The following is a 126,662-nucleotide window of genomic DNA, read 5'->3' as shown; positions in this document are numbered from 1 at the left end:
AATAAATAATAAATGCACATTTCAAGCTCTTTATTAAAAAAAAATGCACAGAGTAAGCCACAATCGAATTCAAACATGAGTCGAGACACGGGTCAGTAACACGGAGCGATTATCCAGCGATCTCCCTTCTTCTAAAAAGAATCAAAACTGAAACAACAAAATGACAATTCAACTGAAAAAAAGAACAGCTGCATAAATTCGGGAAATATCAAACATGTGTAAATTAGGAAAGTTAATGGGGGAAACTAGAACAGCGATTACTACAAAAACTTATAAAAAATATCACATCTCACTCGATTTCCCAGGGTTTAAGCATAAAATTTACATTTCTCCCTTCTTCAGCCTAGTAAACTCTGACTGCGAATAAATCAGCGTATACGCAGTGAAAAAATATAGTGGATCAATAGGCGCGGGAATCGGTGCCATAAATATGACGTCGTCTACGTATACCCTATTTGTTACGTTACCTGAACGTCAAGAAAAGACTGATCAACGCAATTTTAGCGTTTTCTCCTGTTACCCGATGATCTCTGCAGTAAAAGCTCAAGTCAAGTGAGTATTTTGTCAAAAATTAAACTAAATATTGTGGAAATTAGTGCATATTTAACTTCTCCATGAGGTAAGCGAACAACACATGTCAGTATAATGTATTCTTTAGAGTGTTGCAAAGGAGGCAGCAGACATTCGACGATGACACAGGTGTAGTATGGTAAAGTAAACTCACGGTGAAGTGAACCCCCATATCATACGGTGAAATGAAATTGCCTTATATTTTGTTTTCAACGGATTTTTCCTTCCTTATTTATCTTCACTTTATTTTCTTCAAAAATTATAAGAAAAGCACATTTGTATGGGTCAGGATTTATGGTGGGGCACAGGGAGGGATTCATTTTGCTATTGTAGTAACGTATTTTTTTGCTTTATCTGACTTTCTGGGCCTCTTGTTTCAACTTATTAACTTTTTCACCAATCCATAATCTAAAGATCGGTGAAAAAATTTCTCAGTAGACAATATTAGGAATAGAAAAATGCTTCATTTTACCATTAATTCCCCTGCCTAAATTCCCTGACCTTGGACATATTTTTGCAGTTCGTGTGTGATCTAGAAAATATTTGGTGAGCAAAAAAAATTGTAAGAAAAACTATGCCACAAACTCGATGACCTGCGGCCAGAGACCTCTCTGCCTGCGGCAAATGACCCGGATCAAAGATGGCGGAGGGGGAATTATGCAAAATAAAACTGCCTGAGGACACACTGAAACTTACAATGTATATCTACCACAATGTCAGTATAGAGAGAAAGTGAACATTCAAATATAGAAACATTACCAGAAGACCCACTGAAACGAAGAAACATAACTGTTATAATAACACATCTTACTACACACGAAACGAATGGGTGCCCTCCCTTGGTGAAGTTCTTTTTCAATGAAGGGTGAAAATCAGACTGCTCGACCTCGCTCAGTTTCCTACAAAAACAATTTGGCGCGTGTGGCATTCTGTGGTGGATTTTGATGTATAACACGGACACATAGACTATTACTGGCAGCCATGGCGAGTGTAAACTTGTCAGGTTTGTATCTTTTTCTATTTTACCCACATATAGGCGTGTTATTCGCGTACCAATTCATTGATATTTTGGATGTACAAACGTCGTGTTATCTACTTTCGCTTTCACTTTCTCGATCGGCAAACATTATTCAAATTCTATACTAATTGGATGTTTATATATAAGTAACACATCTTTAATTTTAGAATTTCTAAACAGATGAACATACGTTTATCAATCAACGACATTACTTGGTCTACGATCGTAATGGTAGGACTAGTACTAGTATATATGGACATGTACAGGCGTCTTATAAATTGTAGGCGCTTTGACTCGTTTTCAAACAACTTGAACTTTGCCTGTTAATTTCTTCCTGGAATTATAGATCATTTTATTAGATATTGTGCAAATTCTAGATGTTATGACCGTAAATTCTAGGTAATGACTTGTGAGAAAATTAACAGTGGACTTGTGTAACCCTCTATCAGATGCCAGTTATGTAATGTAAATGCACGTCGTGTAAAGGAGCCTGTTAGTCTGAGTTAATTTGATTCTAGTTATTAGCTTTTTATTGTTTAGGAAGTCTATGAATAGCTGTTTGATGGAAAAGAATTACATTTTGTATTTGAATAGTAGGAAAATCACCAGCCAATCCGTTTTGCGTTTAATCTGCCCTATATCAGTTAATAGGGACTCCAAGTTATTTTAAGTAAACTCAAATGCAGGTAGAAACTATTTAAACTACAAAATATAAAGGGCCAAATTTATAAAATACTCTGTTGTATGTCAAGCACTTTAGATCTGCTGTACATATGTTGATTAAGTGGTCTAAACATTATCATTTGCTATATCTGTTTCTGGATTTTTTTCTTTTTATCAAAGATGTAATTATTCACTAAATAATCAAATAACTGCATGTGTTTAACTTGACATCCACTTAGAAGTTCTGTGGCAAGTAAAAATATCTGAAACACAAAGTTATCATCTGAATGTCACTGAACAAAAAAAAATAGAAATATATTTCAATTTTAGATTCTGACAGTGAAGATGACAGACCGATGTTGGGTGGTAATCCAGGAATGGGGTCATTTGTCCAATCAAATAAGCATAAAATGGACGACATGGGAGGGGTCCACATGGAAGGACCGCCACTGAAAAAAACTAAAAAAGATAAAGGCAGTAGCTACACAGAAAAAGCTAAAAGAATGATGGTAAGTGAAGTTTCCATTAATTGTGCATTCATTCTGCACAGATAACATCATCATATATATTTTCTGTTCCAATGACTTTTATGTCTTATTCTGTCCATATTAATAGGTATTGAAAAAGCATATATCAAGATGATAATGCAGATTGAGAAATATTGATTTACATAGATCTGTTAAGTCTGTTATTGATAGGAGTCTATAAGCTTTGAAGATATTTTATTCATTTTGTTTCCAGGCATTGATGGGATACCAAGCAGGAAAAGGTTTGGGTAAAAATGAACAGGGCAGAACAGAAATTGTCGAGGCATCTAAACAGAAGGGTCGGAGAGGGTTGGGTCTCCATCTTGCAGCTCTGGAGCCTGATGAAGATGCTGATTGGGATTTTGAGGCAGAGTCTGTAAGTATGAATATGTTATTCTATCTAGGAGTATAAATATGTTTTCTTCTCTGTAAGTATTGATGGTGATACAATTTTGATGTCAATATGTATCATAACAATGTACAAGTAATATTATTGTTGATCGTAGCTGTTGAGGTTTTTCTGTTGAAGATAACTATAGACGAAACTGCTGACTGGCTCCCACATTGTGATGAAGCAGTACCTGACATTGAGACGCTGAGAGATTGGAAAATAATTGGTCCTGTAAGTATCAGATAATGTATATATATTTGAGCAAGTGTGTGTTTATAACTATGTAATAATATTAGGGCAATTTATTTATAATCTGGTGATAATTATTAGATACCGATAATGTTAAGTAGCCTTAAATAAATATAAAAGAATGTATACCTGTATATATGGTAGCTATACTTAGTTTGTTAATATGTGATACTGTTTGTGAGCAATAACACAATATGACTCTAGATTTGTATTTCAAAAAATTTTACTTTAAAGAAAAAACGAACCATTGATGATGAAGCAAAGTTCTGTGACGAAGATGTTCTGAGAGGTATATTGAATAGCAAGGTGAGTCTAATTAATGCAACCTATTGCATATTTTCTGACAACAAATTATGATACATGTGTTTATATTGACAGTCTGTGTCTATATTTGCAGTCTCTGTTTATATTGAAATTCTGTGTTAATATTGACAGTCTGTGTTTGACCAACTTGAACCAGAAGAAATGAGGAGAGCAAGAACAAAGTCCAACCCTTATGAAACCATCAGAGGAGTGTTCTTCCAAAACCGGTTAGAAACAGTGGTTATATTGTATCTAATGATTCCTTCCTTTATTATGATAATCTATTTAAACACTTGTTTCGACCAATGGTATGTACAGTAAGTGTAATACACTTGTCTTTTCCAGGGCTGCCATGAAAATGGCTAATATGGATGCTGTGCTGGATTTCATGTTTACAAAACCTGAGACAGTGGAAGGGGTAAAAGTCTTTTAATATTGATTTAAACTTTACCATGCACATGCAATTGACTGGTTCAGATCCACTGAGTAAATGTAATATGTGTAGTTATGCTGCATCAGTCCCACCCTCAATCAGACCTCAGATTTAATATACTAGAAAAGACCTGAAAATGTTTTTTTTTTAAAGTCTTTTTTTTTGTAAATCAACAGATTTTGAGTTGATTAACAAATAAAAACAAGTGATGTCAAAGTTAAGTATTAAAACATGTCCGAGTCTTTCTCCCAAATGGTGAGTGGTGGGAAGTACCTGAGTATTATTACTGGACTTGCATTTTAACACAGAATGCAATAAGTGATATTCTGTTTCAGTTTTGTTGTTGGTATTTGTGGTATGCAGTATTTCACACTGTTGACTTTTGCTGCAGTGATAACTGGCACATTATTCTGTGTGTAAATCGTATCAATTAATGGATTCAGTTGTTGTATGTGTTACCTTGTTATCATTCCAGAAATCTCTCATCAACCCTGGAGAGCTGCTGTACTTTTCAGACATTTGTGCGGGACCTGGAGGGTTCAGTGAGTACATTCTATGGAGAACTAAAGGGGACGCTAAAGGCTTCGGAATGACACTTAAGGGCGCATGTGACTTCAAGTTAGAAGAGTTCTTTGCTGGTCCTGCTGAGATGTTTGAACCCCACTATGGTAAAATCATTAATGTGAATATTTTCTCCAAAGTCTTTATCACAATATTAGTTTTTAAAATGATAGCAATTATTATAAACAGTCATGTACATGAGATTTAAAATATTTCAGTAACTAAAATTCACATTTGTGTCACAAACTTTTTTTCATTCACATTTACTTTGATTTGTTGATAGGAGTGGGAGGCATGGGAGGAGACGGCGATATTTTTAACCCAAATAATCAGGCAGAATTCATCAAATTTGTACATGAAAGCACAGATGGACTAGGTGTCCATTTTGTCATGGCAGATGGGGTGAGTTTTTCTATATATGTAAAGTTATACATGTATAAGCAATCAAACATGACCATAATTGAAAAGATATTGTATATAAAAGCAAATTGTATTTCCTGCTCTAGACCTTTAAAAAACTCACTTCATATATAACATAGCTTATGATTAACAAAATCTAAATGATGTATTTACCTGGATATAGAATATTTAGATGGCAAAGATTTGACATAGAATTACAAGAATTATGGCAAAGAGCCAGTTCAAAGACAAATACGTATACCTCAAAATACAAATATCAATAAACCACTTCGTCCTTTCAGGGGTTTTCAGTGGAAGGACAAGAAAATATCCAGGAAATTCTCTCAAAGCAGTTGTACTTATGTCAGTTTTTGGTGGCAATATCCATTATCAGAACAGGTGAGTTTGTGTGTGTTTAATAAACACTTTAATAGGATAAAGTTTTTACAGGTAGCAGATTTTTTGAGGTGATTTGTGGGGTTGGAAATTAACGGGGAACTTCACCATTCATGTTCCACCAACAAAGTTCTAGTCCTTTCTAATTGTTAATTAAGACTTGATAGAAAGTCATATCAAGATATCATTTAGAATACTAGAGGACAAACTAACTGGTAAATATCCCATTAAAATTGATAGAATGACATCATGTAATTTGTGATTGTTACATCCTAAGTTATGAATGATTTGTCAGTGTCGAAGACTGACTGTATAACAATATAAACATGACGTAGTTTATTGTAACATACAATAATACAGATACAGGCATTGTGAATTTCAAAGAAAGAAGACATTAAATCATTATATAATATCATTACGTTTCAGGTGGTCACTTTGTGTGTAAACTGTTTGACCTTTTCACACCATTCAGTATGGGTCTGGTGTATTTGATGTATCGTATTTTTGACCGTGTGTCCATCTTCAAACCTGTCACCAGCAGACCGGCCAACTCAGAAAGGTACACATACAAATATAGATACTGTACTGTGTAGTTCAGCAGTCACTAGAATTTAAACTGGAATCATGTAGCAGTTAGTCATAATATATTTCAGATTATTTTCTCCAGATCAGTTGTATATTTTTAGCATATAATTTATGACAATGTGTGATGTTTTGATGACTGACCGTTACCTTTGTTAGACATATAATCAGTAAAAGTACATGTACATGTATGTCTTAATCTTCTGATTTCATCAAGCATCAAACTAAGGCCTGCTCAAATTGTGAAAAATGCAGAAATCACCTGATAATTTTGTTACTTTCTATCAGAACTAAATATAAATTTGGAAGCTCAAAATAGCATATATAATGTCAAACATTGATTGTCTTTTGAGGACTAAATACTATACACTATTTACATACAAATATGATACCTCTACATCATACATGTAATTGGTACAGTAACGGCATGTTTAAGGTCCTTTTTGAGTGACCTCTAGATCTGTAAACACCCTTTTACCTCCACTTTTTATGGGCTTGGGTAAAATACTTGATTACTGCAGATTTGTGACAATAAAGCATAATATATATACAGTTACTTTAACACCTATTTGAAATTACTGGAATCAGTATTCTAAAATCAAAGGAACCCTTGTTTCATTGTTAAGTTAAAAACCAGTATGATTTTAAAAACTATTTAAAAGTTACAGCCCTTAGTTTCATTGCTCACAGGAATTGTTTGAGGTTTTTTACTCGCATGCCGGCTTATTACGTATGTTCTGTTGCTTTGTTGCGATATAAATATGTGACGGTATAATGTGAATGATATTGATGAGCTTGGAGTAAAATTGAAGTCCTCCATCATTTGATACAGATATATACGACATGTTTAAGGTACATTGTGTGTCGGAACCTGAGAGAGGACAGAGAGGCTGTTAGACAGTACATGCATGAGATCAACTTGGACCTGAACAACTTCATGTCGACCACATCGGTGAAGGATGTCACTGATATTGTGCCAGACTCGTTACTGGAGGGAGACGCAGAGTTTTTCCAGTACATGTATGAATCTAATGTGCTGTAAGTACAACACTATGTATGTCTTAAACACTGTGGTAGGAATAGCAGTGCTATCTTATACACTACAGCATTCTCATTTGAACCGGGGAATTTTGCTAGTGTTTAGTTTTGTCTAAAAAAGTTATAGTGTACGGCAGGCAGGATCTAGGAAAGCTTAGGAACACTTCACTATTCTCCTTATTTGACTAACTACTAATAATACTGTTGTGCAAGATAGCCGTGAATATGCAATTTCTGCTATGATATAGTATATATATAATGCCGTGCAATACGGTGAGCCTACGGTCAGTCAGGTGCGGTGTGCGAAACACGTCCATATACAAGAACAACCATATGTAGACTAACCTGGACGAGTACTTCCACACATCACCTTCGGGCGAGTTGTCCAGATATGCCTACAGACTCAGACCACTGCAAACCAACTCGCCCCATAGAGTCACAACAATACTGCTACCTGTATTACATCTTATACATTTTATGTATGATATATATGTAGTGCTAATGAAATCCTCTTTATCATTATAATCCAACGTGTATATTTGTATATAGTCGTTCACATCATCTTATGGTTCATGTAAATGATAATACAAAATGTACCTGCATGTACTCATGAGAAGCATTTATAAGTTTTGAACTTGTGCCTATAATTGCTTTTGGCTAAAATATGTTTTAACATCTTGCCTACAGACTTGGTAGGCTGCAGATCACAAGCCTCAAGAAGATACAGACATTTACACAGAACAGGTGACATACTTTATCTTTTTCATGTCACAATGTTATGTACCATGTAGATTACAGAAATGATACAGTACTTTGTAACCAGTCTATATAGAATTAAAACGCTCAACCAGGCTCTTCTTTATACTATGTCAGATATATTATATCTTCAATGTTTATGTGATCCAGAAATGTCATTTTATCCCATTAAATTTCTTGAAATGTTTATGGATATATAGTGTTTCATGAATGATATTTCAGTGATTTGTATGAAGGGCGTCAGTCAAAAATTCGTCAACAGTGTTTGGAGCGCTGGCAGGTTTGTATACACGATTATTACTAGCTGTAGAGTTTATTATGATAACTTCTGGATCTGTGTCTGTAATATAAATCATTATCATTGTTTTATGATTTGTTTATCAATTTTAAATTATAAAAAAAATAAATTGTTAAAAATATGACATGACTAATTTAGTTAAACCGAGCAAATGAAGCCAATTTGATAGAGAATGGAGGTCTGTTGAATTGACTGGTAAAATCTATTAAGATTTAAAAATTACACATGCATGTACAGATGCATAAATAAACCTGTGTTTTCTTAGTGAAAGTCTTTATGAGTCATTAATATCATGATCACTGACTATTTTCTATAATTAACACATTCAGGTACCGGATGAAGTGAGATCAGCTCCTAGTAAAGAGGACCCATTCAGAAAATTTCAGGAAATCACACAGGTAAGCACTCGTTTACAAATTACAGGTAGTTGCAATGTATGTTATGATTGCATAGGCCCTGTTACATAACAACTGTGCGGATCATTACTCTGAAACATGAAGATACTGAAAATCTGACTAGAAGCATCCATATACATTTGTAGGTATGAGATAAAAATACCTTTCTCTTTTGATTCTGTAGACGAATTCATTTTATGGATTTATTTTATGTGAAATGATGTGAGTCATGGATACAGGCTATAAACAGCTGTAGACCTCATCCTAAAGGTACAGTACTGGTGAACTTGTCCTAAATGGCACCTTTATTAAAGGCACAGTACTGGTGAATCTGTCCTAAATTGCACCTTTATTGAAGGTATGGTACTGATAAACCTGTCCTAAATGTCGCCTTCATAAAATATACAGTACTGGTGAACCTGTCCTAAATGGCACCTTCATTAAAGGTACAGTACTGGTGAACCTACATGTCCTCATGCAATGCCACATTTATATAACTGTGTAACACCATAGGTTGTATATTGATCTACAGGCCACCTGTCTATAAAGGGCACTGTTCTATGGTGTTTTGACTGATCTTCCAATACAGGTTTCCATGTATGTTAAGTATAGAAAATCAGGGTCTGCCCTTTTGCAGCTTTTTTATTGAAAATCTCCAATTTATTTACATATACCGGTATTATGCTAGATTAAAAGTAGTACCCTGTACATATTCATGTATACAAAGTTATATTTTTAGGATGAAGATGATGATTTCTTTGGACATTCTGTCAACCATTTAACACACGAGAATCTGGCAGCGATAAAGACTCCCTATGACTACAGATGTTATGTTGTTGGAGGACTGGAGAGGAAGCGATGGTACATACTGGGGCTAGGGGTACGTACATATGACATGATTCTATACCACAAATAAACTATTCCAATGCATACATGTAGCTTACTGGAAACAAAATGAAACATTTCTTAGCATTTTGTAAAAAAAATAAAAACATTTCCAGATAACTCTCACTGGTATATTTATTACCTGCGGATAATAACCAAATTCATTGCTACAAAAGTGGCAGTTTATATGTATTTGATGAACCTAGCTTATTGTTGTCCAATTTTACTTACATAATGAAATTGTGTTAACAAGTATACAGATGTATAATCATCTGGATTGGAACTAAAGAGATTAAAAATATTTGATGTATTTACATGTTTCAAGTATTCTTGTGCAGAGTAGGCAATAGACAATAAAAAACACAATCTATGTTAAAGAAAATGTAGATAGCCTGCTTTTCCAGTAAACTCAGCTTTAAATGAGTACATGATAGGACAGTTAAGAAATGTCGTGTAAGCTGTACAGTCCCATGGAGCTGAGAAAGACATTGGCTGGTTACTGAGGGCCCAATAACCACTTGGAGAGGGTCATATTGCTGTGATATAGTGCAAAGGCATCTTCAGATGTAAAAGAAAATGTCTTCATGACGTATGTAGAATATTAAAGTAATGAGGCTAGAAATATGTACATAAGAATGATTTAATATTAAGATAGGATGTAAATTTGGATAGTGATACATTAAAATGTATATATACATGGGACACAATAAGAACTGACAGTGGTGCTTTGTTTTTTACAGCGGTCACATGTGTTTAAATGGGATGGGAACCCCAAAACAAAATGGAGGAAGATGGAAGAAAATATGAGAATTGAGCTGCCTTACAAGACTCTCATTGAAGTGGAGTTTGTTCAGGAGTTAAAAGGGGAGGTAAGTCTATGCATATATTGTTCAAATCATCAGGCAGAGTTGATTAAAAGTGAAGGTACTTATATACCCGTCATTCTGCACCTTAAAAGTGGTCTACAGTTTTAGGTAACCTGAAGCAAAATCTCTAGTAACCTGTTCTCATCGGGGTTTTTTTTTTGTGTCTTGTGTCGCCCATAAACAATTTACATTGTTGACATCTTCTCAGAAACTCCTGGACCAATTTCACTAAAAAAATTTAGAGACCTTTCATTGTCAAATGTCTACCAAAATTGTGAATTATATAGTGTCCACCCCGAGAGGTCTGAGGGGCTGGGCAAAAAGAGATCAAATTCACTGAGACTTTAAAAATCTGCTTCTCAAGGTCAAATGAGGTAGAATCAAATACTTTGATAGATATGGAAGAGTCCTAAGGTGCTTGAGAAAATCATGAATTTCATGACCCTGGGGTCTCACGTTTGCTCCTGGAAAGAGGCTAGGGTAATCTTTACTGTTAGAATATTTAGGGAAATCATATTTTTAGCATGATTCATTTAATATGAATATGATATGTAATAACAAATTTGGAAAGAATTATCAGTTGGAATGACAGTTTGATGGTATGCACTTGTTGGTCCTGACTGACCACCAGGGGCTGACGAGTGGGGCCAAAATAGGTTAAATTGACTGGAATACTTCGGAACTCATGGAACTGTAACTGCTCAGGGGCCTCTTTTTTCATATTACGATGGCTGATTGATAAATCGTGAGCCTCATATTGAAGGATTTGAATTTTGCATATTATATTATTTTTCAACATAATCCACTTCAATATCTATACCATTTTGCCAGCTGTGTCCTCAATGCCACTTTTATAGAACTCCATTTCTTGGCTGTTCAGAAAGTCACCTACTGCATGTTAGGGTTAAGGTTAGGGTGTCTGAAATAGCTGTTTTCTGTTTTGGAAATAGATGAAAGTCTGATGGAGGGAGATTAGGTGAATAAGGCAGATGTCCAATCAATATAAAGCCACAATCGTGAATGGCAGCCATGGCAATGACAGACTCTTTCACCCTAACTGATTTTGTCCATTTTGCAAAAGCCACTGTCTTGTTTACTTTAGAGTGCTATCTCGTTGATATAAACTAACCAAATGAGACCAGTCCTTGCATGGGTACACGGCCCTATATAGTCAGAGAATAGTAGGACTTAAAAAAGAACATCCTTGAGTACCTCCTTCAGTACGAGGCTCACAACTTATCAATCGGTCCTCGTATCTTTCATTTCCCAAATTCAAGATAAATATTTAATGAAATGTTGCACAGAATTTGTTGAATCTTTGAAATAAAAAGGATAAAAGGATTGATGCCTTTTTGATTGTATGACATTGCAGCATTAAGTACTTGTTGTCCTGTATGGGACCTGTTCCTTGTATTAGGAGTATTCCATTCTTGTTATAAGATTAACTAAGTCTGATGGCTAAGGCATGTTAATTTATTGTAATGACACTTATATATATGACTGTTGATGTTGCCAGGGTATGGGACAGGTAAGTTTGATAGGAACTTAGATTGATGTCTAAGGCATTGTTTGTTGTTATGTTGTATATGATCTTTGACCTTGCCAGGGTATGGGACAGAAGAGGCTGATGACACTGCATGCCCTAGATGCTATGTTTCTATATGGGAAGAATGTCAGGAATTTACACTTTAATGAGCGGTATGTAGACTTGATGGCTCAGATGTATAATAACAATAAAATTCTATATATATACTGGATATTTAATGGTTTCTCATTGAAAATAACATATATTTCACGAGTATGACAGAATATTGATATTTACTAAAAAAACAAATTAGGAACATCGAAAAATTCATATTGTCAAAAAGTGCGAGAATCAGTCATATAATTCATGACGTCATCTATTTGTGACGTTACTCCACGTCAAATTGACAGCGCCATTTTTAAATGGCTGATCAACACAATTTAACCATTTTCTGCTGTTATTGGAGAATCTGTGCATGTAAAGCTAAAGTCAAGTGAGTATTTTTGTCAAATATTTTATGAATATTTCAGAAATACAGCAAAATACCCCATATGTCTGTCTTTGCTTCAATTGGAAAAAATCAGCAAGTTTCAATGAGGTGAATACAAAGGTTTGCTCTGATTGATCAAAAAACGAAAAACTTCGCTGCAAAAATGCAATAAATACATGTGGTATCATGTACATGTACAAGTATATTATTTCAGTCGGGAAACTGTGCATATTTGTGATTATCAAAAATTGTGTTATTTTGTAATCTACAGAATGGAAAAGCTAAAGAAATTTGTGAAGTCTATCAACAAACCAACAAGATCAGATCTGGTCCAGATCGTGGTGCCAAATATCTTCAGACTGGAACACATTGAACAGATATTTGAAAGGTAAGCTTTAATAAAATGTTTGAACCCATTTCTCATTGAAATCTGTTGCATATTATATATTGTCAGTTGACCTCTGTTTGAAAATGAAATATTTTCATTTCAATATCAATTAAGCAGTGTCATAGCTTAGGTTGCCAGGAAGAAGGTAAAAAGTCAGACAATCGGAACTATCATTGTTTGTAGGTTGGCAATGAAGAAGGTGAAGGGATCAAGTCAGCCCAGACTATGTTATTCTCCCCCAGACCGACCAGATGGCAGAAGCTTTCTACCAACTGGTGTCTGCTTTGTCAAAACTTGTAAAGGTGGGTTATTCTGAAAAGACCTTAAGCTTTACAAAGACTCATAAAAGTCAGTTGTTCTAGAAAGACCTGTAACATTTACCAAGATTTTGTAAAAATGGGTGGCTTAGAAATTAATCACCACATAAGTTATGCTTTGTTAAGTTTTTAAAGGTTGATACCTAATAACGACGTTTCCAAACTTTAAGTGTAAACATTAAGTTCAAGAACCATTGATGCATTAATGATTATATCAAACCTTTTATAAACACAACAAGTTATCGGCAGAAAAAGTATTTGTATATTTGAAATGCTATGAGGGAATTGTTTTAAGGGTTCTAAAACTCATTTTATCAGTTTATTCTATAACTGCATGTTTAATTCTATTCATAGATCCATGGACTATTGCACTGAGTAGATCTCAGGGCAGGAAATATTTTTATAACCTCCTCACTAAAGAATCAAAGTTTGAAATTCCGAGAGAAAGCATAGCCTCAGTAAGGTAAGTGATTGCGTACAGCATACATTTTGTATGTTATTCAATATTTTTATCGATAATTTAGATTTGGTGATCAAAATATCTTTTTGAATAACATACCACACATGGTAAAAAACTGTGAATGAGTTTTGATTGGCTGGCACATTGACCAGGCTATTTTTTTATCATGTTGTTATGTGTTTTGATTGGCTGACACATGGACGGACGTTTCACGCGAATTATGCACATGTTGACCCTGACTGACCCCTAGGGGCTGATAGGTGGGGATAAAAAAATCGCGAAAATGATAACTCACAGAAAATAGTTCTCATTTGTTTGTGATATAGCTTCATTTTGATACAGATTTCCATAAATTCATTTGTGAAGATGATAAATTTGTTCATTACTTGTTATGATTTGTGATAAATTATGATGTTTCAACATGTTTCAAAATTTTTCAGTTTTGCGTGTTATTTAGCGGCATTTCGCTACAGGTCATATCCTTATGCCAAATTGATAATATAAAACTCACGAACAATTGTAGTTGTTACATATGAATTTTTTTTTATTTCTCGATAGTTATTTTTCAAAAGTTACAGAAAACGCTCGCTAAAGCTTGTGTTTTTCGTAACTTACAAAAATGACACTCGTTGTGTAACCTTATAGTTTGGTACATGTAATATCAACAACTTGGATATGCCCAAGATACATCTTTATGTTTGAGATTTGGTGTACCATATTTATCGTTCTGCTGTTCCAATAGTTGAGGGATTTGATAGTTTAGAATTATCAAGACTTTACTTTTTCTCCATCTAGCTGCGTTGGTATTGAAATTAAGTGTGGGCATGTAAATGATATTAGTGTTAACAACAGAGATCTATTTAGTCATCCCATAAGTATTAAACCCACCATAACGGGACATGTGTTAGTGGATGTGTATGATTGGCCCACCAAAACGGGACACGTGTTAGTGGATGTGTATGATTGGCCCACCATAACGGGATACGTGTTAGTGGATGTGTATGATTGGCCCACCATAACGGGATACGTGTTAGTGGATGTGTATGATTGGCCCACCATAACGGGACACGTGTTAGTGGATGTGTATGATTGGCCAACCATAACGGGACACGTGTTAGTGGATGTGTATGATTGGCCCACCAAAACGGGACACGTGTTAGTGGATGTGTATGATTGGCCCACCATAACGGGATACGTGTTAGTGGATGTGTATGATTGGCCCACCATAACGGGACACGTGTTAGTGGATGTGTATGATTGGCCCACCAAAACGGGACACGTGTTAGTGGATGTGTATGATTTGCCCACCATAACGGGACACGTGTTAGTGGATGTGTATGATTGGCCCACCAAAACGGGCCACGTGTTAGTGGATGTGTATGATTGGCCCACCAAAACGGGATGTGTGTTACTTGTAGTTGATTTGTATGATTGGCCCACCATAACGGGATACGTGTTATATATAATTAGTGGATGTGTATGATTGACCCACCGTAATAGGACACATTTTAGTGGATGTGTGTGATTGGTCATCAATAATGGGACATGTGATAGTGGATGTGGGAAGGATTATTCGGGAGGTGTATTTGATCTTAATGGGTGATTTACTTGCAACACAAACGATATGATGTATGGAAGGGTTTTATTGAGGTATTGGGGAGGATATTCATTTATTGATAAATACACACACAAATGTTTTCCCCATACCCATGGAGACGCTTCCATGTGGCTGTGCTTGCAAGAACACCTAGATGATTACTAAATAATGTTGGAGGAGGTATTTATTTCTGTGATTAACACACAGGGACACCAAGCTGAACACGTGGTGGTGGGTTTGGGAGGAAGGCGTGAAGATCCACGACAGTCAGACGTTCCATCCACACCCAGCTAAAGTATCAAGGGACGATTTGGTCAGTGTCATTCAGGGACTGTTGGAGAAACTCACTGGTCAACGGTGATCCACTGGACAGTGCTCATGACTGATCAGCGGTAAAACATTCAAAGGGCAGTGGTGACAACTGACTTGTCTATCTTATCAGTCATTCACTGGTCAACAACAGCTGACAGTTAGCGGAAACTGTGGTGGCAATCGGATGATCAGCGATACAATTAACGAGACAGTGCTGGCAATCGGATGGTCAGCGATACAATTAACTAGACAGTGCTGATAAGAAAGTGGAGATAACTCCCATTCTGACAATAAATACTCATATCGACACAAACAGCAATCGGTAACTATCATAATGTCATAGGAAACATCAATGGATCCAGGCCGTGTAATCGGGATTCAGGTGGGATATCTTGTGTCGTGACGTGCCATTTAATACTTGTAGCAAGCTTGTCTTGAAAATGCGAATGAACCAAAACGTTGTATTTGTGTTTAAATAGACTTTTTCGTGTGATAAACGTACTGTTCTCCGAATATTTCTAATGCGCCCGATAAACTACGGACATGGTAAGATGACCCATATAGTCTGCAGATCCACACGTGGTAGGACAATATTCCATAAGAATTTGTTAACTGATATCTTTGTAGTTGTGCAGCTACAAAAGTTGTTTGTAGAAATCCCATTAGTTGTTCGTATTTGTCAGTTGTGTGTTTACGGACGTTGTTAAGTTATAATCTCGTACAATATACACATTTAGTTGAGTATATACGGATGTTTTAGAAGAGAGGAATGAGATTGGCGGGTGTGTGTTTATGCAAGGAGTTTTATAAATTACGGATGTTTGAGAAGGTGTACGTTAGCAACATTATCAACAAGTGACATATGATATTTGATGATTTACTCAGCGTTTTAACAATAAATGCAATTCAAACCCTAAGTTATATTTGTTATTGCTTAACTTTACTCTGTCTACTTGTTACTATGGTACAGCGCTATCATCTGTCATCGTGATCAGGCAAGTGATCATGATATTAAACATCTGTTGATGATCTGGATCTAATTTGATCAAAGTAAATCCCGTAACGATTTCCAAATACGAAGTTGTTGATAGTGTCTAAGTTAGATCGTGGATCGACGTCAAGATTGTTTCTAAAAAGAGGAGCTGATTATATGACACCCAATCAAAATAAAACACGAATGCTGGCTTGGAAAACGAAACTTCATCAACGATATTTACCATTTACATGTAAATCTACTCATTTCCAACAAATGAAATTGATATTTCCAATTCAGTTCATGATGGCAAAAATGTAAATATATCACCTACCAACACCTCAAAACCATATATATAAGTATGGTTTCTTTGACCACCAAGCAAGTCTAGTCCTTTTTACACATATGTAAAACATTTGCCTTATCTGACGTTGAACGGAAGCCTTTGCAATATTATCTGATCTTATTTGCAACAGGCATTTCTATTGGCGAACATGCATGAAAATTTCACAGACGACATAGTGGTTTTCTATCTTTCAATTGCACCAATATTACATTCTACAAGATGTATAGCATCTCTTTATTTCCCTTAGTAAATTGGATAATTTCTAGGTGCGTTTTTTTCCCTTTCAGTATAATTATGAGACTAACAAGGCCTGATAAAAATGTACATAATCAAACCCTAGTATTTAGACTACAAGTAAATTCATGCATGTGCATTTCAAGTTGTTTTTACCCTAAGCCAACCTTAACGCTTACAAGCAATACATTTAAAATATACATGGGCATTTGAATCATTTTACTACTTCATGGATATCCCAGAACGACAGATGTGTAGTTACTATTTCATAATTTTAATACTATTGGCTTTTTTCTCCTTACAAATTCCATTACTGATATGGTCTGGCTGAAATGCCTTAATAACAACAATTATGTGTTGTATTATTATTTTAGGTTCAATAAATTTTATTTCTCCATCATCAAAAATAAAGGAACAACTGTTAACATAAATTTACTTCACGCCGGATGTTTCTGATTCAACATGCACATACATACACATACCGCTTCCTACATACATACTTATTAATTATTATAATATAATATGTTAACAAACTGTTAGTCACTAAAGGCCGATCTAGTAATTGTTTTTTCCGGGATTTCCGTTAAAAAGTTGTTAATTATCATCGAGAACATGTCATGGCTTTATTTTGCCAACTACACATGTATTACGAAACTGTCTCCTCCAGGGTTACTCTGGCGGAGGTGAAAGGTGTGGAGGTTTTGTATTTTGTAGGAGGAAATTCGAAAGAGGAACCTGAAGGCGCTGACGACATTGGTCGACAGGGTAGTGGCGCTTTCTTAGCTGATTGTGTAGGATCATTGTTCGTGTTAGTTGATACCCTCTCCTCTGACGAAAGTGGATGTACGTGCGTGATTGGGCCATGGAACAGGGTACTGGGCCCAATCCACTGGCAGAAATGGTACAGGATATAAGCTAACAAACTGGTTACAAGACCGACAGCTGCTCCACCAAGTCCAAACTCAAGCTTGTAGTTCTGTTCCCGTTTCTGCCCTTTGGAGTTAATAAAGCAGTCGCACTCGGTATACTGCAAACCTGTGCATTTCTGTGTATATAAGACATGGTATTTATATTCTGGTAAATGCATTGGTACATAGCAATGATAGGAAGGTATATTTCACATTTTAACATTCCTTACTTTAAATATAAAATTCTATACGTATGTGTAGGATAATTACCTTGCCCATTGGTAACGGGCGGGACTCGCAGATCTTTCCCTGCCATGGAGTCGGACAGTGGCAAACAAAGTCCGGAAAGACGTTCTCACAGGTCCCGCCGTGTAAACAGGGCGCAGAGTCACATGATGGAAGGCCTGTAGACACAGAATATGATAGTAGTACATAGCGGGCTGTCAGTTAGTTACCAGGCTGACGGTAAAGTTACATCTTTTTAATATGTAAATACTTTAAAGAATTTCTATAACTCTTGGCAGTAATCTCATTTGAATATGACTCCATTCTACCCAGGACAATGTTAAAGAAAGTTACTCGTTGAGTAAGAAATGATTTGTATTAAAAACAGTTTTCCCCATCTGTTTGCAAGTGTCGTTTTAGTAAATGTCATTGATGTTACCGTCGATAATTTTGATTAAAACTCCCAAATGATGACTTGCGTATCAAGCAGAGGGCATTGTTAGAAATACACGTTGAGAAAGGTCACACCCACACCTGTATGCACGTTTTGTGAAACTACCGACAGGGACTATCAATTGAGGTACTGGAACTACCGGCACGAACTGTCAGTTGAGATATTGAAACTACCGACAGGGACTCTCCACTGAGATATTGAAACTACCGACAGGGACTCTCCACTGAGATATTGAAACTATCGACACGGACTGTCCACTGAGATATTGAAACTATCGACACGGACTGTCCACTGAGATATTGAAACTTCCGACAGGGATTGTCAGTTGAGATATTGAAACTATCCACACGGACTGTCCCCTAAGATATTGAAACTATCAACAGAGACTTTCCACTTAAATATTGGAACTATTGACAAGGATCGTCCAGATATATTGAAACTATCGACAGGGACTGTCCACTGAGATATTAATTTTGAAACTATCGACAGGGACTGTCCACTGAGATATTGAAACTATCGACACGGACTGTCCACTGAGATATTGAAACTATCGACACGGACTGCCACTGAGATATTGAAACTACCGACAGAGATTGTCCACTGAGATATTGAAACTATCGACAGGGACTGTCCACTGAGATATTGAAACTACCGACAGGGACTGTCCACTGAGATATTGAAACTACCGACAGGGACTCTCCACTGAGATATCGAAACTACCGACAGGGACTCTCCACTGAGATATTGAAACTACCGACAGGGACTCTCCACTGAGATATTGAATCTACCGACAGGGACTCTCCACTGAGATATTGAAACTTCCGACAGGGATTGTCAGTTGAGATATTGAAACTATCGACACGGACTGTCCCCTAAGATATTGAAACTATCAACAGAGACTTTCCACTTAAATATTGGAACTATCGACAAGGATCGTCCAGATATATTGAAACTATCGACAGGGACTGTCCACTGAGATATTGAAACTACCGACAGAGGTTGTCCAAGGAGATATTGAAACTACCGACAGAGATTGTCCAAGGAGATATTGAAACTACCGACAGAGATTGTCCAAGGAGATATTGAAACTACCGACAGAGATTGTCCAAGGAGATATGGAAGCTACCTGATAATGCATTTGGAATTTATTAAACTAGGTCACTATTGACAAAACTATTTATGCACCCGAAAAAGTACAATGAGAATAAGACTGCCGTTTTCTACTGGAAAACTTTCGAACTACGCTGTTTATTGGTACAATATACTTCAATTAATTTCACTGGTTTGCTCGCGACTCCTATAAGTTATAAAAGAAAATGCTCCCATTATGGAAATCTTGTTTCTTGTTGCTATTCCGTAATGAAACTCAATGCATTATGGAACGCCATAGCTGCCAGGTATGGAGTAAATGATATATGTATAAACATTTTCATTACATAAAAAGATTTAATCAATGTGTGATTTGATTTCATCATTATATGATGTGATTTTATCATTAAATGATAAGATTTTATCATAGTACGATATCATCATAATACGATTTGGTTTCACCAATATATGATTTGTTTCATCAATTTGTTATTTGATATCAACAATTTATTACATTTTCAGCTTTGTATCAGATCCGTTCTACGTCCGTTCTGTGACGTCATGTAAACCGTAGACGTCTGAAACTGCGGATTCAAATAATGTGTCAAATCCCTTCCATTAAGCTTTCTGTTGGTTGGTCTCGGAAGGAAGACCGATGCAGGGACACGAATAACAATCTACCAATATATACATGTATGTACAATGTACCTTAAAAGTTTTTAAAACATGTACATCATTTGTGTTTTGTATAGAATCTAACGAATACACAAACTTTATCACAGCTACAAAAGAGTCATCAATCATTTTACTTTTTAGCAGGGGCGGATCCAAGGGTTGGGGAGAGGCACGTGGAGGTCACCATCTGGGGGTGGTCAATTAGCTGTGTGATAATAATTGGGGTACGTCTCTTCAAAACCACACTAGTTACGGCTGTTCATAATTATACCACAACAGCATTAAGACAATGTAATCATTGTACATTTAAAGTGATAGAGATATCATATTTGAAACATAAAATATTTTATAAAAAAAAATCTCCCGATATTGATAAGTTGAAACCTACATTGTAGTTGCATTAATTCATTGCTCATATTGAAGTATTTGTTATTTTCCTTAAACATGTATTTGTTTCATATTTTAATTATTAACTATTACAATTACACGTTCAGTTTGAATATTACGGCTCCGTATCCCAGTTCGTGTCCACATTAATTACTCTGTCCGTTCATCCGTTCGTCCTCAAATTAGTTCTCAACTGATAATTTAAAGTACTCTATTCATTGACCGATTTACATGAAATTTGGTTAAGATGTTTAGTTATTGAGAAGTCGTTAACAGGTTGGACACTTTTGACCCCTGTGACCTTGAATGTAGACCAAGGTCAATCAGTTAAACAAACTTGGTAGCCATTCCTGGTATCCTACTGGTCCAATGTCATGACCATGGGTTTCTTGGGCATAAATGAGAGGAACTTGCTAATCAAGTTGACACCAGACAGACAATTGAATGCCACGTACATGTACGGCATAAACTCTCTGTCATTTTGGACAGGCGGGCTAACAAATATGAGGTCTTAACAACTATCTTCCTTCCCTATGGTGATATAGTCTTCACAGAGCAATTTCATGAGTTGTTTTCTTTGATGGCCACCAATAAAAAATCTTTTCGTGGTCTTCCCAGATCAGATACACCGTAGAAAAAATAATAGCAAAATACAAACGTTTGCTGGTTTAAAAAAAAAAGTAAAATAATTTTAAGTGATACAAACATTGCTGAATATACTAGTAATTCGCGGAAAGAGAACGTGTTGTTTTCTTGTGAAGAAATTATTCGGTTCCATCCTGAACCCATCGGGTATTGTAGAAATATGCACAGCAAGTAAGAAGTAGGGAAAGGCATATCGCTCTGCTATATACCCGGTTAGCTGAAGAAACACCCGAGGTGCCAACGTTATATAACGTAGTGTTATGAGAGGTTTGATTTAATCATATTCTTAAATCATGTTTTTGACCGAAGTAATTGTTACCATTAGATCTAATAATTCATTTTTTTAAGAATTATGAAATACAAACAGATACTAATGGTCCATAATATGCACATTTCAAATGTTTAACTTGAAAAGTATAATTGAACAAATAACTTTAAATGGTATTTCATTTGATAAAATTTGCCATGACGGACTAATGAATAATTGGTTATGTAAAGTAGTGTAACACGATATTAGTGGAACAGACGAAGAGACGACGTTTTGTACGGTGTACTGGATATGGAATGTCATGCCGTGAGATGGGGGATTATTGTTAAAAGGTTTAATTTGTCGGTCTATAAAGTTCGGGTCGGTTGTCATGAAAAAATCCAGGGTATCAACCATCTGTTTTAAGCCTAGGTCAAAACAAAGGTCCAAGAGCTAATGGGATGTGCCGCCAGTAGAGTGTCTGTCATCTGGAAGATTAAAATACCCGGCTAACCAGAGCCGTGGTCTTTGTTAACAACTTAGAGCTGATTGGCAATAGACTACCGTCAGTTTTGTCTGGAGATGTACATGTAGGCTGAAATTACAATTTTGTGTGTTTTGTGTTTTTTGACAGCTTTACTAGGATTATTTCAGAGTTGGGTGATTGTAGGTACGTGTAGCTCAGAGTAGTCAATATTGTTTTTGACAGTTACTAATACTCGTACATCCTCGTATCCATCTTTTCTGTCTCCGATGCATGGTATATAAACTGGCAGGGAATATTCCAGCAGATACAACTTGGGTTTATCCAAGTATTACATCCAACAAAAATGTCGGGGTCAATAATATCAATACGATTTTGAATGTCAGAAATCTTGTTTTATACGGTAACTGTAAACTCAGAGAAATTATTCTGAGTTTAGCATTACTTTTGTGAGATTTTTTGTTTGGTGGAGCTCGTGTGTTTAATCCTATCTGTTACAGGAGAGGTGGACAGTGGTGTTGAGGTGGTGTTTGATGTGTCGATATTTTTGTCGTGGTTCTGTGTTATGGAAGACAAGATTCGCATACTTGTGTATGACTTAAAAGGTATACATTTTATAGACGAGTGGCTCGGTTAAGAACAATTAGGACATATCCATATTGAGGACGAGATTGATTGTTGAATATCAGAGTTTAGGCCAACACAGTTCGTGTGTGTATTATGATTCCACCTGTAGACTTAATTGCATATGGAACATGGATATCTGTGGTAAGAGGATCTAAAGGAGGCGATACCTATTCGCAAACCCTTCAGGTCGTGGAAGTAAGTTTTGGAAAATGTACAGTATGCATGGTGAAAACAAAACATGAAAACAGCTGGGTTGTCTAAATTAGGGTTAGGTATGTACATGTATGAAGGGCAGTCCGAAGTGACATCGCTGTTTGTTCAAGGATGGACTTTTGGATTAATTAAGAGAATATGTGACAAAGAGTAGATACAATGACGTTTACATTCATGCTGCTTTACCTTTTTGGGCCGACATTGTTGACACTTGAAGTTGCTATGATATACATAATGTATGGCGTGAGTACATTTGTTACAAGTAGGAGGCCGATACAAGTGGCAAAGAGATATGACTGGAGTGTGGTCAATACTTGCCGAACATTAGAAGATTGGTTACTTGGAAATGATCATAAAATAATTACCTTGGGTACCCTGTAATATATATATATCGGTTAGTACAATGTAGCTAAATAACACAGTGTAATCGTATGATACTTAGCCGGCAGTTCTCTTAGAAACGACGGAAGTAACATGGCAGAAAGTGACAACGGTGGAAAGTTCCGTTTACTTCGGATTCGCGAAAACGCTTGTCGTTTTACAATAATATAACGAAGTTGTGCGAAAATATAATGATAGGTTGCAATCCTATCATGATATTGGCGAATGAAATGATGACGGAATAGTATAATGATACAATGTCGAGTAACATAACGATCACAATAAATCATACAATGACGAAAGCGTGCAATATAATTTAGAGCTAAATAATTCAACGATAAACTGATGTAATCAAATTATTTAACTATACAATCATATCATATATTGATGAAACCAAATCATGGACAACCATATATATAAATTATATCATATAATACAATGATAAAATCGAATAATATAAGGACAAATCAAAGTATATAATAGAATCATAAAACAGAACAAAATATCAATCCACATATTATTTTCATGCCATATATGACGGATATGGTGTTCCGTGCCATTACGTCTTGGTGTTTCTGTCAATGGCATATCTAGGTATCTTTATAGGTCTAACATTTCTTTGTGGTGTTAGCGCTATGATATAGAAAACATTATCCAAACAGTTCCAACAACATTACCTGTTTGACAGTACTGCCCCGTCCAGCCGCCCGGACAAATGCACTTGTACCCGTTGACGAGGTCAATACAGGTCCCGTTCATCAGGCAGGGTGAGCTGACACACTCGTCCAGTTCTGGAAACAATCATGGCATCAGCGATAGTGTTTAAGCAAAATGCGTTACGTGAAAATCATCATTAATATCGTAAAGACGGTGTGAGATCGAATATGATTTTTTACAAGACGATTCAATTGAAATAAATAGATACCTATTTCACATCTTGCACCAACGAAGCCGTCTGCACATGCGCAGTAGTACTTGTTCAACAAATCAACACATGAAGCGTTGTTCTGACAGGGGTTACTGAGGCATTCGTCTATTTCTGAAATTAAACGTATTGTCAATACATTAACAGACATGCTTCAATTTCTTATTCGTATCCACTTTGAATTTGAGTTTGTCGACGAAGATAGGTTATGTATTTATCGCGATCAATATTAACCATAGGGGAAATGGGATGTTCAAATAAGGACACTTGGAAACGTATTTAAATAATTGAAGAATAAGACAATATAACAGTAATCACGATTTGGGGACCAGCTAAATAAAGGGAAACTCAGGAATCAACCCTGTCCTCTCAAACTTACGCCTTCCATTGCATCCACAACATGACGAAATGGGTAATAAAATTATTCATCAATTTGAATGCATGTGCCATTCGTATAAAAATAGGATTTCATTTGACACCACCTCGGCATACCATTGCATATGACAACACCAGACATTTTCATATACTCCGTTTAACTAGAAACAGGCGATTTCGAAAACTCACCAAAATAGTTATCAATATAGTTTGCATAAAAAAGAAAACTGTCTGCCATTTCATATATAACATTGATTACTACTTGATACAGTTGGTACCAATCTTACAGATAACTTTGCAATTTGATAATTGTATTACTGTAATTGATAGAGATATTTATATTACCAATTTCACACAGGTCCCCGGTGTAGCCTGCACTACAGTTACAGGTAAACAAATTGACATGGTAGACACAGGATCCACCATTTAGACACGGCTGACTCAAACATTCATTAATATCTGAAATCGAGTTAAGTACAGAAGTTATAACAAAAGAGATACAAGCTTAACATATATTACATACTTCATCATTATTTCTGATGTTTGATTTAAAATTGTCAAAGGATTTTTATGTTATTAAAATTGTGTACGTAAAGCCGAATATATTTACCTATTTCACAGTTTACTCCTGTGTACCCGGCGTCACAGCGACACTCATACCTCGCTATCTGGTCCAGGCAATAACCTGCGTTCTTACATGGACTGCTTTGACACTCGTCAATATCTGTTAGGGGACATATATTAAATTATGTGAACAGTCATCTGAGTTTTACACGAACTTAAGCCGTAAATACCCTTATCAATCAAATGACGTTACTACCAGAAAGATACAAAATAGTTAATAATACTTATGTATATGACAGAGCATAGCTGAATTTTATCAATTGACTGCAATTATCTTATATATATATATATATTGATTTCTGAAATATCAAATGCAAAAATTACCACATAGAGTCATACCGGGTCACGTGACCGTTTGTGTTACGTCGAACACGAATGATGTTATATTTTAAGATTGTCTCTCTACAAAAGGCAACGATTACATACAATATATCTGTATAGCTGGTTATAAAGCCTTCCAGTAAATGATAAATTGATTACCTGTGAAACAGATTAATGAATGGCAAGATATATACCATAACTACCTGTGAAACATATATTATGAGAATGTTGTACCTGTTTCACACAGACGTCCCGTAAATCCTGGTACACACGCGCAGTTGAAATCCTCTGTAAATCCTACCCTTGAACAGGTAGCATTATTCACACAGGGGTAAGATTGACACGGATCCCTGTCTGTCAGGAAAAGAAATTACATACATATTTACACCTATCAGTAGTATTATGAAACTGAATATACTATTATCAATCAGACCTACGAGTAAGCACGTGCAGACTTACCTATGAGTAGAAGTGGATTATTAAACTGTTATGTCAATAGGATAGCAATTGTCAACTGTCACATATCTCATTCAACGTCATTACAGTGTTTATGTGTATTGATTTAAACGCACACACTTCTAAGCGTTTCAACATTCCAGAGTATTTAGCATATCTATCTTTATGACGACATCAATTGCAAGTATGCAGAAGCAGTCTGAGCCGTTAAGCTTTTGTTTTATTTGTAATGCGTGTTCAGATCAAACGTTATATGTACGTAGTAAAGGTGAATTGACATGCGTGTCTGTATCAAAAATTATTGAGGCAATATATACCAACTCAATGTAAATATAAATAAACCCATAGAATCGGTCAATATTGATCTGATAGAATCTACCTTGTAATAAGGTCTTATAATGAAGTGGTCGGTATATAAGTTCTCTTATTTATTGGTTTCATAGCCATTATTATTATTATTATTTCTTTATTTCCTCCAAATTTGAAGAGCAATAGAAATAACACAAAATACACATAAATCTCAAACAACATAGAAAGAAAAGAAAATGCTTTCTCACTCAGGTTTACATCCTTACAAAGTGATACACGCTTTGACATAAAAACATTATAGAATGATAATAACATGCGCAGTTCACTATACACAACACAGGAATATAACAGGGGCAAATAGAATCGTACGGTGATATTTAATGACATACATTCTATCACTCAAAATAGACAACTTCCACACCTCGTACTACATTATCATCATAGTGTGTGCAATAATACATACAACACACAACAATGTAAATAGCATCTTGTACACCTTACAAGATAAGTTCAAACAATCAAACAAATAAAGTAATCAGACTAGTAGTGAGTACAATCTTATAATGAAGTGGTCGGAATAGAAGTTCTCTTATTTGTTGGTTTCATAGTCATTATGGGAAATCGTAAATAAGCATATGGATGCGAACATCTTCCAATATTTACCGATACTTACACGTTTCAAAAGAATTAAACCGAGTTGTTAACGGATTTATGATAAACAAAACAGGTATATAATTATACAGCGTTGTGCAGACCAGATATTTAAATATTTTTGCGATTAGATCGGTTGATCAACTTTGACGGAATATGGTGTGTAGTTAAATCATCTCGTGGAAATCTCAACACATCCTTCATTTATAGAATATCATCAATATTCATAGTCCAGTGACTTTGGTAAGAAGGAATGTTGGAAATTTTGACTTATGCATCGAGTTGTGATGTGGATAGCCACATCCATGCTTGATCATTATGTATTAGCATATTTAGACATAAAACTGCCTTCTTTTGGAATTTATTGTCCTATAATCCTCATAGAATGGCTGACACGCGCGTTGTTCAATATATCTGCGATCTTATGAAAATTCCTTTACGAAGAAGGCAGTTGAATACTTATATTTTCCGTTTCATTTTTCAAATATTCAACATATTAGTGTTATTGCATTCTAAAGTTAAATTTCGCGCTTCCAATGAGACCTGTTTTCGTGACGTTACCAGTAGCCTCGTGATGGAATATTTACCCCACGCCAGGAGTGTCACACACCTAGGGTCGCTTGTCTTTCTGTGGAATAAATATCAAATATTTTGTTATAATGATTCATAGTGTTGAAAACAATACCACTTGTTTATATTGCATTGTACAATCTTAAATTGATTTCTAAATGTTAGATGTTTTTCGCGTCTATTATACATGTAGGTAAACTCATCGTTATGCTGTCACAAGATCTGAGCTTTGTCATATCACTTATCAATGATAGTATATCTCTGACACTTACCCTTGATTGTCGTCTGCCATAGCACAAAGTATATGTGTTCCTTTCTGAGCGGAAGTAGGCGTCCACGTGACTATGATATACCATACCCCTGGTTTGCTGGGATCTTTCAAGAGAGACGATTTGGATATGCCAGACGGGGCTGTCAACTGAATGTTGGTTATTCTGTGAATTGTACAAATAAACATTTGAAAGTTGTTTTAAAGTCCATGGATGTGTATAAAGGAAGTTGATTAGATTTCTTGCTATCATGAATAAAGTATAATCTCTAACGAACGATGGTTAATTACAAGGTACATTTAATCTTTTCGGTGAAATATTTATATATTGATGCCGAAACCTCAGTCGATAAACTTCTTTATTAATCTAGCTTTGTCTATATTGATTACGATATAACTCCTAAAGACATTAGTGATACTATAACGAAATATTTCCATTTGTTCTGCACTGTCACTATATGACCTTACCAAATCAAGAGAAAGTTATCACATCATAATTCTCAGACAATTCCCATTGGAGTAGTGATATAATTGCCCTCTTTGGAAATTTAGTGTCCCATAATTCGAACGGGATTGCAGAAAAAAATAATCCGCGCGTTATTCAATTTGACTGCAATCTTGGGAGAGTTATAGGACAATAGCTTTCCAAAGAAGACAGTTTAATGTTTAATCAATGGCTGTCTGTTTGGAGCCTACCTAGATGAAGAGGAGGCGTAGATTTTGACACTCAAACTTTGTCTTTCCTTGATCGGAATAACGTCACCCTCTGATGGTGTTGGATCCACAAACACAGGTCTGTCGGCACAGGGTCCGCTCAGAGGAGGTGCTGTGATCAGGAACTGTAACAACCAACAAATGAGCATGACATGCGAATGCTTTATTTTGAGACACTTTCTGTAAAACAGACATTTTTGAGGTACTAATAATTCAAAACATTATTGTATAGTAAAAAGGCACAGTATTTTACAGTGAATTTAGGTATTGTTATAATTTATTTAGTTCAAATTAAAAGACTCAGAGATTTTGCCTTATCTCTTATAACTGATGTACTGCCTATAACCATATATGAGTTGCATGCTAACCTAAGGTTTATTTTCTGTAAAGAAGAGTTCTTTATGATCAGTGTCCATCTATCTTACCTGTAGAGGTACAATGGAGAGTGGCCGAGGAGTAAGATCGAGAAGACTACTTTATGATCAGTGTCCATCTATCTTACCTGAAGAGGTACAACGGAGAGTGGCCGAGTAGGACCGAATGCAGCACCCCCGACCGTGATACTGGTGGTGGGAAAGTCCTCCACGGTTATTGCCACAGCGTACCAGCCCCCTTGTATGTAGTGTTTTGACGTGTCTGTATCGAAGTGAATCGTGCATGTATCCTATAAAACGAGTACATATGGAGATAAATCAAAGGTTTAAACAATAGTTAAATATTACAGTAATATGTCATTGTTACTGGTGGAGGTGCTGCTCATTATCACTTAATTACTGTTCATATAGTTATCAGTATTTTAAAAACGCATGTTCCACATTATAGCATGCACCTTTACTTGTGACTTGATTTATTACTTGGTCATATTTAACTCCCAACTACGCGTTTCTACGCATTTTCACGTCGGTGTTAGGGAGATCGCCATATCTCCTTCATGAGATTGTCATATTAACAAACGTTGTCACAATAGAAACGACGGCACTTATAAAGTTATACAGTTATGTACCTGATCGAGGGTGGCGTCTGGGAGTGCCTTGCATACACTGGCACACTCATCTCCTCGCGACCACCGACATCTGACGTCATCGCCGTCAGCGTCTATCATGGGAATCTTCAAGTTGTGTGAGCAGTCACTCTGCATTCTGCAAACAATATTCCTTGTCATCAAAACATCAAGCTTTAATGATGCATATATCCAACGTTATCGAGCCGTAGTCTGTGCGTCTATGAACGTTGCTGCTTTAGTTTTTTTATGGTTTTGCGAACAAGATCTTAACCACATCATAACAACTAATACGTTTATATGACGAGAATATCCACTGTTGGTGGAATTATACGCGGCTTACTACAAAACTCTGAACTGGCATTATAGGACACATTTTCTTTAGAAAAATGAAGTTGATAAAACGTACTTATATATTGGTTTACTGGCCGTGATCGGACTCTGGTTTGGCCGATTGGTATCGCTCCGTATCCTCATATCGACCGTCGTAGAGATGTTCCAGTTGGAAGTACTGCCGTAACTTAGTGTCATCCAGGCACCTCCTGTGAATCTGTGGATTGACCAAACCAATGTACTGTCTATTATTTGTAATTCGCCAAATAATCATCCTTAATTAAAGGGAAACAACTCTGATAAGTTCATTCAATGCAATATATTGTAGCAAATCCGGAAATTTGTACCCGGATTCCGTATCTGTTGTCTAGTATAAACTCAACCGGAAGTTTAATAAAGTTGGGAGCGGCATGTTGTTTGTGAAGATATTACATTCAGGAAAAGTCATGGTTTTGCCACTTATATCAATTTGTGACGTCACCTGTCTCGGTGATAGGTACAGTCGATCTCTCTTTGAAACGGTATCTATGTAACCATGATCCCATCTTCAAAGAGACACTTATATTTATGCATTCGAATCCAATTCATCTAAAGTGCTAAAATGTGGTTTTGAGCCCCACCTATCTAGAGATGAGTATAAATGCAGCCCAGATTGCAGATAGGCCGGAAGGGTAATGCTGTCGACGATAAAATGTGTATGGTCCAAGACGCGAGAAGTTGTATATAACTTACGTCACGGTGTATGGTCGATGCCCCGGGAAGGTATATATCTACAACACCGTGTATGGTCCAGGCCCCGGGAAGGTATATATATATATGTAAGACACCGTATATGGTTCAGGCCCCGGGAAGGTATATATCTGCAACACCGTGTATGGTCCAGGCCCCGGGAAGGTATATATCTGCAAACACCGTGTACGGTCCAGGCCCCGGGAAGGTATATGTCTACGACACCCTGTACGGTCCAGGCCCCGGGAAGGTATATGTCTACGACACCGTTTGTGGTACAGTCGCCGAGAAGATATATACATGTACTTACGACACAGTGTACGGCCCGGGTCCCGAGAAGGTGTATTTGAATGTCCGCTCCCCTTGCTCCCAGTCCTCAGACCTGCTAGCACCGGTACATATGTAGTTCAGATTTGAGATATTTTTGAGGTGAACACTTGTCACACATCCAGTAGGATGATGACATCCCAGTGACAAGCTGTCCAATCTTCGTCTCGTTACATCCTGGTCCATTTCCATAGGTCCAACCCATTCGGAACTTAAACTCTACCTTTATGTATATTTAAATACGTGAGTTTCGTACAAAATACTTATGGTAATAAAATACATGTACATGTATAACAACGTAATGCAAGTTATATAGCTGTAGATATCTCCAGGAACTGAAGAGACAACAAAATATTCGGAAACTAACAAACATAAATAGTGATAAAATGTTCTGAACTTATTTGAAGTATCTTTTTTAAACAAATTAATATAAACCATTGTGAAACAAAATGCACAGATATGAAATCATTATATGTTATCAAATTAAGGCCAACATTCTTTTGTTAATTTTGTGACAGAATATTAGCAAAATGATGGAGCAAGCTTAGTTCCACTCCATTTGACGACTTGTTAGTTCATGTGAGGTTATTATCGGTCATAGCTTTCATATTTATGCATAAACCAAGCAAACGTCCTTCACCTTCAAATTTTTTAGAAGAGATAAATAACGTGTTTAACGATTAAGTTCGATTTAAACATTTTAATATTTTCTTTTATTCTAGATGTAGTAAGCACCTAATTGATGTCGAATATGGTTCAAAGATGATAGGCAAAGACCGAAAACCTAAGTTCAGTCAGAATAAATAGCGAAATATGTAAATACATGTATGCAACAATGGATATTCTTTTCTATATTGCTTTAGGCATCATGCAATTTTACGCAGGCTGTACCGCGCTGGAACAGCTGAGGACGAGTTGTGTCCCTACTATAAGACTCTCGTGTCCTTCCACTCGAGCCAACAAGCCTGGTTAACATAAGTTAATATAATCTGTTTCGTAATTTTGTAAAATAATTATGTTTACTTTGCTTTAGTTGTTGAACGGTAAAGGACATGTTAATGGTCACACAATATGTTTTCTTTAATAATACCCGTCATCACGTTGTCTTATGGCGTCATTAGTGTTGATATAGACTGGCCCCATGTCTCTAGAATATTAAAATATATAAATAAAATTGAGCTTTATGATTTTGATCCCTAGGATATTTCTGATCCTAAGTTTCAAACTAGGGGCAGATAATCTAGTATTAGAATTTAGCTTGACAATTCTTAACAAAACAACTTAGGGTCTGGTGGCCAGTCTAGTGTTGATACAGTATATCATTTTTTTTCTTTCTGACTTTCAGGAAACAATCAACATGCCAACATATTAGGTTTGCATATATCGTACTGAGATTGAACAAATACAAAGTTATAATATAAGATACTCTAATTGCCATTTTTGCCAGATATTGAGAAGACTGTTAACTTTAATTATAAGAAATGGTGATGATCCTGACTACTTAACAGTTTTCTCGAAGACAAAATAAAATACTACTTATTCTTTAAAGTACTGCATGTATTTTATACCCTATTTTATAATGTAACTACGGACTGATATTCGAACTGTGGATTCGTGTACATTATGCTATTAAAGTGTAATATACAGTGTACAGTGTATATTGATTTGATATGACTTTTTTCTGTGTTGTTTTCAATATCAAACAAAAAGTAAATAAATTAGCAAAAGAAAAAGAAAGAAAAAAGAAAGAAAAAAGAATCGCATCTATACAAAAGAAGAAACAAAAATCATTCTACACAGATTAAGCCACGTTTTTTGGTGAGATTAATTTCATATCCAATTGGGGAATCGCGCCCCAAAGAGAGTTTACTTTCCACTGCGCTAACGGCAATTCATTATGATAGGAAATGTTCATTTGTAATTTGAAAACAATTTGTCTTCATGTGATTTATTTTAATTTTTTAAATGGTTATGACTTCTTGTATCAACGGGTAAACCTACCTCATAACCTTTCCCAGTCGGCTGCCAACTTATAGTTCCTCCGCGGAAATGATTTGCATCAACATAATGCAATATTGACAAAGAAGACAGCCACAGCAAGACTCGCGTAGTAAAACAAGACATCACCCTATTAACACTATGTTTCGTCGACAAGAAAACTAATGTTCATGAAAACTGATATTTTCGTACTGTTCATGAATTTTTTAATTTAATTCTAATATATACCCATGAAGTAATAGCCATATATGATATGTAAATAATCGAACCATATTCACTTCTGATAACAGTATCCAATCGGAGCATACATCCTGGTTATTTGGACGTGCAATTGGTCGACATTAATATATTGATATAAGATTGGCAATGGTACAACACGTCAAAGGCATTTATAGATCACAAGCTTATATCACGCGTTTTTTTTTCTGTAACGTACAGTACCATAATGTGTAATATATTATATGGGCACCGTTATTGAACTATTCGAATGTGACATGGGCGATGATTTTTTTATTTGAAAAAAAATCAACTTTCTCTCTTTCTGCTGTGAAGATCGAAGATATATTTCACTAAGCTTTATCATAAAATATATACTTGACCAATAACATAATGTTTGAATCATATCTATTCAATATGTTGTACTCTCTGGTTTTCTGAGCTGACTAGTCGACGGTTGGATGATTGTTGATATGACTTCAACACACAATCTAAGGTAACAGTATATGTTGTCATTCGAGTTTGCTGCATGTTCAAAACAGCCAGTGAGTGCTTCAAAATAGCCTTTTGATGTGTTTTTAATGTTGCATTGCTAATTAATTATGTTTTCCATTGTTTCTCGAAATAACTTATCAAAGTGATGCCCATTAACAACGTGTACGATATGTAACTCTGAGACAGGCCAACACCTGTTTTATTGTTTGGGTCCACAGTGAATCTGCTTTATTCTCCATGAAGATCACCGCTTCTGTCGGTCACCTCGTGTTTGCTGATTCCTTGCCATTTCTTAATTTGGTTGGTTTTAGTCAAACTACTGGCGACACATAGTAAAACGATAACGATTAGCTGAATGTTGTTGAAAGCATTCGGAACACGCGACAATTTACACGAAGTGCTACGAATGTGATCTGTACGAGACTTGTATACATTAATTGCTTTGTAACTACATGGACAAATGTATACTAAATATGGTGTGTTCTCTTTTCTCACTATTTTTGAAAATAACATATAGGAACAGGCATGTTGTTACAGTCATATTCTGCTTCTTATATACCTTACCTAGATTTTACCTGTATTCTCCAACATTACCTAGATTTTACCTGTATTCTCCCACATTACTTGGTTTTTACCTCTATTTTACACGAACTTTGAATTCATCTCATTTCATCAATATTTAACCAGTTTTTACATAACATATCCTATGTATATCAGGTAGACTTGCAAAAGACAGCTATAACACAAAACGTATATATATGATTAAAAAATGTGAAAGAAAAATCATGTAAGGTCATTATTTTGAAAGAAGTAATTTAGTTGATATGATTAAATCAAACCTAAGTGATCATAAATACTTTTATACGTATACATTTGATACAATTTAATCAATTAATGTATTATTTTCTATCCGATAACCTTATCAGCATTCAACATGGCTTGATATCAACGGTATTTATCCTTGGTACTATTTATATAACTAACTTAATTTATTAAATACATTTTACAACTTGATGGTTTGTTGGTTACTTAAATTGATGCTGGTGGCTGGGTTAAATTATTGAGAACAGTGTCTAAGCTGTTTGATTTGTAAGTATATAAGGACCTGGGAGGGCTATGTTATCAATATTCCCTGTCAACCAACAACATGGCAAATGCACAGATTCGTGGTAAATTTCTTCGTTGAAGTTTGTTTGACAGAGTATCGCCTACAATGGATACCTCTACTGTGTGAAGATAAACCTTAGAGAACGCACCTACTAGAGATGTACCTTACCTATGTGTCTGATACCACTGATTTCCCAGTTCCCCCATTTTGAGTAATAACAATGTATATCAAAGTACCAGAACACTTTATCTATTGTACAATGCTAAGTGTATACATGTATGCGTGTACCAGGTATTCCTTATATAATGTAAATATTCACTATTAATTAACAATCACTATTTGATATTTGTGTTTCATTTAAATTTTGATCAGCCTAGGTAAAGCACTAAATATATCAAGTATGTTTTTACTTAAATTAGTATTTTCATTTCAGGTACAGATCACGTTAAATGCATTTTGCTGATTATTGTAAATGTTCTATGCTAGTGTATTCTCTGTATACATGCACGTATTGTAATATACTATTTTTCTTTCTCCTAATAACAATTTGCATATGATTCAGAAGTTTTGCATTATGCTATGAAATTGAAACTTAATTGATGGAAGTTGGAGTATATTTTTTTCAAAACAAAAAATAAATAAATGAAATAAAAAATACAGACAATACCGAAATATGACATTCGACTTAACTAGAATAAATTCTTGAAAATGCACATTCCCAGAACAGACTATAATTGGTGTGCTATTGTTCTCAAGTGTTTACATAATTATTTTGATCCTCAAACAGTGGGAGAAAGGAGAAGAAACCATTGGATATAATGCGTAATTATCACGAATCATAATTAATCGCAATGCTCCCGCGCGAAAATCGCTAGAATATGATTGCCTTCATAGTAGTTTTCAAAAACAAAGAATGTCCCCGTTTCATGTCTATTTATGATACTGAAAGGTATTAGCGCAATCCCTTAACTCTACAGGTACAGCCACAGGTAATAATCTAACATTTCATCGACTGAATACCTAGAAACGACGAGTCCTTTTACTATATAATCTACGGATTTAAAATCGGGTGTGACTGTATTTTTCATTTATTACATACATGTATATATATGTACATTGTATGATGTTATTAAAGTATTCAATGTTACAAATAGTTGAGAAAGCAATTTTAAGAAAATATGCTAATTACCAAATAGTTAAAATAATATTACTTTTATTCTGAAAATAATAGTCCTCCGTCTCTATAATCGAATAATTTTAGGACTCTGTTATTTTTAGTCGGTGTTTATAAGATATATTCTTTTACCATGGACGCAATTTTGTTATTTTTTGTCACTAGCAGTTTAAACCTAACTAACAAATAGGGACGAAAGGAAAACATTTTGGACACTGAATACAATCTTTCTAAGTTAATCAGTCTGGCCTGTAACTGATGAACGACGTACATAGGCGACAGCGAAGTGACTGGGTTCATACTCCGAGAGAACATTAATTTGACTACAGTATTTTGAGACGAAAATTAGCAATAGGTGGAATCATGTAGACGTAAGTAACTAATGAATGGGTTTACGAATGCTGAAATTAGTTAAAATAAATTAAAATCGTTCTGACGTCCATTGCACTTCCTGACACTATATTAGCGATACTTATCAGTATAAAGATAGTAATATAGATATATGGATATACATCCGGCTCCCCTGGTCTGTCATTGGTAAAACACACGACCTAAACACACAGAGTTGTCTACAGTCCGTCTGAGTGAACCGTCGTCAAAACCTAGCGGGAAGCAACACACTGTTTACATATCTCCGGAATATCAACATTCAATGTTCAGAGATTGGGTAGGTTTTATTATAAATACATCTCTTTCTATTTGGTACCCGGCCAAGTTTTATCTAACAAATTGAGGAATTACTGAACCAGACTGCCTTATCTATAATATACGACATGTTGGTGTGTATTTATTGTCTCCAAAAACAGGTGTCACCCTTCCATATTATATATAGTAATGGAGGATTTTACCCGATGATGATACCTGGATCGGTACTGAAAATAAATGAAACATATCAATATAGATAAGTCATTAACATTACATGTATATGATATTACACTTTGATAAAAACAGCAAAATATATAGAAAACATATTGCTTGTAACACAAATACAGTTTAACTGATATATAATCATTAAATAAAAAAACCTCATGTACATGTATACTTATTACACCACAAGTCATTAGTTACACACAATGGTATATTGTATTTGTTTAAAGGCCTATCGTAGCAATAAGAAATATCAAGATTAAATTATGTGTATACATATAAGAATTATATCAATGAAGTGTTTATACAATGGTATCGACATTACGGATAAACTGTCAAACAGCAAAGGCAATCTGCACGGAGTTGGGGTCAAGTTACATGCCTGAACTGCCGATATTATTTCATTGATCGTTTAAAGACTTATTGTGTCTGTACATTATTTACACCATTCGAAGCATGGTGATTATACGTTAAAAGAGTATATTTTGGTGTGGTGATTGTACGTTAAAATGATATATTTTGTTGTGGCAGGTGATGTGACATCGGATGTCATTGGACAATATGGTACAAGCTGAAAATTGGCGGCTGTTCTGGTAGCATTTCATCTCTGAAGTAAGCATGGATGTTTCATGTGAAATTTGTCACGGTGGTTGATTTAGCTCACTGATGTGCTAAAGGAGAATTAGGTTAAATCGAGAGAGTACTTCATTGTTTTGTTTGTCGTTCAATTTTCAGTTCGTTTGTTCGTGTTTAAGTGCGAGAGTAAGTTCAAAGAAAAATTCGTAATCTTACATTAGTTCAATCTGATGATAAACTACGCCGTCATCAATGACACAAACATGTTGAAATGTCATAGGGGTCTCTTTCTTATCTGGTTACGCGAAACATGATGTCGTCAGGCCATATTTTGTGAAGGTAAAGGTATTTTCAAAATAAATTGTTTCATTTGGTACATGTTGCCTAATACAAGTACGCTTTTACTTTTACAAAAGTTGGGATGCATGGAAGTGGTATAGCTATAAACAGAAAAAAACAGACAGAACAAAGAAGTTACATGTATCTCCAGCTGGCGCCATTAATTTGATGTACAGAATCATAAAAAAAACGATAGATGAGACAACACATATATAAAAAAAATTATCATCAAGCGGCTTATTGCATTAAACCACACAAAACATGGCGGTGGTAACGTTAGGGATCACTTACGTTTTTTCACAGATGTAGCCGTACTTTTGGTTACACGTGCGGTCGTACCACTGGTAGTGTTCACGGGTGTTGATGACGGTACAATGTTGGTCTAAGTGATCATTATCAGGTTCTCCGGGGCCCCAGTTTTTGTACAAAGGCGTCAAACGTTCGGGAACCCAAATAAAGTTGCCCTCCAACTCCCAATCTGACAGTCCTATCCAGAACTCATGGCTCGTGTACACTGACAGCAAATATATGACAACTTAAAATATACAAAGCTGTACATTTTTTTTTCTGTTTATTCAGTAAGAGATTGTGATGTTTTTGAATTCTAAGATTTATTTCATGTAAGTTCAAATGAGTTATTGTTTAAATGATGGGGTTCGGTTGACTTAAACTGTCAATAGGCCTTAAAGTATAAAAAAAAAAAGTAATTCTGTATTTACAAAGCATACGGGTGCAGTACTACAAGACGAAGTTACTATTTATAGCCACAAACCGTCAGTATGGTTCCGAAGATAGTCAGAGAGGAAGAGGTCCTCATTAGGAGTTTCAATAGACACCAAAGATGCACCATATAGTTTACACATATCCTGAAAAATTGCAAAGAATTTACAAATACATGAAAAGTACATGTACATTGCATCGTGGCATAGTACATGTAAATAGTGCATAAACAAATAATGTATCAAAAACAATGTATGGTGTCATAGTACATGAAAAGCATAAACAAGCAATGCATATAAAACAATGTATCGTGTCATAGTATATGAAGATAGCAATTTTTCATTTAACAGTACATGTAAATAGCACAATAAGAAAACAATGTATATTTCAAAGTACTATTGTGAAAGATGACCGAATATATAATGTTATATATTCGATATCTATATTGCTATTAAGTTAAGTTAAGTTAAGTTAAGTTTATTTTCCGATACAGGATCAAACAAGATCCTCTTCATCGGTCTCAAAAACATGAAATTTAAATATTGATAATTATGACATTACTCGTATTATTAATGTAACTCAGATTTATAATTGTATAGGAGTTCCTGGTTCTCCCAGTGCTTATCCAGTCTATTTTTAAATGTAATTACATTTGGCGCTAAAACTACATCTTCAGGAAGATTGTTCCATATGTTTACAATGCGCAAGGCGAAGAAGTTCTTGCGAACATCTATTCTAGAATGTTGTGGAAACAATTTCAACGTGTGACCTCTTATTCCCTGTCTTTGTGAGGTCGTCTTTCCACATCTTGACAAATTCCGTTGCACAATCATCGTAAATACTGTGTGTTATCTTATATCATGTAATCATGTCTCATCTTTGTCTTCTGTAGCTAAGAGTTTGCAATTTGAGCTTCTTTAGTCGATCCGGATATGATAACTCGCGGAATTCAGGTATCTGTTTCGTAGCCCTCCTCTTTGCACTGCCTCAATCATATCGATATGTTTAAGGTTGAAGGGATGCCATACAGTATTTGCATATTCAAGATGAACTCGTACTAGCGTTTTGTATAATAGCGAAAAATTATGTTCGATTAGAAATTGAAAAGATCGCCTTATGACTGCAAACATAGAGTTTGCTTTCTAAAGTACTAGCATCAACATCTGCAGCTGAATCGAAACAATGCGGTCAACCCCAGTGTCATTGCATGACAAACTTCAAAAACGTATCAACCTCACTCGTAGCAGGAACATAGCAGAGAGTCGACCCATATCAGCAAAGATTGAGCCGACTGAGCATCTCGCCGAACCTCGGATGGCGTCCCCGAACAGTCGACCCACAACCGACAGGTAACTATGTATCTGCACAGCACGGGAAACAGGCAGGGCAACCATCCAACCAATAAAAAGTCCTCTGCAGGAATGCAGACCATCCGACAACATTTCCCAGCACGCGTATTTCTCTCCGATTCCCCATAGGACGTGATCTGTGTAGCACTGCCAAACCGAGATCATCAGCTTGGGTGCTGTCCCTCTGATCAGCGGGATTCATAAAAACGCACATCGTCGATAGACTACCATCATCCCGAACGCACCTGACAAGTCCGAGGCCATCATGGGATACACAGCCTTGAGGATGGACATGGCGAAGGACGCGTTAAACCATCCACAAAGTACCTAGTGTCAGCCACAACAAACGACTTCCCTCTCACGGCGCATCCGCCACGGATGAGGTAAAGGGTACACTGTAACATAGCCACCTGTGAAGTCGACACCAGTTCCGGTCTATACGAGAACGACCGACGGGACACCGACCCTCATTCAGCAGAGTAACTCTGTTCTCCGTCCGTCCGATGTACCATCAGCGATCCCTTCACCACTGTAAACAGCGTCACCACGCAAACACATTCGATTCCAGAAGGAACCAACAATATAAAAATTATATGGTATTGGTGGAGCCTCAAGCATGCCAGCCGGCCTCCTGCAGGGTTGTCTATGAAGAAGGAACAGCTCCAGCTCAGCACAGCTTCGACATCTGCATAGACCCGGAAGACATGTCACTGCCGTCTGCTCATCGATCATGGATAACAACCGCAGGTTCACCATCCCTTCCTCATCAGCATCAAACAAATCTTATTTCCACAATGTTTGAGTCGCAATAGACCACAGGCCATTCACCGCAAGCAGTACTACATCAAACTCGAACGTCTCCCACTTTAAGGAGCCAGGTATCTTTAGCCATGATGACTGTCTCGAGAAGGCCGAGACCGTCAACTCCACTAAAACAGTCATCGGAAGATCAAATAAGGACACCCAGAAAGTCGTACACACTGCATCGTCAAAACCATCCATCCATTCAGACATCATGAAATACGCATATCCTTCATGGGTGCTAAGGTAAGGTAACTACTGTGATATTGCCTCCTCCCTCCGGCAATCCTCCCAACCGAACCGTTTCCTGATCACCTAACCGAAATGATCTTAAACAATGTCTGGCTCAACTATAGGATTTTGGAGCCCGGTAACCACACGGTCACGCTTATCGTCCGTTGTACCAGCTACTGACGTAGCCACTGCCAATCTAGAGGTTTACATATGTTTACACACCCCTTCCTCTCCAATGGGACACTGCATGCCTTCATTTCTTATTCCACAAAAGAATATATAGTTTTGTTTATTTGTTTAACGTCCTATTAACAATAGAAATATGATATATTGTTTGGTTTATTTGGTTTAACGTCCTACATGTATAACAATATAAATATGATATATCGTTCCGCCTGTGGATACGAAGATAATAATATAAAGTAAAATAAACCAAACTTCTAATGCCTTATTACTTTAATGCAAATATTTTATGGTCAATAAACTATACTTTATACCAATGTACAATTTAGAAAGATGTGCGTAGTAATATCATCGGCAGCAAAGCTGTCACAATATGGCGAAGTTAACGATGTCTTCGGTTGGAAATTATCAGTAAATACATCAATGTTGTTTGATAAAACTGTTACGGTTTCTGATTGCTATAAATACAGTACCTTGGACTGATTTTGTATGAAACGATATTCTTTATCATTGGCTAAGATACGTATTAAAGATCAAGCTACCAAAGCAATGTTTTAGTTAAAAACGATTCACAATTTAAATTTGCCAATGGACAATGAGAGCAAACTAATTGACAAGACAATTTCACCTGTATTGTTATATGACAGTGTTCATTTGGGGCTATAAGAACTATTCTATCATCGATAAAATGCACAGGGAGTTTCTAATTAATGTTAGAAAATACACCATAAAATATGTTCAATGGCGAATATGAAGAATTCCCTCTAATTTTTCTTAGTAAGAGTCGTATAATTATTTTTTGGCTTCGGCTAATGAGTGGTAATAGATTCAAGTTATCTTACTAAATGTGCAATGCCTGATTGGCTGGACATATTAATAGTTCTCATAACCATCAATGGGTCGATTTTGTCGGAGGCAATTTTCATAAAAAAAAACACAAAAACAGTTGCGCAAGGCTGTCTCAAAACAATAGTAGTCAATATTCCAAGAACTTCCTTCGTGCTATCCTAGAAAGTCTGAAAAACCAGTTTCACAACTAAGGCATACTTATATTTTGGTAAGAATGTATGTTATTATGTTTAAAAATAGTAGATATAAGTGTAGAGTCTTATCTTTTAATTTTACCTAACGGTCTCAAATCACCGACCTTCTATTGAAACCGGAAAATGGGAAAACGTTCCTAGGGAAGAACGTGTATGCGTATTATGCGATAAACAACATATTAGTGATGAATACCAAAAAATATGTTTTAAGATGCAATTTTTTTTTTTTTTTTTTTTTGCCAGGAAAGATGTAAGTATTTATTATTGCTATACTATACTATTTTCTCGATTTTATTATGCTAATAGTCCAGTCTCTGTGTTAAGTATATCTGGGCTACCTTTTGTTTATTGTTAAACATTTGTATATATTCCGATGATTCTCATGTACAGTAAGTGTCAATCTGAGTGTTTCATAAAGTTCTATTCTGTTTAGATATGTAAAGTGTGGTTACTTATAATTACCTCGGCCATCATCCATTCCTCCGTGTCCCTGCTAATGTGGTAGCATGCCTCTAAATTACTCACCCAGCCTTCGGGACAGGTGGACTGTGCTAAAGATATAACACATCATTTCCTACATTATTACGTCGATACAATGAAGCCATTTCATATTTGATATTGAGAGTAAGCGATGCCGTTTATTTATCATTGCTTACTCTGAATTGTAAATGTGACATTGCTTACTCTGAATTGTAAATATGACATTGCTTACTCTGAATTGTAAATATGACATTGCTTACTCTGAATTGTAAATATGACATTGCTTACTCTGAATTGTAAATATGACATTGCTTACTCTGAATTGTAAATATGACATTGCTTACTCTGAATTGTAAATGTGACATTGCTTACTCTCAATGGTAAATGTGGCAAATTGACCATTTAGAGTTAGCGATGTCACATTTACCATTGAGAGTAAACAATGACAAATTTCCTATTAAAATAAACAATGTCATATTTACCATAGAGGTTAAGCAATGTATTGATTTTTTTTCCATTTAGAGTAAGTAAGCAATGTCATATTTACTATTGAGAGTAAGCGATGACAAATTTACTATTAAGAATAAGTAATGTCATATTTAACATTGAGGGTTAGCAATGTCACATTTACTATTGGGAGTAAAACATGTCATTTTTACCATCGAGAGAAAGTAACCAATGTCATATTTATTATTGAGAGTAAGCAAAGTCATATTAACTATTGAGGTTAAACAACGCCAATTTACTATTGAGAATAAGCAATTTCATATTGTATTTATATAAACTTGTAATGTTATTATTGAGATTATGAAACGTCATGCTTTTCATTTATATAAATCAGCAAGCAATGGTTTCATTGAGATTTCGAAATTTCATATTTACCATTTACATAAACCAGCAAAATCCCCCATACGGCAATGCTAAGCAACATTTCGCTTCAATTTAAAATTGTCAATATACTGGACAAGTCGTTGTTACGTCCGACCGAGATAGTACCACACCTGGCCTTGACCCTAATACATATCATATCATGTAGGTCAATCTCTTGAGTTAGGTCTAAAGTGGAATCGTTTAGAAACATCCTTGTATTGACCAACAAGTTTATCTACAGCTATCGACCGACATTATTTGGACAAGTTCGTCACCTTTTGGCGTAAGAACGTAAATGGTAAACAGAATGACCTCTAATATTGTTTTCTATCAGCCTGCCTCCGTAACTTCTGTTTTTTTGTTGTTGTTTTTTTTTTAAATTATATACAAACAAAAGTATCAAATAAGGAATATATTTTCAATAACGTAAATATGTTTCATTTATAACATCAAGAATTTTGTTTCAATGTCGCAATGATTTTTACGTCGACCGAACATTGATCGTGTTTCAAATTTCCATCATGCCGATCACCGGAGGTCATTTTCAATTTCACTTCTATGTAAACTGTTAGGACACGAAATATATGCTAATGACCAGCAATGTCTGTGTAAGATAGTAGCGAACGATCGCCTGACGCCAAACCTATGTATTTTTGGTATAAATATACAAAGACCAGAAATAACTCTCAATGTTTTAACTCATATAGACTGATATTGTTATAAACCTAAGAACGGTACCAATATTACTCATTGTGACGTATACTGTACATGCTACACAGCTATATATTCTTGTAATTTGCCTATATCGGCTGCCTACTGTAAAGGGAGTTAAGTCTAGTTATCTTAAGAGCTCCGCTTCCCTAACATCAGTAATGTAGAGGTAGCACCTGCCTTGTGCGATCAATTAGCATACATTGTAAGCTATCTATAGAATGTCGGCAATAGCAAGAGCGACACGTGCTCGAAATAGCACATGCATCAAGTATATAATGCAGTATCGATGTATCATATACCAATTATCCGCGCTGATTACAGGTATTGATATACAATATAAAATGTTGTGTATGAGTTGTGCAAGGGGTTATATAACGGATACAGTACAATACATTTATAATCAAAATGTATCGATATTCACGAAAGAAAAGTATCCAATGTACCATGACGCATTTTCTGTGATTAACATTTTAATGCCATATTACAATCTGAATTTGTAATCAATATTTTTTTGTAGAATTAATGAACTCGTGAAATGTTTGAGTCTCAGAGAGTCCGCTGCAGAAATAAGCCAATTACTGACGCAGTTTCCTGATTTGAAAACTAACTTGGGAGTTTCTAAGAACTATCTTCGTGTTCCAAGAATAAATCAATACTGCTTTGTAGGTTCCCACGGATGTGAGGAAGGGGCTCCAGTACTGTAGAGGTCCAGACTCCGCGGGTATCGATCACTGTTAGGGGTGAGCAGATTTATTGGTAAGTCTCTTGTTTTAAATATTTGATGTTTTTGTGGCCTGGTTGGGTGTAGTAGGTAGGTTCGGGAAGATAAACACATATGCTTCTTACTGTATAATTTTGGTGATTTTTCCTTCATGAATATTTCATTTATATCACGTGAATAGACATGACTGAACTATGTTGTGTAGTATGTTTTCTATAGTGCACGAATTTCGCTTCATTTGGCACGGACAAGAAAGTCCAAAAAAACATCCGAACTTTTTCTCCCTGGCCATTTGAACAAAATTTCTTATGATTTATACCTTAGTTTTATTATGTTTAAGATCGCCATTTAAAGTTCCACTAGAACGAACATTTACATCCTGCCTACACTGCTCTTGACCATCCGTTAGAAATCGTTTGTATATCGTCCAGAACTACGTTATCGCAGCTATAAAGTTCCACATACACCGATATACCTTACGGACAAAAAACAAAAACTCAATTTTATTGATAATTTTGAAATTCTACAGACAGGCGGCCATTCTACGATGACCGATTCATGGTGAAGTTAGATTTAGATTATTGACTGCAATGACTGAATAGTTCTCGTGTAGAAAACCCTTTCTGGTACGCATGTTTTTATATTTACCTAACTGGTATTTATTATTTCGAGGTGGATGAAATATAAGTAAAAATGTGTATAGATGTATAAATAGGTACATTGTAGTACACTTTGGATCTCCAACATTAGGTTGTCTCTCTCTCTCTCTCTCTCTCTCAGTTTATAGACTATATGGTGACCAGCTGTCCGGACATTCTCTCGAACAGAATGTGACTTTTCCGTTCAGACGAAACCCGCGGATAACGACCATCTTTGTCCACATTCCTTCCCTAGCGTTACACGTAATAGTCCTGTATCAGACAAACAGCGTAACAATCGCCTGTCATTCCCTATTTTCAGAGACCTTTTTATTCAATGAGCCGGGTAACATTGTAGATCCTTTATCAGGATCATGGACTAAGCGATCCCAGAGGTAATTATGGAAACTGAACGCTCCCCTGGGTAATTATCGTTGTTATTTATGTAAATCAATTATTGGAATGCTCTAGATTTGTTCGTGATGAATTGATTTTTTTCCGCTCTAAAAATTCTTTAGCTTTTTTATGTAAAAGACAGGAATCGAACACTACTGTAACGATTTGTGCATAGTTGAAATCACCTGAAAAGAGCATTCTGAATACATTAGATATTGGAATAGTGACAACACGTAATTATGGATCAATTTGGAACAGGGACTGTACCAAACTAGACTAACGGATGGCGGTACCACCACGAACTGGATAGGAGAGAATCGCACCGCTACTGACTAGATACTAAAGAATCGCACCACTACTGACTAGATACGAGAGGGCCGCACCACAACTGACTAGATACGAGAGAGCCGCACCACTGCTGACTATATACGAGAGAATTGCATCACTCCTGACTAGATACGAGAGGGCCGCACCACAACTGACTAGATACGAGAGAGCCGCACCACTGCTGACTAAATACGAGAGAATTACATCACTACTGACTAGATACGAGAGAATTGCATCACTACTGACTAGATACGAGAGAATCGCACCGCTACTGACTAGATACTAGAGAATCGCACCACTACTGACTAGGTACGAGAGAATCGCATCACTCCTGACTAGATACGAGAGGGCCGCAACACAACTGACTAGATACGAGAGAGTCGCATCACTACTGACTATATACGAGAGAGTCACACCACTACTGACTAGATACGAGAGAATTACATCACTACTGACTAGATACGAGATAATCGCACCGCTACTGACTAGATACGAGAGGGTCGCACCACTACTGACTATATACGAGAGATTCGCACCACTACTGACTAGGTACGAGAGAGTCGCACCACTACTGACTAGGTACGAGAGAATCACACCACTACTGACTAGATACGAGGGAATCACACCACTACTGACTAGATACGAGAGAGTCACACCACTACTGACTAGATACGAGAGAATCACACCACTACTGACTAGATACGAGAGAATCGCGCCGCTACTGACTAGATACGAGAGGGTCGCACCACTACTGACTAGATACGAGAGAATCGCACCACTACTGACTAGATACGAGAGGGTCGCATCACTACTGACTAGATACGAGAGAGTCGCACCGCTACTGACAAGATACATATTCGCACCTCTACTGACTAGGTACGAGAGAGTTGCACCACTACTGACTAAGTACGAGAGGGTCGCACCACAACTGACTAGATGTGGTGTTTGGTTGCAGGATTAAGAGGGTATGGCTATGGACAGTTATATTAGTGGGGCGATAATAAGCCAATTTTTAGATAGATAATACACGTATATTTCATTTTTAGACTAAGAGAGGACGAATAGTTACATACTGTCTTTCGCTTCAGAAACAGTGCTTTATACCTGTACCTAACAGACACGGTAATGTATAGTTTAAGACCGACAGATTTGAGTGTTGATTAGAGTCTCGTGTTGTCTCGTGTTAGGTAATAAACTGAAAGTTATCAGTTGCACATCAAGAGTTACGATGAAGGTGTACTAATATATATGATGTCATTCCAACAGTTCTGCTAACAGACACGTAGAGCTCGCAGAATGCTTAACATAGAACTGGGGTTTTTCTGTCTTTCTGCGCATCGTCCTTTGTCACCTTTCAGCCTCAGCAGTATTCTCTGGAATTCCGATTACAGCGCTTTCGCCCAAAACCAGATGCTTGCTCGATAAGGAAAATCGAAAGGGGGAGGCGGATTGTCTAGTGGGAGCCTGACAGTGAGAGAAAGTACTCGTGTGTGTGATACTGGATTACCTAGAAATTTGTCAGATGCTGTAACTTCACATACTGGTATCCTATTTATAGACATGACACCAGAAAACGTCTGGTGTACAAAAGACAGAACGATAGTAGGAGAAATGCTCTTCAAAACAGAAGTAGTTAACAGTGACACTACTTACATGTAGTTAAAACTGGAGCAGCTACAGACGTACTGACCAGAAACCTGTTGGTATCAGTTGATGTTATGACACAGCCCCCGTGTGTGAGCTGTTTTATTCCTGCCAGACTGGAATACATTGTAATATAAATAATACCGACAGTCGGAATATCTCTACTGAGCAATGCACGTGTAATTATGTGTCGGGAACGTATCTATGTGAGTATACTGTGATGTAACATGTAGATAGTTTTACTCATTAACGTCGACTACGTACCTTAAATTAATGTAGAGCTAGAGATTCTACATCGAGCACGTTCAAACCCACGATTTGACACCAAAAGCAATGTAATAATGTGAATTAGTGATCTAGCCATCGGAACTAGGAGCTTTTATTATTATTTTTTGTTCTGAGTCCAGTCTCCGCCGCACGTATTCTATCAATTCTTCACGTTTGTAAACGCTTATCAGTATTGTTGCATGTATGAAATGTATACAAATAATTATATATTACACATATCACGTATCATTTTATGGAGAAGAAGACACTTCAAGACTGTAAGAGTACGTTACATTATACATTTAATACTTTGATTTTGAAGACAGTACACCGTTTATAAAAATATAAAGTTATTACAGTTAGAAATGAACAGCTAATAGACCCATGTAAACAGCTAATAAACCCATGTAAACAGCTAATATACCCATGTAAACATCTAATATATTCATGTAAACAGCTAATAGACCCAGGTAAACAGCTAACTGACTTATGTAAATAGCTAATAGACTTATGCAAACAGTTAAAAGATCTAGGTAAATAGCTAGTAGACCTAGATAAACAGCTAATTGACCTATGTAAATAGCTAATAGATCTAGGTAAATAGCTAGTAGACCTAGGTAAGCTGCTAGTAGACCAAGGTGAACAGCTACATTTTAGTAGACCGTTGTAAACAGCTAATATACCCACGCAAACAGCTAATATATTCATGTAAACAGTTAATAGACCTTGGTAAACTGCTAACTGACTTATGTAAACAGCTAATAGATCTTAGTAAATAGCTAGTAGACCTAGGTAAGCAGCTAATAAACCTATGTAAATAGACAATAGACCTAGATAAACAGGTAGGAAACCTAGATGAACAGCAAATAGACCTATGTATGTGAACATCTAGTAGACCTAGGTGAACAGCTAGTAGACCTAAAAGAACAGCTAGTAGAACTAGGCGAACAGCTAGAAGAACTAGGTGAACAGCTAGTAGAACTAGGTGAACAGCTAGTAGACCTAAGTGAACAGCTAGTAGAACTAGGCGAACAGCTAGTAGAACTAGGTGAACAGCTAGAAGAACTAGGTGAACAGCTAGTAGAACTAGGTGAACAGCTAGAAGAACTAGGTGAACAGCTAGAAGAACTAGGTGAACAGCTAGTAGAACTAGGTGAACAGCTAGAAGAACTAGGTGAACAGCTAGTAGAACTAGGTGAACAGCTAGTAGAACTAGGTGAACAGCTAGAAGAACTAGGTGAACAGCTAGAAGAACTAGGTGAACAGCTAGTAGAACTAGGTGAACAGCTAGAAGAACTAGGTAAACAGCTAGTAGAACTAGGTGAACAGCTAGAAGAACTAGGTAAACAGCTAGTAGAACTAGGTGAACAGCTAGTTGACCTAGGTGAACAGCTAGAAGAACTAGGTGAACAGCTAGTAGAACTAGGTGAACAGCTAGAAGAACTAGGTAAACAGCTAGTAGAACTAGGTGAACAGGTAGAAGAACTAGGTGAACAGCTAGTAGAACTAGGTGAACAGCTAGAAGAACTAGGTGAACAGCTAGAAGAACTAGGTGAACAGCTAGTAGAACTAGGTAAACAGCTAGTTGACCTAGGTGAACAGCTAGAAGAACTAGGTGAACAGCTAGTAGAACTAGGTGAACAGCTAGAAGAACTAGGTAAACAGCTAGTAGAACTAGGTGAACAGCTAGAAGAACTAGGTGAACAGCTAGTAGAACTAGGTGAACAGCTAGAAGAACTAGGTGAACAGCTAGAAGAACTAGGTGAACAGCTAGTAGAACTAGGTAAACAGCTAGTTGACCTAGGTGAACAGCTAGTAGACCTAGGTGAACAGCTAGTAGAACTAGGTGAACAGCTAGTAGACCTAGGTGAACAGCTAGTAGAACTAGGTGAACAGCTAGTAGAACTAGGTAAACAGCTAGTTGACCTAGGTGAACAGCTAGTAGAACTAGGTGAACAGCTAGTAGACCTAAGTGAACAGCTAGTAGAACTAGGTAAACAGCTAGTTGACCTAGGTGAACAGCTAGAAGAACTAGGTGAACAGCTAGTAGAACTAGGTAAACAGCTAGTTGACCTAGGTGAACAGCTAGAAGACTTAGGTGAACATCTAGTAGACCTAGGTAAACAGCTAGCAGCCTTTGAAACAGCCAAGTAGAGATATGTAAACAGCTAGCAGACATAGGTAAACAGTTCGTAGATCTAGGAAAAAAGCTTTTAGACCTATATAAACTATATAAAAGACATCCAGTTGATAGAAGACCTGCATGAAAGAAGAAAGTTGATAGTAGACAGTCCGATGACAGGTAGTAGACAGTTTGACGACAGGTATAGCAGATAGTCTGACGATATGTTAACAGTATGTCGTTAGGTTAACAGTCTGTCAACAGGTAACAGACAGTCCGATGACAGGTATAGCAGATAGTCTGACGATATGTTAACAGTCTGTTGACAGGAAGCAGATAGTCTGACGATAGGTTAACAGTCTGTCGTTAGGTTAACAGTCTTTCAACAGGTAACAGACAGTTTGACGACAGGTAGCAGATAGTCTGACGACAGGTTAACAGTCTGTCGACGGGACGCAGATAGTCTGACGACAGGTAGTAGACAGTTTGACGACAGGTTAAGTCTGACGACAGTTAATAGACAGTTTGACGACAGGTTAAGTCTGACGACAGGTTAACAGTCTGTCGTTAGGTTAACAGTCTGTCGTTAGGTTAACAGTCTGTCAACAGGTAACAGACAGTTTGACGACAGGTAGCAGATAGTCTGACGACAGGTTAACAGTCTGTCGACAGGACGCAGATAGTCTGACGACAGGTAGTAGACAGTTTGAAGACAGGTTACTGTAAACGTACTTATTTTAGCGCAATCAAATTTTAGCGCATTTGCAGAATTTAGCTAATTAGCGCAATGATGAATTAGCGCATCCACAGAACTTTCTAAGAAATAGAACGTACAAAAAGTAATTAGCGCAATCATAATTTAGCGCAAGGCATCCAGCGCGAAAAGCGCTAAAATAAAATTACCGCTAAAATATGTACGTTTACAGTAAGTGTGACGACAGGTAGCACACCAGAAAAGATAGATAGTATATAGGAGACCTTAGAAGATTTCCGTGTACATTTAGTAGGTAATGAATTATAACTGATTGACAGTAAGAACAACTTAGATGTAGGTAGACCAAGAACCATTTAGATTGCAAGTGTAGACTTTTAAGACAAGTGTTTTGTGTCCATGGGTCAGACGGAGGTAACACGGTGAAGATTTAATGGTCAATGGCCCGAGGCGTGCGATAGTTCCCTCCACGGTGGTCAGTCCCGACGTCCAATTATAATTCTCCCGCGGACAAATATCATCTTGATCTCTATGTGTGAACAGAGAAGCTCGAGAAAATCAACAAATCGCATTATTATGCAAAATGTGAGAACCTTATCAGGCGAGACGTGCCGTCCAGGACATCTAGCCATTACTGGAGAGATAAAGTGCTACATTTAATTACTTCTATCGCTTGAAAATGAAATGACCAGCATCTCTCCGGTCAGTGGAATATATTACTGGTCATCATGTGCTCTATGAGAGCATACACTTGTAAGTGTGAGTCATCAAGACGCTAATCAGAGATTAGTGGAATGTCCTCTACAATCGTCCATACAAACAAGTAGTCAGGAGAATGTGTCCCCTAACATGGCAAATAGTTTTAAAAATATTTTTCATTTACGGAGAAGCCCTTAATTTTTTAACTCATTACCTTATATCAATATACATTTCTGTGGAAATATTGCGGTCAAGACAAAATCTTAGTTCAGTAAATTTCTTTTACATCAAATAAAGTTTTTTTATGGAAAATACTTGGTTAAGGGGGAAAAAATCGTATTTAATGAAGTTACTCTTCAACTTATAATGATACATTTCTGTTGAAAATATTAGGCTAAGGAAAAAGCCTTAATTAAGGAATTTTCCTTTCAAAACACTACTCCTCCTTAACACCAATTCGGATTACTACCAAATTTAGTGTGAAACACCATTTAGGGAGGCCGATCATATTTTGTATAAACGAGGCTTGTCCGATCCTTGGGGATAGAGGTGCGGGGCCCAAAAGGGGAACTTTGCTGAAATTTTGCTTTAAAATCATACTCTTTCTTAACCCTTGGGTGGATTACATCCAAATTTTGTGAGATACATCATTTAGGGAGGAAAATCATAATTTACATTAATGAGGGTGGTGTGACCTCTAGGGTCAGAGGGGCGAGGCCACAAACGGGGAATTTCGCCGAAATTTTGTTTTTAAACGCTACTCCTCCTACTTTAACGGCTTACAACCGTATTTACATGTAGTGTGAAAATATCATTGAGGAAGGGCAATCATAATTTATACAATTGAGGCTGGTCCGAACCCTTGGGACAAAGGAGTGTGACCCCAAAACAGGAGCTTAGCTGAAATTTTGCTTAAAAACGCTATTCTTCCTTAATGCCTTTTAATTTTTTTTGATTACAACCAAATTGGGTCTGGAACATCATTGAGGGAGGACAATCATGCTTCATATAAATGAGGCTGGTCCAACTCCTGATAACAGAGGGATGAGGCCCCAAAACGGAAGCTTGGCTGAACATTTGCTTAAGATGCTACTTCTCTTTTAAGCCAAAATGGATAAAAACCAAATTTGATCTTAATTAAACGTAACTGGCTGTGAACAGACAGTTTATGGTAATGATGCTGGTTTGAGCTCTTTGGATTGAGGGTTGTGTCCCTGCTGTAAGTGTTTGTCAGATGACCGTTAAGGCCCATAGCCCTTTTGTTTATGGAAATATTGGGTTTAGGAATTTTGTTTTTATGAAAATTAAAATGTCTTCCCGTCAGATTTAATTTGACGCCAGTCGGAGAAATCTGTCTCTACGACGGGAGGAATTTCCTACATACGTATTTCACTTCACAGGATTTGTGATAAGGTGATTGACAGCAAAAGATGAGAATATTGAAGTACTCCGAAACCACACTGAGCTAATCCGGCATATTCGTAATACAGATCGCCCTGTGTTAAAAGGTGGAGTCGTTGTGGTTGTAGAGTGTTTTCATGAAGACGCTCATGGATGATACACCGGAATCATCACCATTTATACTCAACAATCAATATGGTAGCGTGGAGGTTTACAAGGCGTGATTGTAAAGGAACACTGTTTTAATTCTGTTATTGTTGTAGCCAGATGGTCGCCGTTTTCGTCACGTAGTTTTACAGTGCTATCTACTCAAAACCGACAGCATTCGCTGTGTTAAACTATTGATGATGAAACAAGACTGTTACACTTCAGTTTAGTAGTTTGTATTATTTCCCATCGCTGTCTAATCCAATGCATTCCCTAATTAAAATTTACCGCTACACTTTTAACAACAAATCATGCGTTCGCAAACATTGAGATCACCCTCTCTCTCTCTCTCTCTCTCTCTCTCTCTCTCTCTCTCTCTCTCTCTCTCTCTCTCTCTCTCTCTCTCTCTCTCTCTCTCTCTCTCTCTCTCTCTCTCTCTCTCTCTCTCTCTCTGCGTTGGTTATCTCGCTTGTATCCCTTGAATGGGAGATATGTCGGATTGAATTATAAATCAAAGTTGGCGTCTTGTCTTCTCCACTAAATTATTCACAGCTTTAAGGTTTTCCTCAAGCGTCCGCCCTGAAAGTTGAACCCGTGCCATAGGCGCGGTTTCACCAATAGCACGAACTGTTCCGTGGGATTAATTAAACATACTAATGATCGTTTACATTAGAATTTGCACGCTGGGGACTACAACGGTCATGGGCATTTCTACACTGAAGTGACGAGAAGATTGAACCATCTGGATGAGCAGCCGACCATTGCACATGCCGACGATAAAGCCGTTAGAATCCTGAAATGGTGTGATTTTAATCTCCTTTAGAGACTAATAACCTGCTGAGACCAGTGTCTGATTCATGTCATCTTTTTTCAATTGTCTTTGACTCGCGTCATTGTCCACTGCCGGCAATGTATTATCATAATGAACTAGATACGTAATCAATGGATACTTTTATTTTGTCTTTGGTGCATGACACTCTTTGCCAACATTACATCCTGTCTTTGTCGACACCACATCCTGTCTTTGTCAACATTACATCCTGTCTTTGTCGACATTACATCCTGTCTTTGTCGACACCACATCCTGTCTTTGTCGACACTACATCCTGTCTTTGTCGACATTACATCCTGTCTTTGTCGACACTACATCCTGTCTTTGTCGACACTACATCCTGTCTTTGTCGACATTACATCCTGTCTTTGTCGACACCACATCCTGTCTTTGTCGACACTACATCCTGTCTTTGTCGACATTACATCCTCTCTTTGTCGACACCACATCCTGTCTTTGTTGACATTACATCCTGTCTTTGTCGACACCACATCCTGTCTTTGTCGACACTACATCCTGTCTTTGTCGACACCACATCCTGTCTTTGTCGACACCACATCCTGTCTTTGTCAATATTACATCCTGTCTTTGTCGACACCACATCCTGTCTTTGTCGACACTACATCCTGTCTTTGTCGACACTTACATCCTGTCTTTGTCGACACTACATCCTGTCTTTGTCGACACTACATCCTGTCTTTGTCGACACTACACCCTGTCGTTGTCGACACTACATCCTGTCGTTGTCGACACTACATCCTGTCTTTGTCGACACTACATCCTGTCTTTGTCGACACCACATCCTGTCTTTGTCGACACCACATCCTGTCTTTGTCGACACTACATCCTGTCTTTGTCGACACTACATCCTGTCTTTGTCGACATTACATCCTGTCTTTGTCGACACTACATCCTGTCTTTGTCGACACTACATCCTGTCTTTGTCGACACTACACCATGTCTTTGTCGACACTACATCGTGTCTTTGTCGACACTACATCCTGTCTTTGTCGACACTACATCCTGTCTTTGTCGACACTACATCCTATCTTTGTCGACACTACATCCTATCTTTGTCGACACTACACCATGTCTTTGTCGACACTACATCCTGTCTTTGTCGACATTACATCCTGTCTTTGTCGACACCACATCCTGTCTTTGTCGACATTACATCCTGTCTTTGTCGACACTACACCATGTCTTTGTCGACACTACATCCTGTCTTTGTCGACATTACATCCTGTCTTGTCGACACTACATCCTGTCTTTGTCGACACTACACCCTGTCGTTGTCGACATTACATCCTGTCTTTGTCGACACTACATCCTGTCTTTGTCGACATTACATCCTGTCTTGTCGACAATACATCCTGTCTTTGTCGACACCACATCCTGTCTTTGTCGACACTCATCCTGTCTTTGTCGACACTACATCCTGTCTTTGTCGACACTACACCCTGTCTTTGTCGACATTACATCCTGTCTTTGTCGACATTACATCCTGTCTTTGTCGACACTACATCCTGTCGTTGTCGACACTACATCCTGTCTTTGTCGACACTACATCCTGTCTTTGTCGACACTACATCCTGTCTTTGTCGACACTACATCCTGTCTTTGTCGACACTACATCCTGTCTTTGTCGACACTACATCCTGTCTTGTCGACACTACATCCTGTCTTTGTCGACACTACATCCTGTCTTTGTCGACACTACATCCTGTCTTTGTCGACACTACATCCTGTCTTTGTCGACACTACATCCTGTCTTTGTCGACACTACACCATGTCTTTGTCGACACTACATCCTGTCTTTGTCGACACTACATCCTGTCTTTGTCGACACTACATCCCTGTCTTTGTCGACACTACATCCTGTCTTTGTCGACACTACATCCTGTCTTTGTCGACACTACATCCTGTCTTTGTCGACACTACATCCTGTCTTTGTCGACACTACATCCTGTCTCTGTCGACACTACACCATGTCTTTGTCGACACTACATCCTGTCTTTGTCGACACTACATCCTGTCTTTGTCGACACTACATCCTGTCTTTGTCGACACTACATCCTGTCTTTGTCGACACTACATCCTGTCTTTGTCGACACTACATCCTGTCTTTGTCGACACTACATCCTGTCTTTGTCGACACTACATCCTGTCTTTGTCGACACTACATCCTGTCTTTGTCGACACTACATCCTGTCTTTGTCGACACTACATCCTGTCTTTGTCGACACTACATCCTGTCTTTGTCGACACTACATCCTGTCTTTGTCGACACTACATCCTGTCTTTGTCGACACTACATCCTGTCTTTGTCGACACTACATCCTGTCTTTGTCGACACTACATCCTGTCTTTGTCGACACTACATCCTGTCTTTGTCGACACTACATCCTGTCTTTGTCGACACTACATCCCTGTCTTTGTCGACACTACACCCTGTCTTTGTCGACACTACATCCATGTCTTTGTCGACACTACATCCTGTCTTTGTCGACACTACATCCTGTCTTTGTCGACACTACATCCTGTCTTTGTCGACACTACATCCTGTCTTTGTCGACACTACATCCTGTCTCTGTCGACACTACACCCTGTCTCTGTCGACACTACACCCTGTCTTTGTCGACACTATACCATGTCTTTGTCGACACTACATCCTGTCTCTGTCGACACTACACCATGTCTTTGTCGACACTACATCCTGTCTTTGTCGACACTACATCCTGTCTCTGTCGACACTACACCCTGTCTTTGTCGACACTACACCCTGTCTTTGGCGACACTACATTTTGTCTTTGGCGACCTGTCTTTGACTTTGGTGACCCTACATTTTGTTTGATACATGACCGAAAGAAACATTAAACCCGTCTTGGATACGTGACTGCAAGTAACCATTTTCTCGACCCCACGCCGACAGGGATTGCTATTTTAATGATGTATCTTCTATCTTTCTATATCCATTGATTTTTAAAATTATCATTCACCAGCGATATTTATTGTAAACGAAACAAATGCGTGCTACATCACATGATAAGGTGATATGACTTGCTCAATCAAGAAGTTTATATAAGCCCAATTTGTGTATTACGTAAACAAGACTGTATAACCGGAATGGAAAGTTTTTGTACAGTGTATATTAGCTATCGTGAATTACTGAATATTATAAATATGTTTCACTATACTTTATATTGTTAAAGAGAATAAAACTTGAACTAAACTGAACTGAATTGAATAAACTATTAAATACACTGTTGCAGTCTAAACTAAACAAAGATGCGATATTATTGTAAATCGAGGGGTTTTACACGTATTTTTCACAGAGCTAGTGGATCGCACAAACTGACTATTGAACGATCTAAAGGTTTGATAGAGATACAGCCACGGTGATTACCTCGGAGCTGGCAGACTCTGATATACTGTAGGGCAGACGTCTAATGAAGCCTTCTGAGACGAGATGTTTTAATTGTTTTGAAGCTTTACCATCTCGTTACGGCGATATATAACACGAGTTTCCAGATTTATTTTTAGGCACAGTCCATTGTTGGTGCCAATATTTAATTGTGCCCCCGACTCCTGACCTGCCGACCTTGCTTGTATTCTGGATAGGAAATATACCTCAGTATGACGTTCCCGAGAGGAACCCTCATTAATGAGGAGCTTCTCGATGCTCAGAGACTTGAACAGAGACAGCCCTCTGCGGCGATAAATCCTATGTGCAATGATTGTCCTTATGATGCATTACCTTGGCTATCTCCGGTCATTAGGTGACTGTCCACTCTCCAAAGTGTCCAGGTGGCGATAATCTCCGGCCATTAGGCGACTGTCCACTCTCCAAAGTGTCCAGGTGGCGATCATCTTCGGCCATAACTTCTGTTCACGCGTTTCCTACCAATTTTGTATGTCTTTAATGAAGACATGATTGTCTTCATGCTGTCACCAAAGTCCGCTGTAACCCCAGTCTGTCATGTTAACGTGATTACCCGCTATAGCGCTAGTTTAATTCTTATATTAACATCATTATGCCTATCCTTGTGGTCAGTGTCACACGTAAATGTCACTAAATGTGTTGCCTTGAAAATGTCTTCCTTGGTGATCCCACAGACCCTCATGTTTATCCCGTACCTTCGACATGTGGACGGCCTATGTCAGCGCATGTTGATACACTCAATGGTAACATCCTAATCAGATTAAGAGTTATGAAGAGTAACTAAATCACGGTGGGACACACTTCATTCTCCTAGGCTAATATTAAGAAGCTTTGTAAGTCCCAGTAAGCAAGCCACATTAGTTAAAAATATAACAGCCACCCTCGTTATAGGAAGATTGTATCTTCACATTCCCATTCAGATAATTAAGCGACACCAGTTTCGAGCATGATACAATAGCCAATTTAGTTCCCAATAGATAGTCAAACAGTCTTGGCCTCCATATGCGAGCCGGCTTCCTTAGTTTAAAATATATTTGTAGATGCACGTAATGTGGCCAGCTTGGTTCACAGTAGATAATCAGCTAACTTAATTGGTTACAAGTAGATAATCAGCCAACTTGGTTACCAACAGAGAATCAGCCAACTTGGTTACCAGTAGATAATCAGCCAACTTGGTTACCAGTAGATAATCAGCCAACTTGGTTACCAGTAGATAATCTAATCATCTTGATATTCCAAGTAAATCATCCAGCCTTCTAAGCTTAAATAAATCATTTTAGTTTCTGGCCAATAATGCATTCTACTTTCTTTTCCCAAACATATACGTATATCTGATAACCTAGCCCTGTCGACTTTCAGTAGATGGTAAGTACATAAGTATTGGGGGATGCCAAGAGACGATCCAATCTTGTGTTACCCTGTGATTAATCCAGCCTCCTTAGATCAAAATGAATATGCCAACAACAAGTTACCAATAAAATATCAACTTCCCAGAATAATGATATTCCTGCTATTTTTGTTTTGTGTATTCAATCATGTCAAAGTCAAGTCATACCCTGCCAGTAGATATATACATTGTAATCCTTCTACTTCTTATTAGATAATCCAGCCACTTTCGTTTAAAAACAATAAGCCAGTATCATTAATTCCCAACTATTTTGGTTCCAGGTGTATATTCCAGGATACTTCGTGTCCAAGGAAAATCTTTGGGTTGCTAGATACATGGTTGGTTGGTACATTTTGTAGAATACGGCCATTCCATTATCTGACTACTTATTGTCTAACTGGAATAATGGTAGTACATTTTTTAAACAAACATTTAACTTGGGCACGTCAGCTATTGTAACAATACATTACAGTAGGACAAGTGAAGGTGTAACAATAAAAAAACGCGACACTCCGTTATATGTCAGATATAAGGTGAATTTGGTTTCAGGCATTTTAAAAATGTGTTATTAAACTACGTCTGTACACGTATTATTATACTATTCGCTGTGTCATATTGATTATGTAACACGTGGCATGGTGTACTGCTGTTACACGTGCATGAGTGTTCGATATTCACCGTACGAGAACGCTAACCATGCATCGCTCTATGGTTTAATACTACGCTAGGGATTTATGATTTCTGAAAATTTGATAAGAATGGATTTCGTTTCATAAGCGGTGGCGTGACGATTGGTCATGTGTGGTGGTACTTCCACACGTAATGACATCCAGTTGTCATGTGAACCATACCATAACCCCGACACCGACAAATGCAGCGATGACATAATTTTAAATGAACTTGATCAATATAGAAAGATGATAGGGACTGGCGACGTAAGTAAGGAGTCTACATAACTGTGTATAGATGTATAGATACAGTGGTTATGTGACATGTGTGTTATAGTGGCAAACGAACTTGAAGGCGTCCAAGACTATCACATCACTATCTAACTATCCAGTCTAGAAGGCGTGGTACAGGAAGTAGCACTTTAGTATTGTTAGAACGAGAACGTAATTAATGATGTGGGGCCTCATTAACGCAATATTGAAACGTAATTAGTGAAAAGTTATACCATTATAAGATGTTAACTCTCCCCAATCGTGTTATGGGGACTAGTTCTGTATAAATACGGAGAGTTTGGGTCATGTCCGCTCAATAGTGAATTAGATTGTATCTATTTTGACTGCCAAGTGGTTGTGGATAATTCATGAGGGCTCTTAAATGTCCATTACGGTGAAGTGGATCACAAAGCTGTTCGATGACCACGCCGTGCGGGATGATTTACTTAGTCCCTTTGATACCAGTATAGACCAGCAGGTTGATGCAGGTATGCACACGTGTGTACCTATACGCCGATTTAGTTGGAGTGTCTGATGTCTGGACGTATGGGGTGAACCATCGGATAACATCATCATCTTTAATTCTATGAACTCTTATCAATGAACAACAATTGTTTCATTGTCAGTGGTGCGGTATAGGAGATTTATAGTTGTACTGCGAATACCCCTGGTCATGTCACTGCCATATGGTTTATACAAAGGTTTCCAGATGCATACAGTTGGCGTGAGTATAGGCCGGACTTTTACAATATGATCCATGCCATGGAAGCAATATTAGAATCATCCACATATGAAATATCGGTCGGTTTCTTTCCATTCAACCTTGAGGCCTGGTGTTAATTGGGCCATCAAAGGTGACCACGTCGTTTATGGGTAAGTCCTACTCCCATTGGTAATCGTACTTTTGTTTTGTTCCAGCTGTAGAAGAATGATCACAGTCCGGGTATGAGACCACCGGGTCCAGCCACCATCTTGTATTCTGTCGTCTGCTTCAGTCTGCTTCATCTTCAGCGTTCGATGGCGTCTCTAATACCTCAGACACATTTCTGCGACTCGGGGGTAAGTGTACTCTAAATTGGAAAGAGATGTGTATATAAATGTATGTATAATGTTAGAATTAAACCAAATGTGATCTTTAAGGTCATCAGGATAGCAAGCCCAGTGATATCAGGGATATTATACAAGCCTATCAATCCCTAATATGATGCAATTAAATAGTAGTGACTTCGTCAAATTTGAGTATGTATCGTCAATAATCATTGGCCTTGCTGTTGACATGCTGTTTGTTAAGGTGTTCGTAAAATAAATGTTTCAGGGGGATACAGTTAGCTCATTTGTATCACATATATTTCACAAAATAACCATGCCGTTTTGCTCACAAGTGTTTGACCAGATTTGACTCAATATATGTATCAACACTGATTCTTCATTGACCCTGAAATTAATGACGGTTGTGAATAAAATCAAACAAATATGACATATAGGGAGGCATTCCAGGCATCAAAAATTCTCCTATCAGACATTATTAAGAACTCAGAACATGGCAAGAAGGCTGTTTAGGAACATTTGTTCAACTGCTGAGATTGAGGTAAAATATGCATATTTCTGGGTAAAGGTCCGAAACTAAACAGTTGAACAGTTTGTTTATAACACATCCTTCTTACTATGTCTTGATAGTATGATGTAGGAGCATTTTATTGATTGAAATGTCTCCCTTTTTGTCATACTTGTGTAATATTATTCACAGTAGCCATTGCATTTCAAGGTCAAAACAAAATATGTGTTCAAACAAATGCTTCTGTTATGTGCTGCATGGTATAGACACTTGTGGACATAACAGCATGTGTTTTTCTTTTTTCGGTTTTATTGTTTGTCTGACTTATATAATTATTCCCTATTACATCTGACAACAAGCATCTTCAGCAAATTGTTGGTGATTTTGAGAAACTACACCAACTGGATGAAGCGCTTAGTTAGACCAGAAAAGCTGTATATACTTACATTCTATACAGAAGCCATTCTCCTGCTATGGAAGCAAATGACAATGAATTCAAAAGTGTGTTTCGAATTATTCTGGAGTATGTTTTGTGAGAAATAAAACAAAACATTTCCTAACATGTTCATTCGTGAAATATTAGAAAATACCAAACTGATAAAAAAAATCGTCATCATTACTCATATCGTCAATAGTAATGTTATAGGAAATGTTTTGTCATATTCCTGATACATATATCAACGGGAAACTATACAATATCCGGAATATATGTTCAAGATGAAATGATTATAATATGTGATTCCATTCTCTTTGACAATGTTTTCGTTAAATTAAGTAGTAAGACTACACAGCGGATGATTCTCATACCCGGGCATGGGAAGTGCCTACGCAACTGTGCCGCGATGGTACAAGATCCGGTCATAAGGAACTTGCAAATGCCCTCAATTCTATTTTCGGATATATCGATAATGTGTATTGATGAAATACAGTATAGACAGATGATGACCGTATTAACTCGTAGAATTAAGGACATTGCACACATTCTTAATCACCCGTTTTCCTAGATATTTACCTACTAACCACATGAACAGCTTTATCCTAAGCTGAAGCTGTGGTACATGTAATTTCCATTACCATACTGTCATTTCTCAGGAGTAGATACTCTGCTTTCTCACTTGATGTCATAAGTTCATTGTTGTTTCGAATATCGCGATTTCTGCTAGATACACGATGTACATGTCGACTGCTACTAGACAAACATGGACGCGGGTTATGGTTACTTTCATAATCTCATTGGGAAATGCTGTATTTCTTTGTGTATGATGGGGTTTTGTGAGTTCATTGATTCTTAGCATGTCTGTCGGTTTTATAGACACCGTCCCAGTTCTCGTTGTCGAAACTTGTATTTCTGGAATTTGACCTTAATTTACACGGCCAACAGAATATAATGTTTACCGTGATGGCATACGTCAACATATTTCCTGTTTAAATATCTTTGCAAGTTTTCAAAGATCTGTGCCCCGTTTCATCGATTGTTGTTTTCATCTGTACTTTATAGACTTAATAGAGAAACGTCATAGAAATGAGGATTACATATATAACAAAATAGTAATATTTTCAATGGCATAATTTGTCATTCCTTTTGGTGGATAATTGGCGCCTGTAAATCATAGAAGCCTTAAATCACCTTCGGTCGCGAGCTTTTTGTTCTGATTGCTTGTCTGATAAACCGGGTAAGTTTGGTAGAATGGTGTTTAGGGTATACCTCGGTAGTTTGGTGGAATGGTGTCTCGGGTATACCTCGGTAGTTTGGTGGAATGGTGTCTCGTGTATACTGTGGTAGTTTGGTGGAATGGTGTCTCGGGTATACCTCGGTAGTTTGGTGGAATGGTGTCTCGGGTATACCTCGGTAGTTTGGTGGAATGGTGTATCGGGTATACCTAGGTAGTTTGGTGGAATGGTGTCTCGGGTATACCTCGGTAGTTTGGTGGAATGGTGTCTCGGGTATACCTCGGTAGTTTGGTGGAATGGTGTCACGGATATACCTCGGTAGTTTGGTGGAATGGTGTCACGGGTATACCTCGGTAGTTTGGTGGAATGGTGTCTCGGGTATACCTCGGTAGTTTGGTGGAATGGTGTCTCGGGTATACCTCGGTAGTTTGGTGGAATGGTGTCACGGGTATACCTCGGTAGTTTGGTGGAATGGTGTCACGGGTATACCTCGGTAGTTTGGTGGAATGGTGTCTCGGGTATACCTCGGTAGTTTGGTGGAATGGTGTCTCGGGTATACCTCGGTAGTTTGGTGGAATGGTGTCTCGGGTATACCTCGGTAGCTTGGTGGAATGGTGTCTCGGGTATACCTCGGTAGTTTGGTAGAATGGTGTCTCGGGTATACCTCGGTAGTTTGGTAGAATGGTGTCTCGGGTATACCTCGGTAGTTTGGTGGAATGGTGTCTCGGGTATACCTCGGTAGTTTGGTGGAATGGTGTCTCGGGTATACCTCGGTAGTTTGGTGGAATGATGTCACGGGTATACCTCGGTAGTTTGGTGGAATGGTGTCTCGGGTATACCTCGGAGTTTGGTGGAATGGTGTCTCGGGTATACCTCGGTAGTTTGGTGGAATGGTGTCTCGGGTATACCCCGGTAGTTTGGTGGAATGGTGTCTCGGGTATACCTCGGTAGTTTGGTGGAATGGTGTCTCGGGTATACCTCGGTAGCTTGGTGGAATGGTGTCTCGGGTATACCTCGGTAGCTTGGTGGAATGGTGTCTCGGGTATACCCCGGTAGTTTGGTGGAATGGTGTCTCGGGTATACCCCGGTAGTTTGGTGGAATGGTGTCTAGGGTATACCTCGGTAGTTTGGTGGAATGGTGTCTCGGGTATACCTCGGTAGTTTGGTGGAATGGTGTCTCGGGTATACCTCGGTAGTTTGGTGGAATGGTGTCTCGGGTATACCTCGGTAGTTTGGTGGAATGGTGTCCGGCTTACAGTAAACACTATGCTATAGATAGATACACGAAGAGTGGGTGTGATAACATGTGACGCCGACAGCCAGATTGTGGTTGATTACTTGTAATCACGTTACATACAATAGCTCATTAGAGGGAGTCGTTCAACGCCGAGACGGAATTGTAGTGTAACATTGGTAGCTCACTCGTCACCCTGGCAGTACTACATTTGGTACATGTACATGTATATCGACTTAAGAATCACCATTTTCCTCGACAAATGTTCACCAGACGTTTACAAGGATTAAAAGATCCCCTGGACTTTCGCATCAGACGTCTACCAGCCATTCCATGATCAACAGACGTTTGTATCGAAAGACTTTTGGATCAGACGTTTGTATCAGACGTCAACCAGCCATTTCACGATCATCAGACGTTTAAGTCAAACATTCAGCTATTGTCTCTATCAAAGCGGCCAACAAGGCGCTTGTACCAAACGTGTCACAGGCGTTTGTATCAACCGTCACATATGTATCAAACATCCCTCGGACGTCTGTATTAATGTCCACCGGTCGTTTGTATTAAACATGATAATATGTGTGTATCCGTGTTTTACAGATAGTCATAATAAACATTTGCTACACTTTAATATCGAACTTATTTAGTCGGTGTCAATTAAGATTCCTATACACTTTCTTACTAAACCTTATTAAAAGTAGGGTCAAAACGTCACTTCGTTTACCGTATAATCATAACGTGTCCTTGCTAATGAACCAGCAAATCTTGTCGATTGCTAGTTACATTTAATTAGTGTCAAGAGAGGGCCAGTGTATAGGTTCTAGGATCAAACATACTACGCTTCAGTACGCTAGTAGGGTGTAATTACATGCATCTGTAAGTGTTGGCAGATGTCTAATCTCGGCCATATATTACCCAACCCAGCTTATATTGGAAATAATGAAACAAAGAATAAAGTCAAACCATTTATCTTTATAATCATTAACTACAGACACAACACTGCCCGGACGGATACGTCCATCAATGTACCGTCTCATTACCACACGGACGGACACGTCCATCAATGTACCGTCTCATTACCACACGGACGGATACGTCCATCAATGTACCGTCTCATAACAACACGGACGGATACATCCATCAATGTACCGTCTCAGTACCACACGGACGGATACATCCATCAATGTACCGTCTCAGTACTACACGGATGGATACGTCCATCAATGTACCGTCTCATTACCACACGGACGGATACATCCGTCAATGTACCGTCTCAGTACTACACGGACGGATACATACATCAATGTACCGTTTCATTACGGACGGACACGTCCATCAATGTACCGTCTCATTACTACACGGATGGATACATCCATCAATGTACCGTCTCAGTACTACACGGACGGATACATCCATCAATGCACCGTCTCAGTACTACACGGACGGATCCATCCATCAATGCACCGTCTCATTACTACACGGACGGATACATCCATCAATGTACCGTCTCATTACCACACGGACGGATACGTCCATCAATGTACCGTCTCATAACAACACGGACGGATACATCCATCAATGTACCGTCTCAGTACCACACGGACGGATACATCCATCAATGTACCGTCTCAGTACTACACGGATGGATACGTCCATCAATGTACCGTCTCATTACCACACGGACGGATACATCCGTCAATGTACCGTCTCAGTACTACACGGACGGATACATACATCAATGTACCGTTTCATTACGGACGGACACGTCCATCAATGTACCGTCTCATTACTACACGGATGGATACATCCATCAATGTACCGTCTCAGTACTACACGGACGGATACATCCATCAATGCACCGTCTCAGTACTACACGGACGGATCCATCCATCAATGCACCGTCTCATTACTACACGGACGGATACATCCATCAATGTACCGTCTCATTACTACACGGACGGATACGTTCATCAATGTACCGTCTCAGTACCACACGGACGGATACATCCATCAATGTACCGTCTCATTACCACACGGACGGATACATCCATCAATGTACCGTCTCATAACCACACGGACGGATACATCCATCAATGTACCGTTTCATTACCACACGGACGGATACATCCATCAATGTACCGTCTCATTACTACACGGACGGATACATCTATCAATGTACCGTCTCATTACTACACGGACGGATACATCAATCAATGTACCGTCTCAGTACCACACGGACGGATACATCCATCAATGTACCGTCTCAGTACCACACGGACGGATACATCCATCAATGTACCGTCTCATTACCACACGGACGGATACATCCATCAATGTACCGTCTCATTACCACACGGACGGATACATCCATCAATGTACCGTCTCATTACCACACGGACGGATACATCAATCAATGTACCGTCTCATTACCACACAGACGGATACGTCCATCAATGTACCGTTTCATTACGGACGGACACATCCATCAATGTACCGTCTCATTACCACACGGACAGATACATCTATCAATGTACCGTCTCAGTACTACACGGACGGATACATCCATCAATGTACCGTCTCAGTACTACACGGACGGATACATCCGTCAATGTACCGTCTCAGTACTACACGGACGGATACATCCATCAATGTACCGTTTCATTACGGACGGACACGTCCATCAATGTACCGTCTCATTACCACACGGACGGATACATCCGTCAATGTACCGTCTCAGTACTACACGGACGGATAAATCCATCAATGTACCGTCTCATTACCACACGGACGGACACGTCCATCAATGTACCGTCTCATTACTACACGGACGGATACGTTCATCAATGTACCGTCTCAGTACCACTCGGACGGATACATCCATCAATGTACCGTCTCATTACCACACGGACGGATACATCCATCAATGTACCGTTTCATAACCACACGGACGGATACATCCATCAATGTACCGTTTTATTACCACACGGACGGATACATCCATCAATGTACCGTCTCATTACTACACGGACGGATACATCTATCAATGTACCGTCTCATTACTACACGGACGGATACATCCATCAATGTACCGTCTCAGTACCACACGGACGGATACATCCATCAATGTACCGTCTCAGTACCACACGGACGGATACATCCATCAATGTACCGTCTCATTACTACACGGATGGATACATCCATCAATGTACCGTCTCAGTACTACACGGACGGATACATCCATCAATGCACCGTCTCAGTACTACACGGACGGATCCATCCATCAATGCACCGTCTCATTACTACACGGACGGATACATCCATCAATGTACCGTCTCATTACTACACGGACGGATACGTTCATCAATGTACCGTCTCAGTACCACACGGACGGATACATCCATCAATGTACCGTCTCATTACCACACGGACGGATACATCCATCAATGTACCGTCTCATAACCACACGGACGGATACATCCATCAATGTACCGTTTAATTACCACACGGACGGATACATCCATCAATGTACCGTCTCATTACTACACGGACGGATACATCTATCAATGTACCGTCTCATTACTACACGGACGGATACATCAATCAATGTACCGTCTCAGTACCACACGGACGGATACATCCATCAATGTACCGTCTCAGTACCACACGGACGGATACATCCATCAATGTACCGTCTCATTACCACACGGACGGATACATCCATCAATGTACCGTCTCATTACCACACGGACGGATACATCCATCAATGTACCGTCTCATTACCACACGGACGGATACATCAATCAATGTACCGTCTCATTACCACACAGACGGATACGTCCATCAATTTACCGTTTCATTACGGACGGACACATCCATCAATGTACCGTCTCATTACCACACGGACAGATACATCTATCAATGTACCGTCTCAGTACTACACGGACGGATACATCCATCAATGTACCGTCTCAGTACTACACGGACGGATACATCCGTCAATGTACCGTCTCAGTACTACACGGACGGATACATCCATCAATGTACCGTTTCATTACGGACGGACACGTCCATCAATGTACCGTCTCATTACCACACGGACGGATACATCCGTCAATGTACCGTCTCAGTACTACACGGACGGACAAATCCATCAATGTACCGTCTCATTACCACACGGACGGACACGTCCATCAATGTACCGTCTCATTACTACACGGACGGATACGTTCATCAATGTACCGTCTCAGTACCACTCGGACGGATACATCCATCAATGTACCGTCTCATTACCACACGGACGGATACATCCATCAATGTACCGTTTCATAACCACACGGACGGATACATCCATCAATGTACCGTTTTATTACCACACCGACGGATACATCCATCAATGTACCGTCTCATTACTACACGGACGGATACATCTATCAATGTACCGTCTCATTACTACACGGACGGATACATCCATCAATGTACCGTCTCAGTACCACACGGACGGATACATCCATCAATGTACCGTCTCAGTACCACACGGACGGATACATCCATCAATGTACCGTCTCATTACCACACGGACGGATACGTCCATCAATGTACCGTCTCATTACCACACGGACGGATACATCCATCAATGTACCGTCTCAGTACTACACGGACGGATACATCTATCAATTTATCCGTCTCAGAACCACACAGACGGATACATCTATCAATGTACCGTCTCAGTACTACACGGACGGATACATCCATCAATGTACCGTCTCAGTACTACACGGACGGATACATCCATCAATGTACCGTCTCAGTACCACACGGACGGATACATCCATCAATGTACCGTCTCATAACCACACGGACGGATACATCCATCAATGTACCGTTTCATTACGGACGGACACGTCCATCAATGTACCGTCTCAGTACCACACGGACGGATACATCCATCAATGTACCGTCTCAGTACCACACGGACGGATACATCCATCAATGTACCGTCTCATTACCACACGGACGGATACGTCCATCAATGTACCGTCTCATTACCACACGGACGGATACATCCATCAATGTACCGTCTCAGTACTACACGGACGGATACATCTATCAATGTACCGTCTCAGAACCACACAGACGGATACATCTATCAATGTACCGTCTCAGTACTACACGGACGGATACATCCATCAATGTACCGTCTCAGTACTACACGGACGGATACATCCATCAATGTACCGTCTCAGTACCACACGGACGGATACATCCATCAATGTACCGTCTCATAACCACACGGACGGATACATCCATCAATGTACCGTTTCATTACGGACGGACACGTCCATCAATGTACCGTCTCATTACTACACGGACGGATACATCCATCAATGTACCGTCTCAGTACTACACGGATGGATACGTCCATCAATGTACCGTCTCATTACCACACGGACGGACACATCCATCAATGTACCGTCTCATTACCACACGGACAGATACATCTATCAATGTACCGTCTCAGTACTACACGGACGGATACATCCATCAATGTACCGTCTCATAACCACACGGACGGATACATCCATCATTGTACCGTTTCATTGCGGACGGACACGTCCATCAATGTACCGTCTCAGTACCACACAGACGGATACATCCATCAATGTACCGTCTCAGTACTACACGGATGATACGTCCATCAATGTACCGTCTCATTACCACACGGACGGATACGTCCGTCAATGTACCGTCTCAGTACTACACGGACGGATACATCCATCAATGAACCGTTTCATGACGGACGGACACATCCATCAATGTACCGTCTCATTACCACACGGACAGATACATCTATCAATGTACCGTCTCAGTACTACACGGACGGATACATCCATCAATGTACCGTCTCATAACCACACGGACGGATACATCCATCAATGTACCGTTTCATTACGGACGGACACGTCCATCAATGTACCGTCTCATTACTACACGGACGGATACATCCATCAATGTACCGTCTCAGTACTACACGGACGGATACGTCCATCAATGTACCGTCTCATTACTACACGGACGGATACATCCATCAATGTACCGTCTCATTACCACACGGACGGATACATCCATCAATGTACCGTCTCATTACCACACGGACGGATACATCCATCAATGTACCGTCTCATTACTACACGGACGGATACATCCATCAATGTACCGTCTCATTATTACACGGACGGAAACATCCATCAATGTACCGTCTCAGTACTACACGGACGGATACATCCATCAATGTACCGTCTCATTACCACACGGACGGATACATCCATCAATGTACCGTCTCATAACCACACGGACGGATACATCCATCAATGTACCGTTTCATTACCACACGGACGGATACATCCATCAATGTACCGTCTCATTACTACACGGACGGATACATCTATCAATGTACCGTCTCATTACTACACGGACGGATACATCCATCAATGTACCGTCTCAGTACCACACGGAGGGATACATCCATCAAGGTACCGTCTCATTACCACACGGACGGATACATCCATCAATGTACCGTCTCATTACCACACGGACGGATACATCCATCAATGTACCGTCTCATTACTACACGGACGGATACATCCATCAATGTACCGTCTCATTATTACACGGACGGAAACATCCATCAATGTACCGTCTCAGTACTACACGGACGGATACGTACATCAATGTACCGTCTCAGTACTACACGGACGAAAACATCCATCAATGTACCGACTCATTATTACACGGACGGAAACATCCATCAATGTACCGTCTCATTACCACACGGAGGGCAACATCAATCAATGTACCGTCTCAATTCTTCACGGACAGATGCGTCTATACATTATGAATGTAACGTTTCAGTACTACACGGATGGCAACATCTCAGTACCACGCGGGCGGATACTTCCATCAATGTACCGTCTCATTACTACACGGACGGATACATCCATCAATGTACCGTCTCATTACTACACGGACGGATACATCCATCAATGTACCGTCTCAGTACCAAACGGAGGGATACATCCATCAAGGTACCGTCTCATTACCACACGGACGGATACATCCATCAATGTACCGTCTCATTACCACACGGACGGATACATCCATCAATGTACCGTCTCATTACTACACGGACGGATACATCCATCAATGTACCGTATCATTATTACACGGACGGAAACATCCATCAATGTACCGTCTCAGTACTACACGGACGGATACGTACATCAATGTACCGTCTCAGTACTACACGGACGAAAACATCCATCAATGTACCGTCTCATTATTACACGGACGGAAACATCCATCAATGTACCGTCTCATTACCACACGGAGGGCAACATCAATCAATGTACCGTCTCAATTCTTCACGGACAGATGCGTCTATACATTATGAATGTAACGTTTCAGTACTACACGGACGGCAACATCTCAGTACCACGCGGGCGGATATTTCCATCAATGTACCGTCTCATTACTACACGGACGGATACATCCATCAATGTACCGTCTCAGTACTACACGGACGGGTACGTCCATCAATGTACCGTCTCATTACCACACGGACGGATACGTCCATCAATGTACCGTCTCATTACCACACGGACGGATACATCCAGGAATGTACCGTCTCATTACTACACGGACGGGTACGTCCATCAATGTACCGTCTCATTACTACACGGACGGATACATCCATCAATGTACCGTCTCAGTACTACACGGACGGATACATCCATCAATGTACCGTCTCATTACCACACGGACGGGTACGTCCATCAATGTACCGTCTCAGTACTACACGGACGGATACATCCATCGATGTACCGTCTCATTACCACACGGACGGACACGTCCATCAATGTACCGTCTCATTACCACACGGACGGATACGTCCATCAATGTACCGTCTCATTACCACACGGACGGATACATCCAGCAATGTACCGTCTCATTACTACACGGACGGGTACGTCCATCAATGTACCGTCTCATTACCACACGGACGGATACATCCATCAATGTACCGTCTCAGTACTACACGGACGGATACGTCCATCAATGTACCGTCTCATTACTACACGGACGGATACATACATCAATGTACCGTCTCAGTACTACACGGACGGATACGTCCATCAATGTACCGTCTCATTACTACACGGACGGATACATACATCAATGTACCGTCTCAGTACTACACGGACGGATACGTCCATCAATGTACCGTCTCATTACTACACGGACGGATACATACATCAATGTACCGTTTTATTACTACACGGACGGGTACGTCCATCAATGTACCGTCTCATTACCACACGGACGGATACATCCATCAATGTACCGTCTCAGTACCACACGGACGGACACGTCCATCAATGTACCGTCTCATTATTGTATGGACTGGTACGTTAATCAATGCAATGTCTCAGTATTGCCAGGACGTTATATAGTTAGTCCATCAATGTACCGTCTCAATACTACACGGACGGTTACCCTAATCAATGCAATGTCTCAGTATTGCAAGGACGTTATATAGTCCATCAATGTACCGTCTCAGTACTACGCTGACGGTACCTCCACAAGTGTTTCATCTCAGTACTGCACGGATGGTTACTCAACCAATGCACAGTCTCGGTACATCACATTCGAATACGCTCGTACGTTTGTAGCTTACGATCGAGGCGTTACTGTGCTTCTTGAACATTGTTTTGTACCAAATGACCAAGGAAATGCTCTTTATTATTTTTGTGTCCATAAAGAAAAGTTTAAAAATATAAAGCATATGATTTTGCCAGATATTTACATTTTCACAATTTATTTTATATTAGCTTAACAATGTGCAGTACCTTAGTATAGCTGTTCTGAAGATACAACGACTCCCGCGTTAAATGTACATTAAGTCGTCGCCGCGGCTGTCTTTGATATAACACCATATTCATAGTTAAGGGTTCCTACGATATCAAAACATTGAGTTCGTGCCAAGATATTCCCGGAGTTAAATAAAATAGAAATAAAATGAACCATAATATCCATTACACGAAGTTGTTGGTTTGCTGGCGGAGGTACTGAGCATTCTCGATTGATAGCCGATATAGTATACCTATCCTGCTGGAAGTCCCCAGCGTATCGCCTTCAGACACGTGTAGTGAATATAGCGTGTATACAACAAATAATTCTAATACGTTTTCTACAAAATGGGAAAGAAGCGAAAAAAGACGACGATGCCTTACGAAATCTATTTTCTGGCTGTATCACAGGCTGATAGCATGCACCTGTACACAGACAGTTATACGCTATTTAATGCTACACATAGGTTATGTAATATTGATAAAACTTTAAGGAAAGTTATTATATACATGTACATGTATTTTGTTTTACAGCACCGCATGTGAGATGATTGTTCTGGCAGAAACAAAACTTCCGTTATATGTTCAACTTCCCTATTGTGACCCGGATATAGCAGTCTCTGTCGATAGGCGTGAAATATACCGTGTATATGAAACAAGGAAATGGCTGTTATCGGGTCATATGAGTCGCCTTTTATCCACCCCCCCCCCCCCCCCCCCCCCCCCCCCCTTACATCAGTAAAAACAACATATCTAATTGTGTTTTAAAAAACTCAAACTGCTGGAATAAAGGAGGAACCAGACGAGTGAATATTTAAGACACGTATGGGGTCTCATTGATGGACCAACAGTGACCGGGTGGATTGAGATTTTGATAATCTTATTAAGACCAAGAAATAAATAGAAAAAAAATCATTCCTCCAAATATACAGAAAATTACCAAACAAAAAAATGATGTCAATTAGCCCCGGTCTATCATCATCCGCGGGGGAGGAGATTTCCAGTAACACTAGGAATACATGTATGTTGTGCTGATTTCCATGTCACCACGCAACAACAAAAACAAGTTCACCATTATAACTGATGTTACCGTTATCATGGCTAACCGACCTCTCGATATATTTCCCACATAACAACTAACTGTTGTAATCCCTAATCGTGTATTCCATCGCCGTATCCTTTATACAACCTACTATCCATATAATGTTGCCACACAAGGTTCCCATTGTATTCTGACGTCGAAATGAACGTCAAAAAAAAAAAAGTACGTCTTATTCACGTATTACTGTAACGTACACAGTTAGCGGTAATATTAATTTAGCGATTTTTACACGGGGAACATTCTGCTAAATTATGTGTTCGCTAATTGTAGTTTAAAATCATGTTTTCTTCGACAAGTGGTGTGCTCGCGCTAATTCATCATTTCTATTATCTGTTGTTTTACGTTTATAGTAGTTGAATTTCTGCATATGGTAAAATTTCTGTTATTTAATTGGCCAGGGGTGAATACAAGAAAGTATGGAGATAGTGCACTGCAGTATGAAATCTATTTGGTCTGATAGAGAAATCACTTTAACGACCGGATATAGGAGAGTGAGTAGTTATTAAGCCATGGGTATCAGAGGCCAGTATGTTGACAAGATAACACTAATGTAACTACACATCTGCTTTTATAGTTTACAACAACAAATAGACCCGACAGATCCCTGCATTCCATGATATTCCCGATGGATTGCAACAAAGACAATCTGACTGTGGAGATTGATATGAAAGCCATATATCTCCACCTGTGAATGCCCTTCTGCCGGCCGGAATTGTCTGCTGGTGGAACATCCCCTATCGCTGTATAGATGGGGTTCTGTGCCCCCGTCCATAGCGCTATCTCACCAGTGATAGACCACGGTTTTACTACCAACACAGGACTTTTGGTTTTATTACGAATCCTCTATCAGCTGCTGGTGGGGTACACACACCACTCGAACTGGTTAGTTTGGTCCATTTGACTTTGTGAGTAGCGTTTTAATTGACAGCACTGTCCTGTCGCCACATCTCCCTCATATTGGCTAGGGCGTACACCGCTTTCTAGTACACCCATTGTGCAGTACTCCGTCTATAGCTAGCGTACGTCTCACCACCTCCCACACAACTTGTTGGATTGACAATGCGTGAATCGGGAGGGTGTTTCAGAAGCAGCTGAAGACATCGAAATGTTTGTGTCGTATCACCGTTATCTCTGAAGTCGTTCATATATATAGATCCAAACTTTTTTTTTTCCTTTACAAAAGGAAAGAGTACATCGTAAACATCTGGCTCCGGACAATATAACGACCGCTGTTCCGGTCCCTGTATCTGATCTGCCCCATACATCAGCTGTATATATAGTCCTGCTGTGTCCAATCATTCCATTCTGTGGCAGGTCAACTACTGCATACAACTAGCCAATACAATTAGCCTGGTTAGTGGTGTCCAAACTCCCCACACTGATAACCGTATTGAGAGGCCATCTGTGTAAACTTACAAACATGCATGTGTACATCGATATAAATAATTCTTCTGTTCGGCTAACATGCTTCCTGGTCAATGAACACACATCCACTCATTTGTCTGTTCTTTATGTGACTTGATGCGAGAAAACAAACAATGTAGGTCGTTAATGAGGAACCCGTGCCCCTCAATTAAATGACGAATGGTCAAGAAAAAAAATCCTCGGAAACTGACAGAAGCTTGTGTTGGGACATTCCGAGGGGATACTGGAATCACTTTTTGGGGGATTACCGATGCACGAACATGCACGCACGAAAAGTCGCGTGAGTGATTAGAGATTGTGATTTATCAGTGATCTATATATCGTACATTAGTAGTTAACGGGGAGTTGCCAAAGACCTCATACAGGGCGAATGTTGTTACATGATTATAAAGATAGGGTAACAACTGTTCTACATAGGATACATGTAACGAACATTTCTATTATATCGAAACTCTAAGAGCGATGTAAAGTAAATCTAAAATGTATGTATAAAGCCGAGAAGAAAAAAATGTTCGGACGGTTTTCTTGTTAAGACTGGATATACACCAGACGAATCATATGTTCATATAATTTGCTAAGTGTTGACGTATTTTTCTGATTACTTTTCTCACACAGATATGTGCCGGCTTGCCTTTGAGGCGGATGAGTTGGGATCCTGAGGAAGCCACCCTGACACCCACGGCCCATATCGTATTACCACTCAACTCCAGCCTGTTTCTCGACAAACTACTGGACACGGCGCCTTGTCCACCCGTACAACGAGTTCATCTTATTTGCGAATCGTGGTCGGCAAAGATTGACTCGCTGACTTGTGAGGAGAGAACACAGATTCTATTCCGATGTGTCGAGAGGTTACCTATTGGTGATATTTGTGGATTAATTAGGAAATGTCCACTCACGTGTAAAGCGTTGGAAACACTTCGGAATTTATATTGTTCGAAACATTCTATACCGGAAGTGGTTCCATCAGTTAGTGTCTCAACATCCGTTATAATGACAACGTTTTCTTACAATATTAATGTAACCAATGGCTCTGATTGGTCAACAACTTCACAGGGCCAAGGAGGGGGCGTAATTGTTGGTGAGGACGACGGACGTCTGAGAGGAGAAGTGGTCATTGTTCTCGTCATTGTCGGTGTCTTCGGTTTTGTTTTCCTTCCCCTCATCGTTTATCTTCTACTAAATAGGTGAGTTTCTTACCCAACATGTGTGTTTTACATATAATTAACTCGGATGATTAGCGGGTACTTGACTTGTGACTTTCCCATTTAAATTTGTACTAGACATGCTGGTTTACTTATGGTGAGTATGTTTCTTTAACAAGAGGTTAAATATGTTACGTTAAATTACTCGACATGAAGGTTTATAGGGTATTAGCTGGATTGGTTTACACAGTAGGTACGTAAGAACTGGGATCGTCTTTCTGACGAACGCGATGTCTGTATTACAACAGGTGATATCTAGTACCACAGATCGGTAGAACGCACGGGCATATATTAACCTGACGGACCAAAAGACATCTGTTACGGTGATTTTATTGGATATATTGAAATTAGGTCACACCTTTTTATATAAACATCTTTACACCGTGTCCTTTTCACGACAAAGTTTATTGTATTAGTCTGTAAGTATATACCTACACCGTCAACACGCCAGTTAACTACCTAACATACAAAACGTTTTCTTTAAACACGTTTATAGCCTCGATTCCTAGTTTCTTTCCCTCTTCAGAGACATACCTTCTCCACCACACAAACGACGCCTTACCGCTCTGTAGTCATATACATAACAATTGGTTTTGCTTTTGATTTTCGCTAAAAGACGCAAAATACTATTCTGTAACATTTACTTCAGGTTAGAAAAGTAAATATGATAGAAGTTATATGACACAACCAATAATTATGATGTTTAAGAGTTTGACGTTTTGATGACTACAATGTCACCTTCATCTTATGTAGTGTCCGAGATGGTAAAAGATTCGATCTACTCTACGAGAGCCACACAACAGCGGGTGGTAAACTTTGCATGACTAATTCGAAGAGTTTTTTGTTAATATGCAATTTCCCCGAAAGGTCGTTAGAGAGTCGCCAAGCTCCAGCAGTACAGCGGTACAGTACATGCCTTTCGGGCCAGTCGGCACCATTTATTACGGATGCTTATAACAACTAGGTACACACTCTCAATTCACTCTCTCAATCTTAAGTTTTTCTCTGCGAAATTTGTACGTAGTTCTTTAATATTGTGAAATAGACGCTTAGTCAGTGAAAAGTCCTCGCTTCGAAGTATTGGCTATTGTACTTGAGCTTTCGGAATTTGCAAAGAATGAGCTGACTGATATTTCAAGAAACGTCATATCTTTGTGCCAATATTGGCTCGATTTTGTTAACGCAAGTTTATCAGATACGTCATACACGAATTATGTTAAAAAACAACACTTTTTTCGCTATTGCCTGAAATATTCAATGTAGAGTATTTTTTTTCTATTGAACCCACATGTCTACAGTCAATGTTCGTCACGGGTTCGTCATCAAGAACCGGATTGATATTTAGTTATAGAGCGCCCACTTCTGATCATAACAGCCAACATCAATTGGCGTAAACGGCGATTCTAAGCAAAACCAGACAGACCAATGATATTCAGGTTGTATATTACCCTTGATATATATATATATTTATATATATATATATAAAAAACGCTTTCACTGTCTAAATTCAAATAATACGCCTTGAGTTCAGGAAAATGAAATCACACAATTAACCAGTTACAGATGGAGTACCGTAGGACATGTCGTGAACACAATTACACGTCAAACCGAGTTACCTGGTAGAATACAGGTGTATTATCCAAGTACATGATTACACGTCTAACCGAGTTACCTGGTAGAATACAGGTGTATTATCGAAGTACATGATTACACGTAAAGTACAGGTGTAGTACCGTGATACATGTTTAGGTGTCTGATCGTGTTACCTGGTGAAGTACAGGTGTAGTACCGTGTTACCTGGTAAAGTACATGTGTAGTACCGTGTTACCTGGTAAAGTACAGGTGTAGTACCGCGTTACCTGGTAAAGTACAGGGGTAGTACCGTGTAACCTGGTAAAGTACAGGTGTAGTACCGTGTTACCTGGTAAAGTACAGGTGTAGTACCGCGTTACCTGGTAAAGTACAGGTGTAGTACCGTGTTACCTGGTAAAGTACAGGTGTAGTACCGTGTTACAGTGTACCTGGTAAAGTACAGGTGTAGTATCAGATTTTTCAGATTTTATTCAACACTCAGACACATAAGATATGTGTAACATGAGGAGGCATACAAATACATTTGACAGAATGGACAGTTAACTTTGGTAATAACAGTTACATGTACATGTGTGTATATAATAACACCAGCCACACACACACACACACAATGCATACGTTCAAAAACATAATATTCTCATACATGAGCGTGTAATTATACAATTTAGACACGCGCTCGCACACGCACCTATATATAACTCATTCTTATAAATATACACTATGTTTATAAATGTATACATATAAACAGCTTAATATTTAAACCAGAATAGATGAACATTTGCACAAGAATTAATTACAAAAGAGGAGACATTTTGGTTACGAAAATAGATAAACCTATCAGAACTTGTTGGTTGCATATTGATAAAAAACCCTTTAACTTATCGATATTTGGGTTTGTATAATAATAGCGAGGTATATATTTGTTTCTTAGGGAAGATAAAGCAGTATTGTTGCATACAAACAAGTAATGAAATTCGTCGCCAATACTTTCCGCGCATAAATTACATAAACGATTCTCTCTAGAGATATTATACCATCTACCCGTTTCTATTGGGAATTTAACATTCGAAGTGCGCAGTTTTGTTATTTGTATTCTGGCATGTTCTGGCAGATTTAGTAAATATTTTTCTATACAAAATTCTGTTTTGAAAACAGAGTAGAATTGTCCACGAGATGAGTTAGCACAGTCGGAAAACCATCTTTGTATAAACTGATCAGTCAAACGTTGTTTCAAAACATCTTTGTAGAAATTATCAGGCATCTGTATTTTATTATCAAATATAAAAGAAAATCCAGTTTCGTTAAAAATATTTTGTAAACATTTAATCCATTTAAAGGAAAAACTAGCGTCATTTTGCAATTGTAGGGCTAATTGTAATAGAATGCTACTTAATTTATTATCATTGCTTAACAGTCTATTCCAAAAACATACCAATCTTAATTTAACATTTATTTCTAACGGCACACGACCTAGCTCACCATAAATCATAAAATTTGGGGTAGTAGACCTCACTTTCAGAATCCTTTTGCAAAACTTAAGGTGAAACTGCTCGGTCATTTTCAATCGTATCGTAATACATGTTTAGGCGTCTAATCGTGTTACCTGGTAAAGTACAGATGTAGTACCGTGTTACCTGGTAAAGTACAGGTATAGTACCGTGTTACAGTGTACCTAGTAAAGTACAGGTGTAGTATCGTAATACATGTTTAGGCGTCTAATCGTGTTACCTGGTAAAGTACAGGTGTAGTACCGTGTTACCTGGTAAAGTACAGGTGTAGAACCGTGTTACCTGGTAAAGTACAGGTGTAGTACCGTGTTACCTGGTAAAGTACAGGTGTAGTACCGTGTTACCTGGTAAAGTACAGGTGTAGTATCGTAATACATGTTTAGGCGTCTAATCGTGTTACCTGGTAAAGTACAGATGTAATACCGTAATACATGTTAACGGATATCTGTATGTAATAACCGAGGCTAGTCCTGGACTCTACTGATCGTACCATAACACTGATTCAAAAGTTGTTTAGGGGAGGATACTGTTAGAGTTGAGGAAGCACTACATATAAGAGGTTTGTTTACTACAATGAGCGTGTTGGTATGCTGATTGGCAGTAGATCGAGGTAACAATTAGCTGGCTGGCTGTGCCTGGTTTGTACCTAAAGCGTGTCTGCTCCTGTCATTAGTATGGGGCTCTGTATACTGATCCAGACACACTGAAGTCTCTATCGTCCATCTACTCACTTATCTGACTCCATCATTTCATTTCATGCCACACGAACGGACCACCAACATATTCATATTGCGGAAAATTCATTCGTTGATTGACCAACATATTTTAATTCGATTGGAATCGTGAAGGCGATACTAACAACCACATGGCTTACTTTCAATTAAGTCTTTGATGGTTCTAAATATAGTTCCGGCGTGATGGATAGTGGGTAGAACTTGGAGATTGTATATTATCCCCGAATCTGACAAGATGGTTTATGGACGGAAAGAGAGAAAGATGAGCGGCGAGTTGTTATGGGATACAGAATCACAGCAGCGTCAAAATCAGTTAAGTGCTTTTATGCATTACTAAGTTTGTTTTGATTTAAACATTTAGTTGATCCAGATTATTGTTTGGATTGCACGAACTTTGATCAATCGGAGTCATTGATTTTACTGCTGTGCTTTGTTTAGATAAATACGATCAATATATATGCTCTACCTTTTTAAAAATATTCATTCCGAGATCATTTGAAAGGGTTTATCTTGTCATTTGACGTATTTATCAAAGAGCAGTGTATTTAGGTAGGATCCATTAGGGATGTATTAATCGGTATCTTGCTCCTCAGTGTATATGTCATTGTATATCGTTACTAGTACCAGGTAATGTAGAGCGGAAAATACGAAATGCTGCAATTGAACGCACATATAGGTAAAAATCTAGGGGAGTCTCGATTAACACGTGTAAAGGGATACAGTCCGACGTTTGTTTCAAGCTGCAAACGATTAATCGACAGTTGGGTATAAATCCGCTAATACATACCAGACGGGCATATCACTCAGCATGATAAACACGTGTAAAACGTGAAACACCCGCTACCCCACGATGTATGTGGTGTAAGGTATGGATCTGCGAACTCGTACCACCAGGTGGCGCGGTACTGATCAACACCAAGGGGACGAGACTGTCTAATACGACAGATAATTGACGCTGTCATAAATTCCCTGTGATGAATGGTCTTCAGTAATCGTTATTTAGAAATCCTTTCCGGTACAGGAAATGAACGCCAGTCTCACCATGTACATCCCGCGAGACTCGTTATTTACACTTGTAGGTGGAAAACATGTGATACGATTGGTTGACTTACGTTTAGACGTTATGTATAACATATCCATACAACACAGTAACACGGTATGATATATTACGTCTAACCTCAAAAACAGTAACACGGTATGACTTACACTGTCTCAACTAAAAAAAAACCCCAAAAAACCACGGTATGACGTATTATAAGTCTCAAATAAAAACGGTAACACGGTACGTAGGAATTATCATATATCCCAAATAAAAACGACAACACGGTATGACTTATCATGTCTGAAATAAAAACGGTAACACGGTATGACGTATTATAAGTCTCAAATAAAAACGGTAACACGGTATGACTTATCATATATCCCAAATAAAAACGATAACACGGTATAACTTATCATGTCTGAAATAAAAACAGTAACACGGTATGACTTATCATATATCCCAAATAAAAACGGTAACACAGTATGACTTATCATATATCCCAAATAAAAACGGTAACATGGTATGAGGCATTAGTGTCAACACAAAACAGTAACACGGTATGACGAATTAGTGTCCACACAAAACAGTAACACGGTATAACAAATTAGTGTCAACACAAAACAGTAACACGGTATGACAAATTAGTGTCAATACAAAACAGTAACACGGTATGACGAATTAGTGTCGACACAAAACAGTAACACGGTATGACGAATTAGTGTCAACACAAAACAGTAACACGGTATGACGAATTAGTGTCAACACAAAACAGTAACACGGTATGACGAATTAGTGTCAACACAAAACAGTAACACGGTATAACTTATCATGTCTGAAATAAAAACAGTAACACGGTATGACTTATCATATATCCCAAATAAAAACGACAACACGGTATGACTTATCATGTCTGAAATAAAAACGGTAACACGGTATGACGTATTATAAGTCTCAAATAAAAACGGTAACACGGTATGACTTATCATATATCCCAAATAAAAACGATAACACGGTATAACTTATCATGTCTGAAATAAAAACAGTAACACGGTATGACTTATCATATATCCCAAATAAAAACGGTAACACGGTATGACTTATCATATATCCCAAATAAAAACGGTAACATGGTATGAGGCATTAGGGTCAACACAAAACAGTAACACGGGATGACGAATTAGTGTCCACACAAAACAGTAACACGGTATAACAAATTAGTGTCAACACAAAACAGTAACACGGTATGACAAATTAGTGTCAATACAAAACAGTAACACGGTATGACGAATTAGTGTCGACACAAAACAGTAACACGGTATGACGAATTAGTGTCAACACAAAACAGTAACACGGTATGACGAATTAGTGTCAACACAAAACAGTAACACGGTATGACGAATTAGTGTCAACACAAAACAGTAACACGGTATGATAAATTAGTGTCAATACAAAACAGTAACACGGTATGACGAATTAGTGTCAACACAAAACAGTAACACGGTATGACGAATTAGTGTCAACACAAAACAGTAACACGGTATGAAAAATTAGTGTCAACACAAAACAGTAACACGGTATGACAAATTAGTGTCAACACAAAACAGTAACACGGTATGACGAATTAGTGTCAACACAAAACAGTAACACGGTATAACAAATTAGTGTCAACACAAAACAGTAACACGGTATGACAAATTAGTGTCAACACAAAACAGTAACACGAAATGACGAATTAGTGTCAACACAAAACAGTAACACGGAATGACGAATTAGTGTCAACACAAAACAGAAACACGGTATGACGATTAGTGTCAACACTAAACAGTATGACGTATTACGTCTCTACTCAAAAACGGTGACACGGTATGACGTATCATTAGTCTCAAATAAAAACGGAAACATGGTATGACTTATCATATATCCCAAATAAAAACGATAACACGGTATGACTTATCATATATCCCAAATAAAAACGGAAACACGGTATGACTTATCATATATCCCAAATAAAAACGGTAACACGGTATGACTTATCATATATCCCAAATAAAAACAGTAACACGGTATGACTTATCATATATCCCAAATAAAAACGGTAACACGGTATGACTTATCATGTCTGAAATAAAAACGGAAACACGGTATGATCGACTTATCATATATCTGAAATAAAAACAATAACACGGTATGACTTATCATATATCCCAAATAAAAATGATAACACGGTATGACTTATCATATATCTGAAATAAAAACGATAACACGGTATGATTCATCATATATCCCAAATAAAAACGGTAACACGGTATAACTTATCATGTCTGAAATAAAAACACTAACACGATATAACGAATTAGTGTCAACACAAAACAGTAACACGGTATGACGAATTAGTGTCAACACAAAACAGTAACACGGTATGACGAATTAGTGTCAACACAAAACAGTAACACGGTATGACAAATTAGTGTCAACATAAAACAGTAACACGGTATGACAAATTAGTCTCAACACAAAACAGTAACACGGTATGACGAGTTAGTGTCAACACAAAACAGTAACACGGTATGACGAGTTAGTGTCAACACAAAACAGTAACACGGTATGACGAATTAGTGTCAACACAAAACAGTAACACGGTATGACAAATTAGTGTCAACACAAAACAGTAACACGGAATGACGAATTAGTGTCAACACAAAACAGTAACACGGTATGACAAATTAGTGTCAACACAAAACAGTAACACGGTATGACGAATTAGTGTCAACACAAAACAGTATGACGTATTACGTCTCTACTCAAAAACGGTAACACGGTTTGACGTATAATATCTGACATCAAAACACTAATATGGTATGACGTTTTACGTTTCTACTCAAAAACAGTGACACGGTGTGACGTTTTATGTCTCAACTCAAAACCAGAAACACGGTATGACGTATATTGTCTAAACACAAAACTGTGACGCGATTCATATATCATGAGTATTAAGTATTAACCCATCTCTACGGAACAGTTAGACAGTGTACCCCATCTCTATGGAGCAGTTAGACAGTGTAACCCATCTCTAAGGAACAGTTAGACAGTGTAACCCATCTCTATAGAACAGTTACACAGTGTAACCCATCTCTAAGGAACAGTTAGACAGTGTAACCCATCTCTAAGGAACAGTTAGACAGTGTAGTCCATATCTAAGGAACAGTTAGACAGTGTAACCCATCTCTAAGGAACAGTTAGACAGTGTAGTCCATATCTAAGGAACAGTTAGACAGTGTAACCCATCTCTAAGGAACAGTTAGACAGTGTAGTCCATATCTAAGGAACAGTTAGACAGTGTAACCCATCTCTAAGGAACAGTTAGACAGTGTACCCCATCTCTATGGAGCAGTTAGACAGTGTAACCCATCTCTATAGAACAGTTAGACAGTGTAACTCATCTCTAAGGAACAGTAACACAGTTACGCTGTGTACTTCACTGGTGTATTTCGGTCGGTTTGTTTGTTATGGTATAAAATGTTTTTTGACGTGATTACAAATAGTTAATGTATTTAATTTTTATTTTTTTAAAAATCACAGCCTGATGAATGCGTTTTTTGCCATGTTTGTATACTACATGTCAAATAAAGCGATAAACTGTTGTGATCTGTGCATAACGAGAAATGCTGTACTGACAGCAGGAAAATCGTTTTTGTTTTACAACTTTTTGTTTTGGTTGTAGCACACAAATTCTCTAACTGCTGATTTGACCTGCGAGTTTTTACATAGCCTTTCTACAGATAGATACATGCTTGTGTAATACAAATATATAAGTCAGCGTGTTAATTACTCCTACAGACATGTTTGTTAGCGCGTGATAAATATAACAGTAGATCGGTATGTGCTCAGTACACGTAAGAACCTGTATACATATTAGCAGAAGCTGGAATACAGCCACGTCTTCAAGAGTATCATTTCGTCTTACCTAAAACCTCAACATTCTGTGCAATGAAGTATACAGCATACATCCCGACCCTATTTGTTAGTACATGAAGTGCTCCGTTTACTATCAGCACTTTACATATTTATACAATACTGTTACAAAATGCTGTATAATATTTTCCGAAATTGAAATTTTTAATTTCTTACCTTCGCTATTTTGGAAAGCCGAAATCAAATATTACAGTGTTTGTTTTGCCTGGCTGATAAACAGTCTATATAGTTTGTGTACCGACGGAACGCCACAAACATGCATCATATTATAGCATGCAGCAGACAAGATGTTGATAACATACCGTAACTACATGTACAAAGGTAGCTGGACAAACGCTTAGTCAGCTTACAAAATGTACACCAGTACGGACGGTCAGACAGAGTACAGTTCTACAGACAATTAGTCACCTTAAGTCTGTGTGGATTGTTAATCACGTCTGTACGGACGATAACTCAGTATATTACAAAAAGTCAGATTACATTGATTGGTAACGATATATACGAGACAAATGGATAAGTATATTTCTTACAAAGAATGGTTGTCTGTTTCATGGGAAACGTACCTACAATGATTAAATGATTACTCACTGCAATAACATTACATAATATACCGGTGGATGTTTCAAAGCAAAAGATTCAAAGTTTCAACATAACAAGAAATTTTCCGTTATAAATAAGCTTGAATCATTTTTTCTGATTAACAGTTGAATGTAACTTTTATGTCTAAAGTCAATTTTATTTTATAGATAAATGAACTTTTGATATAACAAATTTCTTTGTGATTCAACTTTTAATATCTAAAGCGATTTTATTGGAAATTCATTATGATCCCAATATGATGGGGGAGCTACACGTTCTTTTATTAAGTTTCTTTTGACATTTTTTTTATATGATATATGTACATTTGTTTGATGTGAGACAATAATTGTTTTCCCTTTGTTTCAGGGACAACAGAACTGGAATATCCAGATGTTGTGGTGTAAGTATTTAATATTTTTTCCTGTTATTCTCACGATTTACCGTCATCATTACCCCAGGGGTTACGTTCACTTTATCATAACCCCAGGGGTCACGTTCACTTTATCATTACCCCAGGGGTTACGTTCACTTTATCATTACCCCAGGGGTTACGTTCACTTTATCATTACCCCAGGGGTTACGTTCACTTTATCATTACCCCAGGGGTTACGTTCACTTTATCATTACCCCAGGGGTTACGTTCACTTTATCATTACCCCAGGGGTTACGGTCACTTTGTCATTACCCCAGGGGTTACGTTCACTTTATCATTACCCCAGGGGTTACGTTCACTTTAAATTGATAAAATGGTAGAAATCATATCTAGGGTTCCGATTCTACAATTCTCATAATTAGAAATAAAAGAGGAAGATACGCGGAAAACTCTAAATGGACTTAGTAATTGTAATTCCACCACCTACTCTCTCATTGTCATTCCACCACCTACTCTCTCATTGTCATACCACCACATTCTCTCTCAATGTCATTCCACCACCTACTCTCTCATTGTCATTCCACCACCTACTATCTCATTGTCATTCAACCACCTACTCTCTCATTGTCATTCTATCACATTCTCTCTCATTGTCATTCCATCACCTTCTCTCTCATTGTCATACCACCACCTACTCTCTCATTGTAATTCCACCACCTACTCTCTCATTGTCATACCATCACATTCACCGTCATTGTCATTCCACCACATTCTTTCTCATTTCCCGTGTCATGTAGTTTCTACATTTCCGTCAATGCCTGCCGCAGTATCCTATCAGTTCCGTATTAGAGCCGGATGTATTCCCACCAGGGTGTATTATGGTAGCTCCTTCCTGTTTCTGACCCCCAGTATAACCCACCCAGTATAGCGGTTCGTCTTCATTATGTCAAGTAACCGACGTTTTATCTTTCGTCTCACAGTAAAAGCTATGTTGCCCGTGTGTCTGTGCACAATAAGGGATTCTTTCCGTCAGTAATCTGCAGACATGACAAATGCAGTGTCTTTCGTGTGAGTTACTGTTGGTGCCCTTACAACTGTCGACTGTTTCATCCCGGGCGAACTGCCAGACTACCAGATAAATTCTTATCACATAATATGACCTGGTATCCTACAAGCGTATTTTCTGAATGCCATTTGTTTTGATTCTTGTTTGAATAAACTTTAAGACAAAGTCGGATTGTTTAGAAATGTAGCGAACTAGGCGATAATAAAGAAAACTGATCAATTAATGCAGTTTAGAATTTCGATGTGGAGTCCCGCGGTGAACGATGTGATGAATGCAGATATTTCAGTGCAATTGTCAGCAGGCTGTCGAGCTTAGTAACATGGAACTACTGAGGATAGTGAGACCATAAGCGCTTTTTACACAATAATGTTTTTGAGTTTTATCGGTGACTATCAACTGGACGTAGATACATGCAAAGCTGTATGTACCATTTAGCATTCAAATTCTGCAAAATCTTAAAATATGGTCACTCATAAAAAGAACGGATCCTTTATTACAGCCTAACAAGCACGTGCTGACTGAGTTTCGGAATAATTATTATGTTGGAATTTAATAAAGTTATCTTCGAAATACCTCACGAATAGATCGTGTGCTACGAAATGAAAACGCCTTGAAATATAAATATAAACTTCAAATATATCTGTTTGAGTTGTTACTTAACATGCTACTGATGCATGTATAATTTAGATACACCTACGCATGCTACTAGTGCATATCTGATTTAGATACATTTATGCATTCTGCTAATGCATGTCTGATTTAGATGCACCTACATGTATGCATGCTACTAATGCATGTCCGGTTATGATACAGATATACATGCTACTACTGAATGCTTCTAATGCATGTCTGGTTTCGATACACATATACTACTAATGCATGTCTGGTTATGATACAGATATACATGCTACTACTGAATGCTTCTAATGCATGTCTGGTTTCGATACACATATACTACTAATGCATGTCTGGTTATGATACAGATATACATGCTACTACTGAATGCTTCTAATGCATGTCTGATTATGATACACGTATGCTACTAATGCATGTCTGGTTTCGATACACTATACTACTAATGCATGTCTAATATAGATACACGAATAAATGCTTTTAATACATGTCTAATACAATACACGTAGGATACTAATACATGTCTAATACAATACACGTAGGGTACTAATACATGTCTGATTTCGATACACGTATGAATACATGTCTGATGAGATAATGTAAATTACTAATGCATGTCTGATTAGATACACGTACGTTAGTAATGCATGTCTGATTAGATACACGTACGTTAGTAATGCATGTCTGATTAGATACACGTACGTTAGTAATGCATGTCTGATTAGATACACGTACGTTAGTAATGCATGTCTGATTAGATACACGTACGTTAGTAATGCATGTCTGATTTATATACACGTATAATATTTTATTTGGTTGCACGTACCAAGTGGATTTGCATTTTGTATTACTGATGATGTGTTTGATACGCCGACTTTGTACTTTGTATTACTGATGACGTGTTTGATACGCCGACTTTGTACTTTGTATTACTGATGACGTGTTTGATACGCCGACTTTGTACTTTGTATTACTGATGACGTGTTTGATACGCCGACTTTGTACTTTGTATTACTGATGACGTGTTTGATACGCCGACTTTGTACTTTGTATTACTGATGACGTGTTTGATACGCCGACTTTGTACTTTGTGTTACTGATGACGTGTTTGATACACCGACTTTGTACTTTGTATTACTTGTTATGCATTGTGTACACAAATTTTATATTTTGTCATCAGGCAATATGTCGTGCACACTAACCGTGATCCTTGTATTTTCAGGCGATGTGGTCATGTTGTACGCGAGGGTTTTGGTCCTGGTGTAAAACCAAAATATGTCCAACTCATGACCGGTTCAACAACGAAGATCACAAGAAGGACGGTGTTGTCGAGGAGGAGATTGTCGCCATTACGCCGTTAAATGCTATAGAGTTGGGGGCATCGCCTGCCAGTGCGAACACATCTGGATCGTTTACAAACGACAGTGGGATCGGTTTCGATCTAGACTTTCCAGAAGCAGATGAACAAACACCAGACGAATACAGAAATACTCCCTGGATACAACGAAGAAGTTTATTGGTTGACAATGACTTTGATTTTAATTGGTCACATCTCTGACCAGTGAGCGACATTTGTGTAGTAAACTTATCAATCAATCAATCAATCAATCAACTTGTATTTTGTTTTAAGAAGCAATTTCCATTTCAATTCGAGCATGCAATGGTCTAAATGAGATGAAGATGCAGTAATTGTCGTTTTGTTACAAATGAGCGCCTTTATCCACAAGGAACAGTTGCAAGAGGTAAACTTCGATGCAAAAAACAGCATATCGTGTGATAAGGGAGATCACTCTGGTAAACTTTTCAGACAATTATTAAGCAATATAAGACAAAGTTGTCGTTACCAGTTTGCTGAAGATTTCATATCATTGACCTTTTTACACACCTCATATCATCATGTGGCCTTGGTGACGCAGTACTATTCAGTAACCAGAATACGTTTGTATTTGCTAATACAGTTGTTTTACACGTTATAAACTACATTGATATGTAGATGTATGTATTTAATCATGTAATTATTATTTATATTTTGTGCTGTTTACCTAGGATATGTGTTCTGGTTTTGTTGTGATATTCATGTCCTCACACACACTGACTGAACTATTTATGTTGACATTTCTGAATGAAGTCAGTTAGATGTAATTTATTCTGTTTATATAAGAAACCTATTTTGTGTTTGTTTCGTTTTTATTTTGCCGTTTTTATCATCGTAAAGACTTATTACAGAACTGTCAATCGCCTGTCAATCATTGATGAAGTCCAACATAGTTTATATTTACTCCTCATACGTTTCTTAGAAACACACTTAAACTTTAAGATATCTCCATTTCCAAAACAACATGTGCGTAAAGCTATTTATCTTGTATAGGAAATTAGAAAGATGACACAAACACTTCAGAATCTTCGGCAGTGTGAGGTATGAGTTCTACCCACAAAAGCATACTTTTTATTTGTTATTTCCATCACTCGTTCACAATGCGTTCCATGCCGAGGACAATATGTCGTCTTTAAAATAGTTCTCCATTTATCATAAAAAGTTATACAATGTTAACATTCTTAAGATTTTCAAGAAAGGACCAAAATAACATATAACACCTATGGCGCCACAAGACTTGGCTATAATACATCTTAGTTTGCCCAGTAAGATTGTTACCAGTATTATTTATGTAGTCGGTGAATCCTATTGTGTCATCGTCGTTTGTCATTATAAAATAAATCATGTTTTACAGATTAACAAGTGTTTTGTTGAATTTGTACATTTTCAATATTGGAATGGATCAATACAACAACAAAGTGTTATCTTGTGAATCGTACAATGAAAACGGGATACTCTTAGAAACAACACACCAAATGTTTGTTTGCTGCTTACAAGAATTGCTAGAATACTTAACTTATGAAAACTACTCAATGGAGATCTGGTGTTCACACATTCATGTAAACATTTACAAAATTATTTATATAAATAGATTTCAGTCAAGGAGCACCATGGTTGTATATTGCGATCTTTATACAATTCTTACTTCAGCCTTAGCAACCGCCATCACTGTGTGATTTTGCATATATAAGCATATACATAATTTTAGTTTTACACCCATATGTATACGATCAACACTCTTTTAGAAAAAAGTTATATGGTAACCATTACAGGAACCAAGCACGGAGACCGTTCGGAACAGTGTCAGTTAGAAACACGTGCAACTCCCTGCGTGCCGTGGCCACGAGGTCGGCCCTCATGTGTTGTGTTGGCGTCAGTGCACAGTTGTCAAATATGTCATCTGTCAGCTTCTCTATCGCAACTTCCAATTCCGTTTCTTTTTCACAATATTGCATGCCTTTTCTCCAAATGTCTTTATCTATTTTCTTTTGATTTGGAACATCTTTTCCATTATCTGAATATTTCTTAAGCAATTTTACTGCCACCCAATTTTCACCTTGAATACAGAGATCGATTGCTGTTTGTCCTTCAAGATCAGCCCTGTCTATTTTCGCGCCAAATCGCTGAAGCATTGTAATTTGCACAAGAAGAGACTGATTTAATTTTGGCGCAGTGCAAATAACGTATCCCTGAACAACAACTGCCTTCGGGAGACGCGATGCAACAAGATGCAGTGGTGTACGTCCAGCTTTGTCTTGTACATTAACATTAGCTCCTAAATTAACAAGTTTTTGAAGAGCAAAATACTCCTCCAAAGAAGGCAGTTGACCAGAACCTCGAGGTATTGATCGGTGTAATGTCTAATACGATACGAACTCCCTGTTGATCTAGTTGGTAATTTCGTTCTAGAAGCAGCATAATACTTGCTTTTTCCAGTTCGTTTATTCCATCGTCCAGCTCCCTGGGCTCGAAAACACTGTCCTCGGATGTAAGTAGATGAAGAGGTGTTTTTCCAGACCGGTCCTTGGTATTAAGCATGGCGCCATGATCAACCAAACATTCCATCAATGGTATGTTATAGTTCCATGCTGCAAAATGGAGAGCGGACATTCCATGAGAATCACGCGAGTGGACGTTTGCACCTCGAATCAACAACCACTTCGTCATACCTGTCAAATTACGGCGACTGGCTAACAACAATGGTGACATTCCATAGCGGTCTTCTCTCAGGTCGATCATCGCACGATTTGACAGCAGCAACTCACATGTCGACTTCCGATTTGATGAGCATGCCCAGGCAAATGCGGTGAGTCCAACACTGTCAGCTGTGTTGACGAGTGCGCCGCTCTGGAGGAGTATTCTCACAGCTTTATTATCTCCACGCTCGCTAGCCACCATCAAAGGTGTAGTTCCAACGAAAAAGCCAACGTAGTTCTTCTCGAAGTTGTCAAAGCATTGTAGTATCTTTGGTCCGTCCTTGATTTGCAGGTTGACATCACCTTTGTGCTTTGCCAGATGTGATAACTCCTTTATATCGCCGGTGAATGCCGCTCTATGTATTTCGGGTACAGTAAACGCCCTCTTTTGCCAACCTGGAAAGATAGCCACACATTGTAATCATTACAATAACTGAAGGGGCAGATATGAACAAAAACAAAACAAAACAAAAAAACAAAAAAATAAAGTTTTGTACTGACATTTAACCTTCACGGAACAGTAAGCTATCAAAACGAGGGGACGCGGTGGCCGAGTGGTTAAGGTGTACCGACACTTTATCACTAGCCCTCCACCACTGGGTTGCGAGTTCGAAACCTACGTGGGGCAGTTGCCAGGTACTGACCGTAGGCCGGTGGTTTTTCTCCGGGTACTCCGGCTTTCCTCCACCTCCAAAACCTGGCACGTCCTTAAATGACCCTGGCTGTTAATAGGACGTTAAACAAAAACAAACAAACAAACCATCAAAACGAGGCGTTCTTACAGTTTGAAATGAGATACGTTCCTTCATTTGGAAGGAAAATTGAAATGATTGATCAAAACGTCTTCAGACGCCTTAAACTCATTATTATTCATTTCCACCTCTGAAGTATATCATGTGACAATACTATAGTAACCCTAAAAAGTCTGGAAAAATATAATGCGTGCGCACTCTTTGAGCTTCTCTCTTATTTCCTTATAAACCATATTTTGTCAGGGTTTCCTGAACCACTAATTGGCAATCGGGACTCATTATTTGAATCCCATTCTAGAATTTAAAATAATAGGTTTGTTCTGACATTTTTTGATTCGTTGATTGCGACAATATGACAATATGACATAACTCTCATTGTATGTTACCCCTCCAACAGACATCCGTCTGAAAGTGCGGTTCTATTAGGATAAATGAACACTCGGCATTTGAGGACTGAATCTTGATTTGGTCGTTTTCATGGGGTCATGAATTGAGTTGCTCTTGAGACAAATTTAATGAACTGCGAAGCAGTTCATGTTGAATTTGTCTCAAGAGCAACTCAATTCATGACCCCATGAAATCGACCAAATCAAGATTCAATCCTTATATTTCAATTGTTGTTGTTTTTTTCGAATAAAAAAGTCGGTCTAGATATTGATGTCTCGAAGCTTGTGCAAGTCCAATTGCGGAAAAGCCCTTGGAGTTCCGGATTGTGTCGGTCGAGTAAAATAGTCCGCAATTTTAGGATTGAAAATAGCATTATTTTGTCAAAATAGAAGTATCTAGCATATCTGGTCTTTCATAGAATACAAGAATATATTATAAATTTGATAATTTTAATAATTATTCCATGTTTATAACAACAATGTAGAAAAAGTGAAATCGTTCCGCAGAAGGATTTTAACCATGTATTCATACGCACTGATCAGTGTTAATCTGGTCAAATTCATGAGCAAATGAAACAGATTAAGTTTGGTAGTTTCATTGAGTCAAACTTGAGTAGAAATTGAAATATTTATGTTTGAACGAGGTAGATACCTGGTTCAAGGGTGACGTCATTGCCCTGATACAGTTTAAGCCGATACAGGTCGTTGAATAACATGACGTCATCAGCATCGTCCTTCAGGAGTTTGTAATCCTCAACTTCCAGTCGCCCGGACGGATCCTCCATCTTCAGTATCTTCTTTGTCTTCAGAGGAAAATATTTCAAATGAATCAACACAGATGAGAAAGTATATGCCAGCCGATAGGTAATGTTATTATGTCAGTATCACTGAAAGCGCAATGACATCCATATTCAATGATAACACATCATACTTATATGTAAGTGATACATGCAAATGTTTTTAACACATTCATAGTTAAATGTAACTATATTTCCGGCGTTACATTACTATAAAAATTATTACATTTATACCATACTATTAAAATAGAGCAAGGTTATTTTAAAAGATAAATATCACATGATTTTATCATGTTTGATACAATAATGTTTTCTTTTCTTTCTTTTTTTTTAGTCCTCTTCGCGTCTTTATGAAGTTCATGTTTTATGAATGTGTGAATTTTATTTATATAATATGATATAAATAACATCAGTGTAGATGTATTTTATGTGATATAAATGACAACAGTGTAGAGGTATTTTATGTGATATAAATGACAACAGTGTTGATGTATATAATATGATATAAATAACATCAGTGTAGATGTATATAATGTGATATAAATGACCTCAGTGTAGATGTATATAATGTGATATAAATGACATCAGTGTAGATGTATATAGTGTTATATAAATGACATCAGTGTAGATGTATACTAGTTTTATATAAATGACATCAGTGTAGATGTATACTAGTTTTATATAAATGACATCAGTGTAGATGTATATAATGTGATATAAATGACACCAGTGTTGATGTATATAATGTGATATAAATGACACCAGTGTTGATGTATATAATGTGATATAAATGACACCAGTGTAGATGTATATAATGTGATATAAATGACAACAGTGTAGATGTATATAATGTGATATAAATGACAACAGTGTAGATGTATATAATGTGATATAAATGACATCAGTGTAGATGTATATAATGTGATCTAATGACAACAGTGTAGATGTATATAATGTGATATAAATGACCAACAGTGTAGATGTATATAATGTTGATATAAAATGACATCAGTTGTAGATGTATATAATGTGATAAAATGACAACAGTGTAGATGTATATAATGTGATATAAATGACAACAGTGTAGATGTATATAATGTGATATAAAATGACATCAGTGTAGATGTATATAATGTGATATAAATGACAACAGTGTAGATGTATATAATGTGATATAAATGACATCAGTGTAGATGTATATAATGTGATATAAATGACAACAGTGTAGATGTATATAATGTGATATAAATGACATCAGTGTAGATGTATATAATGTGATATAAATGACCTCAGTGTAGATGTATACTAGTTTTATATAAATGACACCAGTGTAGATGTATATAGTGTTATTAAGTGACATCAGTGTAGATGTTTATAGTCTTATAAAAGTGACCTCGATATACATTGGGCGAGATTGATCAACCAGCTGTATATTATCCATATAGCAGTTACCTTTTTTAACAGCAATACATTAAAAACGGAAAACGTAAGTACATATTATACCAGCCGTCACGTTTTACTTGATTGGTTACTGATTAGCATTAGTTATGACGGAAAGTTTAGGATGACATGTGTTAAGAAAGCATCCACTTACCTTAGTTTAGAGTTAGGTGTGTGTCTGGAGGATACTAACGTATAACGCGTTAAAGTACGGTAATGTATGCTGGCCTGAATATGGCGGTGGCTCTCATAGCAAAGTAAGATAAACATGTACCTGTACAGCGGTTTTCTCGTAATGATGTAAAACAGTACTGCTTATACTGTTTAACCCAGGGCAAACATACGCGTGGTAAATATATATACTCTATATATGTTTTAAATAAAGGTGACACGCAACACTGCCTCGATGTCCCTTTCTTGCTAAGGTGTAATCTATGTCATCCTTAATTCCTTATAACAATGGTGCACGTTACAGGTACACACAATGAATAGTATCCTTTATAGCTATATAATTGAGTTTTGTTTGACTGTAACACGAGACGTTCAGAATCCAGAAGTGTGCTGGAATGCCATTTTATGACCAACACATGATCAAGTGAAGGAGTCTGATTTCAAATGATACGTGATGGTGGTGGTGGAGACAACGGATATTAGCGGCCTGTACATATAAATATATGTATGTATGTATGTAACTAATTAAAATGCAAGCATTTTACCTTAAGCTAAATTAGGTAGTGCACGCCGTTAATCAACCTGACAAAGATATACACGTCACATTTGGACTCGTAATAACCTTCTTACAAAAAGTATTTAACATAAAGGTACACAACAACAGCCGTGAGAATCCCCTGCCTTCGTCATCCTAGCGACCAACCCCAATAACACAGATACCTCGAGTTTACAATGAAATATGAGGATCTAATCAGTGTATCTTTTAATTCGGTATTCATTTATTAGTTCACTGTAAGCTACACTATATAAAGAAACTTTGGCGTCACACTGTTCATCTATTCACAACCAGTGTGTCAAATCCTATCTGGCATTTCACTATTAATGTATATTATAATGTTATATATCAATCTCTCATCTGGATTCCTTGTCTTACACGAGACACGCTGTGACAGTTTCTAATAATTTAGGTAGCAGATATACCTGTGTACTGGGGATACAGGTTCCAGTAGAAGGCTGGAGAGACTGCTCGTGTTTTAAAAATAATAATAGTTGTTTCTTACTTAAACCTTACCTTATGTTAAGTACGTATATGTTTTAACACAGAGACATACGTATACACAGAGACATACGTATACACAGAGACATACGTATACACAGAGACATACGTATACACAGAGACATACGTATACACAGAGACATACGTATACACAGAGACATACGTATACACAGAGACATACGTCTACACATGCATTATTATTTTTTCTCCTGAAGAACGTACCCAGAAGCTGCTAAGCGACAGAGTCCGGATTCACGGTGTTACATACACTTGTACTCTTTGCCATTTCGTACTTCGAACATTGATGACGTCCTTGGTTCTTACTTCCAGCTCATGTCTTTCAGTTTAAACTCCGATCATGTGCACTTCACACTCCGGTACCATGTTAATCTCCCAGCCACAGTCCTACTGTGTGTCCTCACTCCGTACTAGCGGCAGGCGACTGACGTTTTTATATTATCATTTATCATATGTCTCCACACACGTGTATAAATAACTCAAGTGGTGACATAGGTTGATTTAATCAAGTACGTAAACGTAATGTACACAGTTGTTAAATATAAAACAGAAAAATGTGTTCACAGGTAGAAATCTTATATGATAAGGAAGTTTTCGTCTTTATTAAGCATTCCAATTTTACCATTATCGGTATCTCAAGATCACAACAGAAATCTGCATTAGATGGTAATACTGTATTAGTAGATCTGTTCCTGTGTATATATCGTCAGTTTGGATACCAGATACCGACGTACCAAAGACTTAGAGGCACAGTTTAGAAGATGAGTAGGGTATGAAGCGGCACAAGCTGACAAGTATGTAGTGGTACACTGTACCAGCTCACAAGTATGTTGTGGTCACTGTACCAACTGACAAGTATTGAAATATAATAAATTATTTTAAAATTTAGTTAAAGATATATATCAGATTTTATATCTAAAAATATTCCTAGATCTGTATTTCTATATAACACATTTGCCCTTTGGCACCAACTCTGTTTACCTGTTGACGTAGTTGATCTGATATTAATGGTACATGTTGTACATGGTTATCTAATATTGTCTCAGGCTATATGACAGCCGTCTTCCGTATTATCATGTATCAATCAATCATATATACTCATACCTAGGACTTAGGACTATAAAAGATTAGATGTTACTATTTTATACAGTCGGTTTCCAGGGAGCCATGACTGGACACTAAGTCCTGGGTTGGGCTTTCGCCCGGGACAGGCCAGTACCGATACATGTACAGATGTATACCTATGTATGCTATATGTATGTATGATGCACGTATACTTTAATAAAAGTACCATCCAAGTAAGAAGACTCATTATAGTATAGTATGTAGTGGTACACTGTACCAGTTGACAAGTATGTAGTGGTACACTGTACCAGCTGACAAGTGTGTAGTGGTCACTGTACCAGCTCACAAGTATGTAGTGGTCACTGTACCAGTTGACAAGTATGTAGTGGTCACTGTACCAACTGACAAGTATGTAGTGGTACACTGTACCAGCTCACAAGTATGTAGTGGTCACTGTACCAGTTGACAAGTATGTAGTGGTCACTGTACCAGTTGACAAGTATGTAGTGGTCACTGTACCAGTTGACAAGTATGTAGTGGTCACTGTACCAACTGACAAGTATGTAGTGGTCACTGTACCAGCTCACAAGTATGTAGTGGTCACTGTACCAGCTGACAAGTATGTAGTGGTCACTGTACCAGCTCACAAGAATGTAGTGGTCACTGTACCAACTGACAAGTATGTAGTGGTACACTGTACCAACTGACAAGTATGTAGTGGTACACTGTACCAACTGACAAGTATGTAGTGGTACACTGTACCAGTTGACAAGTATGTAGTGGTACACTGTACCAACTGACAAGTATGTAGTGGTACACTGTACCAACTGACAAGTATGTAGTGGTACACTGTACCAGTTGACAAGTATGTAGTGGTACACTGTACCAACTGACAAGTATGTAGTGGTACACTGTACCAACTGACAAGTATGTAGTGGTACACTGTACCAACTGACAAGTATGTAGTGGTACACTGTACCAGCTCACAAGTATGTAGTGGTACACTGTACATACTGTGGTCACTGTACCAGCTCACAAGTATGTAGTGGTACACTGTACCAACTGACAAGTATGTAGTGGTCACTGTACCAGCTCACAAGTATGTAGTGGTACACTGTACCAACTGACAAGTATGTAGTGGTCACTGTACCAGCTCACAAGTATGTAGTGGTCACTGTACCCACTGACAAGTATGTAGTGGTCACTGTACCAGTTGACATGTATGTAGTGGTCACTGTACCAGCTGACAAGTATGTAGTGGTCACTGTACCAGCTGACAAGTATGTAGTGGTCACTGTACCAGTTGACAAGTATGTAGTGGTCACTGTACCAGCTCACAAGTATGTAGTGGTACACTGTACCAGCTGACAAGTATGTAGTGATACATTGTACCAGCTCACAAGTATGTAGTGGTCACTGTACCAGCTGACAAGTATGTAGTGGTATGCAGTTAGATAAAGATATCGATTGATATAGTAAGGGTATGGTGTTCCTCCTACATATGGAAATCCTTCGACTGTTCCTTTATGTCAGCATGTTTCCCTACGGTCGCCCTATCCCCTGTAGTATCTATCATATTGTTTGTACATTAGTTGTATATAATGTATCTTCAATTGTAGAATGATAAGGTAAGGACAAGTATATTATGGCGAACGAGTTAAGATTTTACTACTTGCTCATTTAAATCATATGTTAGATGTACCGTATATAATTCCCAAAGAAAATGGAAATTCTAAGGGTATTTAACGAGTCCGTTGAAAGATTATATAAATTATCCATTATAGTTTATAGTCATGCATTTCATTTTATTCTACAAGCACTGCAATATTAAACCAATTCTTCGTTTTATTACTGTCTTAATTTTGAACATCTGAATTACATGTATGTACCCATGCCTGGCCCCGAAACTCATGGGTGGATGACCAGTGGCGTATAAAGCATTATGGACACCGTTGATAATTTGTGTATGTCATAGGTGGAGAGAATCCTGTTGTGAATTATGGTACCTAGCTCTCATCAATCATAAATATTGAACAATAATGTGATCATGCTACTTCATATTTCCATTTGCTCTGCCTTGTCACTATCTAACCTTTCCAAACTAAACAGAAATATGTCACGTCATAACTCTCACATAACTCATCTCATTTTGTCTCACGTCACTGTATTAGGTGTATTTTTAATGTCACGAAAATCCGATGAATATTATAATGCTGGAATATATTGATGAATGTGTTAAAATCAAATCCATGATTTGTGTTTATTTTCACGAAATTTCTTTCCTTTTTCTTTTTTTTTCGTGAATAGTAACATGTATTCGTCATAAGAACAAGAATGCTATGTTAGATGCAAATACCCATGGTAACCGAACACTAATACAAACTTAACCTGTTTTGTGATATTTTTTCACATTGTAATAAAAAGAGGTTTGATTGAACGATCACCGAGTACGATATAAAACACCAGTACACTGGTTATGTTATCATTAACCAATATCAAGACAGATTGTGATAATAATTAGATACCTCGTATTTCCCTAGGGAAAAAAAAGACGAAAATGTATCATTGGTAAATATGACATCCTTGTTAAACCTTAACAAAACAGGAAATAAACATTGGAATATGAATGTTGTGATATGCCTTACAATGATGTGAAACTGTAACCGTCCTTCAATTCCCTTCAGTGGTGTTCGGGGTAAAATGTGCGAGTCCATGTTTAATGTGACGTATATTCAAAAGTTTACATTAAGAACCATTTATGATAAGCACTTGTACGCCTTACAGATATGTCCCCAATATAAATTCAAATCAAATCTTATTTTAGTTATTAATATCATAACAGTTTTTAATGAAACAGAAATAGTAATATCCAAAAATATCTCACCTGTAAATATAATCCTGTGATATATAATTTGTATTTAAATGATCACAGAATAATAACATTAGCATTAATCCTAATCTGTTGTAAGTAGAACACTTCAGCCGTTTTACCTCCTGACGATTAACGCTCATATAGATTACGAGGACTGTGTATCAGGGGATTCCTTATTAATGCCAAGTATATTTCTAAGGTAAGTATACGTGTACGTCAGCATGTCAATCTGACAAACAACAGCATTAATACCAAACAATTTAAGATACAATTAGTAATTAAAAGCTTAATATGTGTATGTTATTTTCTTATCTTTGCATTAATGTTGATTACATTTACGTAGTGTAAACAAAATATTATATAAGAAATTATATATTTACTGATAATACACATTAAGCAGATTGTTTATGTACCTTTGAATTATCAAAGTCACAAGTTTCACAAATGTAAGGTGCTATAAAAATAACATAATAAAACGTAAAAATGGTTAAATTAACATTTTGACAAAAACTGCGAGTGAACTACAAATATACAAAAATGTACTTTTGGTTTGTTTTTGTTTAACGTCCTTTTAACATCCAGGGTCATTTAAGGACGTGCCAGGTTTTAGAGGTGGAGGAAAGCCGGAGTACCCGGAGAAAAACCACCGGCCTACGGTCAGTACCTGGCAACTGCCCAACGTAGGTTTCGAACTCGCAACCCAGTGGTGGAGGGCTAGTGATAAAGTGTCGGTACACCTTAACCACTCGGCCACCGCGGCCCCTACAAAAATGTACTCTTTCAAGCCAGAGCTTATGGTAGATTATACAGAAACTGTATATACAATGTAATTGTCTTGATTTCCTGTCGTAGTTGTACTGTGTACATACAATATGATAATGATTACAGATACATGTTTTTAAGTGTGCTTCTTACAGTTGGAATAATGACGTAAGATTTGATAACGGTTAATACTAAGAATTTAATTTAAAAACACTTTTATATTTAACGGCAGATCCTAAAATAAATCTTGATTTGTTCCGATGTCGAGAAATTGCAATGTGAATAATATTTATATTATACAGACTATCTTCTAATGAAGATATGAACTACAATACAATTTAAAATCCAGCCAATTAGTTACACTCATAAAATGTATAATGCCTTAAGAATTATATCTGGTTTTCCGACAAGTTATATCCCCTAAATATTTTCTTTGAGAAAATAAAATCAGCAAGCAGTTCGATCATAGGGTATGTATTCCAGATCGTTTGTACCTTAGGCACACTATTTTGTATCCAATATACTATCCTATAAAGGAATGGTTCTGATATAACCATGATCAACACACTCAGTTATGGTATTTCATCCATCTAACCGAACACATTCCTTTTATTTACCATCATCCCGAAAACCTGTTTGTCACTGGCATTGAGATAATGGGTTAAAACACACAAGATCGCCATCACCTTATAAAGAACCTAGTAATACTTATTTTGTGGATGTTGTTATATTATTGTTCAGTATTGGTAAATCAGTTGAGTGCTGGCAAACTTAACAACATGTACACAAACATGAAAATGTTACCGGCACCACGACGTAAACATACCCTTCGATAGGATGAACATAAATGATGTCGTCAGAATGGGCACCGACTTCAAGATAAATACAAAGTGCATAGCTATTTTGATCAGCATCAATGGAACAGACTTTAATATAAGTATAACATGATAATTATGAGAACCAACATTGTATTAACACGATAATAATGGGAACCAACATTGTATTAACATGATAACAATGGGAACCAACATTGTATTAACATGATAACAATGGGAACCAACATTGTATTAACATGATAATAATGGGAACCAACATTGTATTAACACGATGATAATGGGAACCAACATTGTATTAACATGATAACAATGGGAACCAACATTGTATTAACACGATAATAATGGGAACCAACATTGTATTAACACGATAACAATGGGAACCAACATTGTATTACCATGATAATAATGGGAACCAGCATTGTATTAACATGATAATAATGGGAATCAACATTGTATTAACATGATAACAATGGGTATCAACATTGTATTAATATGATAATTATGGGAACCAACATTGTATTAACATGATAACAATGGGAACCAACATTGTATTAACAAGATAACAATGGAAACAAACATTGTATTAACACGATAATAATGGGAACCAACATTGTATTAACACGATAATTATGGGAACCAACATTGTATTAACATGATAATAATGGGAACCAACATTGTATTAACATGATAACAATGGGAACCAACATTGTATTAACATGATAATAATGGGAACCAACATTGTATTAACATGATAACAATGGGAACCAACATTGTATTAACATGATAATAATGGGAACCAACATTGTATTAACATGATAACAATGGGAATCAACATTGTATTAACATGATAACAATGGGTACCAACATTGTATTAACATGATAATTATGGGAACCAACATTGTATTAATACGATGATAATGGGAACCAACATTGTATTAACACGATAATAATGGGAACCAACATTGTATTAACATGATAATAATGGGAACCAACATTGTATTAACACGATAATTATGGGAACCAACATTGTATTAACATGATAACAATGGGAACCAACATTGTATTAACATGATAATTATGGGAACCAACAGTGTATTAACACAATGATAATGGGAACCAACATTGTATTAACATGATAATAATGGGAACCAACATTGTATTAGCACGATAATAATGGGAACCAACATTGTATTAACACGATAATAATGGGAACCAACATTGTATTAACACGATAATTATGGGAACCAACATTGTATTAACATGATAACAATGGGAACCAACATTGTATTAACATGATAATTATGGGAACCAACAGTGTATTAACACAATGATAATGGGAACCAACATTGTATTAACATGATAATAATGGGAACCAACATTGTATTAGCACGATAATAATGGGAACCAACATTGTATTAACATGATAACAATGGGAACCAACATTGTATTAACACGATAATAATTGGAACCAACAATGTATTAACATGATAATAATAGGAACCAACATTGTATTAACATGATAATAATGGGAACCAACATTGTATTAACATGATAATAATGGGAACCAACATTGTATTAACATGATAATAATGGAAACCAAAATTGTATTAACACGATAATAATTGGAACCAACATTGTATTAACACCATAATAATGGGAACCAACATTGTAATAACACGATAATAATGGGAACCAACATTGTATTAACATGATAATAATGGGAACCAACATTGTATTAACATGATAATAATTGGAACCAACATTGTATTAACATGATAATTATGGGAACCAACATTGTATTAACATGATAATAATGGGAACCAACATTGTAATAACATGATAATAATTGGAACCAACATTGTATTAACACGATAATTATGGGAACCAACATTGTATTAACATGATAATAATGGGAACCAACATTGTATTAACATGATAATAATGGGAACGAACATTGTATTAACATGATAATAATTGGAACCAACATTGTATTAACACGATAATTATGGGAACCAACATTGTATTAACACGATAATTATGGGAACCAACATTGTATTAACATGATAATAATTGGAACCAACATTGTACTAACATGATAATAATTGGAACCAACATTGTATTAACATGATAATAATGGGAACCAACATTGTATTAACACGATAATTATGGGAACCAACATTGTATTAACATGATAATAACAGGAAGCAATATAAGTTTAATGTGTACTCATATCATGGTAGATATAACGGTTTAAACATATCGACTTTCATAAAAGTATTATGATTATCGGCATTACAGTATGTATACATAAGGAGTACCGACATTTATATCAATATAAATGTAAAATTTACGTTAACATAACTAGTATCAATAATGGCATAAACATAACGAATATCGGCATAATCATAAACAATATGAGTACAGAATTAAACAGAACAAGACTAGTCATCACTGTCATACATAACGATGACCAGTCCAGTATTGGTCTTAACTGAAATAAATAGTCATATTGTATGGCTGTGTGGTAGTTAAGAATATATAACAAGAACTTGAATATATCATAAATCCAGAGAATATACAATGTTTATGTTAACGTTTTAAAGAATATATATACAAGTACATGTCAAATTATGTTAAAATTACAAGCTCATTGACAAAGTAGATATATTAGAACACAATGGTCGTTTCAAGGACTTACATTTGTGAAAACAATAATTCAGGCGCAAAAATATACTTTTTGGTACATATACAAAATGTAAGGATATTTACATTATCAGCGACACATAGTCCAATACAACGTATTTGCGCAGATATTGGCGGGAAAGTAATCGATGAGCTCTTTAGAACTGAAATGTCTTATTGCGGAGAAGTCATACTACTTCGTACTGTCGGACAGCATTACGGTGTATAATTGACACGCTTCTTATTTGATCTCCTTTGAATTCTAGGGTATCGATATTTTGAGAAATATCGTTACATGTTGTTTTTTTTTTTTTTTTTTGTCCATCCATCACTAATGTAACCGTCACATTTTGAATGGTGTCTTCGGGCTTGTTCGAATGTGTTTGATTAACAGGACATTTTCCTCATGTTCAGCTGTTTGTATGCACGGGTAACCTAATACTAAACATGTGTTTACATGTACGATTACAAGGCAGGTCAGTAATTACGAAAACTACTGAATTTCCGTTTAAACTTGGCGGCGTCGTATGAAAATGTATTAGCCCTCCCGTCGCCAAACAGGGTCGGTAGTGACATAGACTTGATCCGGTCAAAGCCTGCCCCGAGGTTCGAGTTTTCACGGCTCGCAACGATGGGTGGAAGCCGCAATTGCGCATCACGGGACCTCTTGTTAACGGGGAAATCGTCTGGAGAGGAATGGGCACTTACGGGCCGCATATAGTCATGGAAACCATTTAAACCCATGGTCAGGGATGTCTCGTTTTTACGCATAAATGATGGTCTTTGTATGATCGCATCTAAGGCATGTTTTATATCATCATAATTGGCGAGACGACCATCATGTTTGCCGCTCTCTAAAAGTCGTTCGACCTTCCGAAGACGTCTGACCCTTGGATGAGCTTCCATATGGATTTTGTCTATTTCATATTTCATGGCATCCAAAGAAACGCCATCGTAGATACCGAACTTTTTGTTTTCGGGATCGTCCTCCAGAAGTACAGATTCCCGCCGTTTCTTCAGGCATTTCTGTGCGCCTCTGATGCGTAGCATTGTGTCTTTAATAGGCATGGTATTTTGCCATGACCTGTATTCTAAGCTTTTAGCATCTTTATCAACCACTTTTTCATACCGTTTATATTTCCTTTTTAGTTTTTCATTCACAATCGATGTTAATTTGCGGATACGATGTGACTTTTTTCCTGTCAATGCTAGACGTTTGTCTCCAAGCTTTGGTAACACCTTATGAACATCACCAGACATGGTGATGCAATCTTTCAAAACAAGCAAGGCAAATTAAAGCTATCCACCGTCACAGAATGGAGAGAGGAATTTTGCGTGCATAGCTGTGTATGTGACCTGTAAAAAGTAAAACGCGTATGAGACGTCTGATGTTCCACAACAAACAGTCCGATATAAAATGTTTACACAACATGGATACAAGTCTAAAACAAAAGTTAGCTCGCTTTCTCTATAATAAACAGATTGTGATAGATACTGTATGATATAAATGGCCATTATATTTAGCATTTAATAACAACGTTCATCTTACCTACAGCTTCAGATTAGTCTTGTCCACATGGAAAATATAATGCTTTCCAAAATGTACGCATTGCTAGACAAAACCAAGGAATAATAATCGACAGGTTCAATTTGATATCGTAGTCATCCAAATCCTTTTACAGCAGAAGACAAAGTTCACCTGACCACCGTGAGCTGTTTATAAGTAATGCATACGTAAGTTAAGTGCGCATACCAAAGGCTTATGTATTTAATACTGTTCGGGCTGCTAGATATCAATGTATATTTATAATTCACCGGTGGCACCAAACTGTTTATCGAGAATATAACCGTTTGTAATAGAGTGTGTTTAAAAGATTAGTATATATCCATTCAAAACAAATTATGTATTGACAAAATGTTTGATTGAATCTGCATGTATGGTGGAATGGAGATCGAGAGTAGGATTGTCCAGCCTTTTTTTTTACTAGGCCAGTACTGACCATGACACAGGAGGTAGTCAAACATATTCCGATATCTTTGTTAACCGAAAAATCCTATGTTTATAGGTATAGTTCCTACACATGCAAATGACTACAAAATGCGACATTCTGGAAGCATACTACCATGCGTTAACATAATTATACATGTATACCTTTCATCAGGAACATAAATACAGTGTATTAACATCCTTGTATATATATATAGACACCTATTTGCACGTATCGCTACGTTAATCTAATTGGTTATGTTATTAATGAATGCATTTATTAAAAACAACTAAATGAAACATAAAAAAGAGTATTTGCACCATTCGAAAAAAAAAAGATTTTAATTTACTGTGTGTGATTATGTATATGAGTATGTGTGAGTGTGTGATTATGTGTGTGAGTATGTGTGATTGTGTGTGATTGTGTGTATAATAATTTTTGAATGTGTGTGTTGTATTTATTGATTGTACATACTTATTACTTCAGTTGTGTTGCAACATAACGCGCGACAAATATGTCGTTCACACATTGATCCTGTGTTTATCACAAATGTGATGTTTTGTGGTGAATTCTAAGGAAGGAAAATAATGAAAAACTTGGTTGTTTGAGTTTCGTGTTGTTTAGTTTTGAATATGATAATGAACACCAAAGCCTCAATTAAATCATTAACACTGACATAAACTACCATGCATATATATTTCCTCCTTACCACCACCCCACACCGTTTCTAGCCGTATCACATGTGCATTACATTATTTAATGTGTTCTCTACCACAACATCTGCTTCTGAACACCTGTCGCATAATTCATTAGTAAACAAATAAGTTCATTGTTGGAACCACGTCAAAAGAGACCTGATACTTCAAATGTGTGCAAAATAATGCATCAGTACATATGTATATCCTAGCTTAACTGGAGATTACATGCAAATGTATTGTAATTAAATCACATTTTTCAATGTCAAATTGTAAACTTTTATCAATTCATATTAGTGCATTATGGGTGTACCAATCCTAGTATGTTTACAATCAACTGCGCTCTAAAACTTGCATCAAAATAATTGTTTACAATACTTCTCAAAAATATTATTATTTTGACCATAAAACTTCAGTACTATAAACTATTACCTCTCAAATAAGGCGGACGAATTATATCACTGATATAGTGAATAAGCGCTTGGATATCAAATAAATTATATATTACTTGTTCGAGAATCAGGGATATACATTGTACTATAATCTAGGAATGGTACATTTACAACAGAGACAACATCACGATTATCATTCATCTTTGTGGTACGCTGTTCCTGTTGGTTACACTGTAAGTATAAGATTCAACGCATTAGTTTGTCAACCAAAAATTATTCTCACGAGCCTAACATGATACATAGTAATATTCTAGATACCTAGACATATATTGTGATAAAACCAAATACGATGTTCACGGTGATTGGGCTAAAGGGAGATTTTATACAGTGTCATCACACCGAAATATCATAATCTGACCACGTCACCATCCTTGTATAACCCTCCGCCTGATCCCATTATAATACAGTGAGTGTAGACACTAGATGAGAAATGGGTTACAACGGTGACCTTTATGTATGGCAAGTGCAGTAGAAGCCGATGGGTACTTCGAATATCCATACAGGAATTGATTGGACGTTCAATTCAAAGACCATGTAAACCTATGTGGTTTTGTTTATTCATATTTAAGCACGTTTGAAAAGCACTAGCCAAAGGACTAATGATTTTCAGACAGAATAAATTATCTTGTGACGTAATCAACCCAGCATCCAATACATCTGAAGCAGAATAAGTTTTGAAACACGCATAAATAACTGATCGACAACGCCTTTGTTGAGTTGGGTGACCAAATCTTCCGACAGGCTAATGTCATACCAGTGGAAATGAACTATATCCTTCTGTTGGTCACCTATAGATATATGGACGACGTGTTTCCTTTAAATACAAAAACAAAAATGTATTGACCATGTCGATTAGATATACCATGAAGAACTTGAAATCAAGGTCACTACGGACTATTCAACATCAGCAACCTTTCTCGATCTTCTTACAATGTATTCAACAAAGAATCTTACAACTAAGTTGTTCCTCTAATTGTTAATTTCTCATTGTCACGATTTCCGTCAAAGATGTCGACTAATGAAGAGACATTAACAACTAAAGGTTTTGAGAGCTGCACATCATGATCTTATTTAAGAAATAATTAACGATGATTCGTGTATTGCTGCATGATATACAACGAGGACGAGGACATTTTGCAATTAAATTAATAACGAAGGCCGCAGGCCTGAGTTGTTAATCATAATTGTAAAATATCCGAGTCTGAGTTGTATATCCTGCAACAATAAACGAGTCAAAGTTGATTATATTTCTACGCTACCATGTACTGTTTAGTTCCGAGATCTTCCTCTTTCCAATAGAACAACGACAACGAAACCCCGGGAAATGTGTCGCTACATGGCTGTTACAATTCACAAGAAACGAAAAAGCGCACGTGCTAATGAATATTCAAACGCTGACGTCAATTCCAAGCCAGTTGACGGCAACGTTACGAGAACTTTCGGGGATTTCGGCCAGCAATTCATGTAGAAATGCTCTCCAAAGGTTGCCTGTGGAAATTGACCTTACAAAATATTGTTTAGCAAAGTCTGCTCTGGGAGGATAGAAATTAACAATCTGGCAAATTTCTCCATTGTAAAATACACGGTCTCCGACGTTTAAATGTTTTTGCCCCGCCATGTTTATTTACAAATGCACACTTTTGGAGGAGAAAGATTGTGTAACAGCCGCGACTCACGAGTGTGTATTATTGACACGAGAGTGTATTACTGGCAAATAATACACGGTTTTAAACAAATCAAAACTGGCGTTGCATAGCAAACGTGGTAGAATTGGAAATACATTATTTCCTTATGCGATATAAAGTAAGGCGTGTTTGATGCTTGTCGGTACTTTTCAGATTGCAACTTAACCCGGATTGCAACTAGACTTAACTGACGGGTGTCGTCGATGAAGCAGACTTACTCTGTTGGAGCACCATGTCTGATTTACATTGTATGCTTTAGGGGTCTCCATGCAAATATGTATATTTGTGAATATTATTGCCTCGTTTATTCGCAAAGTTCCCAGTTGTTTTTATGATATAATCTCTATCAACCTTAATTCCCGAGGTTTATCGTAACACCCCTTGTCACGTTTTAATTCTTTTGACAGTGACAGGTTCCAGAATATACAATGTGCTTCACGTTCTTTTGAAATTCAATATTAAAATTTCATATTTTACCCCACCCCATCTACAATTTGACATCTTTTAACATATTTTGAGATTTTTTTTTGTCGCCGCCTACTTTTGGCCATTAGCAGAAAACAACTGCACGATGCTCAGTGTCGATAGCATGATCATTCAACATAAAACAGTGTCAAATTCACCGGCTTTCAGTGTGGAAATAGTATATCACATCGTCACCATCTTAATGTAGTTATAATGTATCCCAATAGGTCACACGGTAACTCCACAAAAGTGATTGATAAACCTCTTACGGGATTGAACAGAATTATAGAAGTATGATTTGAAACTGGAGTTAAAAGATTAGAATAGAATTACGTCCAGAAGTACTGATATCCGGAGAGACCATTCACCTAACGGGTTGGTAATAGGGCCTCTTGACATACACAAAGACAAACGAAAGTTTACTGCGAAAATAAGGCCGTTAAGGAGAAAGAAAGAGTAATCTATATAAATGTGCAGTGATTTAAAACCAGAGGGTGTGCAGGCATTATAAAACGGTGGATATCTTATCGTTGAATGGTCCCATATCACACGTATATATAGTAACTCTGTCTGTCAGATTTTTTTTATAACTTAATAAATAACCTTCCACATCCGTCATGGGACTTAAACCTGAATATCAAATAAACCGCGAAATATGAAATAGTTTTGGAAAAGCCGGTATATAACTATCAACAAAGAAAAACATACATGATCAAAAAGTTCAGGTAATCATGTCGTATTCGAAAGATAAGCCGAAGGCCTTTGCAAGGGAATTGTTACCCGTCATGAATAGCCAAGTCTCATATGGAACTTGGATTGCCAAATGTCTGGAGGAAAACTATGTTATTGAACTGAAACATATTGTCAACCCGGTGTTTGGTCGTTATTACAGTTTCATCCAGAATATAGTTCGTCCTAACATTTGCAATATTTTTTTAAGTCGAGAAATAGTTCATAGCTAATCAAGAGGTATCTGGTGCCATTAATGAAGAAAAATTCCTAGACAGGATGTTAACGGCACTTAAGACCAGTAAAATGTAAACGATTATCCAGAAGAGAAACGGCTATATCCTAGGAACAGCAATCAATTTTATGATACATAAATTTTGTTAGACACATCTGGTTATTATTGGCATGGTAATAATCTACCTGCACGTGTCTATTTCTAAATATATTAGTAAAGACCAGTGTTGTTTGTAAAATGTTTCAAAGAAACAACGGATTTACGTTGACGCCCTCTTTACAGCCATCAACTTCCCTATCCATTTTAATAAAATACATGTAATTACTTTAGGAAAAATAATATTATAGGTCGTTTCAAAATAATAGTTATTATGTTAAGCCTGTAATGGAGCAATGATTTACTTGTGGACTATATAACTATTACATGCATTGTAAACGTACTTACTCTTTGTACATATCCATGGGTCTATGTCATGCAGATCAACTGACAATGAACCACACAACGGGATAGAGGAGGATTTGTGAATAAAATAAGTCTAACGAAAACAGTTTTGGAACATTTGTAATACTGATGATGCTAAAAGTGATACATCTTATGTATAAATAAAAACAAAATTCAGCACTAGCACAGAGAAGAAATACAATTATATATACTTGGATAACGTAAGTTACTAATAAAATGTACCACATTGAACAACAATTACAACATAAAGTCTACCTCCATCACAGCTAGCATTGACATTACCACTTTCCCTCACACATCCTCGATATTCCAGGGTTACGTTCTCTATGTGATGACATAATCGAAGGCACACGACTAAGTATTTAATTGGTGTCAGGATTAAAACCCTTACCATTCTCATACATTGTAGAATACACAGTGGTCACAACCAAGCTAACGGTATGACGATCTCGAGATTGTTTTGATATACACAAAAATCAAATTTGTTTTGTTTTATCCACAAGATAGCAGTGACTGAACCTTATGTTCTGGTCCTGACATTACATTACTGTATTACAGGATAGCCCTTGCATTATCGAGGATACCCCTCACTCAGCTCGCAATCTTGTGTTTTACGGTGCGGTCTATAGAAATCTCAGCCGAATCTAAAAAACATCTTACCCATGATATCGTTTGTTATACACATAGTTGTAATCCATTGCAAACATATACCAAAAGTCGATAAAAGAACCATCGAAACATTAACTTAACAAATTTCATATATCTTATGAAATAATACCAATACATGTATACTATGTATTTTCAGGTTGTTTTGACTATAACACACTAGTATTGTGACAGGTGAGAGTATAAGTTGGCGACAACATATCACTTTGTTTGGCGCATGTTATTATTGGCATTCTACAAGCATGTTATCAATGCAACACAAACATTAACCGAACCGCATACTGATGTAAATCATGCAGATCTATGAACACATTAAAATGATAAAAATCAACTTATAACAATTGTTCAGATAAGTTAAACGAATCAGTGATTCTCCGTAAGTCAAACAATCTTTAAAAGAGTCTTAACATTTACATATACTTCATAAAATAGTTATAGATATAGATGTTCTACGTAAAGGTATAACAATCATCAACGGTCATCCAGTAGTACAATTTACTAGCAGGCAACATCCTTGTATATCATATTCGTATACAGTATCATCTTCGTATTGTTCTAGCGAACATGGCTGTTGTACAAAACAGAGTAATGCTTTTTAGACATGAACAATGTTGCAACTTAGAGTTGACGCTTAATATTGTACATATATTGGAAGAAATGAAATACTTTGCATATCCTCATATCTTATCAACTCAGTTTCCAAACACATACAGTTTATTACAAATTCTGATTTTTTCACTTGAAAATTTTATCATGTCTTCTACTTAAAGCAAAACAATGTGTGCATTACATTACCCAAATGAAATTAAACGTGTATCATACACACATGATTGCTAGGAATAATAACGCAAATTACAAATACCAATATACAGTGTATGTATTTTTCATATATTATCGAAGAAAATCATTTAAGCTTTAAACCAACTAAATAATAATAATCGCATTAATTCAATGGCAACACCTTTTGCAAAGACACCTGCATATTTATAACATAATAATCTATTATCTTTCAATATAAATTATGAGGATGAACAATAACAAGAATTTATATCGGGCTTCTGTGACGACACATTGATTTTCGAAACTACACCATCCAATCAGAGTGTAGGGTTTAACAATCCTATCGTGACCATTGTTGAATATGGTATGTAACAACAGCTTTTATATTCTACGACACCTCAAGTTTCTTTCTGATGGAAAGTATCTGCTCATTAAAAATTAACATCTTTATACAAATATGTAAGAACACCTAACATGAAAAATACGAAACGATTTTTTTATAATTACGGTATTTGTCTCCGTTTTCATTAGCGATATAGTTAGAAGGCCATAGCTGATGTCACTTGAAATTGATAGGCATGATAATGACAGTAAGTTGTTGTTTGTGTGGAAGATTTGTACGAAAATGTAAAAAAAAATCTGGAACGACTCTCAATTGCTACAACACTACAAGGGTGACATTATCCCGATTGCCTCTGTAAGAACATGGGGTGATCTGGGACTGTAGGCGGATTGGTTTATGGTTTTTACTGGAAGCCCTCTAAAAATGCTCTACCCCCCCCCCCCCCCCCCCCCAAAACACACACACACGTGACACAAATAATATGCCTCATTTGGCAGGTTTGTTGTTTGGTAGGGGTAATAGGTAGAATATCAATATAAAATACAAAATATATTACACCAATATGTATTACTTGTTTTTTACTGTCTTTTGCTTGCCTATATACACCTCTCTATCAACGGTATACTCACGTCATTTGGAACAATTAATAAATCATGCATTTTAGATTGTAGAGGATTGTTTGACTTTTGGTTAACATATCTACGTTCAACTTAATGTGTCCTTACTTTAATGATAAATAAAGGAATGCGACTTTTAAATAATTGACAACAAACCAACCTACATGTACTGTGATGAATACTTCACCGACCGATTGCTTAGTTCAGATCATACGATTTGACCAAATGTTTCGTTATTTCCTCAAAAACATTTACATCAAAGCCATGGAGCGTTTCAGATGCATTTTTATATACACAGCAAAAATGTCCACATATACTTTATTTTGTAAATACAAATGTTCTTTTATGATTTATGATGATCATTCCATAGCCTAGTGATAATAAACAAACCTACTGTCAGCATGCATAATTTCATTACCAATATATATTTAGATGAATTGGCAGCTCGCAGAAAAATAAAGGTTTTAAACACATGTATTCACATCGCCTTTAACCTCGTATATAGTTGGCACAATCATCCATGGAGTTATACACCTGTATAAAGTTATAAGGAGAAATCTGGTTTTCGAGGTCTTTACGATGGGGCACAGCCTAAAGCAAAACTACATATCGAAAGTCCTGTAAAGATGACATGTATCTGGAAAACGTCACTATTTATCTAGCAGGCACGACACGGTGATATATTTTACATCTACAGCAATGTACTGCATAGTTGTTTAATTTCGTGGCGCTAAAATTTCGCGCAATCATGCCTTTATTGTGCAGAAAACACTTAATATATACTTTTCAGTGAATATAAACACTCGCCTGCTATTTTTTCGTGCTTTATTTATTTCCGAGATTATAGAGAAATTCAATCCCCGCGAATGTTACAAACCGTACAATAAGTAATAATCGTCTACATATCTTTTTACACTTGCCACTTTTACCAATTAAGTGACCTGGGGCGATACTTTGGTATCCATGAACGAGGTGACAACTAGGGCAGTATACGCAGGGGATGAACATTCTTGTATATACTCTACCATATTAAGGCTGGGCACTGAGGAAATGGTTTAAGAGCGACGAAATTTACGTTTTCAAGGCATCTCAGGAATGGGTACATACTGAAGTATCCGTTATGCACCTCTGACGTCTACGGGTTACTTTACTTCTGGGACACAATGACCATCATCTGACAATTTTCACAATATTCATATTGAAACATAACCAAGCAAAGTTTATTAAATTTTATTAATGTGATATCTAACGAGTCGCAAGTATTTATGAAAGTAGAAAAAAGAGCATATCTAGGAATGTCATCATATTTATAACACTACAAGTAACAATAACTAAACCAACCAACAAAAGGTTTAAGTTCCAGTTCACGAACAAAACAAGAGTTCGTATTATTGGTCATTTCTGGGTCAACGATTACCCGACACCCTCGTTGGCTACTGCCGAGACTGTTTTGTGCCCATCGCCTATATTGGTCAAATGTCTGATAATTCGTGCCCGACATCTAGCACTCTAGCAGTCGTTAATTGGCCCTAAATTCACTTATTTTTATTTCCTATATCTTTTTCTGTAGAAATATTGTTTAAAATATTTCCTACATACAGTAAGGGCTCTCCATTATACTTCCCGAATAAGTTTTTGTGACGTCATGAACCATTTTTTTTTATCTAGCTATGTATTCATGCTTATCAAATTTTTGCATTTTCTATATCATAAAATGAACAGATAAACATCATGTGACAATTAGCATCTGATTAAACTTCAACAAAAGTGATAAACCGTGAACAAGTCTCAGAGTTTACTAATCGATTAAGTGTAATAACATAACTATCATAGAAGACAACGCTGACATGTTGTTTATTATCCGATTTAACAACTTAGCATTCACCACAAGCCTCTCGAGTATCTCAAACACGACAGTACTTATAGAGAATGCGTAATAGGATTTCTTATCAATCAATGTAAAAACATTATATAAATTTCTGAACGTCATAACAAATAATTCACAATTGCTAAAACAAATACAATTTATTAACCTTTCAACTGATCTGGTTGCGCGACTGAGGATAAATCCGTTCAATATTTAAACATTTCGGAAAACCTTTTTATATCTACAACTCTTTTCGTCATAATTAGTGCTGTCATTGATTTCTTTGTAACAATTTTAAAGCATGCTGCATATTGCATGTCCCCTACCGGTTCCCGATAAAAACAGAACAGCGACCTTGACCTTCACCAAGAAACCGTGAAACTCGAACTTCTCGGATAGACTGGATACGGTCCTTTATAATTGTGTGAAATTTGATCAAAATCCCTCAAAGAATGAAGCCGCAAGCTAAAAGTGCAGACAAACTTTGACGTTACGAGCGTCCCTTCAAGATGGACGACAAGCTCCTGAGGGGAAACATATATAGTCCCCTGGTGTCAAAGGTAGGAGACTAATGAAATGTATTATCAGCAACCCCTTGACTTTAAGTAAAATGTATTTACTAGTAGTATGTTAAACATTCTCACATTTTATTCTAACATTGCGCCATGCATTATGTTTTTATATATATTTCACTTCACGTCTGGACATACTGGTCGATCAGCGATCTTTTTACTAGAAACAGACGGCAAAAAACTGAGCGGATGACTACATTCACCAAACATTGTTGTTATCCTTTATGTCCCCACTGTCCTTTGGCTTGCTTTTTGCGTGTGATATTGCAAATAAATTAGTTGTATAGCAATTTCCCCTTGATTATGATCAGTCTCTTGCATGATGCATGGTTACTTTAATATGAAAATGAATCTGCATGCACTTCTTATAGACATGACTATATGTACGTACATTTATTTCATCACCGAGTCTAAAATCATATTAGGCAGTCAAAACAAATAATGCTGAAACTCTCTCTTTTGTCCAGTTGATGCAAAACACTAAAATTCTGGCATACTGAAAATACAATTGGTTCATTTTAAAAATCAAAGAAGGATAAAAATTTTAATCTTTGAATATGATCTGCACATTGCATTAAAAAAATCTAATATATCACCTACAGTGTAGCTAGCCGCTAAAATATGAAATTCATAAAAATCTGATTATTAATAACGATCAATTAAAATGCAAATAAAACAAGCACTCTGCTCTTTCCAAATATCTTATATAAACCAATAGTGTAGTAATGACAATATTGCCGCTCAAGATGATTTGATCATGCAATGTATGCTAGCAGAATGCATATACAACTGCATTAAAGAAACAGAGCACTGCCACTGATGGTTTAACTTCAAATTTTTCTCTCACCAAGGATGTCATTTAAGTCTTATTTCATAACCATCTATTACATACACATTCCAATATTATAATATGCAACTGATATTTATTATGTCATTTTGAAGATTCAGTGTCGTTTTCCATATCAGAAAACATGAGATATCTTTTAATACACTTTGGCACCTTGAGCGACTCAATCTTTTCTGTTATACCTGTGCCCTTCCCAAGTGTCACACGAACTCCTTTCCTAGCGTGCTCCATCAGTGTCCTTGGCGATGACGTCATTTCACGCACAATCTCCAACATGTTGGAATTTAGTGACGTCATCTTTTCTATTTTTGGCAAGTGTTCTTTTAGAACATTGAGAGCTTCCTCACAGTAAGCTGACACCAACCAATTCAGCACCCTCGCCTTCTTCTTATGCACAGAGTGTTCTATTGCATTGCATGGACCACAGTAGCTACTAAGTGTCGACTGTATATCAAATTTACAGTTAGCACCAAGTAGCAACTTCACCGACTCATTGCTGAAGCCATCAACAGCAAACCACAGAGGAAGCGTCCCTGCATAGTCCTCTAAATCTGGATCAGCCCCATACTCCAGGAGGAGAGCAACAAGTTGTGGACAGTTGTAGAAGACTGCCTCATTCAGAGCTGTCATTCCATGAAGATCTCGAAAATTTGTATCAGATCCATTGTCTAGAAGAAATTTGGCAGCTTTAATTTGCTTTCCATTTACAGCCGCGATTAATGGGGTTACACCATCCCGATTTTGTGCATTTATGTCAAAGCCGGTATTGAGAAGCTCCTGACAACACTCCTGACTGCCACCTGTGGCAGCAAAGTGTAGAATAGAATTGCCGCTGCTGGGACGCTTGTTCAGATCTGCGCCATTGTCGATCAGAAATCGCACTATCGCGGCTTGGCCTTTGATAGCTGCATTATAAATCGGCGTACAAACCAATGAATCCTGTGCATCAATATTTGAACCAGCTTTGAGCAGTGAAATACAGCATTGGAGATTCCCTCTTTCTGCCGCTAGGTGCAGAGCAGTCCTTTTATTATAAGCTACCATGTTAACATTGCACTTCCGTTCTACCAGATAATCAACAATGTGATCATGTCCGTTGAGAGAGGCCATCATGAGCGGCGTAAATCGACGAATATCTGGAGCATCAATTTCTGCCCCACCATCAAGAAGAAGTCGGCAACAGTTCAAATCACCATGTTGAGCGGCAAAATGTAGAGCTGTAGCTGCGCTGTGGCTCATCTTGTTGACCTCACATTTGTGATTGAGAAGTAGTTTCAGCACCTCCACATACCCTTTCTCTGCAGCACAGATAAGAGGGGTATTTCCGAAAGTATCTTCCTCCTCTAAATCAGAGTTGCCATTGATAAGTAGACGACAGATCTCAAGATGTCCATTCTCAGTTGCGCAATGGAGAGCAGTCCTCTCATGATATCCTCGTCTCCTCACAGATGCATTCTTCTCAAGAAGGTATTTGACAATACTGATATGACCATTCATGGAAGAAAGGATGAGAGGGGTGTCTGACCTGGCATTCTTTGAGTTCAGATCAGCACCTGCCTCAACTAGTAGCTTGCAAGATTCGTTGTAACCCTCACTGCATGCATAGTGTAGAGGAGTGTTGGTTAAGGGCCCTCCTGGAATCGACACATCACAATCCCATCGTATGAGGAGATCCACTACAGCACTGTGCCCCCCTCTGGATGCAAGGGTAAGAGGAGTAAACTCATCATCATTGTGTAGATCTGGGGAGATTGATGTTTCCAAGATAGATGCAGCACAATCAACTTTTCCACTGCCACAACTGAAGAAGAGACAATTCTTGAGCTCCTTTTGAGAGTATGCATTTTGTTTAAGGATCTGTCTCACTCCTGCAACATCGTCACTGTCTATGGCCTCTTGAAGGCTAAAATATAAGACAGATATAATGGGTTCAAACAATATTTTGCCTGATAACAAATACAACTGATTATTAACAAGCATTGATAATTACAATAGAACAAACGTGATTTAAACAGATGGGTTTGTTGTTACATCAACACAAGCACAACTTAGGATGGTGGGCCAACTCATGAAGTGTCTATATTCACTGAAATTTTATATAGCAGACACATTGCCACAATCTCTTCCTGTTTATTATACTGACAACGGAATGTGTGGTTGTTTCCTTGTGAATTACTTTCAGCACTCAGTGTTAAGGATGGTAGATTAAGTGGTATTTTAATGACTTCCAAAAATGTCTATTTTATGGCTTAAAGACAAAACACAAAGCCACCCTCACATAGGACAGCACTCAGCTAACTAGCTAGTGAAGCAGTGTCAAGGAAGACGATGTCATTAGGAACAAATTCGTGAAGAAAGAAGAGAAGAGGATCCCATGTTAAGTTGCTTCTAATGAATCCTGCAATATATGTACTATTTAAATTCTAAGGCCTTAACTGCACCTATGCTCTGGATACATGTACATTGTACATGCACATGTACATTACAGTAATTAGATTATACCTAAAATTGTATTGTTGACAAGAATAACGGGTAAAGCAATATACCTGTCATCCTAAAACTTGAACTTGTCTGAAATATTATGGTCCTTTATCATTGCTTGAAGTTTGATCAAGATTCCTCAGTGAAGCCACTTACATGCATACAAGACGGATAGAAGGAGGGAGGGAGAAGAAACCTATAGTCCCACTGTTTTCACCAGACTACTACTGCTTCTACTAGCCATGACCACAAGTCACACAATCATATCATCTTGAAATGATTGAGAGTTATTGATTCAACAATGATATTCATTGTGGCAATGGTATTAATTTGCCATGACCTTTTGTTTCCTACCATGACATTCATCTTACAAATGTCATATGTTTGATGTTGCATTGTTTGGTGGTCAGGTGACACAGTGCTAATACATGTACATATGCATTTCACCTAGGCTGCTGCAGTTTGATTCCCCAATCAGACATGAAAAAGTATGCATGGGGTCATCTGCCCTACAATGTGGGTTTTTCTCTGGGTAATTATCCCCCAGTAAGATCCCTTGCTTGTGCCCTACTATATATATGTAACTTGCATTTGGCCAACATTTTTGCGAGTGATCAATGTAAGTTGGTATATGACTTGTTTCACAACTGTTGAAAAATAAATAAACATAGTTCAATGTTTCACACCAATATTCTTGTTCCGTTTATCATTTTACCTTTTTTTTTTTAATTTGTTTATGCCTAGTCACAGCTTAAATTTTAAGTCATCGATTTTCCCAACACTGTCTAGTAACAACATATTTATCGAAGGTGAAGTAATTCAAAGATGACTAGAAGTTATCTAGGGTTGGTCAATTCAGAATTCTTGCTAAGATATATGTACAAATGACTTTTCTATGTAAGCCTGGCCCTTATATATATAATTAACTACCTTTCATTTTCGTTTTATTTTCGTTCATTTTTTTTTTTTTTGTCTGAGCAAGAATGTGTTAAAGTTGATTTCTGCACACTATAATGCATATGTATGGTGTCCCAGACTGTATATTGTGTAGATATGGAGGTTTATGTGCATGTTGTCAGTCAGTTAGCCATATCAAACAACCAGATCAGACAGATGTGTGCAGTGTACTTGGCAATCCATCAAAACATTACCATGGTGTTACTGTAGACAGTAAACTTAGTCATGCATTATACATATATATATAATATGTCTATCAACCAACATCCTTTCAAAAATGTTCTTATTGTATGCAATAGTGTTATTGAAATGGGTAAAAGGGAGGTAACTATAATACATGTACCTAGCTATCTCAGTGGATATATGAGATAACAAGAATTTTTTTTTTCTAACAAGTGTTTTGCTTTCACTACATACATGAGTACAGGCAAACATGAATGCATTTCTTTATGTAAAAGTTACAAATTCAGTCAAAAACTGCCATATTTCCATCGCAGTGCATAATTGTTCAATAAGTTCAATGCTTCTAGTATTAACAAAAAAATATATAAAAAAGTAAAAAAGCTATAGATATGCCTTACTTTTGTCAGTATGTGCAAAACAATGCCACGATATTTAAACCAGACAAAAACGTTCTTACCAGATAGCTTGCATACAAACACATTAAATATAATTTACCTGTATGGAAGATTTGATGTTACTAGGTGTCTTGTTATTTAGGTCATCTGTTTCAGACAATCATTGAATAACAATAAGATTTGATGGAGATAACTTACCTATTTTCAATATTACCCTATACAGCCTGCACCAAGTTTAGGGTTCTAGTTATAGAGTAAAAAGCTTATACTGTATGTTGAATTTGGACATACTTTATCAACAATTGGCTAAATATGTAGACTGTGATTTGTCAAGTTCCCCTAGTGATAATTTTATGATACATTTGTAATGTGTTAGCACTGAATTTACTGAGGAGATGGCATTTAATGACTGTTTCATATCCCATTAAATATTGGTTTTTCGTTTACTATGTTCGACTTCATCCCAGAAACCCACCAGCCTAATATGATGGTTCTTCCATGCCTCTTGCATGGTTGGCTGTTCCCTGTCGGTTTATGTCTCTCAGGAAGCTGTAAAATGGACCAGTCTGTGTTGTCATGGTTGTGTCCTTGAGCAAGACAATTTACCCTAATTGCTCTGGATGGCATGCGATGGGCCTCTTGAATGTTCAGTGAAATTTATTAATAGTCACCAACTACTACAAGGAGGCCTCACATCAAAATTACCCTGGTCGTTCATGGGGCAATAAACCCAGCAAACAAGTAATCTTAGTTTTGTAGAAATTATTTAAAGGGGTAAATTAAGTAAGGACATAAAAAAGATGGACAATCATAAGACAGACCCCAAACCATGCATGCTCGAGGTTAGTTCTACTTGTCCATGTCACTTAACAAAGACACTAGTGCACACTCGCTGTCCCCATGTACTTTTGATTGTGGAACATGATTACTTTTCTGTTATCAATCGGGTTTTACAGCTAAACATATCAATAGTTTAAATTTCAATTAAGAATCTCATTTGTCCTTTATTTCATATTTTAACATTTTAGGTGTCTAGTGATTTATCTGTATATTCCCCCATTGTGTCAAAATCTAGCTGCCAACATGTATGTTTAATATTTATTGTTTCTAAAAAAATTAAATCCCATCCACAAATAAGAGGCCTTAACGGTCACCTGAGTTTTGAAATATCTAAGTTAATTTGATTGACCCTTTTTGGCCCGATCCAAACATGATATCCCAGGATCATGAAATTCACAATTGTGGTAAAGCACCTCAAGACCCTTCAATCTATGAAGAGTATTAAATTCTACCATATTTTGGTCTTGAGAAGAAATTTCTTGAAATTTCAGTTAATTTGACCCTTGTTGGACCTGCTCATATGCCCCTGCAGGGGGTCACTCAGTGCCAATATACATATAGTTTTCATGAGGCATTCCATAATGATAATTTTAACCAAGTTTGCATTATTTCCAATGGCAAATGGAATAAAGAGTGCTCAAAAATGTGATTTCCCTACATAAAATATAGTAAACTTTACCCCATCCCCAGGGAGAAACATGAGACCCCAGGGTCATGAAATTCACAATTTTGATAAAGGACCTTACAACCTTACAACCTTTATATTTGTGAAGAGTATTTGATTCTACATGTACCATATATCTGGGAGTTGAGAAGAAGATTATTGAAAGTTTAGTCAATTTTGACAAGTTCATGCACATATTATATAAATATCATTCATCTTTCAAATTTAATACCATGCATGCATGTTCCCCTGTACACCAATTAGAAATATCAATTTTTCATCAAGAAACTAAAGTAGGGATGATTTTTTTACCTGGCAAGCTTACTGTCCTTCACAATATATATACTGAGACATAAATGTAAGAAGGGGTCCATGGGCCTTAACAGCATTTTTTGGCCCAAATCTGTCAGCCCATTTCAATTGGGGTCGGTCAGGACCAACTTTACATATACATGTATATGTATACTATATCAAACTGCTAATCCATACTAATTATGCTAACCAAGATTGTACTACTGCCAATGGCAAGTTAACAAATCTTGGTTTAAAAAATGTGATTTCCATAAAACTGCAAAGTTTATCCTCTCTCCAGGGATAATGAAGTTCACAATTTTAGTAAAACACCTAATTAATGACCTTCCATCTATGAGTTTTTGGTTCTACCTAGCATGGGTCATGAGAAGATCTTTGCAATGTCATCCAGTTTGAACCTTTTTTGCCCCACCCCTCAGGCCCCGATGGGGTGGGGACCATATGATTCACAATTTTGGTTGACTTTTGGCCATGGAAGCTAGGTTTCTACAAAATTTCATACAATTTTGGTTGACTTTAATTTACATTAATGTGGCCTATGTTCCTGCTAATTTTACAGAATGATTACCAAACAAAAAGTATAGGTATGTATGTATCAGGGAAGACAAAAGTATAACAGGGTTAGCATACACATGTAAGTAATGTAGGTTTTAATTAGGCTAATCCAAAGAATTCCGATGTTACCTTATGTAATAGGAGTGGAAAAATGCACGGCCAGACCGGGGTTCGAACCCGGGACCTCCGAACACTAGCCGGATGCTCTACCCATTGAGCTACCTGGTCGTTGACGATCGATCCGGTCCAATTCCGCTACACTTTTCCCTCCCTTTTTTTAAGTCTTCGACCCCGAAGACTTCACAACTCACAACCCAGGTTCGGGTATCCCCTTGTCAAGTATTTACCTCACTTGAAACAAGGTTTGGTCACAGGCACCAAATGTAATAGGAGTGGAAAAATGCACGGCCAGACTGGGGTTCGAACCCGGGACCTCCGAACACTAGCCGGATGCTCTACTGATTGAGCTACCTGGTCGCCGATGATCGACCCGGTCCAGTTCCGCTACACTTATACAAATCACAGGTGCCTGACTCGTTTTTATAAAATAATAACATATAGAGTACATATAAATGAGAAAGGTTCTGAACTCCCCCAGGCTTGAAATCTGATGTATTTATTTCTAAGTACCGTAGCTTCGGTTGTATTGGGTGGATTTTTTCGAAGTAGGACTTAAATTGAAGAGAAATGGTCAATCTTTAAAATAAGCCATAACATGTTGTCGATTTCTCCATATTAGTTTACGAAATCGGGCGTGAAACTTCAAAATCCCCTCGATTTTGTTTAGTCGGACAAGTTGACGTAACGGGGTCACCACACTTTGACTCTATTGGACATAGCTTTAAATACGAAGTCCACGGGTTAATCAAGAGGTACGCTTCATCAGATCACCGAATACAACTATTACATACACTTACTTTATGTATACGAGCACCCTATCGACGGCCCCGGGACTTTTTATGCATACTGATAGCAGATTTTCCACTTGAGTAGCCATGTTGTGTCAGCCGCGGTAAATTTGAACAAGCATTCTGATTGGTTCAACACATTTTCTATAACCAATCAGAATGCTTGTTCAAATTTACCGCGGCTGACACAACATGGCTACTCAAGTGGAAAATCTGCTATCAGTATGCATAAAAAGTCCCGGGGCCGTCGATAGGGTGCTCGTATACATAAAGTAAGTGTATGTAATAGTTGTATTCGGTGATCTGATGAAGCGTACCTCTTGATTAACCCGTGGACTTCGTATTTAAAGCTATGTCCAATAGAGTCAAAGTGTGGTGACCCCGTTACGTCAACTTGTCCGACTAAACAAAATCGAGGGGATTTTGAAGTTTCACGCCCGATTTCGTAAACTAATATGGAGAAATCGACAACATGTTATGGCTTATTTTAAAGATTGACCATTTCTCTTCAATTTAAGTCCTACTTCGAAAAAATCCACCCAATACAACCGAAGCTACGGTACTTAGAAATAAATACATCAGATTTCAAGCCTGGGGGAGTTCAGAACCTTTCTCATTTATATGTACTCTATATGTTATTATTTTATAAAAACGAGTCAGGCACCTGTGTACAAATATTGTATTAAGTTCAAGCCAGGTTTATGTATAAGTAGAGCCCCCCCCCCAAAAAAAACACATCAAAAATACTATTGACATGCTTGTTATACTCCACAATACATGTATACAATGTAGATTGTAACAAAGTCATGATCAGGTCCCTCAAAATCAATGAATGATTCAATAAGATTCAATCTTATACTTATGATTGTACATGTCTGTGTAGTGTGTATACATGCCATTTTTAATACTGTATACATGCATTTATATTCACTTCATTATTTTGTATCTGTTTACGAGTAAAATAACATGTTTGTATTATGCATAATAAATGCGTCCAATTTTCCCTCCAGTCCCTCCTCAACAAACAGTTTACATAGACTGTTTCTTTATACATATTTTCTACCGTGCATGCTAGTGATAGATAGGCTGTGTTGAAACCCGACACTTCAGTGGAAAGTTAAAGTATGCTCTAAATTCAATTACTAGATGGGAATGGAACGTCGGCTAAGCGCCGCAAAGGTTCTCGAGTATACTAACACAACATTACAGCTACTATATCTAGCTGCCTAGTACTGCTTTCAACTGGTTTGACAGATTGCTCTCCAACTAACAGACTAGTTTTTCTCTGCATGCATTACATGTCTGATTAATAAGTATATAACAACCTGGCCATCATGTCGTGTAGAGCCTAGAATTTGCACATCCAGGTCAGAATCTCCCTTCATCCGTCTTGGCCTTGCCGATACGTCAAAACAATCTCCATCTTTTCCGCTGTCTGCTGCATTATGTTGTTGTTGCAAGAGCCACTTCCGTATCACGTGAGCGGACTAAGGGGAATAACTCTAACACTATACGAAGGGAATTTACTCTTATCAGAATGCTAGTAAGAGAGATTCGGTTTGTTGATACTAGATGATATAAAATCACAGAAGTTTGGTATATAAACAGTAAACTATATATACATATTATTTTATAGTAGACTCTATACTACGGGACATTCTTGTATGTATGCATCCTGTGCTGGCTATCTATCCGCTTTGATACATTG

The 126,662-nt window shown here is 37.5% G+C and overlaps 8 protein-coding genes across 12 annotated transcripts; 3 read left to right on the top strand and 5 right to left on the bottom strand.

Moving 5' to 3' along the window:
* Positions 1–1,426: 1,426 nt before the first annotated feature.
* Positions 1,427–16,336, top strand: LOC117324235 (cap-specific mRNA (nucleoside-2'-O-)-methyltransferase 1-like). The gene is made up of 22 exons (XM_033879990.1): positions 1,427–1,573; positions 2,582–2,760; positions 2,993–3,154; positions 3,308–3,400; positions 3,653–3,724; positions 3,854–3,948; positions 4,067–4,139; positions 4,630–4,822; positions 4,999–5,117; positions 5,417–5,513; positions 5,937–6,069; positions 6,945–7,130; positions 7,818–7,874; positions 8,109–8,166; positions 8,514–8,582; positions 9,319–9,459; positions 10,205–10,333; positions 11,937–12,028; positions 12,617–12,733; positions 12,917–13,035; positions 13,405–13,513; positions 15,315–16,336. The coding sequence occupies exons 1-22, from the start codon at positions 1,552–1,554 to the stop codon at positions 15,466–15,468; spliced, it is 2,469 nt and encodes an 822-aa protein (XP_033735881.1). The 5' UTR covers positions 1,427–1,551; the 3' UTR covers positions 15,469–16,336.
* A 268-nt stretch (positions 16,337–16,604) lies between these two features.
* Positions 16,605–31,128, bottom strand: LOC117324236. The gene is given in 15 exon segments (XM_033879991.1): positions 16,605–18,017; positions 18,151–18,284; positions 23,985–24,098; positions 24,233–24,346; positions 24,953–25,066; positions 25,218–25,331; positions 25,787–25,906; positions 27,556–27,596; positions 27,811–27,972; positions 28,503–28,645; positions 29,023–29,184; positions 29,524–29,659; positions 29,930–30,070; positions 30,893–31,012; positions 31,014–31,128. Coding segments are annotated over 15 exon segments (2,115 nt in total). The 5' UTR covers positions 31,115–31,128; the 3' UTR covers positions 16,605–17,618.
* A 5,427-nt stretch (positions 31,129–36,555) lies between these two features.
* Positions 36,556–43,506, bottom strand: LOC117324234 (perlucin-like protein). Its single transcript, XM_033879989.1, has 5 exons — positions 43,375–43,506; positions 42,475–42,563; positions 38,455–38,548; positions 37,974–38,196; positions 36,556–36,772 (listed from the first exon to the last, which is right to left on the bottom strand). Exons 1-5 carry the CDS (start codon positions 43,421–43,423, stop codon positions 36,745–36,747), a joined length of 483 nt encoding a protein of 160 aa, XP_033735880.1. The 5' UTR covers positions 43,424–43,506; the 3' UTR covers positions 36,556–36,744.
* A 3,935-nt stretch (positions 43,507–47,441) lies between these two features.
* Positions 47,442–90,349, top strand: LOC117324230. Of its 3 annotated transcripts, none has more exons than XM_033879981.1 (5): positions 47,442–48,008; positions 60,671–60,811; positions 76,258–76,829; positions 86,642–86,675; positions 89,570–90,349. In XM_033879981.1, the coding sequence occupies exons 2-5, from the start codon at positions 60,698–60,700 to the stop codon at positions 89,903–89,905; spliced, it is 1,056 nt and encodes a 351-aa protein (XP_033735872.1). In that variant the 5' UTR covers positions 47,442–48,008; positions 60,671–60,697; the 3' UTR covers positions 89,906–90,349. The 3 variants fall into 3 exon arrangements, with proteins under 3 accessions (XP_033735872.1, XP_033735873.1, XP_033735874.1); XM_033879982.1 differs by lacking the exon at positions 47,442–48,008 and adding an exon at positions 59,988–60,476; XM_033879983.1 differs by lacking the exons at positions 47,442–48,008; positions 60,671–60,811 and adding an exon at positions 75,624–75,922.
* Positions 48,323–50,223, top strand: LOC117322763 (golgin subfamily A member 6-like protein 7). The gene is made up of 2 exons (XM_033877702.1): positions 48,323–48,347; positions 48,965–50,223. The coding sequence occupies exons 1-2, from the start codon at positions 48,323–48,325 to the stop codon at positions 50,221–50,223; spliced, it is 1,284 nt and encodes a 427-aa protein (XP_033733593.1).
* A 992-nt stretch (positions 90,350–91,341) lies between the features above and the next one.
* Positions 91,342–97,461, bottom strand: LOC117324232 (putative ankyrin repeat protein RF_0381). Of its 2 annotated transcripts, none has more exons than XM_033879984.1 (3): positions 97,244–97,461; positions 94,209–94,359; positions 91,342–92,814 (listed from the first exon to the last, which is right to left on the bottom strand). In XM_033879984.1, exons 2-3 carry the CDS (start codon positions 94,339–94,341, stop codon positions 92,003–92,005), a joined length of 945 nt encoding a protein of 314 aa, XP_033735875.1. In that variant the 5' UTR covers positions 94,342–94,359; positions 97,244–97,461; the 3' UTR covers positions 91,342–92,002. The 2 variants fall into 2 exon arrangements, with proteins under 2 accessions (XP_033735875.1, XP_033735876.1); XM_033879985.1 differs by lacking the exon at positions 97,244–97,461 and adding an exon at positions 95,948–96,060.
* A 4,457-nt stretch (positions 97,462–101,918) lies between these two features.
* LOC117324233 lies at positions 101,919–106,983 on the bottom strand. Of its 2 annotated transcripts, none has more exons than XM_033879986.1 (2): positions 106,806–106,983; positions 101,919–106,612 (listed from the first exon to the last, which is right to left on the bottom strand). In XM_033879986.1, exon 2 carries the CDS (start codon positions 106,514–106,516, stop codon positions 105,734–105,736), a length of 783 nt encoding a protein of 260 aa, XP_033735877.1. In that variant the 5' UTR covers positions 106,517–106,612; positions 106,806–106,983; the 3' UTR covers positions 101,919–105,733. The 2 variants fall into 2 exon arrangements, with proteins under 2 accessions (XP_033735877.1, XP_033735878.1); XM_033879987.1 differs by having other exon boundaries at positions 106,810–106,983.
* Positions 106,984–115,992: 9,009 nt separating this feature from the next.
* On the bottom strand, positions 115,993–126,456 carry LOC117324229 (ankyrin-1-like). The gene is made up of 2 exons (XM_033879980.1): positions 126,280–126,456; positions 115,993–119,562 (listed from the first exon to the last, which is right to left on the bottom strand). The coding sequence occupies exons 1-2, from the start codon at positions 126,288–126,290 to the stop codon at positions 117,744–117,746; spliced, it is 1,830 nt and encodes a 609-aa protein (XP_033735871.1). The 5' UTR covers positions 126,291–126,456; the 3' UTR covers positions 115,993–117,743.
* Positions 126,457–126,662: the final 206 nt, after the last annotated feature.

This window comes from Pecten maximus, chromosome 3 (assembly GCF_902652985.1).
Source record: "Pecten maximus chromosome 3, xPecMax1.1, whole genome shotgun sequence".
NCBI lineage: Eukaryota > Metazoa > Mollusca > Bivalvia > Pectinida > Pectinidae > Pecten > Pecten maximus.
The sequence above is the reverse complement of the archived record's forward strand: the minus strand, read 5'-3'. Positions and strand labels throughout refer to the sequence as shown.

Bases quoted from the DNA above. Each gene is read 5' to 3' on its own strand.
- LOC117324232 (XM_033879984.1), bottom strand. From the start codon at position 94,341: ATGGAGGATCCGTCCGGGCGACTGGAAGTTGAGGATTACAAACTCCTG. The intron at 92,815-94,208 runs GTATCTACCTCG...CTATCTTTCCAG, and splicing joins TGACGTCACCCTTGAACCAG to GTTGGCAAAAGAGGGCGTTT.
- LOC117324235 (XM_033879990.1), top strand. From the start codon at position 1,552: ATGGCGAGTGTAAACTTGTCAG. The intron at 1,574-2,581 runs GTTTGTATCTTT...TTTCAATTTTAG, and splicing joins GGCGAGTGTAAACTTGTCAG to ATTCTGACAGTGAAGATGAC. The intron at 8,167-8,513 runs GTTTGTATACAC...TAACACATTCAG, and splicing joins AGTGTTTGGAGCGCTGGCAG to GTACCGGATGAAGTGAGATC.
- LOC117324230 (XM_033879981.1), top strand. From the start codon at position 60,698: ATGAGACCACCGGGTCCAGCCACCATCTTGTATTCTGTCGTCTGCTTC. The intron at 60,812-76,257 runs GTAAGTGTACTC...TTTCTCACACAG, and splicing joins CACATTTCTGCGACTCGGGG to ATATGTGCCGGCTTGCCTTT. The intron at 76,830-86,641 runs GTGAGTTTCTTA...CCTTTGTTTCAG, and splicing joins GTTTATCTTCTACTAAATAG to GGACAACAGAACTGGAATAT.
- LOC117322763 (XM_033877702.1), top strand. From the start codon at position 48,323: ATGGAGAAGAAGACACTTCAAGACT. The intron at 48,348-48,964 runs GTAAGAGTACGT...AACATCTAGTAG, and splicing joins GAAGAAGACACTTCAAGACT to ACCTAGGTGAACAGCTAGTA.
- LOC117324234 (XM_033879989.1), bottom strand. From the start codon at position 43,423: ATGTTGCTTAGCATTGCCGTATGGGGGATTTTGCTGGTTTATGTAAAT. The intron at 42,564-43,374 runs GTAAATATGAAA...TTATATCTTTAG, and splicing joins TTTGCTGGTTTATGTAAATG to CACAGTCCACCTGTCCCGAA. The intron at 38,197-38,454 runs GTTTGTGGCTAT...ATTTGCTGTCAG, and splicing joins TCTTCGGAACCATACTGACG to TGTACACGAGCCATGAGTTC.
- LOC117324233 (XM_033879986.1), bottom strand. From the start codon at position 106,516: ATGTCTGGTGATGTTCATAAGGTGTTACCAAAGCTTGGAGACAAACGT.